Here is a 112,541-nt window from a genome sequence, read left to right on the forward strand (position 1 = left end):
GTGTGTGTAGGTCTATTTGAAAAAGCTAACAACAAATTCAAATTAGCACACAGTTTTGTGTTCACCAACAGTTTTGTTGTTCACGAGAACAGCTTTCATTTAGCAACTTTAAGAAAAAAAGGTTTATTCCCACTTGTAAAATAACTTACTTTGATCAAGTCACTTATTCAAATAGGCTGAAGTATTTTGAAGTTGCATTATAATCTATTACCATGTAGAAGTTCTAACAAAAATTACAAACAATCTAAAAAATGTTTTCATCAAACAAACAATCTTTGAGTTCAAACTGTTGAGAATCGCTACTTTGGTATTAACTTGTATTCAAACTTCACAAAAAAAAGAAATGTATGCAACATCCAAAATTACTATGTAAACTATAATATATCAGTCTAGTTCAAGAATCCAAAGTTGAAAGAAGAAGCAAGGCTTTTATAAATTTGTAACAAAGATGCACTTGAATTGTCATGGTATTGATAATAAAAAAAATCAGCGTTGTTTTATACAAGAAAAACGTGGCTAGAAACGAACTTTAAATTGACCCTTGTTAACTAATGCAGTATGAGGTATGCAGCTGCAAAACGCATATAGTAGAATGTGAGGACTCGGGTATTATTCACTTTTATAAATAAAGCTTTAGCAATTTTGGGCGCACAGATTTTTATAAATTGGCATAGAAGTAACATGTGTAACGTGAGAATGTATACAGCAAAAAATAAAAACCCAATCAGACACTGGTGTAAATGGAGGATTTTCTATTGTTCCTCTTGGTTTTTCCTTTGTTTATACCTGAACTTTTTCGCTACAGCTCTCATTGGTTTTGTACACGTTTTCCAACAAACTGAGGAGTCCTCGATTTGGTTTCTGTCCTCGATGCATCGATGATATTGAACGTGTTCGTCCTTGATTTGCACCATTAATATGCACAGCATCCTTTTACGAAGCCATTTTGTTGTTTTGTTTTGGTTTATTCACATTCGGAATTCAAAGTTGCCAGATGGATTCCAATTCGATTTCTATGAAGATCAGCTTTTAAAAAGGATACTTTGACAAAGTTTGCAGTGAAATCAGTCAAAAATGTTATTGTTTTTCTCCAAAAATTGATGATTTTTGCCCAAAATCTTTAATATAATTATTGGGTGTTTGAATGTTAATTGATGCTCCTCTTACCTTTAAAAGAATTTCTGCATAGTTTGGAGAAAAGTCTCTTTTTTGGGCCAAATTTCATTTAAAAAAGTGTGGTTTTTTTTTTCAATTTTGGCCAAAAAATGAAATTGCTTCAAATCGGCAGGAAAGATGCCTAAAGGACACTAGAATACATTCCAATTCGATTTCTGGACAGATAAGCTTTTAAAAAGGATAATTTGACAAAACTTTGCGGTAAAATCAGTCAAAAATGTTGTTTTTCTCCAAAACTTGATGATTTTTGCCAGAAAGCGTTAAAATATTGGGTGTTTGAATGTTGATTGATGCTCCTCTTACCTTTAACAGAATTTCTGCATGGTTTGGAGAAAAGTCATTTTTTGACCAAATTTCATTAAAAAGGTAAGGCTAACCCCCTTTTCTTTTCTTTTTTAAATTTGGGCCAGGAAAAAAAAAGAAATTACTTCAAATTTGCTGGAACGATGCCTAAAGGAACCTAGAACACACTCCCATTCGATTTCTGGACAGATAAGCATTTAAAAAGAATATTTTGACAAACGTTGGAGGTGAAATCAGTCAAAAATATTATTGCTTTTCTTCAAAATCTATGATTTTTGCCCCAAAGCGTTAAAATATTGGGTGTTTGAATGTTGATTGATGCTCCCCTTACCTTGAAAAGAATGTCCGCATAGTTTGGAGAAAAGTCATTTTTTTGGCCAAATTTTATTTAAAAAGTAAGGCTATTAGCCTTAAAAAACAGAAGGGGTTAAACCCCTTCTGTTTTTTTTTTTTTTTAATTTTGGCAAAAAAATGAAATTGCTTCAAATTTGCTGGAAAGATGCCTGAAGGACCCTACGCATTCCAATTTGATTTCTGGACAGATAAGCTTTTAAAAGGGATATTAGGATATTAATAGTCGCCCGTAGAGGTACAGATGATGATTCGGGCATGTTTACGTATAGAAGCGGGACTCTCTGTATCTGTATCACAAAAATGGTCCTTTTTCCCTCTAGTTTCCCAACCCATTATTATTATTATTAATTATTAATGCAGATTTCATTAAAACAAACCTCATTGTGTTTAATGGAATCTGGGTTGGGATTTTTTTTTTCGTGATACAGATACAGAGAGTCCCGTTTGTTAAAGCCTCTTAGAATCTAGCCCCATAAATGTGGCCTATTTACTGGACTGCCTCCGTAAACATAGGCCACACATCCACATGTACAAAAACGTGTCGAACTTTGCAAAATTTTGATATTCACATTTAGGCTTAGTTTGTAGGGTTTTTGTGCTTTAGAAGCATACTCACCCTCTTTGTAGGCTAATCAGAAAGTGCTGCCTTTTCCAGATGTCTATTTTTCGTGAAATTTCCAGATTCATTTGCACACGTTTGCGTATCAAAATTTCAACATGAAGTTTTACAAAAATTAGACATCTGAAAAAGGCAGCACTTTCTGATTAGGCTATAAAGAGGGTGAGTATGCTTCAAAAGCAAAAAAAAAAACCTACAAACTAAGCCTAAATGTGAAAATCAAAATTTGGCAAAGTGCCACACATTTTTGTACATTTTTGTACATGGGGCTACTTAGAATCTAGTATCTACAACATAGTTTTAGCTCCAGCTCTATGTCGAATTCCTATGAGCATTGGAGCTGGAGTTACTCAAGCTAGGGGGTTTCCCAAGCTAGAGTTTCTTAAGCTACATGATCGCCAAACCTTTGAACTCTTGTAGTTCTAAACTACACCAGTATTGGCGTTATTTATTGTACGGTTGTTGTTTTTTGTCCTTGTGGGTTTTTGTTTGTCATAGTTCTCGGCTGGGATACATATGAAGACGAGAAGACCACTAAGGCATACGAGGCGGTCATGATCTTAACACCTAAGACCCGGCAAGAAGACGTATGTGTACAAGGACTGGGCGTGGGACGTCAAGGATACTGTTCAACTCGCTCCATTCTTCGGAACTGGCAGATACGTAAGTCAAAAAAAATATACAAACTAGCTTGATGAAATTAAATTAAAGGTAATAAACAACATTTGCAAACATCCAAAAACAAAACTGCCAAATTATTATGAAATACCTAACTTGACTGAAAGTGAATAAAATTCTTTCAAGCATCCTATGAAACTATTTAGGTGTGATGTCATTTTTAAGAAAAGTGGAATTTTGGAATCCATTTCCAACGATGGTCGGCTTGGGAAAAAAAATGACTTGTTTTTGTTTTTAAATACTGCCCCTAATTCACCAAATTTAGTTAGTCCACAAGCCAGCTAGTCTGGTTCCCTGATCTGACAATTCCTCGACATAGTATAAATTGGTCCGTTTCATATAAAGTAGAGTCAGGCAACCAGACTACAAGAACAGCATTTTTTCTTGTTTTTTTCCGCCAGTATCTATGAACACAAAAACTTTAAACAGGTCAGTGTAACATTATTTGCTGAAAATACTAACCCCCAAATCCATCCATTTCTGAAAATTACAGCAAAAGCTAAGTGTTGTATATCTAACTATAGCCCAACTGCGTCTGGCCGTACAGTACTGTCGCAAGCTCTGTAGTAGCTTGCGATAGTACTGTACGGCCAGACGCAGTCGGGCTAATCTAACTATAATTCCGGAAATCTCTGTCTGTGTGTATTTTGATTATCTTCAGAACCGGGCACCGTATGAAGTTGAAAATCGGCGGGTGTATTGCTCGGGACTCCAGAGTGTGCAGTGCCGAGCTTGAATTTGTTTGGATGAGCCGTTCTCAAAAAAGCTGCAAAAAAGCAACATTTTCTGAGGCAAATGCGGCAGTATTTATAGCCTAAACCACCACCTAGACCATCAATTGTTGACATCATGTTTAACCGGGTTATTTTGACCATCTCTCGGGGGGGGGGGGGGGGGGGGATTCCCCCCCCCCATTAAGATCTTGGCCATTAACTGACGAAAGATTTTGAAACTCGGTACATGCATAGAGCAACTCTTCATAAACATACCCAAGAAATTTCATGACTATAGGTCAAAGGGTTTTGGAATTATGGCTAATTAATTATTCATATGTACGAATGGCAATTCTACGTCTGTGTACACGACGTATAAGAGAAAATTCAGTTTTCACGATGCGAAGCGCCGGAAAATTTTTTGGTATCAAAAGATGCTCGAGGCTAAAAGTCATAACAGCTCGGGTCGTGAAAATTTTTTCAAGGTTATTGCGGAAAAAGTTCTGCCCACCCCCCCCCCCCGGCCCTTTTAGGGTTAAGTGAAAGCGTGCGTGCTCAATATGACGCAACGCTGGAAAAAGGAAGGGCACATGCATTGTAGGGCGATACCATTGTCCAGTGTGGGTGAATAGCACTGCATACCATATGTTTCCGTATGTACACGTACGTGGTGGCTGCACGCGTCGGGCACATTATTTTTTGCAGTCGACTAAGCGACCATAGTAGGCGGTCAACTGAGCAACCTTTCTGCAGGGCGATACCATTGTCCAGTAGGGGTGAATATCTGCACTATTTTTGCAGCTTTTTCGAGAACCAATCGCCCAAACAACTTCAAACTTGGCACAAACTTTGACGTGAGTGTGCATTCAACCTGTCAAAATAACACCATTGAATCGCGTGCGTTGTTCGCACGAGCTGTTCTCAAAAACTCTGCAAGCATGCAACCAATACCAGCGGCAAAGCAATTTGCACTTCCCAAACATGCACATTTTAGACGGGCACTACACTACCATGAGGAAGATTGACAAAAAGCCTGGCTGCAGCAGAAATTCAAAACATATGCTGTCGTCACATGCCAGCCCCAGCCTATAGACTTCGTGCACAGGTACCCCTCGACGGTTATAAAGGGAAAGTTGGGGAAGACCACTGGGAGGGACATTGTGGAGCGCTGTTGGCCAATCATAGGTGTAGCCAGTGGGGTGGGGAGGGGGGGGGGGGGTAAGGGGGATATAAACGCCCCAATATTTTGTAAAGACTGCCCTTTTCCATTCAAATGCCCTTTTTTTCACCAGCGCCTACCCCCCCCCATATTTGTGAAGAGTGCCCTCCTTTTGTTAACAAGTGCCAGTTTTTTTTCTGAACAAGCACCCCATACCAGGGCCCCCCCCCCCCCATGTGATTTCATGGAGGCCAATTGTCGGGAGAAAAAACCTGTCTACATTTCAGCACGGACGTGCAAGTGCCCTTTTCAAGACATTTTTAAACCACCCCCCCCAATAAAAATGACCTTGCTACGCCCCTGCCAATGGTTACAGTGTTCGACTCGTGTGCCATGGTACTGGGTTTGAACCCTGACAGGAAACATGGTGCTCATGTTCATGGGTAAGAGCTTTTAGTATAAAGCGTTATATAGAAGCTTTTATTATTATTTACACTATTATTTTTACATTCGAACGCATTGCAGCTGACGTTCACGTGAAGAAGCTACGGGTTGGTGCAAATCCGCAAAACAATTAATCTTGCGTATTTCACGCCATATGCACATGATGCGTCTCTCCAACTAGGGCTCTCGAAAGTTGTCAAAAAGCGCCCTCTGGGTTCGTGAACGGAGTCCATAGGTTTATGATCGGGCCTGGCTAAGCATGCACTTAAAGGTACAGTCCATCATTTGTAATTTGTGCATTTTGTTCGTTTGAAGCAACAAACGTGCTCAAAATCTAAAGAAGGGTGCTAACAACTAACTTGATGAAGTTTCAGCTCAGCTTCAGCTGTATATTCCGAGAAAAACAGCATTCTAGGATCTCAATTTCAAATGAAAAGTTGCTGAATCGTGTTTTCAATTGGGCCTGAATGCAGTGTCTGAGACACGTTCTCACTGATCCGATTGCAGCTGCTACACGATGTCGTGTAGCAACCGCGCGCGTGTGTGCGTTGTGTCAACGCTTGCGCGCACTTTGCCGCATAAAAAAACGAACTACTAACGGAAATTTCCAACGGTGCCTCTTTAGACACACCATTGGAAAGGTCGTCTTTTGTTGATTTCTTCAAAATGACAGCTTGCCAGAAAGAAGAATTTCACAGGGAGTTTAGTCCCCTTACTATCTTTCAACTGAGTATGTTTTTCAACAATAATTACATTAGTTACTTTTTGGATAGCTGCAAATGATGGACTGTAGCTTTAAGGCCAAGTACATGTATGAGATGCATGAGATTTCTTCAGTTAGATTTGGGGCTTCAATTGTGTGGCAATTTCGTCAATGGTTTGACTTAAAGGTCTAAATTTATTCTTATACCACCTTTTCATATACGCCTTTTCATCGTTCATTGCATAAATATAGTTGCATGTATAGTTTTATAGGTACCAATATACAAATACAAAATTGAAAAGCGGCTTAGTGTATTCAAATTTTTTCAAATTGTCATCTCAAATTACTGCAAACCAAACCTATCCCCGCATTTTCACCATTAACGTCTTGTTCTCAACTTGCCAGGTCGTTAACTTGTTGAAAGCCTTGTGCACGCTGTTCGATGCCATCATTTCCAACTATTACGTTTACAAGGTAAATTATTCCATATAACCCAGCAGATTGTTTAAAACCAAACTTGCAACAAAATGTAAATCACAGGACGTTAAAATGTGCTATTAGCTAATAGTTCCAAGTTACATTAAGACAAAAAAAAGATGTAAACATGTTTTCTATTATATCTGAAAGCAAAACTAACCAATAATAAATGATAACGTCTTACAAAGGTTGAAACTATTGGCGATGCCTACATGCTGGTCTCCGGCCTACCGCTCCGTAATGGCAACCGTCACGCCGGTATGATCTCCTCCGGTGCATGGCATTTGCTGGAGGGCTTTAGTAGTTTCATCGTGCCGCACAAAGAAGAGGAGAAACTCAAACTCCGAATCGGTATTCACTCAGGTAAGATCGTTGTCTTTGCTTGTAGTCGAGGTACTCATGATGGATCGCAACTACATCACAAGTCTATAGTCACAAGTACATCACAAGTCCAGTCACGAGTACATCACAAGTCCAGTCACAAGTCCAGTCACAAGTACGTCACAAGTCCAGTCACAAGTAAACCACAAGTCCAGTCACAAGTACATCACAAGTCCAGTCACAAGTACATCACAAGTCCAGTCACAAGTATATCACAAGTCCAGTCACAAGTACATCACAAGTCCAGTCACAAGTACATCACAAGTCCAGTCACAAGTACATCACAAGTCTAGTCACAAGCTAGTACATTACAAGTCCAGTCAAAAGTGAATCACAACTTCAAGCTCTGCTCAAGCTATTTGTGCTTGATAATGTTGTGTATGTATGACAATTTCTTCATTGTTTTGGACTTTTTTCAAGGATCTTGTTTGGCGGGTGTAGTTGGCCTGACCATGCCTCGGTATTGCCTCTTTGGTGACACGGTCAACACAGCGTCTCGTATGGAGTCTAACGGACTCGGTAAGTAGAATCTTGTTACACAAGACAACTCAAATTATGCTGATATATGGATTTGAGAAAGTGAACGCACAAACGTAATTAAGCGTGAAGTATGAACCAGCCTCACCTCATGTTGGAAAGCTTCATTCCATTGGCGCTGTGGACCCCATGCATGATACTTTGAAGCTGTCCTGGGCGCAGACATTTTGAATTCATGTGCGTGTTTGTAGAACATAATAAAATCACACGGAATGGATTTCGAATAATGTACTCTATTAAAAGGCAAGGCGCAAGTACATTACGCAAACAACGTAAGTGCGTTTTCTGTGAGTATGACGGTGAAAAATGTTACGGCAAATGTCATCTGCAGCGCCTATGCGTTTGAGTTTGCGTAGGTTTACGCAGAGCAAAATGAAACGCTCATGTACTAATTGTGCTTTTTGGTTGTGGGCGTATCGGCTTCGATAACGCACTGGTATAGAATACAAATGCAGATATGCAAATAGCCATACTAAAGCCGTACTAAATTTCGAGTTTTCCTAGGTTTGTGCACAAAAAATGGATGCGCCCAACTGGGCACAATTTCATGGCTCTAATACCGTTAGCAAAAATCTGTGCTTACTATAGCAGAAAATTCCCTGCTGGCGGTAAGCGTATTTCACGGGTTAGCCAGGAATTTTGGCTTGTGCATATGCGTATGTCCTGTACTAGGATTCCGTGCTTATAGGGTTAGTGCAGAATTGTGCTAGCGTGGTGAGCACAAAATGATGATCGTAAGCGTGGAATTTTGTGGTAAGCAGAGCCATAAATTTAGTCCATGCAGGCTTCATGTGTACAGCGAGTTAGTGCTCTAGTAATTTATTATAGCTCTATGGTATAACCCAACTTCAATTATTCACGGAAAATGTTCATGATATTTTATACTTTTGAGCAGAAGCTTTTATTTGATTTTCTTTAGCATAATTGATTTTCTTTGGTATTTTTCGTTTTGCTTTTGAATAATTTATTTTTCCTCACCCCATCAATTTAATAGCGCTCAAGATTCATGTGAGTCCTGAATGCAGACAGGTACTGGAGGAACTCGGGGGATACAATCTAGTAGAGAGAGGACTGGTTGCCATGAAGGTACGACATTTATTTTCTTTGCGTAGCTCCTTTTTTAGGGTTCTTTCGATTAGCTCACCCGGGTCGACCCAGGTTAGCCCCGTGCCGTTTGATTAGCTCTGACGTCATTCTCGGGGCTCACCCGGGTCAGCCACCACAGACCCTGCTCATGGAGCAGAGTCACTGGTGGAAATACGTCACACGCATGCGCTGGTCAATTCCACAAAATGGACTAATATGGCGGTTGGACAGCGGAAAAGATCAAGTGGACCCAAAAATCAACTTTATGTGAAGCCTAAACATAATTATTTATTGATCTCATTGCGACTTTAGAGGCTGCAATTTCATCCTGGCATTTTTACTTATTTCGATTGATGGAAAAGCAGAAAATTTGAAAATAAGACTCAGTATGAAAAGGGCATTTTGTCAGTGGCAACGGCCACAGCTATGGTCGTCATGTGAGGCTCACGATGGCCTGCGTTTGAGCGATTCATTAGCACAGCTCTCTTGGCTAACCCGTCTGCCTTTACCCGACTTGATCCGGGTGAGCTACTCGAACACACTCCATATTTGAATGACAAACAAAAATTGTTTGAATCCCCAAGCTTGAAGATATTATACAAGTATTGACTACTTTGGTTGGTGTGGTAAAACTAGCCTCCCGAGATGATCCATACAGCGTTCTTTATTCCCGAGGTGACACCCAGGGAAATAGAATGCACCATGGATCACCGAGGGAGGCTAGTTTTACTACGCTATGAGTTTAAAGCAGTCAAAATGTTTTATTACGCCCCACCCACAGATACTACTTGTTTTTTGCAAGATAACTGAATAATTTACCAGAAATGTCATAAAAACGTTCTTCAGTTTCAATATAAAAGTAATTTGAAAATGTCCTTGTACTTTTCCAAACTACCCCTTCATGGAATGTTTTAACCTAACTTTGAAGCGCATGGGAACAAAACGTGCAACACGCAAAACCCATGTGCATCTGCACACACTGCTCTTGCTAGGTTCGTTGCTAAGTGCATAGAACTTTGTCAGCCTTGAATAGTCTTTTTAGTCATTGAATTGTCATATTGGCTGTGTGTAACAGCAAAAAAAATGGCTCAGTAAGAAAAAAAACCCGGTTCAAATGATTAGGTTGCAATTGACTTAGAGAAACTGGGACAAAAAAGAAAAGGAATCAAGGAAACAAAATAAACTTCTCCAAAGATTAATTTAGTCTCCGTTAACTAAAAATCCTTCACATGCAATATTTTTTTAAATTCTCATAAAAAAAAAAATTCTTAAATACTTCAAAAGAAATACAAAAACACAAAAAGGAATTTGCTAAGGAGTAAAATAAGCAATTGAATAAAATTTTAGGAGAATAAGAGAAAAACTAAAGTTTCAAAAATGGATTGACAGAAAAAAAATGCAACTTGCGCGATGCCCCTGGCATGCTGTTTTAACAATTGTTTAAGTGACATCTGTCATGTAGGACCTTCATCCAATTCAGATGTACATGTACATGTGTATGGTACCGAAAATATTGGGCCGTGAAGAAGTGTGAATAGGAACATGTACATATGTTTGCGTCAACTGAAACAACCAACAGGTGGTCCAGATATTTCAAGTAAATCACAGACAAACGACTTGAAGAACAAGCGAAGAACTGCCTGACTAAAGCATTTTTGTAAAACGTGTGCTTACAGCATAAGAAGGAAATTAAATCAAACCATAAAGCATAGATAAAATATTCATTAGCTTATAAGTCAAAACTAAACCTTACATACAGAATTATCGTACAAGGAAAACGAATGTCCTTGAAAACCCACAATATCACCGTAAGTCCATGGAGAGAAGGCCGATATTTACGAGGTCTAATGAATCTAACCTATGTCAGTCAGTTTGTGTACATGCACAGGCAGTTAGTAAGAATCTGGGCTGCGCATAAATATCCATATTGCAAAAGATTTTTTTTACATCGGCCTCCTCTCCATGCACAGACCACCTTGCATGTTTGGTTGAGATTAATGACTGAACTTTATACAGTTAAAGGGAATATACATCATTTGCTTTTGCTGTAATTTTCAGAAATGGATGGAATTGGGGGGTTGGAAATATATAGCAAATATAGTTACACTGACTTTTTTAAGGTTTTGGGTTCGAAAATGCTATAAAAACCAAGAAAAACAATCATTTTCCTGTAGTCTGGTTCCCTGACTCCATATAAGAAGAAACAGAGCAGTTTACATACATTGGGGAATTGTAAGGTCAGGGAACCAGTCTAGCTAGCTCGTACCCGTTCATTGGTTTGTAATCGATTGCAAACAAGTGCGATTTGGGGCCAGTATTTGAAAAAAGCCAGTTTTTTTCCAACGCTGATCGGCCGATCAGCGTTGGAAATTGATAAAAAAATAACACTTTTCTTGAAAATGACAGTATACCAGGTGCCATGATTTTACAGGATGCTTTACACTGTCATTCACTAACAGTCCAGCAAAGTATTTCAAAATGATTTGGTAGTTTTATTTTTTGATGTTTGCAAATGTTGTATTCAGCAAGGTATTTCAAAATGATTTGGTAGTTTTATTTTTTGATGTTTGCAAATGTTGTATTTTCCCTTTAACTGGAAAAGTGTGTAATTTGCCTGCAATCAGGGACCCCCTATTGTCCTTCTTATGTTTGTACTTCAACTTTTTAGGAAGATACCCCATATGTTTTATACACGAATCCAAATTGGGGACCTCTTTGGAATTGGGTACCACATTCATAATTGTCCTCTATTGTTCAACTGCTATTGAATGCAGAAACAAACTCGGACACACAGAAGGAATACGCGATTGCAATGTGAAAGCTTAATTTGGTTTAGATAGTAATATGGCAATAACTCATCATGGGAAAAACCAACTTTGCTATTTTAATCTCACTGTACACAACCAGTATGGACATGTACACTGTACATAGTAGGCACTAAGCCAACGTCATGTACCAACAATACAAATGCTATTGATTCAAGTTTAGAGTTCAACGAGGCAGCCTGTCCACATTAACTACGGAAGCACAAAACGGACATTGCACAAATGGTTTGTGTGATTGGTCGTCAGCTTTGTGATCCAAGGAATTATACATGCAAAATGTACAAAGCTTTGAATTGAATATTTACATAGTCACGTGCCATTTGTGTTTCATATACAGTGTACTTTTACAAAATGAAGATGGCAAAATACGCTTCATTAAGATTTAAGACATTTTATATCACCTAACATAAAAGTTATGGACTTTTTATTATTATGGATAATATTACGTGGAGTGATGACCATAGTTTGTGACATTGCAGTAGTAAATATCAATTTTGTGAATTGAATGTTGAATGTTAAAAACTTACGGTCCCTTCAATCTTAAAATGGTTTGTAAGCAAAAACTGTTGTATGGTTCAAGAAACATTCAACGCTTTTTCTCTTTCTCCACTGGAGAGTACATCATAGGCCATTCAGGCCAACGCACATGCCAAAATGTGATGCGATCAACCTAAATAAGTCGTTTGTCGGGAATTTTTATTTGGAGATACAGGCCAAAATAGGGCCACTTCATCACATCACTTCATCACATCTCTTGGTGTTCCGACTTCCACAATTTTGAACTAAAGATGGTATCAGCATGCGGTTTTCACATCAGTAATGCTGAGATTGTGCTCTTTTCAAATTCGTAATAAAAAAAATTTGACCAGGGTCCACAAACGACTCATGTAGCTTGATCGCATCACAAATACATTGAGGGGAGTTAACTGAAACACACAAACGTTAGCAGTTAATTCAATTTCAAACAGGTTTTACAATCTGGGTAAATTTGATAATGTCAGGTGTAAATAGCAATGGTTCAACTATACAACAGGTAATGTTCTGCGGGGCCTTGTAAGACAACTCATTGGATGCAGGTTAGCCCTGGTTCAAGTACAGCGGTTAGTTTTTTGGAGGGCCATAATCAAGCAAATCACATCCGCTCAAAGATCTTAACGGAGTGTAGGTCAGCGACAACTACATCGCCAGTGGGGGTGAACGCCATTCCTAACGGATTGTACATCCCTTGAGCTACTGTTGCTACGAATGCACCATTTGAATCGTAACGTTGCACTGCAGAGCTTCCCCTATTGCCAGGATGAACAACAACATAGATGGTCTCATCATCATCGCACAGGACACTACCTGGCTTAGCAGCTTTGCCATTCACGAATGTCTTGACACTGAACATCTCTTTACCTTTAAAGTCAACGCACAGCAAACTTTGGCCCTCAAAGTTTGTGAAGACTAAACAGCCAAAATTGCTTATTGCCAAGTTATAGTTAAGCATGTTATTCGAGATGCTTGAAATCAATGATCCGTCCAGGCTGAGGACACTGATGACCTTTCTCCCCTTGTCAGCGACTGCTACTCGTTGACTGTCCACAGCAACAGCAGTGAGGTAACTCTCTGATTGCCCATCGGCATCGTCAACCGAAGGTGTAAACTCGCGAACAAAGTGGAGCTCAGTGTCAAAAACCTTCACTTTCTTTTGGTCCGTGACGAAAAGCAGATCATCCTGGGTCACTGCAACACCCAAAGGAGCTTCCAACTGATGCCTAACATCGGCAAGCGATGTTTTATACCTCCCAGTTGAGCTAAACAACGATAATCGTTTCAAATATTTGTCAGTTACTACAATGTCCCCGTTTCTGAAACATGCAACAGCCGTGGCGTATTGAAATTCCTCGTCACCGGTACCTTCTTTGCTGAACTCTTCCTTTAACTGCCATTTTTCGCTGACACAGACCTCCCCAAGCTCTGCATCACTCACAACATCTTGACATTTGACACCAATGAATGACGGACCATGATTCACCGGTTCACACTTGAGCTCCTTCTGGAATTCCAAGTTGTGCATCACCTTCGGCTTGAGCTCCAAAAGCTCGAAATCATCGGCTTGTCTCATCAAGTCATTTACTGCCGCGATGGTCTGATCTGCGCGTTCTATCTGGTCACGGTTGTGCATGAGCGCCTTTTCGTACTCACTGTCTCTCTCCTGACCGATTTCGTTGACCTTGTCGGTGAGAAGCTTTGCTTTGTTTCTGATTTTAGTGATCTCTGCCTCCGCTTTTGCATCAATATCACTATGAGCCTGAGCCAGTTTCTTTTGCAATCTATTTCGTGCATGTTCGATTGACTTTTCTGTAGATTTGAAGTGCTGCCTGCTCTTCTCGAACTTCTGCAGTATGTTATCGACCTCACTGCGGAAGGACCTGATCAGGTCATCAATCTTTAGCAAATTGTGCTCTGCCGACCGATGATCTAATGCGACACACATTGAGCAGATTAAGGTATCGCAGGTGTCACAGTAGAAACACAGAGGATGGTCAGTGTGGATCGTACACATTCGGGTGATGGGTTTGCCATGTTCTGCTGGAGGGGTCTTAGATGTGTGCCAATCTCCCAATGAAATGATTTGATGGTCTTTGGTGGACTTGAACCTCCCATGGGCTTTCTGGCATTCCTGACAGAGGTTATCACTACAATCAAGACACCTCCAATTGGCCTCCTTTTCCTCTCCACAGTCACATGTGGCAGTAGGTGTCGATGCTTCTCCTAATACCGCCTCCTGTTGTTTGACCTCATCGACAAGTGAACTAAGGAAGAAAGACGAAGCTAGACTCTGCAATCCTCCATCGGGAACTTGTGTCTCTCTCCTGCAGATTGGACATGTTATCTTCTCTGCCTCTGGCCTCTGTTTGCTCATCATCTCTTCCAGACACTTCAGGCAAAAGCTGTGCAGACAGTCCAGCATCTTGGGATCCTTGAAAAGACAGCAACAGATCGGACATTCCAGATGTTCCTGGCTGATCTTGTCCAGGACAGTTTTGTCTGCAGCCTCCGCCATATTTCAGATGTGACCTAATCAAAACAGAACAAACACGTGTCTGAAAAAGTTCAAAATTATAACAAACAGGTGATTGCCCCCTAGGGCTGTGCATCGGAGCCGGGTACCCGAGTACCCGACCGTTAATGTCAGGAATCGGTTCCAGATTATGCAGTCGAGTACCCGTAACCAACTTTGCAAATTACTTGGTAACTTCTCAGTCAAAGAAAAAGAATTGTTTCGAATGTGAGTGGGAAAATTTTAAAATGAAAAACAGGATACATTGCATTCAAATCCAATTTCACATTTTATGATACTTGCGAAAGTTGCAGTTTTCACCACATAGCTAAAGAGCTCACTGTATACACCCTATCTAGCCTATAATTGCCGCACCGATGTGGTAGTACTATCATGCGGACCTTTATGGACAATCTGAATTTCTTTAACGGGTACCAGGTACCCATATTTTTTTCAATAGGGTACCCGTATTTTTTTCAATAGGGTACCCATATTTTTTCAATAGGGTACCTAGTTTCTGTACTAACCAAGTGCACACCCCTATATGCCCCAACCCATCTCTTTTACGGCAAACCAGCCTGGGATACGTACATTTGTATTTGGGTTATTCTATAAATTGGGGTCCAAAATGGGACATTGCAGTAAAAGGGCTCAAAAACTTGAAGTTATTTTAATTATGGTCAATCTTGTTTTTCATAATATGAGATGTATTTACTTCCATCAGGATGGTAAAGTGCAAACCTTTTCAGCAGAAAGGAGATCCTTAACAACTTAATGTCATCTGGAATATTAAAAACACTGGGCTTTACACGTAACTGGGACACGACAGGACACCATGTTACGTGTGAAATTATTTCAACATTACAAATGGTTATATATTTTTGGTTTCTTAGCATTGCTGTCTTGTTTTTTCTTTAGCGTTTTATTTAATGGACAGAATTAGTAAAATACCAAGGAAAAGTAAACAATGTAACCATGCAAGACACTTCACACAGCAGAATTGGTTCACACGTAACAGGGACACCAGGGGACACCAAATGTTACATGTGAAACCATAATATTGGGGAGCACCATATCACATCTTCACACATTTATTTCTTTAAAAATGGTATCTCATGTTGAAATTGAGTTAGTACTATCCATCATTTTGACCTAAAAAATGGCATAGTTTACCTTTTAAGGAGGCAAAAATGTAAATTTGTAGCATTATTTTTGTCCCACTGTTAAGCCAAAAATTTGAGAATTTTCGGCTTTATTTTTTAATCAAAACAGGAACTAAATGGGATCAAGATAACAAATTTGTAGGTTTTATCAATGCAACTTTTATTGGAGTTTGTTACACATAAAGTATCATTAACTTTAATACATTTCCTATTTAGTTATAAAACAAAAAAGAAAAATTTTCCTATTGGACCCCTAATTTATAGAATGACCCATTTACACTGATTAATTGACTGCATGCTAACTCATTGGGAGTTACAAATTAACAGCGGCCGTTTACTGTTCTTCAATACTCAGATATATGGCCGATAACTTTATGCAGAAATAATAACATGGGAGTAGGCCTTAATGTAAAAGGACCAATGATACAGACTCAGATTTCAGACAGCAATTCAGAAAAGAGAATTCTATATTTTTCAGAAGTATCATGTTTATAACAAACATACCTACACGCATCACATGCACTGAAATGCTAAACATTCTGCAAATCTCATGCATAATTTTCCTGGTAGGCCTATAGGCTACATTTGACATGTTCAAAAACAAAGCAAAACACATGAAAAGAAAAGCTTCATGTAAAATCCAGTGTTGTAGTCGAGTACATTTTTCCGAGTATCGAGTACTGTCCAGTACTTAGGTTACCGAGTACGAGTACTTGTACTTCAGAGTACAAGGACAGGGCTTCGAGTACGAGTACTTGTACTTCCGAGTACGAGTTCGAGTATGAGCTTAACTTGTACTTCCGAGTACGAGTACTTCTTTTTCCAATATGGCCATACGACGAATGGTTTAATGTGTGTATAATTGGACAGGCCCAGTCAGACTGATAAAATAAGGCCGTAGTAAGTCAAGCTATATACCATTTTTTTCGAGTACTGCTATTTGAGTATGAGTACTTTGATCACCGAGTACAATTTTGACATATTGAGTATGAGTACTTTGCTACCCGAGTACGAGAACCGTCATTTTAAGAACGAGTACTTTGGTATTCGAGTACAAGTACTAGTACCAGCACCCTAAAAAAAGTACTCAAGTAGTACTTGAGTACGAGTACCAAGTACAAGTACTTAACATTGGTAAAATCCAGCCAAAATGCTGTATGTAATGAACTCACCTACTTCAACTGGATCAACAGTTAGCCAAAGTTTTCCACCACAAACGTGATACTTCCACCAAATGTTAAAAAATAGTATGGCAAAACTACCATCAACTTGTAAGTTGTAAGCCTTAGGCTTACGTGTACATGTCAGGCCTTCTTGGTCATGCTATGAATGGTGAAACAATAGCTTCACTCCTTTACTCAAAACTGGAAAAACCAGTTGCTATTTTTGTCACACAAGTACCATAAAAATAGCAACACTATGATAATGATCTTTATTCAAGTTCAATATAGGCCTATAAAGTTTACAGTTCAGACAGGCAAACTACCTCTGTCTACGGAAGCACAAAACGGACATTGCACAAATATCACCGCTGCATGTGTTTTTATATTACTCCTTATTCATGTATACATGTATTGATGCTAAGATGCCTACAAATACGATTTTATACTTTGAAAGATATAAAAATGGAAAAAGGAGGGTTAAAAATAAGAACTGAAAACGAGAATATATTAAAGTATCTACGATATAAAGTTAAAAATCTGGAAAATATACCCCACGTACGTTTTACACATGCGCACTATTGAAGTGACCGTTACCGGCTGTCGTAGAAAAAAATAGCACATGGTTGGGGTAATTAAGGTGGCTTGGCTTTTTGTTAAATCTTGGACATAACACAAGAATAGCCCATTATTTTAAGAACATCAGAGTCAAGCCACAAATGATCGAGACCCAAGTACGGTCATTACAACAAAAATAAAACTAGAAAAGCAACCTTTAGTATAAAACCTGGTCAGACTGCCTGTGAAATTATTCTTACTGGAACTGTCATTTTGAACAAAACAATAAGAGGCGGCTATTTCCAAAGATACGTCAAGTGTCACATTTTTTTGGAAATTTTCGTTAGTAGTTGGTTTGTAATGGGAGACTTTTGCGACGTTGGTGGCAGCCAACACACCCATCCTTTTTCCATATTGTTCACGTCATATTGAGCATGCGCGCTTTAGATTTAACATGTTGTAAACTATTGAAAAGAACCGGTATGTTTGCTGCCACCAACGTCTCAAAAGTCGCCCATTGGGCAAATCTGTGAATGGGTGCGCGCAAGCATTGACACTACACATATGCGTGCGCATTTACTATCACTCATCGGTTCAGTGCGTGACATTGCATAACTGCAATCAGCTGAATGAGAACGTATCTCGGATGCTGATTTTGGGCGCAATTCAAAATATGACTCGGCAACTTTTGAATTGAAATTGAGATCCTAAAAAAAAAAAAATTGTTTCCTCTGAATAAACAGCATTCACAGAGCTAAATCTTCATCAGGTTAGTTGTTAAGCACTCATCTTAAGATTTTGAGTACTTTTGTTGCTTCAAATGGGAAAAAATGCTCAAACGACTGGTTGGTGTGGTAAAACTAGCCTCCTGAGATGTTCCATGCAGCGTTCTTTATTCCCGAGGTGACACCCAGGGAATTGAATGCTCCATGGATCACCGAGGGAGGCTAGTTACTACACTACAAGTTTAAAGCAGTCAATATTTGTTTGATAATGCCCCACCCACAGATTCTGCTTGTTTTTGAAAGATGACTGATTAATTTAACTGAAATCTCATAAAAACGTTCTTCAATTTCAGTATGAAAGTGATTAAAAATTGAACTTTTCTAAAGTACCCCTTCATGAAATGTTTGAACCTAACTTTGAAGCGCATGGGAACAAAAGGCGCAACATGCAAAACACATGTGCATGTTCATACACTGCTGTTGCTATGTTGGTTGCTACATGTATAGTGCTTTGTCAGCCTTGAGTAGTCTTTTAAGTCGTTGTATTGTCTTTTTGGCTGTGTTCTGGCGAAAAATGGCTTACTACGAAAAAATCCTGGTTCACATAATTTGGTCACGATTTTTATGCCCCGCGGGGAAGCCGAAGGGGCATACAGTTTCCGCCTTGTCCTTCCGTGGATAGGTGGGAGTGGGTAGGCATACACCGCGTTATGGGGAAGTTTTTTATTGTTAGGGAAATTAGGACCGAGTTATGGGGACTTTCTGCTGTCCCCATAGCATATTCAGTCCCCACAAATACCTTGCACAGACGAGTGTATAAGTCCCCACAATTACGGAACAACAATGTGTGTGTGTGTGTCCGGATAAATCTTGTCAGCGCGATAACTTGAGAAATACTTTAAATATATGAACTTCAAATTTGGTTTGTGGATTGTCCTGGGCAATCCTAAGAAGCCTATTGCATGTGATGCCGGAAGGTCAAGGGTCAAGGTCCAGTGGCGTAGCCAGGTATTTTTCAGTGGGGGGGGGGGGGCGCTGGGGGGGCTGGAACATTTCATGGGGGGGCGTCAAGCAGGGGCGTCAATCGCTTCTCAAAAGTGGGGGGGGGGGGACATACCTTGATCTGATGCAAGCGCGAAGCGCGAAGCCCTTACGGCGTGGGGTTTGGGGCCCGCTTAAGGGCCCCGAAAAAAATTGGATTCTAGATGTTCTGTGGTGTGATTTGAAGCAATTTCTTACGACTTTCCTCCATGCTTAAACTAATATTTTCTTGGCGAAAGATAACTATTTGAACATCGTTTTCGAGGTTGGAGACATTGAATCAGCTATTGGTATTCTGAGCTATTGACGTGGGGTTCGATGGATTGGATTTTCGATGCTGTGTGGTGTGATCTGAGGCAATTTCTTACCACTTTAACCAATAATTATCTTAGCACAAAAGATAATAATTTAAACATAATTTTCGAGGTTTTTTCTCAGCTAAAGGCATAAGAAAATTTTGTGAACATTGTTTTTGAGGTTGGAGTCATTGAATCAGCTACCAGAATTCTGAGCTATAGGCGTGGGGTTCGGGGCCCGCCTATCTGAGGCAATTTTTGACCACTTTAACCAATATTTTCTAAGCAAAAGATACATTGTAGTACATAATAGGGCCCATGGCATCATGTAGATCAATGATAATTTTTTTAGAAACTCAAAATCTCACAAAGTTTATTCATAAAGTAACTGCACAGCTTGTTGCTGTCAACTCTAGTGAACATTCAAACCAAAGTTGAATGAAATTCACATCAATTTACTGTATGTACCTATGCAATATTAATAAACCATTTATCAATCTGAAGGGTTGATCGACTGTATAATCGACCGATGACCCAATTTTGGCTTGTGTGTGCATGGTGCGCTCGCATGCAAATCGCTGCTAGCTAGCTCTTCACACAAGGTACTGCATGCTGATTGGCTTATCGTCAGTGTTTACTGAATATGCATGTGGTTAAATCAGGTCGCTGCGTGATCGCTAAATGATTATTCATTACTTCCCAAACCACTGCGCGCTGTTACTGGCTGTATGTAAATGAAGTAATGATATCATAGCTCATTAAAGTTTGTCACCTAGCCTGTTCGTACTTATTGTAATGTGTAAGGCAAATCATTTGATGCAGGTTAGCGCTGGTTCAAGTTCACCAGTAAGTTTTTCAGAGGGCCATAATCAGGCAAATCACATCCGCTCGAAGATCTTAACAGAGTGTCGGTCAGCGACAACTACGTCGCCAGTGGGGGTGAATGCCATTTCTAACGGATTGAACAACCCTTGAGCTACAGTCGCTACAAGTGCACCATTTGAATCGTAACGCTGCACTTCAGTGCCTTTTTTTTTTTCATGAACAGCGACATAGATGGTCTCATCATCATCGCACAGGACACCAGTTGGCTTAGCAGCTTCCCCAGTCACTAATATCTTGACCCTGAACATCTCTTTACCTTTTAAGTTAACGCACAGCAAACTTTCGCCCTTGTAGTTTGTGAAGACTAAACAGCCAAAATTGCTTATTGTCAAGAAATGTTCAACCATATTGTTTGAGATGCTTGCAATCAATGATCCGTCCAAGTTGTGGACACTGATGACCTTTTTCCCCCTGTCAGCGACTGCTACTCTCTGACTGTCAACAGCAACAGCAGTGAGGTCACTCTTTGATAGCCCATCGGCATCGTCACCTGAAGGTGTAAACTCGCAAACACAGTGGAGCTCAGTGTCAAAAACCTTTACTTTCTTTTTGTCCGTGACAAAAAGCAGATCATCATGGGTCACGGCAACGCCCCAAGGAGCTTCCAACTGATGCCTACGATTGCCTTTAGCAACCGATGTTTTATACCTCCCAGTTGGGCTGAACAATGATAACCGTTTCAAATGTGTGTCACTTACTATAATGTCCCCGTTTGTGAAACATGCAACAGCCCTGGCGTAATCAAATTCCTCGTCACCTGTACCTTCTTTACCAAACTCTTCCTTTAACTGCCATTTCTCGCTGACACAGACCTCCCCAAGCTCTGCATCATTCACAACGTCGTGACATCTGACACCGATGAACGACGGACCATGATTCACCGGTTCACACTTGAGCTCCTTCTGGAATTCCAAGTTGTGCATCACCTTCGGCTTGAGCTCCAAAAGCTCCAACCCATCAGCTTGACTCATCAAGTCATTTACTGCCGCGATGGTCTGATCTGCGCGTTCCATCTGTTCACGGTTGTGCGTGAGCGCCTTTTCGTACTCGCTGTCTCTCTCCTGACCGATTTTGTTGACCTTGTCGGTGAGAAGCTTTGCTTTGTTTCTGATTTTAGTGATCTCTGCCTCTGCTTTTGCATCAATATCACTACGAGCCTGAGCCAGTTTCTTTTGCAATCTATTTTGTGCATGTTCGATTGACTTTTCAGTAGATTTGAAGTGCTGCCTGCTCTTCTCGAACTTCTGCAGTATGTTACCGACCTCACTGCGGAAGGACCTGATCAGGTCATCAATCTTTAGGAAATTGTGCTCTGCCGACCGATGATCCAATGCGGCACACATTGAGCAGATTAAGGTGTCGCATGTGTCACAGAAGAAACACAGAGGATGGTCAGTGTGGATCGTACACATTCGGGTGATGGATTTGCTATGTTCTGCTGGAGGCATCTTAGATTTGTGCCAATCTCCCAATGAAATGATTTGATGGTCTTTGGTTGACTTGAACCTCCCATGGGCTTTCCAACATTCCTGACAGAGGTTATCACTACAATCAAGACACCTCCAAGTGGCCTCCTTGCCTTCTTCACAGTCACATGTGGCGGTAGGTGCCGATGCTTCTCCTAATGCCGCCTCCTGTTGTTTGACCTCATCGACAAGAGAACTAAGAAAGAAAGACGAAGAAAGACTCTGCAATCCTCCATCAGGAACTTGCGTCTCTCTTCTGCAGACTGGACATGTTATCTTCCCTGCCTCTGGCCTCTGTTTGCTCATCATCTCTTCCAGACACTTCAGGCAATAACTGTGCAGACAGTCTAGCATCTTGGGATCCTTGAAAAGACAGCAACAGATCGGACATTCCAGATGCCCCTGGCTGATCTTGTCCAAGACAGTTTTGGCTGCAGCCTCCGCCATATTTCAGATGTGAGCTAATCAAAACAGAACAAAACACGTGTCTGAAAAAGTTCAAAATTATAACAAACACGTGATTGCCCCATAGGGCTGTGCATCGGAACCGGGTACCTGAGTACCCGACCGTTAATGTCAGGAACTGGTTCCAGATGATGGAATCGAGTTTCCGTAACCAACTTTGCAATTACTTGGTAACTTCTCAGGCAATGAAAAAGAAAATTTCGAATGTCAGTGGGAAAATTTCAAATTGAAAAACAGGATACATTGCATTTAAATCCAATTTCACATTTTATGATGCTTGCAGAAATTGCAGTTTTCACCACATAGCTAAAGAGCTTTATACACCCTATCAAGCCACATTGCCACACCGATGTGGTAGTATTATCATGCAGACCTTTATGAACAATCTGAACAGCAACTTCCCAGATTTGAATGTTTGGCTTGGGTTTCTTTAATGGGTACCCAGGTACCCATATTTTTTTCAAATGGGTACCCATATTTTTTCAACTAGGGTACCCGGTTACTGTACTACCCATAAGTGCACACCCCTATGCCCCAACCCACCTCTTTTACGGCGCAACAGCCTGGGATACGTTTGTATTTACACTGACTAGTTGACTGCATGCTAACTCATTGGGAGTTACAAATTAATAACGACCGTTTACTGTTCTTCAATACACTGATATATGACCGGTACCTTTATGCAGAAATAATAAAATGGAAGTAGGCCTTAATGTAAAAAGGACCAAAGACATAGACTTGGATTTCAGACTTTGATTACAAAAAGAGAATTTGATATTTTTTAAAAGCATCATGTTTATGACAAACATACCTACTTGCGCATCACATGCACTGAAATGCTAAACATTCCTTCAAATCTCATGCATAAATTTCCTGGTAGGCCCATAGGCTATATTTAACATGTTCAAAAACAAAGCGAAAGGCACAAAAAGCAAAGACCATTTAAAATCCAGCCAAAACGCCAAAACTCACCTACTTTATCTGGATCAACAGTTAGCCAAAGTTTTCCACCACAAACATGATACTTCCGCCAAATGTTAAAAAGTATGGCAAAACTACCATCAACTTGTAAGTTGTAAGCCTTAGGTTTGTACGTGTACATGTCAGGCCTACTTCCTCATGCTACGAATGGTGCAACAACAGCTCACTCCTTTACTCAACACTGGAAAAACCAGTTGCTATTTTTGTCACACAGTACTATGGTCTTTATTCAAGTTCAGTACACGCCTACATGTGAACAATGCTGTAAAAGCTATTGATTCTTGGTTACAGTTCAAACCTACCTCTGCTCACTGAAGCACAAAACGGACATTGCACAAATATCACCACTGCATGCATTGGTATAACTCCTTTACATTTATAAGCAGACAAATAAAAAATCACAAGCAACACAGAAAACTTTGTGTGTGCACGCCTCAGCCAGAAGGTTTTTATTAAAAAAATGCCGGGTACCGAAATCTGGGCAGCCGACCCATCATGCATGCAGCACATTATTATTATTATTAATATCCACATTTTGGGCACCACAAAGGCCCAGAGCACCAATAGCTCATCCAAGCACCATTTGACTCAGAGACCATAGCTCTTCAGTTTTTTGGGCACCCACAAAGGCCCTGCGCGTGTGGCATTTTTTGAAGTGGATAAAAGCCCCATGGTTCATTAATGATTTTTTTACTCCTGCCATTACGATTTTGTAAAGAATACTTAGGTTAGGCAAAGCACAGTGTGCAACATTATGTAGGTACTTTAATGAGTAGTTGAATTAAAAATTGTGAGATAAAATTGACTATACAAGTTGTTTCTTCAGAGGCTGAGACAAAAGTGACTGCCCAGCAATTTTTCCTTCCCACCTAAACTTTCTACTTCTAGGATGTAAAGAACCAACCCTACTTCTCATTGGCCCATAGCCAGGCCTTGCCAAGTGTCACAGAACAAGATCTCGTATTGGCTGGTTGCCCCTCGAAGCCTTCTCAGCAATTAGTTAAAATGTGTGGCTGTTGATTTGCTATTCTCATGTTTACAGGATCCCACTTTGGTCACAAATTTGTCTATGGGGTTTCATGTACAAAGTTCTCCATAAGAAAGTACAGTATGTAATGCATTCACAGTGAGATGTTTGCATGGAGTTATAGCCTTCATTTTGTACAACACGTATAATATAACCACAGGAGGAGATCCATTGCAAATTTTGCTGCTTATAAATAATTTGATCATTTAGTAATAAAATTGAGTAAAACTGTTACAATGCCTATAAATAGGCAGTGGCGCACCCAGGATTTGGCTTTTTTGGGGGGCTCACAATTTTTTTTTTTGAATCACCCCGTAAGACCCAGTAACTTTTGAAATGAAATTGAGATCCTATGTTAGTGTTTCCTCTGAAAACACAGCGTTTAGAGCTAAAACTTCATCAGGTAGTTGTTATGCACTCATCTTTAGATTTTGAGCACTTAATTGATGCTTCAAATGGGAAAAATGCACAAATGACTGTTGGTTTGGTAAAACTAGCCTCCTGAGATGATCTATTCAGCGTTCTAAGTTATTCCAGAGGTGACACCCAGGGAAATAGAATGCTCCATGGATCACCGAGGGAGGCTAGTTTTACTACACTACAAGTTTAAAGCAATCAGTGTTTGTTTTATTACGCCCCACCCACAGATTCTGCTTGCTTTTGAGAGATAACTGAATAATTTACCCGAAATCTCATTAAAACATTCTTCAATTTCAATACAAAAGTAATTGAAAATTTCCTGGCACTTTTCCAAACTACCCCTTCATGAAATGTTTGAACCTAACTTTGAAGCGCATGGTAACAAAGCACGCAACACGCGAAACACATGTGCATCTGCACACACTGCTGTTGCTAGGTTGGTTGCTAAGTGCAAAGAACTTTGTCAGCCTTGAATAGTCTTTTTAGTCATTGTATTTTCTTTTGGGCATTGTGTAAAGGCAAAAAAATGGCTCATTAAGAAAAAATCCTGGTTCAAATGATTAGGTTGCGATTTACTTTTAGAAACTGGGACAACTTTTAGAAACTGGGACAAAGAAGAAAAAAGAATCAAGAAAACAAAATAAACTTCTTAAAAATTTAATTTAGTCTCATAAAAAAAAATCCACAGGCAAAACCAATTTAAATCCTTAAATAACAAATACTTCCAAAGAAATCTCAATCTGGATCAAACAACGAATTAAAAAACTCAGAAAGGAATTTGCCCGGGAGAAAAATAAACAATTGGATACAATTTTAGGAGAATATTATGAGAAAAACTAAGGTATAACAAAATGGATTGACAAGAAACAAATTTCACCTAGGGGAGAAAGGCAAATGTCATACATAACTGTTCCAGTACCAACGATACAAACACTATTGATTCAAGCTGGGAGTTCAAACATGCAGTCTATCCACGTTAACTATGGAAGCACAAAATGGACATTGCAAAAATGTTTTGTGTGATACGGGTCGTCAGTTGTGTGATCCAAGGAATTAACAAAACATGCAAAATGTACAAAGCTTTGAATTGAATATTTACATTTAGTCTCATGCTATTGTGTTTCATATATAATGTACTTTTACAAAATGAAAATTGGCAAAATATGCTTCATTAAGATTTAAGACATTTCATATTTCCTAACATAAAAGTTATGGACTTTTTTTATTATTATAACATTAAGTACAGTGCTGACCATGTTTTACAACATCGCAGTAGTAAATTCAATTTTGTGAATTGAATGTCGTATTTAAGAAGTTACGGTCCCTTCAATTTTAAAATAGTTTGTCAGCAAAAACTGTTAAACGGTTCAGGAATCATTCAACCCTTTTCCTTTTTCTCCACTATTTAGCCACGATTTCTTCTACGATTTCTCTTTCCGACTTTATTACTGGAGAGTACACGATAGGCCTACTCACACATTTGTGGGGACCGAAAACGATGTGGGGACAGGAGAAAGTCCCCATAATTCGGTCCTAATTTGCCTAACAATAAAAAACTTCCCGTAACGCAATGCAGGCCTACCCAGATTAACTGATAACACACCAACACTACCAGTTAATTCAATTTCAAATGGGTTTTACAATCTGGGTAAATATTATTTCAGGAATGTACAAGATATTAATAGCCCTGGTTCAACTGCAATGTTGGTAATGCTCTGCGTGGCCATGTAAGGCAATCATTGGATGTAAGTTAGCTCCGGTTCAAGTACAGCGGTTAGTTTTTCAGAGGGCCATAATCAGGCAAATCACATCCTCTCAAAGATCTTTATGGAGTGTCGGTCAGCAACAATCACGTCACCAATGGGGGTGAATGCCATTTCTACCGGATTGTACAACCCTTGAGCTACTGTTGCTACGAATGCACCATTTGAATCGTAACGCTGCACTTCAGCGCCGCCCCTTTTGCCAGAATGAACAGCGACATAGATAGTCTCATCAACATCGCACAGGACACCAGTTGGCTTAGCAGCTTTGCCATTCATGAATGTCTTGACCCTGAACATCTCTTTACCTTTAAAGTTAACGCACAGCAAACTTTGGCCCTCGTAGTTTGTGAAGACTAAACAGCCAGAATTGCTTACTGTCAAGTCATTATCAACCATATTATTTGAGATGTTTGCAATCAACGATCCGTCCAGGTTGTGGACACTGATGACCTTTCTCCCCCTGTCAGCAACTGCTACTCGTTGACTGTCAACAGCAACAGCAGTGAGGCAACTCGCTGATTGCCTATCGGCATCGTCAGCCGAAGGTGTAAACTCGCGAACAAAGTGGAGCTCAGTGTCAAAAACCTTCACTTTCTTTTGGTCCGTGACAAAAAGCAGATCATCATGGGACATGGCAACGCCCCCAGGAGCTTTCAACTGATGTTTAACATCTCCCCGAGCAACCGATATTTCATATCTCCCAGTTGAGCTAAACAACGATAACCGTTTCAAATTTATGTCAGATACTACGATTTCCCCCTTTCTGAAACATGCAACAGCCCTGGCGAAGTCGAATTCGTCGTCACCAGTACCTTCTTTGCCGAACTCTTCCTTTAACTGCCATTTTTCGCTGACACAGACCTCCCCAAGCTCTGCATCACTCACAACGTCTTGACATTGGACACCAATGAATGACGGACCATGATTCGCCGGTTCAAACTTGAGCTCCTTCTGGAATTCCAAGTTGTGCATCACCTTCGGCTTGAGCTCCAAAAGCTCAAAATCATTGGCTTGACTCATCAAGTCATTTACTGCCACGATGGTCTGATCTGCGCGTTCCATCTGGTCACGGTTGTGCACGAGCGCCTTTTCGTACTCACTGTCTCTCTCCTGACCGATTTCGTCGATCTTGTTGGTGAGAAGCTTTGCTTTGTTTCTGATTTTAGTGATCTCTGCCTCCGCTTTTGCATCAATATCACTACGAGCCTGTGCCAGTTTCTTTTGTAATCTTGTTCCTGCATGTTTGATTGAGGTTTCAGTAGATTTGAAGCGCTGCCTGCACTTCTCGAACTTCTGCAGTATGTTATCGACCTCACTGCGGAAGGACCTGATAGAGTCATCAATCTTTAGGAAATTGTGCTCTGCCGACCGATGATCTAATGCGGCACACATGGGGCAGATTAAGGTGTCACAGGTGTCACAGTAGAAACACAGAGTCTGGTCTGTGTGGATTGCACACATTTGGGTGATGGGTTTGCTATGTTCTGCTGGAGGCATCTTTGATTCCTGCCAATCTCCCAACGAAATGATTTGATGGTCTTTGGTGTACTTGAACCTCCCATGGGCTTTCCAGCATTCTTGGCAGAAGTTATCACGACAATCAAGACACCTCCAAGTGGCCTCCTTGCCTTCTCCACAGTCACAAGTGGCGGTAGGTGCTGATGTTTCTCCTAATACCTCCTCCTGTTGTTTGACATCATCGACAAGAGAACTAAGAAAGAAAGATGAAGAAAGACTCTGCAATCCTCCATCAGGAACTTGCGTCTCTCTCCTGCAGACTGGACATGTTATCTTCTTCGTGTCTGGCTTCTGTTTGCTCATCATCTCTTCCAGACACTTCAGGCAGAAGCTGTGCAGACAGTCCAGCATCTTGGGATCCTTGAAAAGACAGCAACAGATCGGACATTCCAGATGCCCCTGGCTGATCTTCCACACAGTTTTGGCTGCAGCCTCCGCCATATCAAATGTGACCTAATCAAAACAGAACAAACCTGTGTGTTTGAAAATATTCAAAATTATAACAAATAGGTGATTGCCCCATAGGGCTGTGCATCAGAACCGGGTACCCGAGTACCCGACCGTTAATGTCAGGAACCGTTTCCAGATTATGGAATCGAGTACCCGTAACCAACTTTGCAAATTACTTAACTTCTCAGTCAATGAAAAAGAAATGTTTTGAATGTCAGTCGGAAAATTTCAAAATGAAAAACCGGATTCATGGAAAACAAAAAGTAATTTCATGTTTTATGATGCTTGTGAAAGTTGCAGTTTTCACCACATAGCAAAGAGTTCAATGTATACACCCTATCTAGCCGTATTGCCACACCAATGTGGTAGTATTATCATGCGGACCTTTATGAACAATCTGAACAGCAACTTCCTAGATTTGAATGTTTGACTTGGGTTTCTTTAACAGGTACCCGGGTACCCGTATTTTTTTCAATAGGGTACCCGGTTCCTTTGCTGCCCGTAAGTGCACACCCCTTTGCCCCCATTTCTTTTACCGCACACCGTACCAGCCTGGAAATCTCAATGTAACAGGAGATTTATTTGTATACATTGACTGCATGCTTACTCATTGGGAGTTAGAAATAATAAAATGGGAGTATAGGCCCTAATGTAAAACAGGACCAAAGATATAGACTTAGATTTCTGACTTCGATTCAGAAAAGAAAATTCAATATGTTTTTTCTCTAAAAGCATCATGTTTATTTCAAACGTTGGTGGGAAGGAACACCACCTACTCACTCATCACATTTACTGAAATGCTAAACATTCCTTCAAATCTCATGCATAATTTTCCTGGTAGGTCTATAGGCTATATTTAACATGTTTAAAAACAAAGCGAACGCACGAAAAGAAAAGACTTGTGCAAAATCCAGCCAAAATGCTGTATGTAATGAACTCACCTACTTAAACTGGATCAACAGTTAGCTGAAGTTTTCCACCACAAACATAATACTTCCGCCAAATGTAAAAAAAGTATGGCAAAACTACCATCAACTTGTAAGTTGCAAGCCTTAGGCTTATAATGTGTACATGTCAGGCCTATACTTTATCCTCATGAGATGAATGGTGCAACAACAGCTACATTCCTTTACCCAACACAAGAAAAACCAGTCGCTATTTGTGTCACACAGTACCATAACAAAGGAACACTACGATCATGATCTTTATTCAAGTTCAATATAGGCCCACATACGCACATACGAACAAGCACTGAAAATGCCATTGATTCAAGTTCACAGTTCAAACAGGCAACTCTGTCTACGGAAGCACAAAATGGACATTGCACAAATATCAACACTGCATGTGTTTTTATAACTCCTGATGCATGTATACATGTATACATGTTAAGATGCCTACAAATACGATTTTATATTTTGAAAGATATGAAAATGGAAAAAGGAAGGTCACAAATATGAATTGCAAACGAGGATGTATTAAAGTATCCACGATATAAAGCTAAAAATCAGGAAATATATACCCTACGTTTCATTCATGTGTACTATTGAAGTGACTGTTACTGGTTGTAGTAGAAAAAATAGCGCATGGTAGGGGTAAGGTGGCTTGGCTTAAATCCTGGACACAACAGAGATGCCACTTTTAAGGTTTTAACCTGAATTCTGGGGTTTTTTTAAATGTGACAAAATTGAAAGTGCTGGATTTGGTCTGAAACATCCAGAGAACAGACTTGTGAAAGGCGTAAGGGTAGTGTCAGGTTTTTAGTAGTGTTTCAGGCTTTTTATTGATATATTGTTGGCATCTCTGACACAAGAACAGCCCATTTTTTAAAGAACATCGGAGTCTAGCCACAAAATGATCGAGACCCAAGTAGGAACATTACAGCAAAAATAAAAATAGAAAAGCAACCCTTAGTACAGCTGGTCGGACTGCCTGTAAAATTATTCTTTCTGGCATTACATGCTGTCATTGTGAAGAACACAATAAAAGAAGGTCATTTCCAAAGATACGTCAAGGGACACATTTGTGGAAATTTCCGTTAGTAGTTGGTTTGTAATTGGGTGAATCCGTGAATGGGTGTGCACAAGCATTGACACGACAAACACATGCGCGCATACATATCATTCATTGGTTCAGTGCGTGACATTGGGTACTGTAGCTGCAATCAGCTGAATGAGAACTGTCTCGGATGCTGATTTTGGGCACAATTCAAAGTATGACTCTGCAACTTTTGAATTGGAATCGAGACCCTAGAATACTGTTTCCACTGAATACACAGCATTCACAGAGCTAAATCTTCATCAAGTTGTTACGCAACTGTCTTTAGATATATTGAGCACTTTTGTTGCTTCAAACAAACAAAAATCCACAAATGACAAATGATCTACCTTACCTTTAGTTTTCACTGATGCAAATTATCAATTCCATCATATTTCAAAGGAAACAAGAGATAACTGTTTCAATCATTCTCTGACCTGTGCCTCTTTATTTTTTTTCAGGGCAAAGGTGAAATCCTGACGTACTGGCTTGAGGGACAGGATCCAAGCTACAAGATCGACAGAATCAAACCACCCAAACAAAACTTGTAAACATCTAGCATTATCCCAACATCATCTGCAACGGAAGTTACAAAGTCCACTAAATAGCATTTAGATCAGCAATTACATGTATTTGTAAAGAGGCAAAAACCATAACCAGCTATCAATCTGAGCCAGAAATTATACCACAGTGTGTGTAGGTCTATTTGAAAAAGCTAACAACAAATTCAAATTAGCTCACAGTTTTGTGTTCACTTGTAGCCTACAATATAACTTTGATCAAGTCACTTATTTACAAAGACTGAAGTATTTTGAAGTCGCATTATAATCTATTACAATGTAGAAGTTCTAACAAAAATGACATCAAACAATCTAAAAAATGTTTTCATCACACAAACACACTTTGAGTTCAAGCTGTTGAGAGTCGCTACTTTGGTATTAACTTGTATTCAAACTTAATTCACAAAAAAAAAGAAATGTATATAACATCGAATATTACTATGTAAACTATAATATATCAGTCTAGCTCAAGAATCCAAAGTTGAAAAAAGAAGCAAGGCAGATTTGTAACAAAGATGATACTTGAATTGTCATGGTATTGATAAGAACAAAATCAGCATTGTTATCATTCAAAAAAAGCGTGACTAGAAATGAACTTTAAATTTACCCTTGTTAACTAATGCAATATGAGGTATGCAGCTGCAAAACGCAAATAGTAGAATGTGAGGACTCGGGTGTTATTCACTTTTATAAATAAAGCTTTAGCAATTTTGGACGCACAGATTTTTATAAATTGGCATAGAAGTAAGATGTGTAACGTGAGAATGTATACAGCAAAAAAATAAAACCCATCCAGACACTGGTGTAAATGGAGGATTTTCTATTGTTCCTCTTCCCTTTTCCTTTGTTTATACCTGAACTTTTTCGCAACAGCTCTCATTGGTTTTGTACACGTTTTCCAACGAACCGAGGAGTCCTCGATTCGGTTTCTGTCCTCGATGCATCGATGATATTGAACGTGTTCGTCCTCGATTTGCACCATTAACATGCACAGCATCCTTTTACGAAGCCATTTTGTTGTTTTGTTTTGGTTTATTCACATTCGGAATTCAAAGTTGCCAGATGGATTCGAATTCGATTTCTATGAAGATCAGCTTTTTAAAAAGGATACTTTGACAAAGTTTGCAGTGAAATAAGTCAAAAATGTTATTGTTTTTTTCCAAAAATTGATGATTTTTGCCCAAAATCTTTAATATAATTATTGGGTGTTTGAATGTTAATTGATGCTCCTCTTACCATTAAAAGAATGTCTGCATAGTTTGGAGAAAAGTCATTTTTTGGCTAAATTTCATTTAAAAAAGTGTGGGTTTTTTTCAAATTTGGCCAAAGAATGAAATTGCTTCAAATTGGCAGGAAAGATGCCTTAAGGACACTAGAATACATTCCAATTCGATTCCTCGACAGATAAGCTTTTAAAAAGGATATTTTGACAAAACTTTGCGGTAAAATCAGTCAAAAATGTTGTTTTTCTCCAAAACTTGATGATTTTTGCCAGAAAGCGTTAAAATATTGGGTATTTGAATGTTGATTGATGCTCCTCTTACCTTTAACAGAATTTCTGCATGGTTTGGAGAAAAGTCATTTTTTGACCAAATTTCATTAAAAAGGTAAGGCTAACCCCCTTTTCTTTTCTTTTTTAAATTTGGGCCAGGAAAAAAAAGAAATTACTTCAAATTTGCTGGAACGATGCCTAAAGGAACCTAGAACACACTCCCATTCGATTTCTGGACAGATAAGCATTTAAAAAGAATATTTTGACAAACGTTGGAGGTGAAATCAGTCAAAAATATTATTGCTTTTCTTCAAAATCTATGATTTTTCCCCAAAAGCGTTAAAATATTGGGTGTTTGAATGTTGATTGATGCTCCCCTTACCTTGAAAAGAATGTCCGCATAGTTTGGAGAAAAGTCATTTTTTGGGCCAAATTTTATTTAAAAAGTAAGGCTATTAGCCTTAAAAAACAGAAGGGGTTAAACCCCTTCTGTTTTTTTTTTTTTTAATTTTGGCAAAAAAATGAAATTGCTTCAAATTTGCTGGAAAGATGCCTGAAGGACCCTACGCATTCCAATTTGATTTCTGGACAGATAAGCTTTTAAAAGGGATATTAGGATATTAATAGTCGCCCGTAGAGGTACAGATGGCGATTCGAGCATGTTTATCTATAGAAGCGGGACTCTCTGTATCTGTATCACAAAAATGGTCCTTTTTCCCTCTAGTTTCCCAACCCATTATTATTATTATTAATTATTAATGCAGATTTCATTAAAACAAACCTCATTGTGTTTAATGGAATCTGGGTTGGGATTTTTTTTTTCGTGATACAGATACAGAGAGTCCCGTTTGTTAAAGCCTCTTAGAATCTAGCCCCATAAATGTGGCCTATATACTGGACTACCTCGGTAAACATAGGCCACACATCCACATGTACAAAAACGTGTCGAACTTTGCAAAATTTTGATATTCACATTTAGGCTTAGTTTGTAGGGTTTTTGTGCTTTAGAAGCATACTCACCCTCTTTGTAGGCTAATCAGAAAGTGCTGCCTTTTCCAGATGTCTATTTTTCGTGAAATTTCCAGATTCATTTGCACACGTTTGCGTATCAAAATTTCAACATGAAGTTTCACAAAAATTAGACATCTGAAAAAGGCAGCACTTTCTGATTAGGCTATAAAGAGGGTGAGTATGCTTCAAAAGCAAAAAAAAAACCTACAAACTAAGCCTAAATGTGAAAATCAAAATTTGGCAAAGTGCGACACATTTTTGTACATTTTTTGTACATGGGGCTACTTAGAATCTAGTATCTACAACATAGTTTTAGCTCCAGCTCTATGTCGAATTCCTATGAGCATTGGAGCTGGAGTTACTCAAGCTAGGGGGTTTCCCAAGCTAGAGTTTCTCAAGCTACATGATCGCCAAACCTTCGAACTCTTGTAGTTCTAAACTACACCAGTATTGGCGTTATTTATTGTACGGTTGTTGTTTTTTGTCCTTGTGGGTTTTTGTTTGTCATAGTTCTCGGCTGGGCTACATATGAAGACGAGAAGACCACTAAGGCATACGAGGCGGTCATGATCTTAACACCTAAGACCCGGCAAGAAGACCTATGTGTACAAGGACCGGACGATGGGACGTCAAGGATACTGTTCAACTCGCTCCATTCTTCGGAACTGGCAGATACGTAAGTCAAAAAAATATACAAACTAGCTTGATGAAATTAAATTAAAGGTAATAAACAACATTTGCAAACATCCAAAAACAAAACTGCCAAATTATTATGAAATACCTAACTTGACTGAGAGTGAATAAAATTCTTTCAAGCATCCTATGAAACCATTTAGGTGTGATGTCATTTTTAAGAAAAGTGGAATTTTGGAATCCATTTCCAACGATGGTCGGCTTGGGAAAAAAAATGACTTGTTTTTGTTTTTAAATACTGCCCCTAATTCACCAAATTTAGTTAGTCCACAAGCCAGCTAGTCTGGTTCCCTGATCTGACAATTCCTCGACATCTATAAATTGGTCCGTTTCATATAAAGTAGAGTCAGGCAACCAGACTACAAGAACAGCATTTTTTCTTGTTTTTTTCCGCCAGTATCTATGAACACAAAAACTTTAAACAGGTCAGTGTAACATTATTTGCTGAAAATACTAACCCCCAAATCCATCCATTTCTGAAAATTACAGCAAAAGCTAAGTGTTGTATATCTAACTATAGCCCAACTGCGTCTGGCCGTACAGTACTGTCGCAAGCTCTGTAGTAGCTTGCGATAGTACTGTACGGCCAGACGCAGTCGGGCTAATCTAACTATAATTCCGGAAATCTCTGTCTGTGTGTATTTTGATTATCTTCAGAACCGGGCACCGTATGAAGTTGAAAATCGGCGGGTGTATTGCTCGGGACTCCAGAGTGTGCAGTGCCGAGTTTGAATTTGTTTGGATGAGCCGTTCTCAAAAAAGCTGCAAAAAAGCAACATTTTCTGAGGCAAATGCGGCAGTATTTATAGCCTAAACCACCACCTATCTAGACCATCAATTGTTGACATCATGTTTAACCGGATTATTTTGACCATCTCTCGGGGGGGGGGGGGGGGATTTTCCCCCCCCCCCCCATTAAGATCTTGGCCATTAAGTGACGAAAGATTTTGAAACTCGGTACATGCATAGAGCAACTCTTCATAAACATACCCAAGAAATTTCATGACTATAGGTCAAAGGGTTTTGGAATTATGGCTAATTAATTATTCATATGTACGAATGGCAATTCTACGTCTGTGTACACGACGTATAAGAGAAAATTCAGTTTTCACGATGCGAAGCGCCGGAAAATTTTTTGGTATCAAAAGATGCTCGAGGCTAAAAGTCATAACAGCTCGGGTCGTGAAAATTTTTTCAAGGTTATTGCGGAAAAAGTTCTGCCCACCCCCCCCCCCCCCCTCCGGCCCTTTTAGGGTTAAGTGAAAGCGTGCGTGCTCAATATGACGCAACACTGGAAAAAGGAAGGGCACATGCATTGTAGGGCGATACCATTGTCCAGTGTGGGTGAATAGCACTGCATACCATATGTTTCCGTATGTACACGTACGTGGTGGCTGCACGCGTCGGGCACATTATTTTTTGCAGTCGACTGAGCGACCATAGTAGGCGGTCAACTGAGCAACCTTTCTGCAGGGCGATACCATTGTCCAGTAGGGGTGAATATCTGCACTATTTTTGCAGCTTTTTCGAGAACCAATCGCCCAAACAACTTCAAACTTGGCACAAACTTTGACGTGAGTGTGCATTCAACCTGTCAAAATAACACCATTGAATCGCGTGCGTTGTTCGCACGAGCTGTTCTCAAAAACTCTGCAAGCATGCAACCAATACCAGCGGCAAAGCAATTTGCGCTTCCCGAACATGCACATTTTAGACGGGCACTACACTACCATGAGGAAGATTGACAAAAAGCCTGGCTGCAGCAGAAATTCAAAACATATGCTGTCGTCACATGCCAGCCCCAGCCTATAGACTTCGTGCACAGGTACCCCTCGACGGTTATAAAGGGAAAGTTGGGGAAGACCACTGGGAGGGACATTGTGGAGCGCTGTTGGCCAATCATAGGTGTAGCCAGTGGGGTGGGGAGGGGGGGGGGGGTAAGGGGGATATAAACGCCCCAATATTTTGTAAAGACTGCCCTTTTCCATTCAAATGCCCTTTTTTTTCACCAGCGCCTACCCCCCCCCCCCATATTTGTGAAGAGTGCCTTCCTTTTGTTAACAAGTGCCAGTTTTTTTTCTGAACAAGCACCCCATACCAGGCCCCCCCCCCCCCCATGTGATTTCACGGAGGCCAATTGTCGGGAGAAAAAACCTGTCTACATTTCAGCACGGACGTGCAAGTGCCCTTTTCAAGACATTTTTAAACCACCCCCCCCCAATAAAAATGACCTTGCTACGCCCCTGCCAATGGTTACAGTGTTCGACTCGTGTGCCATGGTACTGGGTTTGAACCCTGACAGGAAACATGGTGCTCATGTTCATGGGTAAGAGCTTTTAGTATAAAGCGTTATATAGAAGCTTTTATTATTATTTACACTATTATTTTTACATTCGAACGCATTGCAGCTGACGTTCACGTGAAGAAGCTACGGGTTGGTGCAAATCCGCAAAACAATTAATCTTGCGTATTTCACGCCATATGCACATGATGCGTCTCTCCAACTAGGGCTCTCGAAAGTTGTCAAAAAGCGCCCTCTGGGTTCGTGAACGGAGTCCATAGGTTTATGATCGGGCCTGGCTAAGCATGCACTTAAAGGTACAGTCCATCATTTGTAATTTGTGCATTTTGTTCGTTTGAAGCAACAAACGTGCTCAAAATCTAAAGAAGGGTGCTAACAACTAACTTGATGAAGTTTCAGCTCAGCTTCAGCTGTATATTCCGAGAAAAACAGCATTCTAGGATCTCAATTTCAAATGAAAAGTTGCTGAATCGTGTTTTCAATTGGGCCTGAATGCAGTGTCTGAGACACGTTCTCACTGATCCGATTGCAGCTGCTACACGATGTCGTGTAGCAACCGCGCGCGTGTGTGCGTTGTGTCAACGCTTGCGCGCACTTTGCCGCATAAAAAAACGAACTACTAACGGAAATTTCCAACGGTGCCTCTTTAGACACACCATTGGAAAGGTCGTCTTTTGTTGATTTCTTCAAAATGACAGCTTGCCAGAAAGAAGAATTTCACAGGGAGTTTAGTCCCCTTACTATCTTTCAACTGAGTATGTTTTTCAACAATAATTACATTAGTTACTTTTTGGATAGCTGCAAATGATGGACTGTAGCTTTAAGGCCAAGTACATGTATGAGATGCATGAGATTTCTTCAGTTAGATTTGGGGCTTCAATTGTGTGGCAATTTCGTCAATGGTTTGACTTAAAGGTCTAAATTTATTCTTAAACCACCTTTTCATATACGCCTTTTCATCGTTCATTGCATAAATATAGTTGCATGTATAGTTTTATAGGTACCAATATACAAATACAAAATTGAAAAGCGGCTTAGTGTATTCAAATTTTTTCAAATTGTCATCTCAAATTACTGCAAACCAAACCTATCCCCGCATTTTCACCATTAACGTCTTGTTCTCAACTTGCCAGGTCGTTAACTTGTTGAAAGCCTTGTGCACGCTGTTCGATGCCATCATTTCCAACTATTACGTTTACAAGGTAAATTATTCCATATAACCCAGCAGATTGTTTAAAACCAAACTTGCAACAAAATGTAAATCACAGGACGTTAAAATGTGCTATTAGCTAATAGTTCCAAGTTACATTAAGTCAAAAAAAAGATGTAAACATGTTTTCTATTATATCTGAAAGCAAAACTAACCAATAATAAATGATAACGTCTTACAAAGGTTGAAACTATTGGCGATGCCTACATGCTGGTCTCCGGCCTACCGCTCCGTAATGGCAACCGTCACGCCGGTATGATCTCCTCCGGTGCATGGCATTTGCTGGAGGGCTTTAGTAGTTTCATCGTGCCGCACAAAGAAGAGGAGAAACTCAAACTCTGAATCGGTATTCACTCAGGTAAGATCGTTGTCTTTGCTTGTAGTCGAGGTACTCATGATGGATCGCAACTACATCACAAGTCTATAGTCACAAGTACATCACAAGTCCAGTCACGAGTACATCACAAGTCTGGTCACAAGTCCAGTCACAAGTACGTCACAAGTCCAGTCACAAGTAAACCACAAGTCCAGTCACAAGTACATCACAAGTCCAGTCACAAGTACATCACAAGTCCAGTCACAAGTATATCACAAGTCCAGTCACAAGTACATCACAAGTCCAGTCACAAGTACATCACAAGTCCAGTCACAAGTACATCACAAGTCTAGTCACAAGCTAGTACATTACAAGTCCAGTCAAAAGTGAATCACAACTTCAAGCTCTGCTCAAGCTATTTGTGCTTGATAATGTTGTGTATGTATGACAATTTCTTCATTGTTTTGGACTTTTTTCAAGGATCTTGTTTGGCGGGTGTAGTTGGCCTGACCATGCCTCGGTATTGCCTCTTTGGTGACACGGTCAACACAGCGTCTCGTATGGAGTCTAACGGACTCGGTAAGTAGAATCTTGTTACACAAGACAACTCAAATTATGCTGATATATGGATTTGAGAAAGTGAACGCACAAACGTAATTAAGCGTGAAGTATGAACCAGCCTCACCTCATGTTGGAAAGCTTCATTCCATTGGCGCTGTGGACCCCATGCATGATACTTTGAAGCTGTCCTGGGCGCAGACATTTTGAATTCATGTGCGTGTTTGTAGAACATAATAAAATCACACGGAATGGATTTCGAATAATGTACTCTATTAAAAGGCAAGGCGCAAGTACATTACGCAAACAACGTAAGTGCGTTTTCTGTGAGTGTGACTGTAAAAAAATGTTACGGCAAATGACATCTGCAGCACCTATGAGTTTGAGTTTGCGCAGGTTTGCGCAGAGCAAAATAAAACGCTCATGTACTAATTGTGCTTTTTGGTTGTGGGCGTATCAGCTTCGATAACACACTGGTATAGAATACAAATGCAGATATGCAAATAGCTGTACTAAAGCCATACTAAATTTCGAGTTTTCCTAGGTTTGTGCACAAATATGGATGCGTGCAACTGGGCTCAATTTCATGGCTGTAATACCATTAGCAAAAATTCGTGCTTACTATAAAATTCCCTGCTGGCGGTAAGCGTATTTCATGGGTTAGCGAGGAATTTTGGCTTGTGAGCATGCGTATGTCCTGTACCTAAGGATTCTGTGCTTATAGGGTAAGTGCAGAATTGTGCTAGCATAGTGAGCACAAAATGATGATAGTAACCGTGGAATTTTGTGGTACGCAGAGCCATAAATTTGGGCCATGCAGGCTTCATGTGTACAGCAAGTTAGTGCTCTAGTAATTTATTATAGCTCTATGGTATAACCCAACTTCAATTATTCATGGAAAATGTTCATGATATTTTATACTTTTGAGCAGAAGCTTTTATTTGATTTTCTTTAGCATAATTGATTTTCTTTGGTATTTTTCGTTTTGCTTTTGAATAATTTATTTTTCCTCACCCCATCAATTTAATAGCGCTCAAGATTCATGTGAGTCCTGAATGCAGACAGGTACTGGAGGAACTCGGGGGATACAATCTAGTAGAGAGAGGACTCGTTGCCATGAAGGTACGTCATTTATTTTCTTTACGTGGAGCGGAGTCAGTGGTGGAAATACGTTACTCGCAAGCGTTGTTCAGCCCTAGTAACAGACAAATATGGCGGCCGGACAGTGGTAAAGATCAAGTGAACCTAAAAATCAACTTTATTTGAAGTCTTGATGTAATTATTTGTTGATCTTGTGACACCGGGGGGATCGGTGTCGAAATGGGAATGAGGAACGGCTGAAGCAAATTCTCTGTTATCTCTGTTGTTTTATTCCTGTAAAATGAAGAGAAGAGTAAATCTAATGTTGTCTCTTCAAATACAGAAGATGGAGTGCCTAAATAAATATTCACATGACAAATTATAAAAAGTATCTAAAAGTAAAATATGTCTCCATGGACGATTTAGCCAAGTAATTGAAAGCAAATGCTAAACAATAATTACTAAAGTGAAATATCAAAGGGATGGCTAAAGCATGACAAATATAAATCATTTAAACCAAAATGGCGATTCCCGCCAGAAGATCGGCGATAGCCGCCATCTTGCGGCTACGTCCGTTTTAGGACTAATTACAAAACGATACCTTAAAACACACCCAGTCTCTTGCCAAAAAACTACAAGAATATTATTACAACTCCCGTTTAGGACTATATCATTAAGGATTAAGCTAGATTGTAAGTCTAAGAATAAGGAATAAGTCGTAACAATCTATACCACAAGTCCAAGAAAACGAAGTATTGCTAACCACGAAAATGCACTATAAATCGTAGAAAAGGCTTAATAAAATATAAATGAACACGTAAGATATGAGTAGATGAGTAATTGAAGTTTAAGCTAGAAGTAATGAATTATAAGAAAATAAAGAAGTATTTACCTGTAAAATGAAGAGAAGAGTAAATCTAATGTTGTCTCTTCAAATACAGAAGATGGAGTGCGGCGGGCCGTTTGCCGGGCCGGGAAGAGTGTATTGTTACATAATTTAAATAATAATGAAAGAGGCGTAAGGATATAGTGCATAAGAAATAGTCCGGAAAATAAAAGGGGGGGGGGGTATATTTTAAACCGTCACATTTTCCTCTCCTTTCGAGAAAAGTCGTCCTCGACTTTTGGTAACATCAAAAAATATTTACAACATATCAACATATTTTATACAGAAATACTCATTATACACTCAATTATGACAAGTCAACAATTTGGTGATCTATTCATATTCAACCACGTTAGTTCACCTTTCCAATCTTTCAAAGTGTTCATCAGGATAAATGCAAATACAATCCGTAGTTAAACACATGTATTTATTCACACAATTTAATAATAAGTATGGCATAAAAAATGGATACATAAGACAATATCAATTATATCAATTACACAATAACAATCTCAGGGCTGCCTTTTTCCTGCTTGTGGCCATTTCAGAACTTTTCCATTTGGCCAACAAAGCTTTTCCTCTCTCAACTTTTGCTTGGTGGGAGTTACCACTAGCATGCTGCTCTTTGGTTTGACCTAAAAAGTCGTAGGTCAGTCGGTCAACTTGTTTCCTGACTCTCTTTGGTCTAGAAACATCAGTTGCAACTGGCTGAGGAGTGGGTAGAGAAGGAGATTCAGCCGCATCAGGTAAGCTGGACTCGAACGAATATGTCAACTGTCACGACTGATAGGACTCGGGACGATGCTCTGACGGAGAGTTTGATAAATACCCTGATGGAGAATCAGAAACAGGTTGAGCATTTGATGAAGAGTTCAATGACGGAGCCACAGAGTAAGCATTTGAAGGAGATTCCGATGAATGACAGACAGAGGGACCATTTGATGGAGATTGTGGATGACTTTCTGAAGAAGGTTCTGGTTCTATTCGAACCGGAAGAAAGATAATTTCACCATCATCGGCCATAGTGTTGACTTCGGTCTTTTTCTCCTTGTCGCATCTTTCTGTCTGTTCATCTTTTTCTGGGACTGCCTTGGTTTCAACTTTTGGATGCATGGGCTCTTCGATTTTGACTACGTTGGGCTCTTCCATGTCATCTTCTACCGGGAGGAACATACATGGCGTGAGCAGGTTTCTATGGAGAGTTCTCTCCTTGCCGGTTGAGGTACATCTGACCATGTAGACTGGGAGGTTCTCTAGTTTGGAGACGATGATGTAGGGGCTGTCTTCCCATCTGTTCGCTAATTTCTGAGTTCCCTGGATGTGTTTGTTCTGCACTAGGACACGGTCACCTGGTTGTAGAGGGGCATCGCGTGTTTTGCTGTCGTATATGCGTTTTTGTTTGAGTTTGGCCTGTTTTGCGAAGTTACTGGCTGTCTCGTATGAAGAGGTCAAACGCCGTTTCAAGTTCTGCACATAATCGTCGTAGTCGTGGGATGTGTCGTCATCGGTGCTGCCAATTCCAAACATGAGATCTATTGGAAGGTTGGGGTGACGACCAAACATCAGCAGGAACGGAGGGTATCCTGTAGTGTCATGGCGTGTAGCGTTGTAGGCGTGTGCCATAGCTCCTACATACTGTTTCCAGTTCTTCTTTTGGCTTGTGTCGAGCGTTCCAAGCATGTTTAACAGCGTATGGTTAAAACGCTCGGTCTGTCCGTTGCCTTGAGGATGGTAGGGGGTCGTGCGACTTTTCTTGATTCCAGAAATTTTGCAGAGTTCTTGGATGACTTGCCCCTCGAAGTTTCGACCTTGGTCGGCGTGGATTCTTGCCGGAAATCCATAGTGCTGGATGAAGTTCTCCCACAAAACCTTTGCTACCGTTTCAGCTTTCTGGTCCAGGGTGGGGAAGGCTTGTGCATATTTTGTAAAGTGGTCTGTGACTACAAGGATGTTTTCGTAGCCACCTTTACAGCGCTCTAACTTCAGGTAGTCTATGCACACCAGCTCTAGCGGTTCACTTGTAACGATGGAGACCAATGGCGCTCTGACTTTGGACTGAGATGTTTTGCGAAGGCAGCATCGTTTGCATTGAAGACAGTGAATCCTGACATCTCGAGCCATCCCTGGCCAAAAGAACCTTCTTCGGACCATTTCTAGGGTTCTATCGCAGCCAAGGTGGCCGATGTCGTCATGGAGACCAGTAATGGCGGTTTCTCTGTAGCATTCTGGAAGAACTAGCTGATGTGAAATGCTTCCTTCTGCTGTCTTTCGTGCGCGATGTAGAATGTTGTCTTTCATCTCTAGCTTGTCGTATTCTCTGAAGTAGGGGAGGGAATTCGGGTGTTGTTGTCGTTCGTGTGAGTCTGGTCTTCGACCTTTCTCAAGAAGATAGATCACCCTGGAGATGTTGGGGTCGTCACGCTGGGAGAGCGCTAGTTGTTTCTGTGACAGTCCGGGGAGCTCGTTCTCGTTGGTCTGGATTTCCATTGTTGAAGGAAGCCTTGCTTGCTGACGAGTCACTGCCTGACACTGGACGGCTGACGATGGGGCTTCTATGTAGGGATGTGAAGAAAGAGGATGACCTCCACATATCGCCTGGACGATGTCGCATGGGATCGTTACAGCTTCATCTCGAGAGGAAGATATAGAGGCTGACGATTCTGGTTGGGGTTTTCTGGACAGCGCATCTGCTGCAGAGTTACTTTTCCCTGGCTTATACTTGATGATAAACTCAAACTGAGAAAGGGCAGCGACCCAACGTTGACCCGTGGCGTCAAGCTTAGCTGTAGTAGTAACATACAGGAGAGGATTGTTGTCCGTCCATACAGTGAATTTGTTGCCCAGCAGATAATCGCGAAACTTGTCAGTGACAGCCCATTTTAAGGCGAGAAATTCAAGCTTGTGAGCGGGGTAGCGAGTTTCTGCTGGAGTCAAACCTCTGCTGGCGTAGGCAACTATTCTCTCTTGACCATCTTGGATCTGGCTTAGAATGGCGCCAAGACCAGTACCGCAGGCGTCAGTTTGAAGGAGAAATGGCTTAGTGTAGTCAGCAAATGCAAGTATTGGGGCTGACGTCATCAGATCTCTCAGGACTTCGAAAGACTTCTGGCATTCATCTGTCCATGTGAATGGAGGGACTGACGTAGACTGTTTGCTCTTGCCCTTCTTTCTTCGTCGTGGGTCTCCAGCTGTGAGTTTGTATAGTGGTGACACGATGTTAGAGTAGCCCTTGATGTATCGTCTATAATATCCCGTGAAGCCCAGGAACCGAAGGAGTTCCTTGCGGTTGCAAGGTGTCTTCCAGTCCTTGACTTGCGAGATTTTGTCAGGATCGGTTGCTATTCCTGCTGCAGACACTATATGGCCGAGGTACGTTACCTGTTTTTGAAGGAGATGGCATTTGGAAGGCTTCAACTTCAAGCCGTGTTGTCGCAAGCAGGAAAACACCTTCTCCAACCGTTGGATGTGCTCTTCGAATTTCGAGGAGAAGACGATGATGTCGTCGAGGTATAACAGCACAGTGGAATAATTCTGGTCTCCTAGACAGGTTTGCATCAACCGCTGGAAGGTGGCTGGGGCATTCTGAAGACCAAAAGGCATCCGGTTGCACTCAAAGAGGCCCATCGGAGTGGTAAATGCTGTTTTCGCCTTGTCTCGCTCTTCTACCTCGACTTGCCAATAGCCAGATGTAAGGTCTAACGTTGTGAAGAATTTGGCATTGCCCAGAGCGTCTAAAGCCTCTTCAATGCGAGGGAGAGGGTATGCATCACGGATGGTTCTGCTGTTCAGTTGGCGGTAATCGATGCAGACTCGTAGTGACCCATCCTTCTTGTGGACGATAACCATTGGTGAGGCGTATGGACTGTTGCTGCGGCGGATGACTTCTGCTTCTTCCATCTTCCCAAGTTGCTCTTTCACAGCTTGGTACTGGAGAGGTGGTATTCTCCGATGAGGAAGTCTGAAAGGATGCTCGTCCATCAGTGGTATCGTATGCTTCACGGTAGTGGTTCGGCCAAAATCAAGAGAATCTGCAGAAAATACATCTTTGTATTTCTGAAGGAGATGGAGAACTTGCTTCTTCTGGGCTTCGTTGTCAAAAGTAGACTCTGAAAGGTCGAGTGAAGGTATAAGGCTAGTCAGCTTTTCAGTAACTCCCTTGTTCTTCATGTAAGCACGCATGAACCCTTCATTTGGATGAAGTGAAGAAGACAGTGGTTCCTCCGCAGAACCTTTATTCTCCTCCACATGAAGAACTGACGAGACTTGAGCAATTCGGCAATTTCTCGGGATGATGATCGGCTTGACGGATATGTTGCACATCCTCACTGGAGCCCTTCTGTCCTGACCAACATCAGCTAAAAGGTGGCCGATTCTCAGACTGGATGAGCTGTTTGGGAGACCTTCCACTAAGGCAGTATATGGACGACCTGTTGGGCTCGGAGGGGCTTGGCAAATTATGTCGACCTCAGCACCTGGTTTTATCTTCCGGGGGGAGCGGCCGACGTACTTGGCGTAGCCCATTCTACCAGACTGGTCATCCTGGTCGAGCGTTGCTGTGTTGATGTATGCAGTGTGCCATGCAGTGTTTTCTGTCTTCAGCTCTTCCATGAAGTTGTCTCCTCTTGTATGATGCTGGTCTTTCTTCGTTACTCTTATTACATTCGTGCCTATTAACACAGGAACATGCTGGCGATAGCTGTCAGAGGGGACCACGAAGACCGGTACGTCATCATAGGTGATACCAAGAATAGTGACGGAGACGGGAAGAATTCCCAAGTAGGGGACTTCTTGACCGCTGGCACCCTCAATCTTAATGTCTGCTGAAGATAGACTGACATCAGAAAGTAGTGGATGTCCTCTCCATAGGTCCTCTGTGATAGATGATATTTGCGAGCCGGAGTCAATCAGTGCTCGATGTGGTACCCCGTTGATCTCTACGGTATCTTCATTATTTGGGCCAATCACTTGAAAATTCGAGGCTGCGTTTTGTCTACTGTCTGAAGGAGAATTGAGATGTGTTGTCACTTTCGGGCTTGACTCTTGGCCTCCGGTTTGCCCTCCGACCGGGGCCCCTGGAAGTTTAACGGAAGGTTCCGACATCCACGGGCTATGTGTCCCTCTTGGCCACAGCGGTGACAGACGAAGACATTCCTGTCAGTAGGCTGTTGAGGATACATCGGCTGGTTTGAAGGAGAGTAAGGTCTAGACGCCAAGGACTCAACGGTTCTGGTTAGCTGTTCGACCTTATAGATGAGACCTTGAATGACTTCTTCACTTTGGCTTTGTCGGTTTGTTGGTTGGTTGTTCGTAGCCTTCTGGAGTTTGAAGGTGGTATCTGCTTTCTGCTGTCTTGGCGGAGGTGGTGCTTGTTGGCCTGCCTGTGCTGGAACATGTTGCGGTTGTGACTGGACCTTACTCGTGGGTTGTGGGGACTGGGCTTTGGAGACAGCTTTGGAATGAAGTAGAGCTGAAGCCCGCTGTTCTCGCTCTATTTGTCGAAGTTCCACTTGCAGTTCTCTGAACGACATGTCCCTGGGCCTCATCGGAGCAAGACGGTTGGTTATTTTTTCGTCTCCAACTCCACGCATGAACTGCTGTGTGAGCATGCTATTACGGTTGGCTAGAGGAAGCCTGCTGTTCATCCGCTCCTCTACAGTCCGTAGTGTCGCCTCCAGCTCAACTGCGTATATACTGGGCGATTCGCTTGCCAGCCTCAATCGCTCGTAGAATATTGCCAGGGGATCACCAGTCATGGATGCGTCTCCAAATTGCTCTTTCAGTTCAGCAAAGGCATGGTGCGGTGTTTGCTCCTCTGGGGGTAGGTTCAAGACTAGTTTCCTGGCTGCACCTCCAAGGTTTCGGACGATCGTAGAAAACTGCATTTCAGGTGGCATGGCTGTGTTGTCGATGAGATATTTGACATCCCTCACCCAGTCTTCGATGCAAAGACTTGAGCCCTCACGGCCAGTGTAAATCGGGACGCTCTTGACTTGGTGTGATGGCATCAGCTGGTAGCGATTTGAAGGAGACATTGGTTTGTTGGTCGGGGTTAGAGGTGTGTAACCTTGGAAGATGGGTGTCGGAGCACTAGGGACTCTAGTTCCCATGGGCGCTGCTCTGTTCGGACCACTGCTTGCAGATCCGGGTTGCGGTTGCTTGTGTGGACGAAGACAACTCTCTGAGATCCGTCGTTCGATATCCACAAGTTCAGCTAGGAACTGCTCGGCGATTGGTGTAGATGGTATTACCTCCTCAGTGGATCTGTCATGGCGAGTAGTATGGGCAGCAGCAGGTGGTATATGGGTTGTCGAATAGCGAGCTGTTGCAGGGGTTGGATACATTGGGTCTTCTACAGAAGGTCTTCGAGAAGAAGCCATTTTGTCTGAGAGGAAACAGTTGACTAAAAGACCAAGCACAACAACAATGCAATATGTACCAGGCATCCAAAGGTAAGTCAAACAATAATGCAATGTCAAGTAGAATGGAATGTAATACGAAAAAGACAAAAATGGTTAGGCAAATCAGACTATCAATCAATTAAATCAAGGAATATCAAATATCAATCAAGGCCGAAAAACCAATTATCAGCACCAACAATCAATTAAAATCAAACGAATATGGCAATACCAATCAATCAAAAATGCACGAACAATAAATTAGTGTGAATCAAATCAATGAATCAGTGAATCAAATCAGTTAATTAGTAATCAACGTCAAGGTCAACAATAAACACAAACAAATTTGAACTAGCGAACAAAATGCAAAAAAAAGATCAAATCTATTACTGCTCGTATCGATCAAAATAGGAATTTAAATTCAACTTCTCGATAACTTCAACTGTTTCAATTCAAGTTCAATCGGTAAGTGTACTCAACTGACACTTGGAACATTTTTCGTAATTAACACCAAAACAGTCTCGCGAATGGCACCCGTCTTGTACATGGGAGGCAAATAAAGCAGGGCAAAACAACGATTTACGGCAAACGGTCTCCTGCGGTTTTTTTCGTGTGAGAAAGAGAGTCAATCTTGCAATGCCGTAAACTCAACTAGTTGGCTTTCAACGCAGCCCAAACAATGATTGTCAATCACAGCGAATTCTTGGTGACACTTGGCCAGGGATGGAATTAACGTTTGCCACCTGCCGTACAACAGGAGAACCATTCACAGTAATGGAATTTATCAAACAATGACAGTGTAAAAACCAGCTTGGTTATAAAGTGCTTCTATTCAATTAATTATTTTGAACCAGTTGCCTTTATACCTGAATCTTGATTCTTGCTTGACGACTTGGCTTGACTGTCCGTTGTTGTCCTTCAGTGGTCTTGGGTCGGGGCTCTTGACTCCCGGCACGTAACGAACTCCACGGCAGGTTCTGCAGTAACCGGCCGGCTCAAACGGTTGCGCGTTTACGGTGAGAGGGTTCACGGCGGACAGTACTCGAAACTATAGTGTCAAAGTAGCTGACGGCAAATCAATAGATCATCTAGATGTCTAAGGGTTCAAAAAGTCCACGATCGCGATCTCAGTTCCTCGGGAAGATACAGCAAACAGTCCGATGACAATGTTAAACACCAAGGGACGATGTAGGCTCCCTTTAGCTAGGTCTTCAGGACGCGATGAATGTCCACGGATTGACGCGACATGACTGCTAGCTGTGTTGCCGTAGCTCATCGGGGGAGAATCTTGAACTCTGGTGCGATCAGGCTCGTCATGGGGGGAAGGGACTTCAGTGGGTCCGCTTAGGTTGTTATCGGGCTCGTCAATGGTGATCGGCCGCTGGACCATCCGATGGACGACGCACAACCAAGGTTGATAGCTGTGGATCGTCAGCAGGGGCTCGTCAGTGGGTCAGCTTGGGTGGCGATCGGGCTCGTCAGTGGTGATCGGCCACTGGAACATCCGACCGACGACGCTCAACCAAGGCTGGCTGCTGTGGCTTGGCAATAGGTTCTTGACAGCAGGACTTCGCTGTTTGGAGCTCGGATGATAGCTGGTCAGCACTTGATAGGTGAAATCTTGATCGATGTAGCAGATACAACAGGTAAGAATTCGTCAACCAGGTACGGCCGTTGATGGATTTCCTCATACCCGGATCTTCCACCAAATGTGACACCGGGGGGATCGGTGTCGAAATGGGAATGAGGAACGGCTGAAGCAAATTCTCTGTTATCTCTGTTGTTTTATTCCTGTAAAATGAAGAGAAGAGTAAATCTAATGTTGTCTCTTCAAATACAGAAGATGGAGTGCCTAAATAAATATTTACATGACAAATTATAAAAAGTATCTAAAAGTAAAATATGTCTCCATGGACGATTTAGCCAAGTAATTGAAAGCAAATGCTAAACAATAATTACTAAAGTGAAATATCAAAGGGATGGCTAAAGCATGACAAATATAAATCATTTAAACCAAAATGGCGATTCCCGCCAGAAGATCGGCGATAGCCGCCATCTTGCGGCTACGTCCGTTTTAGGACTAATTACAAAACGATACCTTAAAACACACCCAGTCTCTTGCCAAAAAACTACAAGAATATTATTACAACTCCCGTTTAGGACTATATCATTAAGGATTAAGCTAGATTGTAAGTCTAAGAATAAGGAATAAGTCGTAACAATCTATACCACAAGTCCAAGAAAACGAAGTATTGCTAACCACGAAAATGCACTATAAATCGTAGAAAAGGCTTAATAAAATATAAATGAACACGTAAGATATGAGTAGATGAGTAATTGAAGTTTAAGCTAGAAGTAATGAATTATAAGAAAATAAAGAAGTATTTACCTGTAAAATGAAGAGAAGAGTAAATCTAATGTTGTCTCTTCAAATACAGAAGATGGAGTGCGGCGGGCCGTTTGCCGGGCCGGGAAGAGTGTATTGTTACATAATTTAAATAATAATGAAAGAGGCGTAAGGATATAGTGCATAAGAAATAGTCCGGAAAATAAAAGGGGGGGGGGGTATATTTTAAACCGTCACAATCTCATTGCGACTTTAGAGGTTATAATACCAACCCAGCGTTTTTACATATTTTGATTGACGGAAAAGCAGTAAATCTGAAGAAAAAACTCAGTTTGAAAAGGGTGTTTTGTCAGTGGCTATGGCCGCGGCTACGGACGTCACGTGAGGCTCACAATGGCCTGCCTTTGAGCAATTCATTAGCACAGCTCTCGTGGCTAACCCGTCTGCCTTTTATACCCGACTTGATCCGGGTGAGCTACTCGAACGCACCCTATATTTGAATGACAAACAAAAATTGTTTGAATCCCCGAACTTAAAAGAAGTATTGACTACTTTGGTTGGTGTGGTGAAACTAGCCTCCTGAGATGATCCATGCAGCGTTCTTTATTCCCGAGGTGACACCCAGGGAAATAGAATGCTCCATGGATCACCGAGGGAGGCTAGTTTCACTTCAAGTTGAAAGCAGTCAATGTTTGTTTTATAACGCCCCACCGCTTGCTTTTGAGGGATAACTGATTAATTTAACCGAAATCTCATAAAGATGTTCTTCATTTTCAGTGTGATTGATAGTGATTGAAAACTGTCTTTTTCCGAACTACCCCTTCATGAAATGTTTGAACTTAACTTTGAAGCGCGCGGGAACAAAACACGCAACATGCAAAACGCATGTGCATATGCTGCTGTTTCTATGTTGGTTGCTACATGCATAGTACTTTGTCAGCCTTGAATAGTGTTTTTAGTCATTGTATTGTCTTTTTGGCTGTGTGTAACAGCAAAAAAATGGCTCATTAAGAAAAAAGTCCTGGCTCAAATGATTAGGTCGTGATTTATGTTTAGAAACTTGGACAAAAAAAAAGAAAAAATCAAGGAAACAAAATTAATTTCTCAAAAATTTAATTTAGTCTCATAAAAAAATCCTTCATATGCCCCAAAAAAAAAAAATCCTTGAATAAAAGACAATTTTCTCAAATACTTCAAAAGAAAACTCAATCTGGATCAAACAACGAATACAAAAACACAAGAAAGAATTTGCCAAGGAGTAAAATAAACAATTGGATACAATTTTAGGAGAATAAGAGAACAACTAAGGTTTAAAAAATGGATTGACAGAAAAAAAATACTGCAAGTCAAACTTGCGTGATTCCCCCGGCATGCTGTTTTCACAATTGTTTTAGGAACATCAGTCATGTAGGACTGTCATCCAAGTCAGATGTACATGTACATGTGTATGGTACCGAAAATATTGGGCTGTGAAGAAGTGTGTATAGGCACATGTACATATGTTTTCATCAACTGAAACAACCAACAGGTGGTCCAGATATTTCAAGCAAATCACAGACAAATGACTTGAAGAACAAGCGAAGAACTGCTCGACTAAAGCATTTTTGTAAAAACGTGTGCTTACAGCATAAGAAGGAAATTAAATCATAAAACATAGATAAAATATTCACTAGCTATAAGTCAAAACTCAACCTTACACACAGGATTATCCCACAAGGAAAACAAAATGTCTCCTTGAAAACCCACAATATCACCGTAAGTCCTTGGAGAGAAGGCCGACGTTAAAAAATCCTTTCCAACACAGATATTTACAATCTATTGAATCTAATGACATGTTAGTCAGTTTGTGTACATGTACATACAGTTAGTAAGAATCTGAGCTGCGCTCCTGAGAGACCTCGTAAATATCCATATTGGAAAGGATTTTGTTTTACGTCGGCCTTCTCTCCACAAACCACCTTTCAAGTTTGGTTGAGAGTGATGACTGAATTAACTTTATACAGTTATACTGGAACACACACACACACAGATAAGTGTTTATTTGCCTGCAATCAGGGACCCCCTATTGTCCCTCTAAGGGTTTGTACTTTTTAGGAAGACATCCCATATGTTTTGAGGACCTCTCGGGAATTGGGGACCCTATTGTCCTCTATTGTTCAACGCACCAACAAACTTGGACTCACAGAAGGAATACGCGATCGCAATATATTCCCCTGTCTGGCTTGAAAGCTTACTTGGTTTAAGATAGCTAAGGCCAAAAAAAAATATATATTCGGTCTCTGGTCAGACCAAAGTTCCGGAATTGACGCGGCGACGCGGCTTGTTTTTTTTTTGGGGGGCTTTTTTTTTTTTTCCTTCAAGCTTGGATTGTACAGACAATGTGGGTACTATTTTGCTTTGTTGGTGTCCTCATGTACATTGGTGTCCTCCATAATTTGCCTTGGTGCTTTCGATCATTTGCCTTGGTGCAATTTGCCATTCCTTGGTGCTCTTTGGTAAAAAAAATTTGAGGAGGTGCGGAAATAGAGGGCGCTGTTGGAGCTACCGCGGAACAGTTTGGAAAAAAAAAAGATCGACGCGCATGATTAAAATCGACGGGCGCGCTGACCAGAGACCGACTTATTTTTTTTTTGGCCTAATGGCAAAAATCTCACTGTACACAACCGGTACGTACATGTACACTGTACATATATGCGCTAAACCAGCGACATGTACCAACATTACAAACGCTATTGATTCAAGTTTAGAGTTCAATGAGGCAGTCTATCCGTGTTTACTACGGAAGCAAAAAATGGACATTGCACAAATGATTTGTGTGATATAGTTTGTCAGTTTTGCGATCCAAGGAATTAACAAAACATGCCAAATGTACAAAGCTTTGAATTGAATATTTACATAGTCACGTGCCATTGTGTTTCATATACAATGTACTTGAACAAAATGAAGATTGGCAAAATACGCTTCATTAAGTTTTAAGACATATCATAAAACTTATGGATTTTTTATTATTATAACATTACGTACAGTGATGATCTTATTTTACAACATTGCAGTAGTAAATTCAATTTTGTGAATTGAATGTCGAACGTTAAGAAGTTGCGGTCCCAGTTCAATCTCAAAATAGTTTGTCAGCAAAAACTGTTACACGGTTCAAGAAACATTCAACGCTTTGTCTCTTTCTCCACTGTTTATGATTGGATTTCTCTTGCCGACTTTATTATTGGAGAGTACACCATAGGCCTACTCACACAGTTGTGGGGACCGAAAACGCTGTGGGGATAGCAGAAAGTCCCCATAACTTGGTCCTAATTTGCCTAACAATGAAAAACTCCCCCATAATGCGGTGTAGGCCAACGCGCATGCCGAAATACGTTGAGGGAGGCTATTAACTAAAACACACCAACATTACCAGTTAATGCAATTTCGAACACATTTTACAATTTGGATGAATATCAAAATTTCAGGAATGTATAGCAGATCTAAATAGCCCTGGTTCAACTACAACGTTGGTTATGTTCTGCAGGGCCTTGTAAGGCAAATCATATCAGTAGGTTAGCCTCGGTTCAAGTACAGCGGTTAGTTTTTCAGAGGGGCCATAATCATGCAAATCACATCCGCTCAAAGATCTTAACGGAGTGTAGGTCAGCGACAACTACGTCGCCAGCGGGGGTGAATGCCATTCCTAATGGATTGTACAACCTTTGAGCTACCGTTGCTACGAATGCACCATTTGAATCGTATCGCTGCACTTCAGCACCTCTGATTTTGCCAGAATGAACAGCGACATAGATGGTCTCATCATCTTCACACAGGACACCAGTTGCCTTAGCAGCTTTGCCATTCATTAAAGTCTTGACCCTGAACATCTCTTTGCCTTTAAAGTTAACGCACAGCAAACTTTGGCCCTCAAAGTTTGTGAAGACTAAACAGCCAAGTGTGCTTATTGCCAGGTAATTGCTAACCATGTTATTTGAGATGCTTGCAATCAACGATCCGTCCAGGTTGTGGACACTGATGACCTTTCTCCCCCTGTCAGCGACTGCTACTCGTTGACTGGCAACAGCAACAGCAGTGAGGTCACTCTCTGATAGCTCATCGACATCGTCAGCCAAAGGTGTAAACTCGCGAACAAAGTGGAGCTCATTGTCAAAAACCTTCACTTTCTTTTTGTCTGTGACAAAAAGCAGATCATCATGGGACACCGCAACGCCCCGAGGAGCTTCTAACTGATGCCTAGCATCTCCCTGAGCGACCGATGTTTTATACCGACCAGTTGAGCTAAACAACGATAATAGTTTCGAATTTATGTCAGTTACTACGATGTCTCCATTTCTGAAACATGCAACAGCTGTGGCGAAGTCAAATTCCTCGTCATCGGTACCTCTTTTGCCGAACTTTTCCTTTAATTGCCATTTCTCGCTGACACAGACCTCCCCAAGATCTGCATCACTCACAACATCTTGAAATCTGACACCAATGAACGACAGACCATAATTGGCCGGTTCACACTTGAGCTCCTTCTGGAATTCCAAGTTGTGCATCACCTTTGGCTTGAGCTCCAAAAGCTCGAAATCATCGGCTTGACTCATCAAGTCATTTACTGCTGCGATGGTCTGATCTGCGCGTTCCATTTGTTCACGGTTGTGCGTGAGCGCCTTTTCGTATTCACTGTCTCTCTCCTGACCGATTTTGTTGACCTTGTCGGTGAGAAGCTTTGCTTTGTTTCTGATTTTAGAGATTTCTGCCTCCGCTTTTGCATCAATACCACTACGAGCCTGAGCCAGTTTTTTTTGCAATCTTTTTTGTGCATGTTCGATTGACTTTTCAGTAGATTTGAAGTGCTGCCTGCTCTTCTTGAACTTCTGCAGTATGTTGTCAACCTCACTGCGGAAGGACCTGATAGAGTCATCAATCTTTAATAAATTGTGCTTTGCCGACCGATGATCTAATGTGGCACACATTGAGCAGATTAAGGTATTGCATGTGTCACAGAAGAAACACAGAGGATGGTCAGTGTGGATCGTACACATTCGGGTGATGGGTTTGCTATGTTCTGCTGGAGGCAGCTTAGATTCCTGCCAATCTCCCAATGAAATGATTTGATGGTCTTTGGTGGACTTGACCCTCCCATGGGTTTTCCTGCATTCCTGACAGAGGTTATCACTACAATCAAGACACCTCCAAGTGGCCTCCTTGCCTTCTCCACAGTCACAAGTGGTGGTAGGTGCCGATGCTTCTCCTAATACCGCCTTCTGTTGTTTGACCTCATCGACAAGAGAGCTAAGAAAGAAAGACGAAGCTAGACTCTGCAATCCTCCATCAGGAACTTGCGTCTCTCTCCTGCAGACTGGACATGTAATCTTCTCTGTCTCTGGCTTCTGTTTGCTCATCATCTCTTTCAGACACTTCAGGCAGATGCTGTGGAGACAGTCCAGCATCTTGGGATCCTTGAAAAGACAGCAACAGATTGGACATTCCAGATGCCCCTGGCTGATCTTCCACACAGGTTTGACTGCAGCCTCCGCCATATTTCAGATGTGACCTAATCAAAACACAACAAATCTCTGTGTCTGAAAAAGCTCAAAATTATAACAAACAGCTGGTTGCCCCATAGAGCTGTGCATCGGAACTGGGTACCCGAGTACCCGATCGTTAATGCCAGGAACCAGTTCCAGATTATGGAATCGAGTATCCGTAACCAACTTTGCAAATTACTTGATAACTTTTCAGTCAATGAAAAAGAAATGTTTTGAATGTCAGTGGGAAAATTTCAAAATGAAAAACAGGATACATTGCATTCAAATCCAATTTCACATTTTATGATACTTGCGAAAGTTGTAGTTTTCACCACATAGCTAAAGAGCTCACTGTATACACCCTATCTAGCCTATAATTGCTGCACCGATGTGGTAGTACTATCATGCGGACCTTTATGGACAATCTGAATTTATTTAACGGGTACCAGGTACCCATATTTTTTTCAATAGGGTACCCGTATTTTTTTCAATAGGGTACCCATATTTTTTTCAATAGGGTACCTGGTTTCTGTACTAACCAAGTGCACACCCCTATATGCCCCAACCCATCTCTTTTACGGCAAACCAGCCTGGGATACGTACATTTCTATTTGGGTTATTCTATAAATTGGGGTCCAAAATGGGACATTGCAGTAAAAGGGCTCAAAAACTTGAAGTTATTTTAATTATGGTCAATCTTGTTTTTCATAATATGAAATGTATTTACTTCCATCAGGATGGTAAAGTGCAAGCCTTTTCAGCAGAAAGGAGATCCTTAACAACTTCATGTCATCTGGAATATTAAAAACACTAAGCTTTAAACATAACTGGGACACCACAGGACACCATGTTACGTGTGAAATTATTTCAACATTACAAATGGTCATATATTTTTTGTTTCTTAGCATCGCTGTCTTGTTTTTTTCTTTAGCCTTTTATTTAATGGACAGAATTTGTTAATTACCAAGGAAAAGTAAGCAATGTAATCATGCAAGACACTTCACACAGCAGAATTGGTTCACACGTAACAGGGACACCGGGGGACACCAAACGTTACATGTGAAACCATAATATTGGGGAGCACCATATCACATCTTCACACATCTATTTCTTTAAAAATTGTATCTTATGTTGAAATTGAGTTACTCCTATTCATCATTTTAACCTAAAAAATGGCATAGTTTACCTTCTAAGGAGGCAAAAATATAATTTTTTTGAGACTAATTTTTGTCCCACTTGTTAAGCCAAAATTTGAGAATTTTCGGCTTTATTTTTTAATCAAAACAGGAACTAAATGGGATCAAGATAACAAATTTGTAGGTTTTATCAATGCAACTTTATTGGAGTTTGTTACACATAAAGTATCATTAACTTGAATACATTTCCTATTTAGTTATAAAACAAAAAAAGGCAACTTTTCGTATTTGACCCCTAAATTATAGAATGACTCATTTACACTGATTGACTGCACGCTAACTCATTGGGAGTTACAAATTAACAGCGGCCGTTTACTGTTCTTCAATACTTGAAATATTGGCTGCAGCCTCCGCCATATTTCAAGTGTAACCTAATCAAAAGAGAACAAACCTCTGTGTCTGAAACAGTTCAAAATCATCACAAACAGGTGATTGCCCCATACAGCTGTGCATCATCAGACCGGAACCGGGTACCCGAGTACCTGACCGTTAATGTCAGGAACCGGTTCCAGATTATGGAATCGAGTACCCGTAACCAACTTTGCAAATTACTTAACTTCTCAGTCAATGAAAAAGAAATGTTTGGAATGTCATTGGGAAAATTTCAAAATGAAAAAAAGGATACATGGAAAACCAAAACTAATTTCATGTTTTATGATGCTTGCAAAAGTTGCAGTTTTTACCACATAGCTAAAGCGCTCACTGTAGTATACACCCTATCTAGCCGTATTGCCTCACCGATGTGGTAGTATTATCATGCAGACCTTTCTGAACAATCTGAACAGCAACTTTCCAGATTTGAATTTTTGGCTTGGGTTTCTTTAACAGGTACCCATATTTTTTCAATAGGGTACCCAGTTCCTTTACTATACCCATAAGTGCACACCCCTATGCCCCAACCCATCCATGGGCGTCGCGAGGGGGGCGGGGGCAAGGGGGGCACTTGGCCCCCCCCCCCCCCCTAGAAAGGAGAAAAAAAAGGAAGAAAAAAGAAAGGGAAAAAAGAAAATGAAAAGAGGCGCGAAGACAAAGTGGTGTAAATTTAATGAGTTGGGGGGGGGGGGATGTCCCTGCCCCCCTCTAAAACTGATAAATCGAGAATGTGTTGAGAAATACAAGCATTTTTTGGCAAAATTTGTTTTTGCCGCCTCTAGAAAAAATCCTGGCGACGCCCATGAACCCATCTCTTTTACGGCACACCAGCCTGGGATACATTTGTATTTACACTGACTAATTGACTGCATGCTAACTCATTGGGAGTTAAAAATGAACAGCGGTTGTTTACTGTTCTTTAATACACAGATATATGGCCGATATCTTTTAATATGCAGAAATAACAGAGTTGTAACTGATTAAGTCACTGATTTTTGTGACTTGAGTGAAGTCAAGTCATTTTAAGAGGTGACACGACTCGAGTCGAGTCATTAGGTCAAGAAGGTCAAGTCGAGTCACAGTTTGTAGTCAAGTCCAGTCAAGTCAATTATGTAGCTCGAGTCAATTTGAGTCACAAATATTTGAACACTATACAATAAATAATCACGAGAGAGAAAGTCATTTTTTTGCTTTTTTCATTTTCGTTCGGGTTACTACATGTGGTGACACCGCATTTGACTCTTAATCATGGGCGTCGCGAGGGGGGGGGCAGGGGGGGCACTTGCCCCCCCCCCCCTGGAAAAGCAAAAAAAAAAAAAAAAAAAAAGGAAGAAAAAAAAAGAAAAAAAACGAAAAGAAAAAGAGGCGCAAGGACAAAGTGGTGTAAATTTAATGAGTTGGGGGGGGGGCAAAAGGTCCCTGCCCCCCTCTAAAACTGATAAATCGAGAATGTGTTGAGAAATACAAGCATTTTTTGGCAAAAAAAATTTTTGCCCCCCTCTAGAAAAAATCCTAACGACGCCCATGCTCTTAATGAAAATATAAAGGTGGTGCCAGCTGATCGCCATTCAACTAATGGGGACACTGATCAAACCATGTATATATTCATGAACATTCTAACGTGACCTGAACAAAAACCGGCACCGGTGTAAGTCATTGCAAATATTTTTCTCAAAGTCAAGTCATTCTGATGAGGGACTCGAGTCGAGTCGAGTCATTTGCTCACAGTAATTCAAGTCGAGTTGAGTCATTTTCCGTTAGGGACTTGAGTTGAGTCGAGTCACCAAATTTTGTGACTCGAGTCGGACTCGAGTCGAGTCAATGACTAGAGTCATTACAACTCTGAGAGATAAAAATAATGGGAGTAGGCCCGAAAGTAAAAAGGACCCAAAAGTAAAAAGGCCCAAAAGTAAAAAGACATAGACTCGTATTTTCAGACTTCAATTCAGAAAAGAGAATTCGATATTTTTTAAAAGCGTCATGTTTATAACAAACATACCTACATGTACTTGCGCATCACATGCACTGAAATGCTAAACATTGATGCATTGATAATTTTCCTGGTAGGCCTATAGGCTACATTTGACATGTTCAAAAACAAAGCGAAACGGACGAAAAGCAAAGACCATTTAAAATCCAGCCAAAACGCCAAAACTCACCTACTTTATCTGGATCAACAGTTTCCCACCACAAACGTGAAACTTCCGTCAAATGTAAAAAAAGAAAAGGATGGCAAAACTACCATCAATTAACTTGCAAGTTGTAAGGTTCTGTAAGCCTAGGTTTATACGTGTACATGTCAGGCCTCTTCAAGCGATGAATGGTGCAACAACAGCTAGTTAATTCACTCCTTTACTCAACACTGGAAAAACCAGTTGCTATTTTTGTCACACAGTACCGTAAAGATAGCAACCCTATGATAATGGTCTTTATTCAAGTTCAATATAGGCCTACACACTAACAATGCTGCAAATGATATTGAAATTAAAGTCCACAGTTCAAACAGGCAACCTAACTCTGTCTATGGAAGCACAAAATGGACATTGCACAAATATCACCACTGCATGCATTTTTATAACTCCTTTTGCATGTATAACTGTTAAAAATGCCTACAAATAGGCCTTCAATTTTATACTTTTAACAATATGAAAATGGAAAAAGGAGGGTTGAAAATAAGAACTGAAAGTAGGATGTATTAAGGTATCCACGATACAAACATGGGCTTCGCGAGGGGGGGGGGCGCTCCCCACCCCCCCCACCCCCCCCCCCCCACACAAAGCAAAAAAAAGAGGCATGAAGTCATAGCGGTGAAAATTTAATTGGTGGGGGGGGGGGGGTGGAGTGTCTCTGCCCCCCACTAAAACTGATCAATCGAGAATATGTTGAGAAATACAAGAGTTTTTTTGGAAAATTATGTTTTGCCCCCTCTAGAAAAAATCCTGGTGACGCTCATGGATACAAAGCTAAAAATTAGGAAAAATACCCTACGTTTCATGCATGCCTACAATAGGAATGACTGTTACCAGTTGTAGTAGAAAAACTAGCAGATGGTAGGGGTAAGGTGGCTTGGCTTTTTGTTAAATCTTGGCCACAAGAATAGTCCATTATTTAAAGAACATTCTGCAAAGTCCATCCACAAATGATCGAGGCCCAAGTAGGAATATTACAATAAATATAGAAAAGCAACCCTTAGTAAAGCTGGTCGGACTACCTGTGAAATTATTCTTTCTGGCATAACATGCTGTCATTGTGATGAAAACAATATAAGAAGGCCGTTTCCAAATATATGTCAGATGACACATTTCTGGAAATTTCCGCTAGTAGTTGGTTTGCAATTTGGCAAATCTGTGAATGGGTGCGCACAAGCTTTGACACGACACACACACGTGTGAGGTTGCTATCATTCATGGGTTATCGTGTGACATCACATAGCTGCAGTCAGCTGAATGAGAACTTGTCTCGGATGCTGATTTTGGGTGCAATTCAAAATATGACCCGGCAGTTTTTGAATTGAAATTGAGATCCTAGAAGATTGATTCTTCTGAATACACAGCATTCACAGAGCTAAAACTTCATCAAGTTTGTTGTTAATCACCCGTCCTAAAATTTTGAGCACTTGTGTTGCTTCAAGCGAAAAAAAAAAATGCACAAATGACTGGTTGCATGGAATGGTAAAACAAGCCTCCTGAGATGATCTATGCAGCGTTCTTTGTTCCTGAGGTGACACCCAGGGAGGTGGAATGATCCATGGATCACCGAGGGAGGCTAGTTTCACTACAAGTTTGAAGCAGTCAATATTTGTTTTATAATACCTCAGCCACAGATTCTGCTTGTTCTTGAGAGATAACTGGTTAATTTAACTGAAATCTCATAAATCTCGGTCTTTTTCCGAACTACCCTTCATGAAATGTTTGAACTTAACTTTGAAGCGCGCGGGAACAAAACGCACAACATGCAAAATGCATGTGCATACGCTGCTGTTGCTATGTTGGTTGCAACGTGCATAGTACTTTGTCAGCCTTGAACAGTCTTTTAGTCGTTGTATTGTCTTTTTGGCTGTGTGTAACGGCAAAAAAAATGGCTCACTAAGAAAAAATGCTGGTTCAAAAGACTAGGTCACGGTTTACTTTGAGAAAAACTCGGACAAAGAAGAAAGAGAATCAAGGACACAAAATAAACTTCTGAAAGATTTAATTTAGTCTCATTTAAAATAAATCCTTCACATGCAAAACAAATTTGAATCCTCATATAAAAAAGACAATTTTCTTAAATACTTCAAAAGCAAACGCAATCTGGATCAAACAACGAATACAAAAACACAAAAGGAAGTTGCCAAGGAGTAAAATAACAATTCGATACAATATTAGGAGAATAAGAGAAAAATTAAGGTATACAAAAATGGATTGACAGAAAAAAAATACTGCAAGTCAAACTTGCGCGATCCCCCTGGCATGCTGTTTCTACAATTATTTTAGTGACATCTGTCATGTCGGACTGTCATCCAAGTCAGATGTACATGTACATGTGTATGGTACTGAAAATATTGGGCTGCGAAGAAGTGTGTATTATTAGTTATCCCGCGAGAACAAGTGGGCTGTGGAGAATCATGTATAGGCACATGTACATATGTTTTTGTCAACTAAAACAACCAACAGTTGGTTCAGATATTTCAAGCAAATCACAGACAAGTGACGTGAAGAACTGCCTGACTAAAGCATTTTTGTAAAACGTGTGCTTACAGCATAAGAAGGAAATTAAATCAAACCTTAAAACATAGATGAAATATTCACACAGGATTATCCCACAAGGAAAACAAAATGTCTCCTTGAAAACCCACAATATCACCGTAAGTCCTTGGAGAGAAGGCCGACGTTAAAAAATCCTTTCCAACACAGATATTGACAATCTATTGAATCTAACGACATGTCAGTCAGTTTGTGTACATGAACAGGCAGTTAGTAAGAATCTGAGCTGCGCTCCTGAGAGACCTCGTAAATATCCATATTGGAAAGGATTTTGTTTTACGTTGGCCTTCTCGATCTCCACAGACCACCTTTCAAGTTTGGTTGAGATTGATGACTGAATTAACTTTATACAGTTAACTGGAACACACACACACACAGATAAGTGTTTATTTGCCTGCAATCAGGGACCCCCTATTGTCCCTCTAATTGTTTGTACTTTTTAGGAAGACATCCCATATGTTTTGTACACGAATCCAAATTGGGGACCTCTCGGGAATTGGGGACCCTATTGTCCTCTATTGTTCAACGCACAAACAAATTGGACTCACAGAAGGAATACGCGATCGCAATATATTCCCCTGCCTGGCTTGAAAGCTTACTTGGTTTAAGATAGCTAATGGCAAAAATCTTACTGTACACAACCGGTACGTACATGTACACTGAACATATATGCGCTAAACCAGCGACATGTACCAACATTACAAATGCTATTGATTCAAGTTCAGAGTTCAATGAGGCAGTCTGTCCGTGTTTACTACGGAAACACAAAATGGACATTGCACAAATGATTTGTGTGATATAGTTTGTCAGTTTTGCGATCCAAGGAATTAACAAAACATGCCAAATGTACAAAGCTTGGAATTGAATATTTACATAGTCACGTGCAATTGTGTTTCATATACAATGTACTTTTACAAAATGGAGATTGGCGATATTCGCTTCATTAAGATTTAGGACATTTCATATTACCTAATATAAAAGTTGTGGACTTTTTTATTATTATAACATTACAAACAGTGATGACTATATATTTTCAATTTTGTGAATTGAATGTCGAATGTTAAGAAGTAGCGGTCCCTTCAATCTTAAAATATTTTGTCAGCAAAAACTGTTTTACAGTTCAAGAAACTCTTTTTCTCTTTCTCTACTGTTTATAATTGGATTTCTCTTTCCGACTTTATTACTGGAGAGTACACCATAGGCATACACATATTTGTGGGGACCGAAAACGCTGTGGGGACAGCAGAAAGTCCCCACAACTCGGTTCGTATTTTCCTAACAATAAAAAAACTTCCCCATACCATGATGTAGGCCTACGCACATGGCGAAATACGTTGAGGGAGATTAACTGAAACACACCAATGTTACCAGTTAATTCATTTTCGAACGGGTTTTACAATCTGGGTAAATATTGTAATATCAGGAATGTAGCAAATGTAAATAGCCCTGGTTCAACTACAACATGTCATGTTCTGCGGGGCCTTGTATGGCAAATCATAGGATGTAAGTTGGCCCCGGTTCAAGTACAGCGGTTAGTTTTTTTTGAGGGCCATAATCAAGCAAATCACATCCGCTCAAAGATCTTAACGGAGTGTCGGTCAGCAACAACCACGTCGCCAATGGGGGTGAATGCCATTTCTATCGGATTGTACAACCCATGAGCTACTGTTGCTACGAATGCACCATTTGAATCGTAACGCTGCACTTCAGCACCTCCGATTTTGCCAGAATGAACAGCGACATAGATGGTCTCATCATCATCGCACAGGACACCAGCTGGCTTTGCAGCTTTGCCATTCATTAATGTCTTGACACTGAACATCTCTTTACCTTTAAAGTCGATGCACAGCAAACTTTGGCCCTCAAAGTTTGTGAAGACTAAACAGCCGAAATTGCTTATTGCCAAGAAAAAGTCAACCATGCTATTTGAGATGCTTGCAATCAACGATCCGTCCAGGTTGTGGACACTGGTGACCTTTCTCCCCTTGTCAGCGACTGCTACTCGTTGATTGTCAACAGCAATACCACGGAGGTCACTCTCTGATCTCCCATCAACATCATCAGCCAAAGGTGTAAACTCGCGAACAAAGTGGAGCTCATTGTCAAAAACCTTCACTTTCTTTTTGTCCGTGATAAAAAGCAGATCATCATGGGACACGGCAATGCCATAAGGAGCTTCCAACTGATGCCTAGCATCTCCTCTAGCAACTGATGTTTTATACCTCCCAGTTGAGTTAATCAACGATAACCGTTTCAAAATTACGTCAGTTACTACGATGTCCCCGTTTCTGAAACATGCAACACCCCTGACGCCTTTAAATTCCACGTCACCGGTACCTTCTTTGCCGAACTCTTCCTTTAACTGCCATTTCTCGCTGACACAGACCTCCCCAAGCTCTGCATCTTTCACAACGTCTTGACATCTGACACCTATGAACGACGGACCATGATTCGCCGGTTCACACTTGAGCTCCTTCTGGAATTCCAAGTTGTGCATCACCTTCGGCTTGAGCTCCAAAAGCTCAAAATCATCGGCTTGACTCATCAAGTCATTTACTGCCGCGATGGTCTGATCTGCGCATTCCATCTGTTCACGGTTGTGCATGAGCGCCTTTTCGTACTCACTGTCTCTCTCCTGACCGATTTTGTTGACCTTGTCAGTGAGACACTTTGCTTTGTTTCTAATTTTAGTGATCTCTGCCTCTGCTTTTGCATCAATATCACTACGAGCCTGAGCCAGTTTCGTTTGCAATCTACTTCGTGCATGTTCAATTGACTTTTCAGTAGATTTGAATCGCTGCCTGCTATTCTCGAACTTCTGCAGTATGTTGTCAACCTCACTGCGGAAAGACCTGATAGTGTCATCAATCTTGTGGTAATTGTGTTCTGCGGACCGATGATCCAATGCGGCACACATTGAGCACCACGTCCGTGCGACCAATGTCATGGTCACCCTTGGACAACACGTCCTGAAAGTCTACAAGACATTTCCGGACATCCTCATGGTACATAGCCTCCACATTGGCTGTACCCCTCTCAAACAAATCTTGCAAGTGCTGGGGTAACTCTTCACCAGCATTTGTCACCCTATCCAACTCACCATGAATTGAACCAACTTCCACCTGGGAGATCAGTCCCGCTGTTGTCCCCTCACGTGCAACTCTTTTCTCCCTTCCGGGATTGAAGACCCGCAACGCAACAACATCGGCTTCAGTCTCAACCAGAGATCTGGCCAACACCAAGCCCTTCTTGGCTAGGTCACCGCCACCTTCCATCGGTTCCACCATGGCCGGCCCGAACAAGTCGGCACCCTTCCGAGCAATTATACCCGGGACCACGGCCTCATGACCTGATGGAATCACCGTAGTTTTAGAAACTACAACACGACCAACAAAATGCTCGCCAGCACCGTTCGCACATTTGATTCGCTCACCATTGAGCCTCCACTCTTTCGACTGGAAATCTAAATTTCCACCTGTGGGTACCAGGAAATCCATGCCCAGGATACCACAGTATTTCATGTCAACAAACACTGCCCTGACTTGGTGCGTGGTTCGACCCACTTGTACCTCTACCCAAGCTATACCCAACACGGCTAGCTGACTACCGTCAACTTGCTTTACCTGAACATCATCCGTCTGTAAGACGGGTCTTTTCTCCTTAGGAATTTGGTAGTACACCGTACTATTTATCAAAGTATCGGTGGACCCCGTGTCGATCAAAAATCGACACTTTGTCGTCCTTACCATCCCATCAACAAACAAACCATAACGAGCTCCACTACTGGGATTAGGCAGAGTTATGACTCGTTGCCCATCCCCAGGCTTTGACCTTTTCTCTCCACCACCACCCTCGCTGTCACTGTGTTGTCTCTTGAACCCTTTTGATCTCTCAGCCTTCCCGCGGGTTCTACGGGGGGCTGACTGACGTTTCCCTGCTTTGGAGTTTTCTTGCATTCCCGGGCAAAGTGCCCTTTGTCACCACATCTGAAACACCGCAAGGCCCCAGGTTCAGGCATACCGGGCTTGTGAGTCTGGGGAGACAACACGCCCTTACCCTGACCTTGACCTTTAATCTGACTTGACAAAGACTTCACCAATTCAGCCACAGAGTCCAAAGTTTTGGCCTGCTTATTGAGATTCTCTTCGAGAGTGTCCAGCCTCTGTTCAGTTACTGAACCCAAAGCTCTTGCCAATTTAGCGGGCTTCCGGTCCAGCAATCTGTGCTGTTCCACCTTCTCGAAATTCTCAGTCTCCAGGGCAGCCTGGACTGCTTCATCCAAAGTTTTTGGACGAGCCCTATTGATGCCCTCCCTAACTGAATGACTGTCAACAGCATCTATGAAGTGGTTCTTAGCCAACCTCTCACGAGCATCTTCCTGCAACTCAGGGTATGCTCTCGCTGTCAATTCGTGAATCGCTTGCCCTAATTCAAGCAGAGTCTCCTTCGGCTTTTGGCGCCGATGTCTCAGTTCGACGAGATAATTTTCACTCTGTCGAGCTGACCCAAACCTGCGCTCCAACAACTTTACAAGCGCACTATACGTGTACTTGTGGCCAGAGTCACCGAATAACCGTAGAGCGTCTCCCTGCAAGCTTGCGGCTAACCACCTCGCAGCCTGCTCCTCGCTCCACATATTCACCTCACGACACGACTCAAAATGGCGGAAGTACTCCTTCCAGAGCACCTTTCCGCTGTACCAATCAGGGGTTATGTTTGGCCTGCGATTTGGTCGCTCCAAACTACCCATCTGACCCACATCACCATGGACCCGTGCCTCTCTTTTCAGTGGCCACGGACCTACCGACGAGATGTCAACTTCAGCTGAACTGTTGTTCTTCGCCTCGACTGGTCGAGTCGCAAAACTTAACAGTTCGCTCTTCACCTGTTTAGGGGTTACCATCCCCATGTCACCAACGAACGGGTTGGTACTCGCCAAACCCCGTTCCAAGCCACCTTCAGGGATGAACGACATCAGATCACCATTTGGATCATCCGTCTTCCTGGCAACAGGCGTCGACTGCGCTCGGGGGAATATCCCTGAGCTCTGTCCTTTCTGAGGTGTACTTTCCATGAAAGTCACCTCCCTCCCCACTTTAGGGGCTAACTCTGGCACCATATTTGCGCCTGAAACTCTTTCCGCTGCTCCAGAGACATACCCAGAAGTCTCTTCGGGCAACCTGAGCTCAACATCAGAATCAACCCGATGGAGCACACGCCGGCTTCCACCTGGCGCGTCCATGTTTCCTTCCTTTGGGGAAACACCCGACTGCAACTCCATGGCAGCCTTCAACTTCTTTGCAATGAGGTCATTTTCCCACTGCAGAAATTGGGCTTCCAAACGCAGTCTTTGCACCTCGGCCTCAGCACTTGAGGTGCCCACTCGACCCTTAGAGCCTTCGCTCATCATTCCAAACAACCACCGAAATCACCACAGAACCACAACAACAATTCAACAATTGTGCAATTCAATTATTTAACAGAGAAATCAACTTAATCATTCACAATCATCCCACTTCTGACACCATTTGTGGCGGGAACCCCCCCGGGCCAACCCAAGTCTGTTAGGATAAGTCTGACTCCTAGTGGGGTGAAGACAATCTTCCCAAACCAAGGCTCTTCCCTAGACGAGAGATCACTCAGAGCGACCTTCAAGGCTAAGGGTGCAGGTCCGTTTTGGTGGAAATCTACCGCCCGATTATGAATAAGTGTTGATTATTTATCTCTGTTAATTAATTGCACAATAAACCTGTAAACATAAACACCGGAAGCAGAATTGTCGGTAATCTCAAACAACAATGATCGTAATTTATTCAACAATAATCAAGTACAACAATTAGGATGTGATTCGGTGGGTTGTTTTATTAACAGGGTCCTTAGTTAATTACTGGAGAGAGCCCGCTGCTCGTCTATGCAACAACGCACACAGCATTAAGCACTAGACAACAATGGCAGCAATGAGCAACTATGCACAGCGCTAGTAATGAATCGCTAAGTTAGCCAAACACAGCGTCACAAGCACACAACAGCCGCTTAGCAATGTATACAGTCCGTTAGCAGGGTACCCGCTACGCCGTGCGTGTAAGCCAGAATTCAGCTACACATACCAGCGCGACCCCAGTACAGCTACACAGACTTTGTACACAAATCGCCTAAGCAATTTCACATAAGCAGGGTACCAGTAATTCACCTACTTCTCTGCCCGCTGTCGCAGCTACACCCGGCACTCAACACTCTAAACAGATGAGCCCCAAAACTATACACTCAACAAGCTATAGTATCTCACCTAACAACGATCTCCACAACTAGCAGCAATCAGTCCCAACAACTAGGCTAAACCATGTACCAATGCGCGTTCTAAACCCAAACTGCTAAACAGAGCGCGCTCCCCAGGCACGCATTTATATACCAGGTACATGTAGACGCTACGTCATGTCTACAAACCATGTGCGTGTACTAATCCTATGGTGCGCTAAACCTATGGGGAATTATTGGCCAATCATGTACGCGCAGCAGCCCACGGAGCTCGTAAGCTCCGCCCGGTCACTGCACACAAGTGATTAAGCGTTAGTGCTATGGTATGACGTCACAACTAAACACTTTCCGCCACACTATGTTCTGCTGGAGGCATCTTTGATTCCTGCCAATCTCCCAATGAAATGATTTGATGGTCTTTTGTGGACTTGACCCTCTCATGGGCTTTCCGGCATTCCTGGCAGAGGTTATCACTACAATCAAGACACCTCCAAATGACCTCCTTGCCTTCTCCACAGTCACATGTGGCGGTAGGTGCCGATGCATCTCCTAATACCGCCTCCTGTTGTTTGACCTCATCGACAAGAGAACTAAGAAAGAAAGACGAAGCTAGACTCTGCAATCCTCCATCGGGAACTTGCGTCTCTCTCCTGCAGACTGGACATGTTATCTTCTCTGCCTCTGCCTTCTTTTTGCTTATCATCTCTTCTAGACACTTCAGGCAAAAGCTGTGCAGACAGTCCAGCATCTTGGGATCCCTGAAAAGACAGCAACAGATCGGACATTCCAGATGTCCCTGGCTGATCTTGTCCAAGACAGTTTTGGCTGCAGCCTGTGCCATATTTCAGATGTGACCTAATCAAAACAGAACAAAACATGTGTCTGAAAAAGTTCAAAATTATAACAAACAGGTGATTGCCCCGTACGGCTGAGCATCGGAACTGTGTATCCAACCATTAATGTCAGGAACCGGTTCCAGATTATGGAATCGCATATCCGTAACCAACTTTGCAAATTACTTAACTTCTTAGTTTATGTAAAAGAAATGTTTCGAATGTCAGTGGGAAAATTCAAAATGAAAAACAGGATACATGGAAAACCAAAACCAATTTCACGTTTTATGATGCTTGCAAAAGTTGCAGTTTTCACCACATAGCTAAAGAGCTCACTGTATACACCCTATCTAGCCGTATTGCCGCACCAATGTGGTAGTATTATCATGCAGACCTTTATAAACAATCTGAACAGCAACTTCCCAGATATGAATGTTTGGCTTGGGTTTCTTTAACGGGTACCTGGGTACCCATATTTTTTTCAATAGGGTACCCGGTTCCTTTACTGCCCGTAAGTGCACACCCCTATGCCCCCATTTCTTTTACCGCACACCGTCCCAGCCTGGAAATCTAAATGTAACAGGAGATTCATTTGTATACATTGACTGCATGCTAACTCATTGGGAGTTAGAAATAATAAAATGGGAGTATAGGCCCTAATGTAAAACAGGACCTTAGATATAGACTTAGATTTCAGACTTCGATTCAGAAAAGAGAATTCAATATGTTTTTCTCTAAAAGCATCATGTTTATTTCAAACGTTGGGGGGAAGGAACAGCACCTACTCATATAAGATTTGAGGCTTTGCATGGTGGGGTACCTACTCACTCATCACATTTACTGAAATGCTAAACATTCCTTTAAATCTCATGCATAATTTTCCTGGTAGGCCTATAGGCTATATTTCATGTTCAAAAACAAAGTGAACGCACGAAAAGAAAAGACACGTGCAAAATCCAGCCAAAATGCTGTATGTTATGAACTCACCTATTTCAACTGGATCAACAGTTAGCTGAAGTTTTCCACCACAAACATAATACTTCCGCCAAATGTAAAAAAAGTATGGCAAAACTGGTACCATCAACTTGTAAGTTGTAAACCTTAGGCTTAAGTTATAATGTGTACATGTCAGGCCTATATACTTTATCCTCATGTGATGAATGGTGCAACAACAGCTAAATTCCTTTACTCAACACAGGAAAAACCATTTGCTATTTGTGTCACACGGTACCATAACAAAGTAACACTACGATCATGGTCTTTATTCAAGTTCATATATAGGCCCACATACAAACATATGTTCGAACCGCAAGCACTAAAAATGCCATTGATTCAAGGTCACAGTTCAAACAGGCAACCTAACTCTGTCTACGGAAGCACAAAAAGGACATTGCACAAATATCACCACAGCATGTGTTTTTATAACTCCTGATGCAAGTATACATGTTGAGATGCCTACCAATACGATTTTATACTTTGAAAGATATGAAAATGGAAAAAGGAGGGAAACAAATATGAATTGAAAACGAGGATGTATTAATGTATCCACGATACAAAGCTAAAAATCAGGAAATATATACCCTACGTTTCACGCCTGCATTATCTATTGGAGTGACTTTACCCGGTTGTAGTAGAAAAATAGCACATGGTGGGGTAAGGTGGCTTGGCTTAAATCCTGGACACAACAGAGATGCCACTTTTCAGGTTTTAACCTGAATTCAGGTGTTTTTTTTAAATGTGACGAATTAAAAGTGCTGGATTTGGTCTGAAACATCCAGAAAACACACTTGTGAAAGGCATAAGGGTAGTTTCAGGTTTTTAGTAGTGTTTCAGGCTTTTTATTGATATATTGGTGGCATCTCTAACACAAGAAGAGCCCATTTTTTTAAGAACATCAGAGTTTAGCCACAAAATGATCGAGACCCAAGTAGGAATATTACAATAAATATAGAAAAGCAACCCTTAGTACAGCTGGTCGGACTGCCTGTGAAATTATTCTTTCTGGGCATTTCATGCTGTCATTGTGAAGAACACAAGAAAAGAACGCCATTTCCAAAGATACGTCTAATGACACATTTTGGAAATTTCCATTAGTAGTTGGTTTGTATAATTGGGCGAATCCATGAATGGGTGCGCGCAAGCGTTGACACAACAAACACACGCGCACATTCATTGATTCAGTGCGTGACATTGGGTGGCTGCAATCTGCTGAATGAGAACGTGTCTCGGATGCTGATTTTGGGCACAATTCAAAGTATGACTCGGCAACTTTTGAATTGAAATCGAGATCCTAGAATACTGTTTCCGCTGAATACACAGCATTCACAGAGCTCAATCTTCATCAAGTTGTTACGCAACTGTCTTTAGATACTGTGAGCACTTTTGTTGCTTCAAACAAACAAAAATGCACAAATAACAAATGATCTACCCTACCTTTAGTTTTCACTGATGCAAATTGTCAATTCCATCATATTTCAAAGGAAACAAGAGATAACTGTTTCAATCATTCTCTGACCTGTGCCTTTCTCTTTTTTTCAGGGCAAAGGTGAAATCCTGACGTACTGGCTTGAGGGACAGGATCCAAGCTACAAGATCGACAGAATCAAACCACCCAAACAAAACTTGTAAACATCTAGCATTATCCCAACATCATCTGCAACGGAAGCTACAAAGTCCACTAAATAGCATTTAGATCAGCAATTATTTGTAAAGAGGCAAAAACCATAACTAGCTATCAAACTGAGCCAGAATTTATACCACAGTGTGTGTAGGTCTGTTTGAAAAAGCTACCAACAAATTCAAATTAGCACACAGTTTTGTGTTCACCAACAGTTTTGTTGTTCATGAGAACAGCTTTCATTTAGCAACTTTAAGGGAAAAAAGGTTTAATCGCACTTGTACAATATAAACTAACTATGATCAAGTTACTTATTTACAAAAACTGAAGTATTTTGAAGTCACATTATAATCTATTACAATGTAGAAGTTCTAACAAAAATGACATCAAACAATCTAAAAAATGTTTTCATCACACAAACACACTTTGAGTTCAAACTGTTGAGAGTCGCTACTTTGGTATTAACTTGTATTCAAACTTAATTCACAAAAAAAGAAGAAATGTATATAACATCGAATATTACTCAATATATCAGTCTAGCTCAAGAATCCAAAGTTGAAAGAAGAAGCACGGCTTTTATAGATTTGAAACAAAGATGCACTTGAATTGTCATGGTATTGATAAGAACAAAATCAGCATTGTCATCATTCAAAAAAGCGTGACTAGAAACGAACTTTAAATTTACCTTTGTTAACTAATGCAAAATGAGGTATGCAGCTGCAAAACGCAAATAGTAGAATGTGAGGACTCCGGTGTTATTCACTTTTATAAATAAAGCTTTAGCAATTTTGGACGCACAGAGTTTTATAAATTGGCATAGAAGTAAGATGTGTAACGTGAGAATGTATACAGCAAAAAAATAAAACCCATTCAGACACTGGTGTAAATGGAGGATTTTCTATTGTTCCTCTTCCCTTTTCCTTTGTTTATACCTGAACTTTTTCGCAACAGCTCTCATTGGTTTTGTACACGTTTTCCAACGAACCAAGGAGTCTTCGATTCGGTTTCTGTCCTCGATGCATCGATGATATTGAACGTGTTCGTCCTCGATTTGCACCATTAACATGCACAGCATCCTTTTACGAAGCCATTTTGTTGTTTTGTTTTGGTTTATTCACATTCGGAATTCAAGTTGACAGATGGATTCCAATTCGATTTCTATGAAGATCAGCTTTTTAAAAAGGATACTTTGACAAAGTTTGCAGTGAAATAAGTCAAAAATGTTATTGTTTTTCTCCAAAAATTGATGATTTTTGCCCAAAATCTTTAATATAATTATTGGGTGTTTGAATGTTAATTGATGCTCCTCTTACCTTTAAAAGAATGTCTGCATAACTTGGAGAAAAGTCATTTTTGGCCAAATTTCATTTAAAAAAGTGTGTTTTTTTTCAATTTTGGCCCAAAAATGAAATTGCTTCAAATTGGCAGGAAAGATGCCTAAAGGACCCTAGAATACATTCCAATTACATTCGATTTCTGGACAGAGAAGCTTTTAAATAGGATATTTTGACAAAAGTTTGCGGTAAAATCAGTCAAAAATGTTGTTTTTCTCCAAAACTTGATGATTTTTGCCCGAAAGCGTTAAAATATTGGGTGTTTGAATGTTGATTGATGCTCCCCTTACCTTGAAAAGAATGTAGTTTGGAGAAAAGTCATTTTTTTTGGGCCAAATTTCATTAAAAAAGTAAGGCTAACCCCTTCTGTTTTTTTGGTGATTTTTTTAATTTTGGCCAAAAACTGAAATTGCTTCAAATTTGCTGGAAAGATGCCTGAAGCACCCTAGAACGCATTCCAATTTGATTGCTGGACAGATGAGCTTTTAAAAGGATATTAGGGATATTAGGAGTCGCCCGTAGAGGTACAGATGGCGATTCAAGCATGTATACCTATAGAAGCGAGACTCTCTGTATCTGTACCACAAAAATGGTCCTTTTTCCCAACCCCGCATTATTATTATTATTAATTATCAATGCAGATTTCATTAAACAAACCTCATTGTGTTTAATGGAATCTGGGTTGGGATTTTTTTCGTAATACCAGATACAGAGAGTCCCGTTTGTTAAAGCCTAGTATCTACAACATAGTTTGAGCTCCAGCTCTATGTCGAATTCCTGATGAGCATTGGAGCTGGAGTTACTCAAGCTACACGATCGCCAAAACTTCGAACTCTTGTAGTTCTAAACTACACCAGTATTGCCGTTATTTATTGTACGGTTGTTGTCATTCGTCCTTGTGGGATTTTGTTTGTCATAGTTCTCGGCTGGGGTACCTATGAAAACGAGAAGGCCACTAAGGCATACGAGGCGGTCATGATCTCAACGCCTACTAGACCCGGCAAGAAGACATATGTGTACAAGGATTGGGCATGGGACGTCAAGGATACTGTTCAACTCGCTCCATTCTTCGTAACTGGCAGATACGTAAGTCAAAAAAAATATACAAACTAGCTTGATGAAATTAAATTGAAGGTAATATACAACATTTGCAAACATCCAAAAACAAAACTGCCAAATTATTATGAAATACCTAACTTGACTGAAAGTGAATAATATTCTCTCCAGGGTGACCGTAAGGTCAGAGCCAAATTCTGCTAAATGCACCTCAAAAATCTGTCAGATTTATCAAAAATCTGCCAAATTCCCCAGAATTACTCGAAATACATTTAAAATCACATGCAGATTGGCAGTATTGCCTTAATTAAGGTTCAAATTACAAAATAAACAATCTAGTCACATAAAGACATTGTGAAATTATTGGTAAATTTTGGGCAAAACGCGGATCTGGCCACGACGAAGTCCATTTCCCAGTGAACCTCGGCACCTAGACCAGCCAACCTGTCCCATTATGGAAGGGTTTGTTTGAAAGGATTGAAGCTTTTTTAAACAAATGTACACTTTTTTGTTCAAATTTGCTGTTTTTCTGTCAAATAACCATTTTGCAGAATTCTGCCAGAAATCTGCCAAAAAATCCATTCTGTCAAATTTTCTGTCAAACTTGTTTTAATTTGTAACAAAAAATTCTGTCAAAGTTAGCCAAAAATCGGCTAAAACGGTCACCCTAATTCTCTCAAGCATCCTATGAAACCATTTAGGTGTGATGTGATGTGATGTCGGCTGACCATCGATCAAAAAAAAATGAGGGTTTTTAAAAAAAAAAATACTGCCCCTAATTCACCAAATTTAGTTAGTCCACAAGCCAGCTAGTCTGGTTCCGTGATCTGACAATTCCTTGACATCTATAAATTGGTTCGTTTCATATAAAGTAGGGTCAGGGAACCAGACTACAAGAACAGCATTTTTTATGTGTTTTTTCCCCCCAGTATATCTATGAACACAAAAACTTTCAACAGGTCAGTGTAACAATATTTGCTAAAAATACTAACCCCCAAATCCATCCATTTCTGAAAACTACAGTAAAATCCAAATGTTGTAAATTCCGGAAATCTCTGTCTGTCTGTCTGTATTTTGATTATCTTCAGAACAGGGCAGGGTATGAAGTTGAAAATCGGTGGGTGTATTGCTCGGGACCCCAGAATGTGCAGTGCCAAGTTTGAATTTGTTTGGATGAGCGGTTCTTGAAAAAGCTGCAAAAAAGCAACATTTTCTTAGGCAAATGTGGCAGTATTTATAGCCTGACCACCACGCGCGCACTGCCGTCCTTTTCAATTGTTTACGTCATGTTTAAAGCGTGCATGCTCAATCTGACGCAACACTGGAAAAAGGACGGGCACATGCATTGTAGGGCGATACCATTGTCCAGTATAGGTAAATAGCACTGCATACCATATGTTTCCGTATGTACACGTACGTGGTGGCTGCACGGGAACATTATTTTTTGCAGTCGACTGAGCGACCATTGTAGGCGGTCTACTGAGCAACCTTATGGCAGGGCGATACCATTGTCCAGTAGGGGTGAATATATTCAGCTTTTGCAAGAAGCAATCGCCCAAACAACTTCAAACTTGGCACAAACTTTGACGTGAGTGTGTGTTCAACCTGTCAAAACAACACCATTAAATCGCGTGCGTTGTTCGCACGAGTTGTCCTAAAAAACCCTGCAAGCATGCAACCAATACCAGCGGCAAAGCAATTTGCGCTTCCCGAACATGCACATTTTAGATGGGCACTGCACTATTTTTTTTCAATTATGAAATGCACTATTTGGGGGTTGGTTCCACTTTTTTGACTCGCCCTGTATTTGTGTCAAGTTTTCAACCTCCGCGCCACTAAAACCTTTACATGAAGTTTGACTAAAAGCCCAACTGCAGCGGAATTCCACAACGTATGCTGTCATCACATGCCAGCCCCAGCCTATAGACTTTGTGCGCAGGTACCCCTCGACGGTTATAATGGGAGAGTTGGGGGAGACCAATGGGAGGGACATTGTGGAGCGCTGTGGTCCAATGGTACGGTGTTCGACTCGTATGCTGTACTGCGTGGTTTCGAACCCTGATTTGGGACACGGTGCTTGTGTTCTTGGGCAAGGCACTTTATTACAATTGCTTCTCTCTACTTAGGAGTATAAATGGTAACCTATGAAGGTAAGAGACCAGAAGGCGCTGATCTCGAGCTGCTGTAAAAACTGGTCTCATGGCCTGATGAACAGGGGTAATAATTGTGAAGCGCTTTGAGTCCTTTGGTATAAAGCGCTATATATAAGCACCACACTATTATTGTTACATTCAAATGCATTGCAGCTGACGTTCACGTGAAGAAGCTACGGGTCGGCACAAATCCAAAAAAAAATTTATCTTGTGTATTTCGTGCCATATGCGCATGCACCAGTATGTGCATGCGATGTGTCTCTCCAACCAGGACTCTCGAAAGTTGGCAAAAAGCGCCCTCTGTGTTCGTGAACGGAGTCTAAAGGTTTATGATCGGGCCTGGCTAAGCATGCACTGAAAGGCACAGTCCATCATTTGCAATTTGAGCATTTTGTTCGTTTGAAGCAACAAACGTGCTCAAAATCTAAAGAAGGGTGCTGAACAACTAACCTGATCAAGTTTCAGCTCAGCTTCAGCTGTATATTCCGAGAAAAACAGTATTCTAGCATCTCAATTTCAAAAGTTGCCGAATCTTGTTTTGAGCTGATTGCAGCTACGCGATGTCGCGCACCAATCCAACGACTTATAGCAACCGGGCGCGTGTGTGCGTTGTATCAACGCTTGCGTGCACTTCGCCGAATAAAAAAAGGAGAACTGCTAACGGAAATTTCCAACTTTTTTATTGGAAAGGCCTTCATTCGTTGATTTCTTCAAAATGACAGCTTGCCAGAAAGAAGAATTTCATAGGGAGTTTAGTCCCCTTACTATCTTTCAACTAAGTGTGTTTTTCAACAATAATTACGTCAGTTACTTTTTGGATAGCTGCAAATAATGGACTGTAGCTTTAAGGCCAAGTACATGTATGAGATACATGAGATTTCTTCAGTCAGATTTGGGGCTTCAATTGTGTGGCAATTACGTCGATGGTTTGGACTTAAAGGTCTAAATTTATTCTTAAACCACCTTTTCATATACGCCTTTTCATCGTTTATTGTGTAAATTTAGTTTCATGTATAGTTTTATAGGTACCGTTATACAAACCAAATTGTAAAGCGGCTTAATGTATTCAAATTTATTCAATTTTTTTTTCAAATTGTCATCTCAAATTACTGCAAACCAAACTTATTTTTTCCAAACCAAACCCACATTTTCACCATTAACGTCTTGTTTTCAACTTGCCAGGTCGTTAACTTGTTGAATGCCTTGTACACGCTGTTCGACGCCATCGTTTCCAACTACGATGTCTACAAGGTAAATATTCCATATAACCCAGCAGATTGTTTTAAAACCAAACTTGCAACAACATTTACATCACAAGACGTTAAATGTGTTATTAGCTAATAGTTCAAGTTACATTAAGACAAAAAAAAAATGTAAACATGTTTTCTATTATATCTGAAAGTGAACTTAACCAATAATGAATGATAACATCTTACAAAGGTTGAAACCATTGGCGATGCCTACATGTTGGTCTCCGGCCTACCGCTCCGTAATGGCAACCGTCATGCCGGTATGATCGCCTCCGCTGCATGGCATCTGCTGGAGGGCGTTAGTAGTTTCATCGTGCCGCACAAACAAGAGGAGAAACTCAAACTCCGAATCGGTATTCACTCAGGTAAGATCGTTGTCTTTGCTTGTAGTCGAGGTACTCATGATGGATCGCAACTACATCACAAGTCTATAGTCACAAGTACATCACAAGTCCAGTCACGAGTACATCACAAGTCTGGTCACAAGTCCAGTCACAAGTACATCACAAGTCCAGTCACAAGTAAACCACAAGTCCAGTCACAAGTACATCACAAGTCCAGTCACAAGTACATCAAAAGTCCAGTCACAAGTATATCACAAGTCCAGTCACAAGTACATCACAAGTCCAGTCACAAGTACATCACAAGTCCAGTCACAAGTACATCACAAGTCTAGTCACAAGCTAGTACATTACAAGTCCAGTCAAAAGTGAATCACAACTTCAAGCTCTGCTCAAGCTATTTGTGCTTGATAATGTTGTGTATGTATGACAATTTCTTCATTGTTTTGGACTTTTTTCAAGGATCTTGTTTGGCGGGTGTAGTTGGCCTGACCATGCCTCGGTATTGCCTCTTTGGTGACACGATCAACACAGCGTCTCGTATGGAGTCTAACGGACTCGGTAAGTAGAATCTTGTTACACAAGACAACTCAAATTATGCTGATATATGGATTCGAGAAAGTGAACGCACAAACGTAATTAAGCGTGAAGTATGAACCAGCCTCACCTCATGTTGGAAAGCTTCATTCCATTGGCGCTGTGGAACCCATGCATGATACTTTGAAGCTGTCCTGGTCGCAGACATTTTGAATTCATGTGCGTGTTTGTAGAACATAATAAAATCACACGGAATGGATTTCGAATAATGTACTCTATTAAAAGGCAAGGCGCAAGTACATTACGCAAACAACGTAAGTGCGTTTTCTGTGAGTATGACGGTGAAAAATGTTACGGCAAATGTCATCTGCAGCGCCTATGCGTTTGAGTTTGCGTAGGTTTACGCAGAGCAAAATGAAACGCTCATGTACTAATTGTGCTTTTTACCCCTCAGCCGAGAGGCTCGAGGGGTATTGTCATCGCCTAGGGCGTCCGTCCGTCCGGATGTATGTCTGTCCGTCCGTCCGTCCGTCCGTCCGGGCAGCTTAGTTTCCGGATGATAACTTGAGTTAGAAATGTTGTTTGGGGTTGTAACTTCGGTAGGGGGTTGCCCTTGGGAGTAGGCAAGTTGGGATTGGTTTTGAGGTCAAAAGGTCAAAGGTCAAGGTCACCGTGGTGAGTTAAATGTAAATGGTTTCCGGATGATAACTTGAGTTAGAAATGAGATTTTGGTGTCTAACTTTGGTAGGGGGTTGCCCTTGGGAGTAGGCAAGTTGGGATTGGTTTTGGGGTCAAAAGGTCAAAGGTCAAGGTCACCGTGGTGAGTTAAATGTAAATGGTTTCCGGATGATAACTTGAGTTAGAAATGAGATTTTGGTGTCTAACTTTGGTAGGGGGTTGCCCTTGGGAGTAGGCAAGTTGGGATTGGTTTTGGGGTCAAAAGGTCAAAGGTCAAGGTCACCGTGGTGAGTTAAATGTAAATGGTTTCCGGATGATAACTTGAGTTAGAAATGAGATTTTGGTGTCTAACTTTGGTAGGGGGTTGTCCTTGGGAGTAGGCAAGTTGGGATTGGTTTTCAGGTCAAAAGGTCAAAGGTCAAGGTCACCGTGGTGAGTTAAATGTAAATGGTTTCCGGATGATAACTTGAGTTAGAAATGAGATTTTGGTGTCTAACTTTGGTAGGGGGTTGCCCTTGGGAGTAGGCAAGTTGGGATTGGTTTTGTGGTCAAAAGGTCAAAGGTCAAGGTCACCGTGGTGAGTTAAATGTAAATGGTTTCCGGATGATAACTTGAGTTAGAAATGCGATTTTGGTGTCTAACTTTGGAAGAGGGTTCCCCTTGGGAGAAGGCAAGTTGGGATTGGTTTGGGGGTCAAAAGGTCAAAGGTCAAGGTCAGCATGGTGAGTTAAAGGTAAATGGTTTCCGGATGATAACTTGAGTTAGAAATGAGATTTTGGTGTCTGACTGAGGTAGGGGTTTGCCCTTGGGTACAGGCAAGTTGGGATTGGTTTTGGGGTCAAAAGGTCAAAGGTCAAGGTCACCGTGGTGAGTTCAATGTAAATGGTTCCGAATGATAACTTGAGTTAGAAATGAAATGTTGGTGTCTAACTTCGGTAGGGGGTTTCCCATTGGTACAGGCATGTTGGGTCTGGTTCTGGGGTCAAAGGCCAAAGGTCAAGGTCACCACGTTGAGTTAAAGGTTAATGGTTTCCGGATGATAACTTGACTCTGGCTGAGGGGTTTCAACAGCAACGCTGTTATTTTTGGTTGTGGACGTATCGGCTTCGATAACGCACTGGTGTAGAATACAAATGCAGATATGCAAATGGCCGTACTAAAGCCATACTAAATTTCGAATTTTCCTAGGTTTGTGCACAAATATGGATGCGCCCAACTAGGCTCAATTTCATGGCTCTAATACCGTTAGCAAAAAATCCGTGCTTACTATAGCAGAAAATTCCCTGCTGGCGGTAAGCGTATTTCACGGGTTAGCCAGGAATTTTGGCTTGTGCGCATGCGTATGTCCTGTACTAGGATTCTGTGCTTATAGGGTTAGTGCAGAATTGTGCTAGCATAGTGAGCACAAAATGATGATAGTAACCGTGGAATTTTGTGGTAAGCAGAGCCATAAATTTGGGCCATGCAGGCTTCATGTGTACAGCAAGTTAGTGCTCTAGTAATTTATTATAGCTCTGTGGTATAACCAAACTTCAATTATTCATGGAAAATGTTCATGATGTTTTATATTTGTGATCCGAATAATTTAATTTTCCCTCAACCAATCAATTAAACAGCGCTCAAGATTCATGTGAGTCCTGAATGCAGACAGGTACTGGAAGAACTTGGAGGATACAATCTAGTAGAGAGAGGACTGGTTGCCATGAAGGTATGGCATTTATTTTGATTGCGTAGATCCTTTCTTAGGGTTCGTTCAATTAGCTCACCCGGGTCGACTCGGATTAGCCCTGTGCCGTTTGATTAGCTCTGACGTCATTCTCAGGGCTCACCCGGGTCAGCCACCACAGACCCTGCTCGTGGAGCAGAGTCAGTGGTGGAGATACGTCACACGCATGCGTTGTTCATTCCGTAGAAACGTACAAATGGCGAAGAGGACCTAAACATCAACTTTATTTGAAGTTGAAACATAATTATTTATTGATCTCATTGCGATTTTAGAGGCTATAATTCCAGCTTAGCATTTTTACTTATTTCAATTGACGGAAAAGCAGTAAATCTGAAGAAAAAACTCAGTTTGAAAAGGGCATTTTGTCAGTGGCTACGGCCGGGGCTACAGACGTCACGTGAGGATCGTGATGGCCTGCATTCTGCATTTGAGCGTTTCAAAATCAGTCTGCCTTTAGCCGAGTTGATCCGGGTGAGCTACTCGAATGCACCTTATATTTGATTGACCAACTATAACTGTTTAAATGCTCGAACTTAAAAGAAGTATTGACTACTTTGGTTGTTGTGATAAAACTAGCCTCCTGAGATGATCCATTCAGCGTTCTTTATTCCCGAGGTAATACCCAGGGAAATTGAATGCTCCATGGATCACAGAGGGAGGCTAGTTTTACTACGCTATCAGTTAAAAGCAGTCAGTATTTGGTTTTTTTATGCCCCATCCACAGATACTACTTGTTTTTGCTAGATAACTGAATAATTTACCCGAAATGTCATAAAAACGTACCTCAATTTCAATATGAAAGTAATTGAAAATTTCCTCGTACTTTTTCAAACTACCCCTTCATGAAGTGTTGGAACAAAACGCCCAACATGCAAAACCCATAATATGCATACACTGCTGTTGCTATGTTGGTTGCTACGTGCATAGAACTTTGTCAGCCTTGAATAGTCTTTTTAGTGGTTGTATTGTCTTTTGGGCTGTGTGTAACGGGGACAAAAAGGCTAAGAAAACAACTGGTTGAAATGATTAGGTTGCAATTTACTTTTAGAAACTGGGACAAAAAAGATAGAAAATCAAGGAAACAAAATAAACTTCTCAAAAATGTAATTTAGTCTTATTTAAGAATATCCTTCACATGCAAAAAAATCAATTTAAATCCTGAATGAACAAACTAGTTTAAAAGAAATCTCAATCTGGATCAAACAACGTATTAAAAACTCAAAAAGGAATTTGTCATTAAAAAATTAACAATTGGATTAAATTTTAGGAGAATATTAACAACTAAGGTATTAAAAAAATGGATCGACTGAAAAAAATTTAACCAAGGGGAAAAAATCCAATGTCATACATAACTGTTCCAGTACCAACGATACAAACGCTATTGATCAGTATTGTAGGTGAGTACTTTTTTCCAAGTACCGAGTACTGCCCAGTCCTTAAGTTACTGAGTACAAGTACTTTTTCTTCTGAGTACAAGTTCAGGTCTCTGAGTACGAGTATTTGTACTTCTAAGTACGAGTACAAGTACTTGTATTCCGAGTACGAGTACGACAAATGGTTCATTGTGCATAAATGTCCCAGGCCCAGTCAGACCAATATACAGACCCACTCACGCCTAGCTGTTAAATGTGTTTGTCTGGACGTACACAGAAAAAAATCAGCAAAATTGGATGTCTCTGCAAGTAAATCAACCATTTCCAACTGAAAATATCGATAATAAAATAAGGCCGTGGTAAGTCAATCTATACCATTTTTTTTTTTGAGTACTGCTATTCGAGTACAAGTACTTTGATAAGCAAGTACAAATTCATCATGTTGAGTATGAGTACTTTGCTGCCCGAGTACAAGTACCGTCATTTCGAGTACGAGTACTTTGACATTCAAGTACGAGTACGAGTACTACAACACTGCTCTTGATTCAAGTTCAGAGTTCAAACATGCAGTCTGTCCGCGTTAACTACGGAAGCACAAAATGGACATTGCATTAATGTTTTGTGTGATGGTCGTCAGTTTTGTTATCCAAGGAATTAACAAAACATGCAAAATGTACAAAGCTTTGAATTGAATATTTACATAGTCACGTGCCATTGTGATTTATATACAATGTACTTTTACAAAATCATTAAGATTGGCAAAATTAGCTTCATTAAAAGTAAAGACATTTCATATTACCTGACATAAAAGCTGTGGACTTTTTTTATTATTATAGCATTACATACAGTAATGACCATATTTAACAACATTGCAGTAGAAAATTCAATTTTGTAAATTGAATGTCGAATTTAAGAAGTTACGGTCCCTTCAATCTTAAAATAGTTTGTCAGCAAAAACTGTTATACGGTTCAAGAAACATTCAATGCTTTTTCTCTTTCTCCAGTGTTTATAATTGGATTTCTCTTCCTGACATTATTTAATACTGGAGAGTACACCATAGACCTACTCACACATTTGTGGGGACCGAAAACGCTGTGGGGACAGCAGAAAGTCCCTATAACTCGGTCCTAATTTGCCTAACGATAAAAACTTCCCCATAACGGGATGTAGGCCTACCCAGGCCAATGCACACGCTGAAATACATTGAGGGAGATTAACTGAAACACACCAACGTTACCAGTTAATTCAATTTCAAACGGGTTTTATAATCTGGGTAAATGTTATAATTTCAGGAATGTAGCAGATGTAAATAGCCCTGGTTCAACTACAACATGTAATGTTCTGCGGGGCCTTCATTACAACAAGTATATTGCCATCCTCCATACAAACGACCAGCATTGAAATACACTGCACTGTATTACACACACAGATTTGTACAGGCTAATGCATACATTCTCTACTAATACTCAAACCACAACTCCTGAAAGAAACGGGTACTGAAGTTAACACAGTAACTGTACCCCATGTAAATTTAGTATGTCTGCTTGCTGTAGAAACCAAATATTTACGATTGTCGAAACATTTTATGTAGGTTACCATCAAATTAAAAAAAGCGACAACTTTTGCACTTTGGCACACTGACTCTGTCAGACATCCATTAACAATACATGCTTTTGAGGCGGCCGAGTCGCTCAGCCAGATGGCCTCCGGGGCGGTCTATTTGCCTGTCACTCAAGAAGTTTATTCATAAAGTAACTGCACAGCTAGTTGCTGTCAACACTAGTGAATATGCAACCCGAAGTTGAATGAAATTCACATCAATTTACTGTATGTACCTATGCAATATTCATAAACCATTTATCAATCTGAAGGGTTGATCAACTGTATAATCGACTGACGACCCAATTTTGGCTTGTGTGTGCACGGGGCGCTCGCACGTGCAACTCGCCGCTAGCTAGCTCTTCACGCACGGTACTGCGTGCTGATTGGCTAATCATCATTTGTTTAATGCGGCTAAATCGGGTCGCTGGTTATAACTAAATGATTATTCATTACTTCCCGAACCACTGCGTGCTATAATTGGCTGTATGTAAATGAAGTGATGATATCATAGCTTAAAGTTTGTCACCTAGCCTGTGCATATTTATTGTAATGTGTAAGGCAAATCATTGGATGCAGGTTAGCCCCGGTTCAAGTACAGCGGTTACTTTTTCGGAGGGGCCATAATCAAGCAAATCACATCCGCTCAAAGATCTTAACGGAGTGTATCTCTGTGACAACTACGTCGCCAGTGGGGGTGAAGGCCATTCCTAACGGATTGTACAACCCTTGAGCAACTGTTGCTACGAATGCACCATTTGAATCGTAACGCTGCACTGCAGAGCTTCCCCTATTGCCAGAATGAACAACAGCATAGATGGTCTCATCATCATCACACAGGACACCACTTGCCTTAGCAGCTTTGCCATTCACTAATGTCTTGACATTGAACATCTCTTTACCTTCAAAGTTGACGCACAGCAAACTTTGGCCCTCAAAGTTTGTGAAGACTAAACAGCCGAAATTGCTTATTGCCAAGTCATAGTCAAGCATGTTATTCGAGATGCTTGAAATCAACGATCCGTCCAGGTTGTGGACACTGATGACCTTTCTCCCCCAGTCAGCAACTGCTACTCGTTGACTGTCAACAGCAACAGCAGTGAGATTACTCTCTGATAGCCCATCGGCATCGTCAACCGAAGGTGTAAACTCGCGAACAAACTGGAGCTCAGTGTCAAAAACCTTCACTTTCTTTTTGTCCGTGACAAAAAGCAGATCATCATTGGTCACAGCAATGCCATAAGGACCTTCCAACTGATGCCTAACATCTCCTTTAGCAACCGATGCTTTATACCTTCCAGTTGAGCTAAACAACGATATCCGTTTCATAGTTATGTCAGTTACTAGGATGTCCCCGTTTCTGAAACACGCAACACCCCTGGCGAAGTAAAATTCCTCGTCACCGGTACCTTCTTTGCCAAACTCTTCCTTTAACTGCCATTTCTCGCTGACACAGACCTCCCCAAGATCTGCATCACTCACAATGTCTTGACATCTGACACCAATGAACGACGGACCATGATTCGCTGGTTCACACTTGAGCTCCTTCTGGAATTCCAAGTTGTGCATCACCTTCAGCTTGAGCTCCAAAAGCTCGAAATCATCGGCTTGTCTCATCAAGTCATTTACTGCCGCGATGGTCTGATCTGCGCGTTCCATCTGTTCACGATTGTTCATCAGCGCCTTTTCGTACTCACTGTCTCTCTCCTGACCGATTTCATCGACCTTGTCGGTGAGAAGCTTTGCTTTGTTTCTGATTTTAGTGATCTCTGCCTCCGCTTTTGCATCAATATCACTACGAGCCTGAGCCAGTTTCTTTTGTAATCTTTTTCGTGCATGTTCGATTGACTTTTCAGTAGATTTGAAGTGCTGCCTGCTCTTCTCGAACTTCTGCAGTATGTTTTCGACCTCACTGCGGAAGGACCTGATCAGGTCATCAATCTTTAGGAAATTGTGCTCTGCCGACCGATGATCTAATGCGGCACACATTGAGCAGATTAAGGTGTTGCATGTGTCACAGAAGAAACACAGAGGATGGTCAGTGTGGATCGTACACATTCGGGTGATGGGTTTGCTATGTTCTGCTGGTGGCATCTTTGATTCCTGCCAATCTCCCAATGAAATGATTTGATGGTCTCTGGTGGACTTGACCCTCCCATGGGCTTTCCGGCATTCCTGGCAGAGGTTATCACTACAATCAAGACACCTCCAAGTGGCCTCCTTGCCTTCTCCACAGTCACATATGGTGGTAGGTGCCGATGCTTCTCCTAATACCGCCTCCTGTTGTTTGACCTCATCGACAAGAGAACTAAGAAAGAAAGACGAAGCTAGACTCTGCAATCCTCCATCAGGAACTTGCGTCTCTCTCCTGCAGACTGGACATGTTATCTTCTCTGTCTCTGTCTTCTGTTTGCTCATCATCTCTTCCAGACACTTCAGGCAGAAGCTGTGCAGACAGTCCAGCATCTTGGGATCCTTGAAAAGACAGCAACAGATCGGACATTCCAGATGCCCCTGGCTGATCTTCCACACTGTTTTGGCTGCAGCCTCCGCCATATTTCAAGTGTGACCTAATCAAAACAGAACAAACCTCCGTGTCTGAAAAAGCTCAAAATTATAACAAACATGTGATGGCCCCGTATGGTTGTGCATCAGAACCGGGTACCCAAGTACCGCCGAAAGTTAATCTCAGGAACCGAATCCAGATTATGGAATCGAGTACCCGTAATCAACTTTGCAAATTATTTAACTTCTCAGTCAATGAAAAAGAAATGTTTGAAAGTCTGTTGGAAAATTTCAAAATGAACAACAGGATTCATGGAAAACCAAAACCAATTTCACGTTTTATGATGCTTGCAAAAGTTGCAGTTTTCACCACATAGCTAAAGAGCTCACTGTATACACCCTATCTAGCCGTATTGCCGCACCGATGTGGTAGTCTATAGTATTATCATGCAGACCTTTATGAACAATCTGAACAGCAACTTCCCAGATTTAAATGTTTGGCTTGGGTTTCTTTAACGGGTACCCGGGTACCTGTATTTTTTTTTCAAATGGGTGCCCATATTTTTTTCAATAGGGTACCCAGTTACTGTACTACCCATAAGTGCACACCCCTATGCCCTAACCCATCTCTTTTACAGCACACCAGACTGGGATACATTTGTATTGACACTGACTAATTGACTGCACACTAACTCATTGGGAGTTAACAATAAACAGCGGCCGTTTACTGTTCTTCATTACACAGATATATGGCCGATATCTTGATAAGGAAATAATAAAATGAGAGTAGGCCCTGGTGTGAAAATGACAAAAGACATAGACTCAGATTTCAGGCTTCAATTCAGAAAAGAGAATTCGATTTTTTTTAAAAGCATCATGTTTATAACAAACATACCAACTCGTGCATCACATGCACTGAAATGCTAAACATTGATGCAAATCTCATGCATAATTTTCCTGGTAGGCCTATAGGCTACATTTGACATGTTCAAAAACAAAGCGAAACACACAAAAAGCAAAGACCATTTAAAATCCAGCCAAAACGCCAAAACTCACCTACTTTATTTGGATCAACAGTTAGCCACAGTTTCCCACCACAAACGTGAAACTTCCGTCAAATGTAAAAAAAAAAAAAAAGGATGGCAAAACTACCATCAATTAACTTGCAAGTTGTAAAGTTCTGTAAGCCTAGGTTTATACGTGTACATGTCAGGCCTCTTCAAGCGATGAATGGTGCAACAACAGCTAATTAATTCACTCCTTTACTCAACACTGGAAAAACCAGTTGCTATTTTTGTCACACAGTACTGTAAAAATAGCAACGCTATGATAATGATCTTTACTCAAGTTCAATATAGGCCTACACACTAACAATGCTGCAAATGATATTGAAATTCAAGTCCACAGTTCAAACAGGCAACCTAACTCTGTCTACGGAAGCACAAAATGGACATTGCACAAATATCACCACTGCATGCATTGTTATAACTCCTTTTGCATGTATAACTGTTAAAAATGCCTACAAATAGGCCTACGATTTTATACTTTTAAAGATATGAAAATGGAAAAAGGAGGGTTGAAAATAAGAACTGAAAGTAGGATCTATTAAGGTATCCACGATACAAACATGGGCGTCGCGAGGGGAGGGGGGCGCTCCCCCCCCCAAAAAAAAAAACCAAAAAAGAAAAAGAGGCATGAAGTCATAGCAGTGAAAATTTAATTGGTTGGGGGGGATGTCTCTGCCCCCCACTAAAACTGATCAATCGAGAATATGTTGAGAAATACAAGAGTTTTGGGGGGAAATTATGTTTTGCCCCCCTCTAGAAAAAATCCTGGTGACGCCTTTGGATACAAAGCTAAAAATTAGGAAAAATACCCTACGTTTCATGCATGCCTACAATAGGAATGACTGTTACCAGTTGTAGTAGAAAAACTAGCAGATGGTAGGGGTAAGGGGGCTTGGCTTTTTGTTAAATCTTGGCCACAAGAATAGCCCATTATTTAAAGAACATCAGAGTCCATCCAAAAATGATGGAGGCCCAAGTAGGAATATTACAATAAAAAAAGAAAAGCAACCCTTAGTAAAGCTAGTCGGACTGCCTGTGAAGTTATTCTTTCTGGCATAACATGCTGTCATTGTGAAGAAAACAATATAAGAAGGCCGTTTCCAAATATATGTCAAATGACACATTTCTGGAAATTTCCGTTAGTAGTTGGTTTGTAATTGGGCAAATCTGTGAATGGATGCGCACAAGCGTTGACACGACACACACACGTGCAAGGTTGCTATCATTCATGGGTTATCATGTGACATCACATAGCTGCAATCAGCTGAATGAGAACTCGGCTCGGATGCTGATTTTGGGCGCAATTCAAAATATGACCCAGCAGTTTTTGAATTGAAATTGAGATCCTAGAAGATTGATTCTTCTGAATACACAGCATTCACAGAGCTAAAACTTCATCAAGTTTGTTGTTAAGCACCCGTCTTTAAATTTTGAGCACTTGTGTTGCTTCAAGCAAAAAGAAAATGCACAAATGACTGGTTGGAATGGTAAAACTAGCCTCCTGAGATGATCCATGCATCGTTCTTTGTTCCTGAGGTGACACCCAGGGAGATGGAATGATCCATGGATCACCGAGGGAGGCTAGTTTCACTACAAGTGTGAAGCAGTCAATATTTGTTTTATATCGCCCCACCCACAGACTCTGCTTGCTTTTGAGAGAAAAATGATTAATTTAATTGAAATCTCATAAAAATGTACTTCTATTTCAGTATGTATTAGTAATTGAAAATTTCCTTCCACGTTTGCAATACATTATACTACCCCTTCGTGAAATGTTTGACCCTAACTTTGAAGCACGTGGGAACAAAACGCGCAACATGTAAAACCTATAATATGTATACTGTGCATACAATGCTGTTGCTATGTTGGTTGCTAAGTACATAGTACTTTGTCAGCCTTGAACAGTCTTTTTAGTCATTGTCTTTTTGTCTTTTTGGCTGCTGTAACGGCCAAAAAATGGCTCACTAAAAATCCTGGTTCAAATGATTAGGTCGTGATTTACCTTTAGAAACTGGGACAAAGAAGAAAAGGAATCAATGAAACAAAATAAACTTCTCAAAAATTTAATTAGTCTCATAACAAAAAAATCCTTCACCTGCAAAAAACAATTTAAATTCTTAAATAAAAAGACCTTTTTCTCAAATACTTCAAAAGAAATCTAAATCTGGATCAAACAACGAATAAAAAAACTCAAAAAGGAATTTTCCAAGGAGAAAAATAAGCACTTGGATAGAATTTTAGGAGAATAAGAGAAAAAACTAAGGTTTAAAAAATGGATTGATAGAAAAAAAGTAAACCAAGGGAACCAAAAAAAACCCACATAGCACTATTAGAAAATCACTCTAAAAGCACAAAAATGAACTAAAAAAAACAATGAATGGACAAACAGACAACCCAAACAGGGAAACCACTCTCCAGGTAGGAGGAAAATAAAAGACTAAAATGTTAACTTGTCTCTCTGCTGGTCTGCTGAACTAAATTAAATGAGGGTCTAACATGGGGAAGCTTATATAGGAGGAACATGTTTGCTGAAGTAAACAAACAGGGGGACACACTTCCAAGAAAGGGGGGGGGGGCATCTAAACTTCGACTAAAATGATTTTCTTTTCTAAGGGGGGCTACTCTTTTTTAATACACTATGAAAAATCACAAGTGCAACTTTTGCCCTGCCACATGTGCACGTGGCAAGACAGTAAAAATAGTGAATGCCAGAGACAGAATCTGTGGGTGAGATATAATAATTTGGAAATTTTGAAACCTTAGGTCCATTAAAATTGAGCACCTTCAATCTGTATATAGATTTAAAAACCACGTGTAGACAATATTAGCCTTAATGAGACAAGACGGACACATCAGGTGGGTGCTTTGCGGTCTTGGTAAAATTTGGGTAAATACAAAGGGGTTTACCAAGACTAACTAGGTAAGCGCCCTCGAGTTGGGTCCACCATATCTCAAAGAGCATAGAGTACCGAAGTGTGCCGCGTATTCTGGGTGTCGCGCATAGCTAAAGTGTGTGGAGACATCAGCGCACGAACCAGCGCGTGAATCAGAACAAATTCAGCTGACATCAGACTTTGGTACTCTATACTGACCGGCTGATGAAGGTAATAGGTAAACTCCTGAACAAGACCAGAAACTTGCTTGCCAAATGTAATTAAAGGAAGAGTAGATCATTTGCAGCTATCCAAAAAGTAACTGACAAAATTATATTTTATGCATACTTGGTTTAAAGATAGTAATGGCAATAAGGGGCCATTCAGAATTGTCAATGTTTTAAAATTTCGACTTTTTTTCCAAATTATTTTGACCCACCCACCCACCCCTAATTTTGATTAATAAAAAACTGAACATGTACACAGTGGCGTCGCCAAGGGGGGGCCAGGGGGGGCACGTGCCCCCCCTGGAAAACCTAGTGCCCCCCGAGTGCCCCCCCATCTGAGATTTGGGTTGGTAAAAAAATATATATATTTTGTTATATTCAACTCCCATCATCTGAGTTGGTTTTTCATAAGGACAAAGAAGCACAGTAATTCGTATTTTCTTCAAATGAGCTGCAAATGTGGCACCATTTTGCATCTAGCCCATCCTCCGTATGCGAAAATTTTCCAAAGGGGAGGGGGGCACCCCCTCCCCTTAGACCCCTCCCCCAGAACGGCGATCCGTATCCACTTAAGTGCCCCCCCCCCCCATCAAATGCTGGTGCCCCCCCTGTGCCCCCCCAGACTGAAAAGTCTGGTGACGCCACTGCATGTACATGTACATGCACTGGCATGTGCATATACTTGAACATGAACATGTATACCCATGTACATGTGTGTCTAGTTCAGTGACGGCGTGAAGTTGTTGGTCTTCCTCTTTTGCACTGGTGACCTTCAGTTTTCTTGTGTTTTGCCAGCTGATATGCTGTTGGGAATGACAGGTTGCAGTTTTGGAAGCCACAAAGATGACCGTGGTTTTGTCGTTTTCTGGATGAGGTGGATGACATGTGACATACGAGGTTGTGCCTGTCACGTGAGGTAGCTGAGAAAAACATTCGCTCGTACCCCCCCCCCCCCCCCCCCCCCCCCCGCCCTGTTTGCAGGGCGGGGGGTACGAGCGAAAGAAAAACATCAGGTTTGGGCAGACATCACATCACAGGCTGCGGTCCTCGTAGTCTTGAAGTCCAGTGGTTGAGTAGTGCAGTTTTTATAGCGATTGGTAATCGACGCCCGCGGCGTGTTATAGAGCCAATCTAGTACACCTGGTACCCTGCTGCCTCTACACGGCCTAACCGCTACAAACGCCCGGCGTCCAAGTCTACTGAAAAATCACCTCCCTCTCATGCCACAGTGGGTCTATATACACTTACATGACGTACATGTACAGTACATACAGGGGACGAAGTTGGAAAAGAAACACGTATCGCGATATCGGAACGCTTGCGCGTAGTTCAGGCAAGTCAAAAGATCTATCTTTCTTTGTTTTTTTTATCTTTTTTTCCATGGAAAGTGAATTTCGATTTTCAATTATTTAGCTTGACCCACCCACCCACAATTTGGAAAAAAAGATCGAAATTTTAAAACATTGAAAATTCTGAATGGCCCCTAACTCATCATGGGAAAAACCAGTTGCTATTTTAATCTCACTGTACACGACCGGCACGGACATGTACACTTTTATGTACATATCATTATGTAGGCTATAAGCCAACGTCATGTACACTATTCCAGTACCAACAATACAAACGCTATTGATTCAAGTTTAGAGTTCAATGAGGCAGTCTGTTTGTGTTTACTACGGAAGCACAAAATGGACATTGCACAAATGATTTGTGTGATAGGTTGACGGTTTGTGACCCAAGGAATTAACAAAACATGCAAAATGTGCAAAGCTTTGAATTGAATATTTACATAGTCACATGCCATTGTGTTTCATATACAGTGAACTTTTACAAAATGAAAATTGGAAAAATTTGCTTCATTAAGATTTAAGACATTTGATATTACCTAATATAAAACTTATGGACTTTTCTTATTATTATTACATTACAAACAGTGATGACCATATTTACAACGTTACAGTAGTAAATTCAATTTTGTGAGTTGAATAGCGAATTTAAGAAGTTACGGTCCCTTCAATCTTCAAATAGATTTTTTTTATCAAAAACTGTTATACTAATCAAGAAACATTCAACCCTTTTCTTTTTCTCAACTTATTATCCATGATTTCTTCCACGATTTCTCTTTCTGACTGTATTGCTGGAGAGTACACCATAGGCCTACTCACACATTTGTGGGACCGAAAACGCTGTGGGGACAGCAGAAAGTCCCATAATTCGGTCCTAATTTGGCTTACAATAAAAACTTTCCCATAACGTTGTGTAGGCCAACCATAGAGCTATATTAAACAAGCTGATTTACCCGATCATAGATCGGGTATATAGGGCGTAGTGTTGGGGATGAAAATGTGGGCAGTTAAATGTAAATGGGGGATCATTGAGGAGACATGCAGTTATAGAAAAGCAATTTTTTGGTGGTGTGATCTGAGGCAATTTCTGACCACTAAAACCAATTTGAGCAAAAGATCATCTTTTAAACATCATTTTCGAGCTTGGGGTAATTGAATCAGCTACACGGTATTCTGAGCAATAGAATTTTTGTAGTAGGCTACAATTTTTATTCGGGGAAGAAAAAGTGGGGGCGGGGGGATCAAACAATGTCCCCGCTTTAAAATGTGGGGGGGGGGGTCCCCCTGTTCCCCACCGATTTACGCACATGATAATTATGTACCCTGATAACTGTCTGTAAATGTTCCCGTTGGTCTGTTAAATTGGCATTTTGTGAGGCAGTCGCCGCATTGCCGGGAGAATGTAGTGAAAAGGTTACCATAGTACACAGGCGAAGGCTGATTGTACAGTTTTGACACGATAATGTATCAAATGTATCATCATAATGTAATCAAACGTGAAGTTGTCATTTGCAATGAAAATGTTGAGTGTTACCATAAAATTACAAACGGTGTGAATGATGGAGGAAGGTCATAATTAAGTTTCAGTATTGGACTCTTCAACAAACGTAAACTTGAACTTCTTACAATTTGCGAGACCGTCTGCGAGGAAAAAGTCGATTCAACTTTTAGTTGGTCAACCATCTATATGTTTAAATCGGCCTCCGAGAAATGTTCGCTCCTGAAAGGTTCCGAGACCGCGGTCTCCCGCGACGCCAAAATGGCTCCACGTCCATAGAAAAATACGGAGAATTTCTTCCGCCAAATCAAGCACTTCAGGTCGTCCTAATTTTTCCGTACGGACCGGCGATCCGTTTTGTCGATTTTTTGTGTGACTGCGTTCAAGATCACAATATTTGAAGCAATGCATCGACCCTTCGTTGATCCCAAACAGGCCCCCGAAATTATAACGCGACACTGACTGTGACGTGGCGGGCCGGGCAGCGAACTCACAACGCTCAGCCTTGGTGGAAGCATAGAGCTAGTGAAAGCATGGAGCTGTAAACACATTATGGAAGCAACAGCACTCTATCACGCGACGTCACATGCTTGTGCTTCAGATAGCGAGCACCGTAGACTCAACCTCGTTTCCAGGGTGTGGAGCAGGCTGCAGTACGCGTTGCCAGTGACGGTTTTACGCATAGCCGGGAAGTACCACGCAGTGTAGACTTTCGATTGGGTCAGACCGCGCTAGGCATACTAATGTGTAGTCCTTCTGGGTATTCGTTGCACTCGGCACAGGGGCGGCAAGCGAAGCATATGAAAGAATAGGGACACTTGGTGGCCACGCACCATGGACAAAAAATATTTTACCAAGGTCACCCCATACTAACGTTTGGTGAACACTTTTGCTAAACAGCCGAGTAGAACACGTAAACGCAACCCCTACGTTGACCTCGCTGACCTCGCACAGTCTAGACACGCAGAAAAAGCCAGCACGGGGGGCGGACAGGCAGTCAACGTGAAAGCGCACACGACGGCAAATTCCTGCGCAAAAAGCAGTCACGAAAAATCGACGAAACGGATCGCCGATCCGTACGGGAAAATTAGGACGACCCGAAGTGTCGGACCCGGCGGAAGACACCCTCCGCATTTTTCCACGGACGTGGAGCGATTTTGGCGCCGCGTGAGCCCGCGGTCTCGGATCCTTTCATGAGCAAACATCGTCTCGGGGGCGAGTAAACTTCTCTCTTATATATATAGATTACTAGAGCGCCAACTTCATGTACAAAGTAATGCCTGCTGGGCGCATCCATGTTTGTGCACAAACCTATGGAGACCTAGAAATTTTGTACGGCTTTTGTAAATATCTGCGTTTGTATTCCATACCGGTGCATTATCAAAGCCAATACCCCCAAAATGGACACGCATGCATGGGCGTCGGGAGGGGGGGGCAAGGGGGGGTGCTTCCCTCCCCCCCCCCCCCCCCCCGGAAAAGCAAAAAAGAAAAAGAAAAAAGGAAGACAAAAAAAAGAGAGAAAAAGACAAGAAAAAGAGGTGCGAAGTCATAGTGGTGTAAATTTAATGAGTTGGGGGGGGGGCAAAATGTCCCTCCCCCTCTAAAACTGATAAATCGAGAGAAATACAAGAATTTTTTGGGAAAAATATGTTTTGCCCCCCTCTAGAAAAATTCCTGGCGACGCCCATGCACGGATGATCAGCAAATGAGCTAGTCATTTTGCTATACGCAAACAGCGCAACGCGTGCGCGTATTTGCTACAGATGCTTTTTGCTGTGACGTTTTTTTAACTGTCATGACGTGCTTAAGTTGTTTGCATATGTTCTACTTGCCCGTTGCATGTAGGGTACAAAATTCAATCTATTTAATTTCATTTTGTTCTACAAACAAGCACATGAATTCATAATATCTGCGCCCAGGACGGCTTCAAAACGTCTCCGCGCGCAGAATGACGAGTTAGCGCTCTAGTAATTTAATATAGCTCTATGGGGCCAACGCACATGCCGAAATGCATTGAGGGAGATTAACTGATAACACACCAACGTTACCAGATAATCCAATTTTGAAAGGATTTTACAATCTGGGTAAATATAATTTCAAAAATGTAGCAGATCTAAATAACCCTGGTTCAACTACAACAGGTAATGTTCTGCGGGGCCTTCATTACTAAGTAAATTGCCATCCTCCATACATATGACCAGCATCGAAATACGCGCTGTACTCACACACAGATGGGTATATAGGCTAATGCATACACCCTCTACTTTCTGAAACTACAACTCCTAAAAGAAACGGGTACTGAAGTTAACATAATATCTGTACACCATGTAAATTTAGTATGTCTGCTTGCTGTAGAACCCAAATATTTCCGATTGTGGAAAAATTTTATGTAGGTACCCATCAAAATAAAAAAGGGAACAACTTTTGCACTTTGGCACACTGACTCTGTCAGACATCCATTAACAATACATGCTTTTGAGGCGGCTGAGTCGCTTGGCCAGATGGCCTCCGGGGCGGTCTATTTGCCTGTCACTCACAAAAATTATTCATAAAGTAATTGCACAGCTAGTTGCTGTCAACTCTAGTGAATACTCGAACCAAATTTGAATGAAATTCTCAAAATTTTACTGTATGTACCTATGCAATATTCATAAACCATTAATCAATCTGAAGGGTTGATCGACTGTATTTTGGATTGTGATTAGGCAGCGCGTTCGCGTGTGCAACTCGCAGCTAGCTAGCTCTTCTCGCACAGTACTGCGTGCTGATTGGCTAATATGTCATTTGTTTACTGCATATGCACGCGGTTAAATCAGGTCGCCGCGTGATTGCTAAATGGTTATTCATTACTTCCTGAGCCACTGCGCGCTGTCATTTGCTGTACAGGTAAATGAATTGTTAACATCATAGCTCATTAAAGTTTGTCACCTAGCCCGTGCGTACTTATTGTAATGTGTAAGGCAAATCGTTGGATGTAGGTTAGCCCCGTTCAAGTACAGCGGTTAGTTTTTCAGAGGGGCTATAATCAGGCAAATCACATACGCTCAAAGATCTTAACGGAATGTCGGTTAGCGACAACTACGTCACCAGCAGGGGTGAATGCCATTTCTAACGGATTGTACAACCCATGAGCTACGGTTGCCACGAGTGCACCATTTGAATCGTAACGCTGCACTTCAGAGCTTCCAGTACTTCCGTAATGAACAGCGACATAGATGGTCTCATCATCGCACAGGACACCAGTTGGCTTAGCAGCTTTGCCATTTATGAATGTCTTGACACTGAACATCTCTTTACCTTTTAAGTTAACACACTGCACACTTTGGCCCGCGTAGTTTGTGAAGACTAAACAGCCAAAATTGCTTATTGTTAAGAAATTGTCGACCATATTATTTGAGATGCTTGAAATCAATGATCCGTCCAGGTTGTGGACACTGATGACCTTTCTCCCCCTGTCAGCGACTGCTACTCGTTGATTGTCAACAACAATAGATTGGAGGTTACTATCTGATTGCCCATCAGCATCGTCACCTGAAGGTGTAAACTCGCGAACAAACTGGAGCTCATTGTCAAAAACCTTCACTTTTTTTTTGTCAGTGACGAAAAGCAGATCATCATGGGACACAGCAACGCCCCAAGGAGCTTCCAACTGATGCCTAGCATCTCCCTGAGCAATGGATGTTTTGTACTGACCAGTTGAGCTAAACAACGATAACCGTTTCAAAAATACTTCAGTTACTACAATGTCCCCGTTTCTGAAACAGGCAACAGCTGTGGCTAATTTGAATTCCTTGTCACCGGTACCTTCTTTGCTGAACTCTCCCTTTAACTGCCATTTCTCACTGACGCAGACCTCCCCAAGCTCTGCATCACTCACAACGTCGTGACATCTGACACCAATGAACGACGGCCCATGATATGCCGGTTCACATTTGAGCTCCTTCTGGAATTCCAAGTTGTGCATCACCTTCGGCTTGAGCTCTAAAAGCTCGAAATCATCGGCTTGACTCATCAAGTCTTTTACTGCCGCGATGGTCTGATCTGCGCGTTCCATCTGTTTACGGTTGTGCATGAGCGCCTTTTCGTACTCACTGTCTCTCTCCTGACCGATTTTGTTGACCTTGTCAGTGAGAAGCTTTGCTTTGTTTCTGATTTTAGAGATCTCTGCCTCTACTTTTGCATCAATATCACTACGAGCCTGAGCCAGTTTCTTTTGTAATCTATTTCGTGCATGTTCGATTGACTTTTCAGTAGATTTGAAACGCTGCCTGCTCTTCTTGAACTTCTGCAGTATGTTTTCGACCTCACTGCGGAAGGACCTGATCAGGTCATCAATCTTTAGGAAATTGTGCTCTGCTGACCGATGATCTAATGCGACACACATTGAGCAGATCAAGGTGTCGCATGTGTCACAGAAGAAACACAGAGGATGGTCAGTGTGGATCGTACACATTCGGGTGATGGATTTGCTATGTTCTGCTGGTGGCATCTTTGATTTCTTCCAATCTCCCAATGAAATGATTTGATGGTTTTTGGTTGACTTGACCCTCCCATGGGCTTTCCGGCATTCCTGACAGAGGTTATCACTACAATCAAGACACCTCGAAGTGGCCTCCTTGCCTTCTCCACAGTCACATGTGACGGTAGGTGCCGATGCCTCTCCTAATACCTCCTCCTGTTGTTTGACCTCATCAACAAGAGAACTAAGAAAGAAAGACGAAGCTAGACTCTGCAATCCTCCATCGGGAACCTGCGTCTCTCTCCTGCAGATGGGACATGTTATCTTTTCTGCCTCTGGCTTCTGTTTGCTCATCATCTCTTCCAGACAGTTCAGGCAGAAGCTGTGCAGACAGTCTAGCATCTTGGGATCCTTGAAAAGACAGCAACAGATCGGACATTCCAGATGCCCCTGGCTGATCTTCCACACAGTTTTGGCTGCAGCCTCCGCCATATTTCAAATGTGACCTAATCAAAACAGAACAAACATCTGTGTCTGAAAAAGCTCAAAATTATAACAAACAGGTGATTGCCCCATAGGGCTGTGCATCGGTACCCTAGTATCCGACCGTTATTTTCAGGAACCGGTTCCAGATTGTGGAATCGAGGATCCGTAACCAACTTTGCAATTTAATTAGTAACTTCTCAGTCAATGAAAAACAAATATTTTGAATGTCAGTGGGAAAATTTCCAAATGAAAAACATGATACATTGCATTCTAATCGAATTTCACATTTTATGATGCTTGCGATTTGTAGTTTTCACCACATAGCTAAAGAGCTCACTGTATACACCCTATCTAGCCGTATTGCCGCACCGATGTGGTAGTATTATCATGCGGACCTTTATGAACAATCTGAACAGCAGCTTCCCAGATTTGAATTTTTGGCTTGGGTCTCTTTAACGGGTACCCAGGTACCCATATTTTTTTTCAAATGGGTACCCATATGGTTTTCAACTAGGGTACCCAGTTCCTGTACTACACATAAGTGCACACCCCTATGCCCCAACCCATCTCTTTTACAGCACACCTGCCTGGGATACGTTTGTATTAACACTGATTACTTGACTGCGTGCTAACCTATTGGGAGTTACAAATTTTACTGTTCTTCAATACACAGATATATGGCAGATATCTTTATGCAGAAATAACAGAGTTGTAACGAGTCGCTGATTTTTGTGACTCGAGTCAAGTCAAATCACTTTGAAGAAGTGACTTGACTCAAGTCAAGTCATTAGGTCAAGAAGGTAGAGTCAAGTCACAGTGTGTAGTAGAGTCAAGTCAATTGTGTAGCTCGAGTCAATTAGAGTCACAAATATTTGAACACTATACAATAAATAATCACGAGAGAGAAAGTCATTGATTTGCTTTTTCATTTTCGTTTGGGCTTCTACATGTGGTGACACCACATTTGACTCTTAATGAAAATATAAAGGTGGTGGCAGCTGATCGCCATTCAACTAATGGGAACACTGATCAAACCATGTTTATATTCACAAACATTCTAACGTGACGTGAACAAAAAACGGCACCGGTGTAAGTCATTGCAAATACTTTTCGCAAAGTTTTGCTTTTATTTTCTGGAAAGGATCTTATTAGCCTTCCTCGAGTCGAGTCAAGTCATTCAAATGAGGGACTCGAGTCGAGTCTAGTCATTTGCTCGCAGTACAACTCAAGTCGAGTTGAGTCATTTTCCTTTAGGGACTAAGGTCGAGTTGAGTCACCAAATATTGTGACTCGAGTCGGACTTGAGTCGAGTCAATGACTCGAGTCATTACAACTCTGAGAAATAAAAATAATGGGAGTAGGCCTTAAAGTAAAAAGGACCCAAAAGTAAGAAGGCCCAAAAGTAAAAAGACATAGACTCGTATTTTCAGACTGCAATTCAGAAAAGAGAATTCGATATTTTTTAAAAGCGTCATGTTTATAACAAGCATGCCTACTCGCGCATCACATGCACTGAAATGCTAAACATTGATGCAAATCTTATGCATAATTTTCCTGGTAGGCCTATAGGCTACATTTGACATGTTAAAAAAAACAAAGCGAAACACACAATAAGCAAAGACCATGTAAAATCTAGCCAAAATGCCAAAACTCACCTACTTTATCTGGATCAACAGTTAGCCACAGTTTCCCACCACAAACGTGAAACTTCCGTCAAATGTAAAAAAAGAAAAGGATGGCAAAACTACCATCAATTAACTTGCAAGTTGTAAAGTTCTGTAAGCCTAGGTTTATACGTGTACATGTCAGGCCTCTTCAAGCGATGAATGGTGCAACAACAGCTAGTTAATTCACTCCTTTACTCAACACTGGAAAAACCAGTTGCTATTTTTGTCACACAGTACTGTAAAGATAGCAACACTATGATAATGATCTTTACTCAAGTTCAATATAGGTCTACACACTAACAATGCTGCAAATGATATTGAAATTAAAGTCCACAGTTCAAACAGGCAACCTAACTCTGTCTACGGAAGCACAAAATGGACATTGCACAAATATCACCACTGCATGCATTTTTATAACTACTTTTGCATGTATAACTGTTAAAAATGCCTACAAATAGGCCTTCGATTTTATACTTTGAAAGATATGAAAATGGAAAAAGGAGGGTTGAAAATAAGAACTGAAACGAAGATGTATTAAGGTATCCATGATACAAACATGGGCGTCACGAGGGGGCGCCTTCCCCCCTCCCCTCCTTAAGCAAAAAAAAAAAAAAAGAGGCATGAAGTCATAGCGATGAAAACTTAATTGGTTGGGGGGAGGGAATGTCTCTGCCCCCCTATAAAACTGATCAAGTGTTTTTTGGGGAAAATTATGTTTTGCCCCCCTCTAGAAAAAATCCTGGTGACGCCCATGGATAGAAACCTAAAAATTAGGAAAAATACCCTACGTTTCATGCACGCCTACAATAGGAATGACTGTTATTGGTTGTAGTAGAAAAACTAGCAGATGGTAGGGGTAAGGTGGCTTGGCTTTTTGTTAAATCTTGGCCACAAGAATAGCCCATTATTTAAAGAACATCAGAGTCCAGCCACAAATGATCGAGACCCAAGTAGGAATATTACAATAAAAATAGAAAAGCAACCCTTAGTACAGCTGGTCGGACTGCCTGTGAACTTATTCTTTCTGGCATAACATGCTGTCATTGTGAAGAAAACAATATAAGAAGGCTGTTTCCAAATATATGTCAAATGACACATTTCTTGAAATTTCCGCTAGTAGTTGGTTTGTAATTTGGCAAATCTGTGATGCGCACAAGCGTTGACACGACACACACACGTGCGAGGTTGCTATCATTCATGGGTTATCGTGTGACATCACATAGCTGCAATCAGCTGAATGAGAACTTGTCTCGGATGCTGATTTTGGGTGCAATTCAAAATATGACCCGGCAGTTTTTGAATTGAAATTGAGATCCTAGAATAATGTTTCCTCTGAATACGCAGCAATCACAGAGCTAAAACATCACCAAGTTTGTTGTTAAGCACCTGTCTTTAGATTTGAGTACTTTTGTTGCTTCAAATGGGAAAAATGCACAAATGACTGTTGGTGTGGTAAAACTAGCCTCATGAGATGATCCATTCAGCGTTCTTTATTCCCGAGGTGACACCCAGGGAGATGGAATGATCCATGGATCACAGAGGGAGGCTAGTTTCACTACAAGTTTGAAGCAGTCAATATTTGTTTTATAACGCCTCAGCCACAGATTCTGCTTGTTTTTGAGAGAAAACTTAATAATTTAATCCAAATCTCTTGCAAACATACATCAATTTCAATATGAACGTAACTGAAAATTTCCTTTCACTTTTCCAAACTACCCCTTCGTGAAATGTTTGAACCTAACTTTGAAGCGCATGGGAACAAAACCAGTTTTAGAAACTGGGACAAAGAAGAAAAGGAATTAAGGAAACAAAAGAGACTTCTCAAAAATTCAATTTAGTCTTTTAAAAAAAAAATTCACATGCCAAAAAAATTTTGAATCATTAAATATAAAAGACAGTTTTTCTCAAATACTTCAGAAGAAATCTCAATCTGGATCAAACAACAAATAAAAAACCTCAAAAGGAATTTGCCAAGAAGAAAAAAAACAATTCGATAACATTTTAGGACAATAAGTGAAAAGCTAAGGTATAAAAAATGGATTGATAGAAATACAATTTAACCAAGGGAAAAATAGGTTAAAAACCCACACAGCACTACTGCAAAGTGACTCTAAAAGCACAAAAATGAATAAAAACACAATGAATTGACAAGCAGACAAACCCAAGCGAGAAAACACTCTCCAGGTAGGAGGAAAATAAGGACTAAAATTTTAACTTGTCTCTCTGCTGGTTTGCTGAACTAAATTAAAAGAGGGTCCAACATGTGGCAGCTTATTTAGGAGGAACATGTTTGCTAAAGTAAACAAACAGGGGGACACACTACCAAGAAATGGGGGGGGGGGACATCTAAACTTCGACTTAAATGATTTTCTTTTCTAAGGGGGGGGGGGCCACTCCTATTTAATACACTATGAAAAACCAAAAGTACAACTTGGCCCTGCCACATGTGCATGTGGCAAGACAGTAAAAATAGTGAATGCCAGTGACAGAATCTAGGGATGACGTATATGAAATTTTGAAATTTTGAAACCTTAGGGCCATTAATATTGAGCACCTTCAATCTGCATATAGATTTAACAAAAAAACATGTGTAGACAATATTAGCCTTAATGAGACAAGACGGATACATCAGGTGGATGCTTTACGGTCTTGGTAAAATTTGGGTAAATACAAAAGAGTTTACCAAGACTAACTAGGTTAGCGCCCTCGAGTTGGGTCCACCATATCTCAAACAGCATAGAGTACCGAAGTGTGCCGCGTATTCTGGGTCTCGCGCATAGCTAAAGTGTGTGGAGACATCAGCGCACAAACCAGCGCGTGAATCAGAACAAATTCAGCTGACATCAGACTTTGGTACTCTATACTGACCGGCTGATGAAGGTACATGTAATAGGTAAACTCCTGAACAAGACCAGGAACTTGCTTGCCAAATGTAATTAAAGGAAGAGTAGATCATTTGCAGCTATCCAAAAAGTAACTGACAAAATTATGTTTTATGCATACTTGGTTTAAAGATAGTAATGGCAATAACTCATCATGGGAAAAACCAGTTGCTATTCTAATCTCACTTTACACGACCGGTACGTACATGTACACTTTTATGTACATATCGTTATGTAGGCTATAAGCCAACGTCATGTACACTATTCAAGTACCAACAACACAAACGCTATTGATTCAAGTTTAGAGTTCAATGAGGCAGTCTGTCCGTGTTTACTACGGAAGCTGAAAATGGACATTGCACAAATGATTTGTGTGATAGGTCGACAGTTTTGTGATCCAAGGAATTAACAAAACATGCAAAATGTGCAAAGCTTTGAAGTGAATATTTATATAGTCACGTGCCATTGTGTTTCATATACAGTGTACTTTTACAAAATGAAAATTTGCTTCATTAAGATTTAAGACATTTGATATTACCTAATATAAAACTTATGGACTTTTTTTTATTATTATAACATAATGTACAGTGATGACCATATTTACAACGTTACAGTAGTAAATTAAATTTTGTGAATTGAATGCCGAATTTTAAGAAGTTACGGTCCCTTTAATCTTAAAATAGATTTTTAGCAAAAACAGTTAATACTGTTTTTTTCAAGAAACATTCAACCCTTTTCTTTTTCTCAACTTTTTATCCACGATTTTTATCCACGATTTCTTCCACGATTTCTCTTTCTGACTTACTTACTGGAGAGTACACCATAGCTACTAACACATTTGTGGGGACCAAAAACGCTGTGGGGACAGCAGAAAGTCCCCATAACTCGGTCCTAATTTGCCTAACAATAAAAAAATTCCCCATGAGGCCAAAAAAAAAGTCTCCGGTTTCTGGTGTGGAGCTTGCCCAAAAAGTGGTGCGGCGACGCGGCTTTTTTTTTTTTTTTTACCTGTGTTTTTTTGCTTCAAATGTCGGCTGATGACTGCAAATGGTGCCCGACTAAACTTAGTGCAAATATTAGGGGAGATCAGAGAGGCCACATAAAGCTTATTCTCGATCAAAACCCCATCTAAAAACACGTTAAAATTGTGCAGCAGCAGGATTCCAGTCAAACCAGTGAGTTTGGCGGTTTTGAGACTTCATCTTTCATTGAAAAAAAAACTTTTTCATTTTGCCGACGCACATGGCTACGACGACGCGCGCGCATACCAGAAACCGGAGACTTTTTTTTTGGCCCAACGTTGTGTAGGCCAACCACAGAGCTATATTAAATTACTAGAGCGCTAACTACGTGTACAAAGTAATGCCTGCTGGGCGCATCTATGTTTGTGCAAAAACCTATGGAGACCTAGAAATTTTGTACGGCTTTTGTACGGCTATTTGCATATATCTGCGTTTGTATTCCCTACAGGTGCGTTATCGAAGCCAATATGCCCAAATCCGACACGCACGATCAGCAAATGAGCATTGTCATTTTGCTCTGCGCAAACAGTGCAACGCCTGCGCGTATTCGCTACAGATGCTTTTTGCCGTGACATTTTTTTTAACTGTAATGATGTGCTTAAGTTGTTTCCGTATGTTCTACTTGCCTGTTGCATTTTTTAGAGTACACTTACAAAATCCAATCTATCTAATTTCATTATGTTCTACAAACACGCACATGAATTCAAAATGTCTGCGCCCAGGATGGCTTCAAAGCGTTACCGCGTGCAGAATGACGAGTTAGAGCTCTAGTAATTAATATAGCTCTATGGGGCCAACGCACATGCCGAAATGCAATGAGGGAGATTAACTGATAACACACCAACGTTACCAGTTAATCCAATTTTGAACGGGTTTTACAATCTGGGTAAATATTATAATTTCAGGAATGTAGCAGCTCTATATAGCCCTGGTTCAACTACAACATGTCATGTTCTGCGGGGCCTTCATTACAACAAGTAAATTGTCATCCTCCATACAAACGACCAGCATTGAAATACGCGCTGTACTCACACACAGATGGGTATAGGCTAATGCATACACCCTCGACTTACTGAAAACATAACTCCTAAAAGAAACGGGTACTGAACATAGTAACTGTACCCAATGTAAATTTAGTTTGTCTGCTTGCTGTAGAAACCAAATATTTATGCTTGTGGAAACATTTTATGTAGGTATACCCATCAAATTCAGAAACCTACAACTTTCGCACTTCGGCACACTGACTCTGTCAGACATCCATTAACAATGTATGCTTTTGAGGCGGCTGAATCGCTCGGCCAGATGGCCCCCGGGGCGGTCTATTTGCCTGTAACTCACGAAGTTTATTCATAAAGTAACTGCACAGCTAGTTGCCATCAACTCTAGTGAATATTCAAACCAAAGTTGAATGAAATTCACATAGATTTACTGTATGTTCCTATGCAATATTAATGAACCATTTATCAATCTGAAGGGTTGATCGACTGTATAATCGACTGATGACCCAATTTTGGCTTGTGTGTACGCGGGGCGCTCGCACGTGCAACTCGCCGCTAGCTAGCTCTTCACGTACAGTCCTGCATGCTGATTGGTTAATCGTCGTTTGTTGAATGCGGCTAAATCAGGTCGCTGGTGATAACTAAATGATTATTCATTACTTCCCAAACCACTGGGCCCTGTAATTGGTTGTATGTAAATAAAGTGATTGTATCATAGCTCATTTAAGTTTGTCACCTAGCCCGTGCATACTTATTGTAATGTGTAAGGCAAATCGTCTGATGTAGGTTAGCCTTGGTTCAAGTACAGCGGTTACTTTTTCAGAGGGGCCATAATCAGGCAAATCACATGCGCTCAAAGATCTTGACGGAGTGTCGGTCAGCGACAACTACGTCGCCAGCGGGTGTGAATGCCATTTCTAATGGATTGTACAACCCTTTGGCTACTGATGCTACAAATGTACCATTTGAATTGTAACGCTGCACTTCAAAGCCTCCCCTTCTTCCGTAATGAACAGCGACATAGATGGTCTCATCTTCGCACAGGACACCAGTTGGCTTTGCAGCTTCGCCATGCATTAATGTCTTGACACTGAATATCTCTTTACCCTTAAAGTTAATGCCAAGCAAACTTTGGCACTCGTAGTTTGTGAAGACTAAACAGCCAAGATTGCTCATTGTCATGTCAATGTCGACCATGCTATTTGAGATGCTTGCAATCAACGATCCGTCCAGGTTGTGGACGCTGATGACCTTTCTCCCCCTGTCAGCGACTGCTACTCGTTGACTGTCAACAGCAACACCAGTGAGGTAACTCGCTGATTGCCCATTAGCATCGTTAACCGAAGGTGTAAATTCACGAACAAATTGGAGCTCAGTATCAAAAACCTTCACTTTCTTTTGGTCCGTGACAAAAAGCAGATCATCATGGGTCACGGCAACACCAAAAGGAGCTTCCAACTGATGCCTAGCATCTCCTTTAGCAACCGATGTTTTATACCTCCCAGTTGAGCTAAACAACGATAAACGATTCAAACCTGCGTCAGTTACTACGATGTCCCAGTTTGTGAAACATGCAACAGCCCTGGCGCAGTCGAATTCCCCATCACCGGTACCTTCTTTGCCGAACTCTTCCTTTAACTGCCATTTCTCGCTGACGCAGACCTCCCCAAGCTCTGCATCACTCACAACATCTTGACATCTGACACCGATGAACGACGGACCATGATTCACCGGTTCAAACTTGAGCTCCTTCTGGAATTCCAAGTTGTGCATCACCTTCGGCTTGAGCTCCAAAAGCTCGAAATCATCGGCTTGACTCATCAAGTCATTTACTGCTGCGATGGTCTGATCTGCCCGTTCTATCTGTTCATGGTTGTGCATGAGTGCCTTTTCGTACTCACTGTCTCTCTCCTGACCGATTTTGTCGACCTTGTCAGTGAGAAGCTTTGCTTTGTTTCTGATTTTAGTGATCTCTGCCTCTGCTTTTGCATCAATATCACTACGAGCCTGAGCGAGTTTCCTTTGCAATCTTTTTTGTGCATGTTCGATTGACTTTTCAGTAGATTTGAAGTGCTGCCTGCATTTCTCAAACTTTTGCAGTATGTTATCAACCTCAGTGTGGAAGGACTTGATTAGGTCATTAATCTTCAGGAAATTGTGCTTTGCCGACCGATGATCCAATGCGACACACATTGGGCAGATTACAGTGTTGCATGTTTCACAGAAAAAACACAACTTCTGGTCAGTGTGGATTGTACACATTCGGGTGATGGGTTTGCTGTGTTCTGCTGGAGGGATCTTTGATTCCTGCCAGTCTCCCAATGAAACAATTTGATGGTCTTTGGTGGACTTGAACCTCCCATGGGCTTTCCAGCATTGCTGACAGAGGTTATCACTACATTCAAGACACCTCCACATGGCCTCCTTGCCTTCTCCACAGTCACATGTGGCGGTAGGTCCCGATGCCTCTCCTAATACCGCCTCCTGTTGTTGGACCTCATCGACAAGAGAACTAAGAAAGAAAGACGAAGAAAGACTCTGCAATCCTCCACCAGGAACTTGCGTCTCTCTCCTGCAGACTGGACATGTTATCTTTTCTGCCTCTGGCTTCTGTTTGCTCATCATCTCTTCCAGACACTTCAGGCAGAAGCTGTGCAGACAGTCCAGCATCTTGGGATCCTTGAAAAGACAGCAACAGATTGGACATTCCAGATGCCCCTGGCTGATCTTCCACACAGTTTTGGCTGCAGCCTCCGCCATATTTCAAGTGTGACCTAATCAAAACAGAACAAACCTCCGTGTCTTAATAAGTTCAAAATTATAACAAATAGGTGATTGCCCATTAGGGCTGTGCATCGGAACTGGTTACCCGAGTAGCCGACCGTTAATGTCAGGAACCGGTTCCAGATTATGGAATCGAGTATCCGTAACCAACTTTGCAAATTACTTGGTAACTTTTCAGTCAATGAAAAAGAAGTGTTTTGAATGTCACTGGGAAAATTTCAAAATAAAAAAAACAGGATACATGGAAAACCAAAACCAATTTCACATTTTGCGATACTTGTGAAAGTTGCAGTTTTCACCACATAGCTAAAGCACTCACTGTATACACCCTATCTAGCCTATAAATGCCGCACCGATGTGGTAGTACTATCATGCGGACCTTTATGAACAATATGAATTACTTTAACGGGTACCGGGTACCCATATTTGTTTCAATAGGGTACCTGGTTCCTGTACTAACCAAGTGCACACCCCTATATGCTCCAACCCATCTCTTGTACGGCAAACCAGCCTGGGATACGTACATTTGTATTTGGGTTATTCTATAAATTAGGGGTCCAAAGTGGGACATTGCATTGAAAGGGCTCAAAAACTTGAAGTTATTTTAATTATGGTCAATCTTGCTTTTCATAATATGAGATGTATTTACTTCCATCAGGGTGGTAAAGTGCAAGCCTTTTCAGCAGAAAGGAGATCCTTAACAACTTCATGTCATCTGGAATATTAAAACACTCGGCTTTACACGTAACTGGGACACTGCAGGACACCATGTTACTTGAGAAATTATTTCAACAATACAATTGTCATATATTTTTTGTTTCTTAGCATTGCTGTCTTGTTATTTTTCTTAGCCTTTTATTTAATGGACAGAATTTGTAAAATACCAAGAAAAAGTAAACAATGTAATGATGTAGGACACTTCACACAGCAGAATTGGTTCACACGTAACAGGGACACCGGGGGACACCAAATGTTACATGTGAAACCATAATATTGGGGAGCACCATATCACATCTTCACACATTTATTTCTTTCAAAATTGTATCTCATGTTGAAGTTGAGTTAGTACAGTATCCATCATTTTGACCTAAAAAATGGCATAGTTTACCTTTTAAGGAGGCAAAAATGTAAATTTTTTGAGACTGTAATTATTGTCCCGCTTTTTAGCCAAAAATATAAGAATTTTCGGCTTAATTTTAATCAAAACAGGAACTTAATGGGATCAAGATAACAAATTTGTAGGTTTTATCAATGTAACTTTTATTGGAGTTCAGTTGTTACACATAAAGTATCATAAACTTTAATACATTTCCAATTTAGTTATAAAACAAAAAAGACAAATTTTCCTATTGGACCCCTAATTTATAGAATGACCCATTTACACTGATTAATTGACTGCATGCTAACTCATTGGGAGTTACAAATTAACAGCGGCCGTTTACTGTTCTTCAATACTCAGATATATGGCCGATAACTTTATGCAGAAATAATAAAATGGGAGTAGGCCTTAATGTAAAAGGACCAATGATACAGACTCAGATTTCAGACAGCAATTCAGAAAAGAGAATTCTATATTTTTCAAAAGTATCATGTTTATAACAAATATACCTACTCGCGCATCACATGCACTGAAATGCTAAACATTCGTGCAAATCTCATGCATAATTTTCCTGGTAGGCCTATAGGCTACATTTGACATGTTCAAAAACAAAGCAAAACACATGAAAAGAAAAGCTTCATGTAAAATCCAGTGTTGTAGTCGAGTACATTTTTCCGAGTATCGAGTACTGTCCAGTACTTAGGTTACCGAGTACGAGTACTTGTACTTCAGAGTACAAGGACAGGGCTTCGAGTACGAGTACTTGTACTTCCGAGTACGAGTTCGAGTATGAGCTTAACTTGTACTTCCGAGTACGAGTACTTCTTTTTCCAATATGGCCATACGACGAATGGTTTAATGTGTGTATAATTGGACAGGCCCAGTCAGACTGATAAAATAAGGCCGTAGTAAGTCAATTCAATTCAATTCAATTCAATTTATTATACTCGTCACGTAAAAAACATGAAAATTGATTTCCAGTGTGCATTATACATGTACAATAAGACCATAGATATATACGAATGCAAAATAAATAAAATTTGATGTAAAAAACAAAAGGTACTATAAAATATTAACACAATATGACAATATGACAGAGATTATAATTACAGACTATCAAAAATTACAAGTTTGTCATCCAACAAATAAAAACACTAGATTGTTATAACAAGGAACCTAGTAAGAGACACAATTAAAAAGAGCTCTTTACAATAAAAACACGTCAGTGGATGCCAGCATACCAGGAAAAAAGGACAAGACAAAAAAAAAAAAAAAAAAAAAAAAAAAAAAAAAGTCAAGCTATATACCATTTTTTTCGAGTACTGCTATTTGAGTATGAGTACTTTGATCACCGAGTACAATTTTGACATATTGAGTATGAGTACTTTGCTACCCGAGTACGAGTACCGTCATTTTAAGAACGAGTACTTTGGTATTCGAGTACAAGTACTAGTACCAGCACCCTAAAAAAAGTAGTCAAGTAGTACTTGAGTACGAGTACCAAGTACAAGTACTTAACATTGGTAAAATCCAGCCAAAATGCTGTATGTAATGAACTCACCTACTTCAACTGGATCAACAGTTAGCCAAAGTTTTCCACCACAAACGTGATACTTCCACAAAATGTTAAAAAATAGTATGGCAAAACTACCATCAACTTGTAAGTTGTAAGCCTTAGGCTGACGTGTACATGTCAGGCCTTCTTCGTCATGTTATGAATGGTGAATCAATAGCTTCACTCCTTTACTCAAAACTGGAAAAACCAGGTGCTATTTTTGTCACACAGTACCATAAAAATAGCAACACTATGATAGTGATCTTTATTCAAGTTCAATATAGGCCTATAAAGTTTACAGTTCAGACAAGCAACCTACCTCTGTCTACGGAAGCACAAAACGGACATTGCACAAATATCACCGCTGCATGCGTTTTATATTACTCCTTAATCATGTATACATGTATTGATGTTAAGATGCCTACAAATATGATTTATACTTTGAAAGACATGAAAATGGAAAAAGGAGGGTTAAAAATAAGAACTGATAATGAGGATGTATTAAAGTATCCGCGATATAAAGTTAAAAATCTGGAAAATATACCCCATGTACGTTTTACTTAGCGCACTATTGAAGTGACTGTTATCGGCTGTCGTAGAAAAAATAGCACATGGTGGGTTTAAGATGGCTTGGCTTTTTGTTAAATCGGGGACACAAGAATAGCCCATTATTTAAAGGACGTCATAGTCCTGCAGCCACAAATGATCGAGAAGTAGGAACATTACAGCAAAAATATAAATAGAAAAGTAACCCTTAGTACAGCTTTTGAGCACTGCCTGTGAAATTATTCTCTCTGGCATTACATGCTGTCATTGCAAAGAAAACAATAAAAGAAGGCCATTTCCAAAGATACATCCAGTGACACATTTTTGGAAATATCCATTATTAGTTGGTTTGTAATTGGGCGAATCCGTGAATGGGTGCGTGCAAACATTGACATGATGCCACACACGCGTCATTGCTATATTTTGTCAGTTCAGTGTTTGACACACGTAGCTGCGGCAATCGGCTGAATGAGAACGTGTCCCGGATGCTGATTTTGGGTGCTATTAAAGACATGCCACAGCAACTTTTGAATTGAAATGAAGATGCTAAAATATTGTTTTCTTGGAATATACAGCATTCACTGAGCTAAATCTTGATCAATTAATAGTTGTTAAGCACCCGTCCTTAGATTTTGAGCACTTTTGTTAAGCTTTCAAACAAACAAAAATGCACAAATGACAAAATGAACTACCTATACCATTAATTTTCACTGATGATTTATTTGTAGCATGTGGGAACACTACGCGCAACACACAAAAGGCATGTGCATACACTGCTGATGCTATGTTGGTTGCTACTAGGGCTGTGCATCGGAAAAGTACCCGAGAACCTGACAGCTGATTTTAGGAATTGGTTCCAGATTATGGGATCGGGTACCCGTAACCAACTTGACAAATTACTTAATAACTTCTCAGACAATGAAAAGAGCGGTTTTTTTTTTTTCATTTTCCAAATGAAAACCAGACTACAGGGGAAAACAAAACATAAATCATGTTTATGACGCACACGAAAGTTGCAGTTTTGAAAATAAAGCTATAGAGCTCACTGCAGACACTTGCTGCATTGACGCACGGATGTGGCAGTTTTATCATGAGGACCTTTGTGAAAAATCTGAACAGCAAATTTCGAAATTAAATGTTGGGGTTCAGCTATCCTGGTATACCCGTGTTTTTTTCAACTGGGTACCCGATTCCTGTACTAACCGTAAATGCACACCCCTAGTTGCTATAAATAGAACTTCTTCAGCATTGAATAGTCTTTTTAGATGGTGTATTATGTTTCTGCTGTGCAACTTCAACAGACAGAATTTGCGGGTGAGATACCTTAGGTCCGTTAATGCTATGAACACCTTCAATCTGTATTTGAAAGCCATGTGCAGACAAGGCGGACACATCAGATGGATGGTTTGCGGTTTTGGTAAATTTGGGTAAATATCAAAGAGTTTACCAAGACTAAATAGCGCCCTCATATTGTGTCCACCATACCTCAAAGAGCAAAGAGCACCGAAGTGTGCCGCCGCCGCGTACTAACATATTCTGGTAGAATCGCGCCAATGCAGCTTGTGAAATATATTGTCTAATTACAAGATATACAAATGGACGCGGACTGCGCAAAAGCTGAGACAGACGAAACTTAATGTACAGAACTCAATAGGGTTGCCTTAGGGGCGTGGCTAACTCGCAAACGTCGATATGTCAATTCTGGTTCACACATATAGCTTACAAAATGTAAGTGTCTCAAGACATCGCGCGAACGAGCCCATGAACCAGAACAAAGACAGCTGACGTCAGATTTCAGTACTTATACTGACTGGCTGATGAAGGTAATGCGTAAACTTCTGAACAAGACCAGGAATTTTGCCTGCCAAATGGTAGAGTAGATCATTTGCAGCCATCCAAAAAAGGTAACTGACGTAATTATCGTTGAAAAGCATATTTGGTTCAAAGATAGTAATGGCAATAACTCATCATGGGAAAAACCAGTTGCTATTTTAATCTCACTGTACACAACCGGTATGTACATACACTGTACATAATTAGGCGCTAAAGCCAACGTCATGTTCTGTACACTATTCCAGTACCAATGATACAAACGCTATTGATTCAAGTTTAGAGTTCAATGAGGCAGTCTGTCCGTGTTTACTACGGAAGCACAAAATGGACATTGCACAAATGATTTGTGTGATAGGTCGACAGTTTTGTGATCCAAGGAATTATCAAAACATGCAAAATGTACAAAGCTTTGAATTGAATATTTGCACAGTCACATGCCATTGAGTTTCTATTTTACAATTTACATCTACAAAATGAAGATTGGCGAAATTCGCTTCATTAAGATATAAGACATATCATATTACCTAACATAAAACTTATGGACTTTTTTATTATTATAACATTACGTACAGTGATGATCATATTTTACAACATTGCAGTAGTAAATTCAATTTTGTGAATTGAATGTCGAACGTTAAGAAGTTGCAGTCCCTTCAATCTCAAAATAGTTTGTCAGCAAAAACTGTTAAATGGTTCAAGAAACATTCAACGCTTTGTCTCTTTCTCCACTGTTTATGATTGGATTTCTCTTGCCGACTCTATTATTGGAGAGTACACCATAGGCCTACTCACACAGTTGTGGGGAC

At 40.9% G+C, this 112,541-nt stretch overlaps 6 protein-coding genes and 1 pseudogene across 6 annotated transcripts; 2 read left to right on the plus strand and 5 right to left on the minus strand.

The window, feature by feature from the left end:
• Window positions 1-3,019: 3,019 nt before the first annotated feature.
• Window positions 3,020-31,662, plus strand: LOC119728808 (speract receptor-like; the record flags this gene model as incomplete). Its single annotated transcript, XM_038201208.1, has 6 exons — window positions 3,020-3,115; window positions 6,555-6,623; window positions 6,815-6,989; window positions 7,428-7,526; window positions 8,539-8,630; window positions 30,918-31,662. Coding segments are annotated over 6 exons (621 nt in total), but the record flags the coding sequence as incomplete, so codon positions are not given.
• LOC119728807 (tripartite motif-containing protein 3-like) lies at window positions 20,119-22,244 on the minus strand. The gene has a single exon (XM_038201207.1). The coding sequence runs from the start codon at window positions 22,240-22,242 to the stop codon at window positions 20,323-20,325; it is 1,920 nt and encodes a 639-aa protein (XP_038057135.1). The 5' UTR covers window positions 22,243-22,244; the 3' UTR covers window positions 20,119-20,322.
• A 2,168-nt stretch (window positions 31,663-33,830) lies between the features above and the next one.
• Window positions 33,831-40,679, plus strand: LOC119728001 (annotated as a pseudogene).
• Window positions 40,680-47,677: 6,998 nt separating this feature from the next.
• Window positions 47,678-54,834, minus strand: LOC119728002. The gene is made up of 3 exons (XM_038200081.1): window positions 52,919-54,834; window positions 49,349-49,534; window positions 47,678-48,750 (listed from the first exon to the last, which is right to left on the minus strand). Exons 1-3 carry the CDS (start codon window positions 54,832-54,834, stop codon window positions 48,438-48,440), a joined length of 2,415 nt encoding a protein of 804 aa, XP_038056009.1. The 3' UTR covers window positions 47,678-48,437.
• Window positions 54,835-83,319: 28,485 nt separating this feature from the next.
• LOC119728003 (E3 ubiquitin-protein ligase TRIM71-like) lies at window positions 83,320-85,413 on the minus strand. Its single transcript, XM_038200082.1, has one exon. The coding sequence runs from the start codon at window positions 85,352-85,354 to the stop codon at window positions 83,525-83,527; it is 1,830 nt and encodes a 609-aa protein (XP_038056010.1). The 5' UTR covers window positions 85,355-85,413; the 3' UTR covers window positions 83,320-83,524.
• A 10,025-nt stretch (window positions 85,414-95,438) lies between these two features.
• Window positions 95,439-97,430, minus strand: LOC119729122 (E3 ubiquitin-protein ligase TRIM56-like). Its single transcript, XM_038201639.1, has one exon. It carries the CDS (start codon window positions 97,353-97,355, stop codon window positions 95,439-95,441), a length of 1,917 nt encoding a protein of 638 aa, XP_038057567.1. The 5' UTR covers window positions 97,356-97,430.
• Window positions 97,431-104,761: 7,331 nt separating this feature from the next.
• LOC119728004 (tripartite motif-containing protein 2-like) lies at window positions 104,762-106,705 on the minus strand. Its single transcript, XM_038200084.1, has one exon. It carries the CDS (start codon window positions 106,676-106,678, stop codon window positions 104,762-104,764), a length of 1,917 nt encoding a protein of 638 aa, XP_038056012.1. The 5' UTR covers window positions 106,679-106,705.
• Between the last annotated feature and the right edge of the window lie 5,836 nt (window positions 106,706-112,541).

The sequence above is a fragment of the Patiria miniata genome, unplaced genomic scaffold (assembly GCF_015706575.1).
Source record: "Patiria miniata isolate m_02_andy unplaced genomic scaffold, ASM1570657v1 HiC_scaffold_20, whole genome shotgun sequence".
NCBI classification, from domain to species: domain Eukaryota; kingdom Metazoa; phylum Echinodermata; class Asteroidea; order Valvatida; family Asterinidae; genus Patiria; species Patiria miniata.

Coding starts and splice junctions, on each gene's coding strand:
- LOC119729122 (XM_038201639.1), bottom strand. CDS start 97,355: ATGGCGGAGGCTGCAGCCAAAACTGTGTGGAAGATCAGCCAGGGGCAT.
- LOC119728807 (XM_038201207.1), bottom strand. CDS start 22,242: ATGGCGGAGGCTGCAGCCAAAACTGTCTTGGACAAGATCAGCCAGGGG.
- LOC119728004 (XM_038200084.1), bottom strand. CDS start 106,678: ATGGCGGAGGCTGCAGCCAAAACTGTGTGGAAGATCAGCCAGGGGCAT.
- LOC119728002 (XM_038200081.1), bottom strand. CDS start 54,834: ATGGCGGAGGCTGCAGTCAAACCTGTGTGGAAGATCAGCCAGGGGCAT. Junction 49,535..52,918: donor GTTAAGATCTTTGAGCGGAT/GTGATTTGCATG, acceptor ATTGTGACGGTT/TAAAATATACCCCCCCCCCC. Junction 48,751..49,348: donor CTCTTCTCTTCATTTTACAG/GTAAATACTTCT, acceptor TTCATTTTACAG/GAATAAAACAACAGAGATAA.
- LOC119728003 (XM_038200082.1), bottom strand. CDS start 85,354: ATGCTGGACTGTCTGCACAGCTTCTGCCTGAAGTGTCTGGAAGAGATG.